Here is a 144,179-nt window from a genome sequence, read left to right as displayed (position 1 = left end):
GAAGGAATGACTTCTGGAAGGAGCGCAGAGAGAACAAATGCCATGTTGCATCTGCAGCAGCCCCAGCTGAAACAAAACATGTCTCTCCCAGATCAGTCTCTACTGCCAGTCTTGCCAACCTCACAGGGTTGTTGTGAGGATAAAATGTAAAGGAAAGGTGAGAAATAAATGTTGTGGTAATAATTATAATTATAATTATAATTATAATAATAGTCTCTCCTCATTAGGGAATGGGTCCTATTAAAAACTGCTTTGGACATTGCTACCATTTGCAGGAAGTGTCGAATAAGGACACACTTGGAAGACCTACGGTAATTAAATTTAGAATTCTGTTTTTATGATTCGCCAAATATTGATACTTTTGCTGAAATAAGCTAATAAGATGTTTGTTTGTTTGTTTGTTTGGCCTGCCCATTTGCTAGAACACAATGTAGTCATTGTAGCACATGACAGAGGGAAGGGATTACCAACTCAGGGCTGATTTCGTTCTGCCAGTGCCCAGCAGTAACAAAAGACTCTTCTTAACATTTGCTTCCTCCCAATATCCGCCTAAAAGACAAACCACTTTATGTCTAAGCCTGAATAAAACAAAAGGAAAAAAGGGAAAAAAAGGATAGCAAATACTGGAACTATAAACGTCATATGATTCCTCATCCTATGTGCAATGATATCCAACAAACTTGTTCCCCATCAAGGATTTCTGGTGGAAAGAATCCCTGGAACCGATATAGGCCAAGTTTAGTGGGTGGAGGGAGAGGAAGTTCCATTGTACAAGCAGAAATCCTTGTGCTGATGGAACGAATTATTCAGATACTGCCTCATATTTTTAAAATGTGGTTGCAGCACAGCATTCCTCTTCTGAGCTACACATTTACAAATCATGCACAGTGTATTTAGTACAGTGGTACCTCTGGTTACCAACTTAATTCGTTCTGGTGGTCCGTTCTTAACCTGAAACCGTTCTTATTCTGAGGTACCACTTTATCTAATAGGGCCTCCCGCTGCTGCCGCACCGCCAGCACGCAATTTCTGTTTCATCCTGAGGTAAAGTTCTTAACCCGAGGTACTACTTCCGGGTTAGCGGAGTCTGTAACCCAAAGTGTTTGTAACCCGAGGTACCACTGTAAAGGGGGTAACAATTTATCCCTGGTAGTGAAAGCATAGCTACGCAGCCCTGGCCTCCTGAAGATCTGGCTCTGCTTCTCAGAAGGAATATTTTGGCGAAAGATGGCAAAAAAAACAAATAAATGACAGAATAGAGATAGTAATTTGATTCAGCTTGCATATAAAGATGGACCTGCCAAATTCACCCTTTCCATACCATTGTTTGAACTGAAATACAAATTGCCCTTTGACATTTCCACTCCTCTGAATTTTGCGATGCACTTCTCCAGGCAAGTAATGTGTAAAAAAAAAATACATACATGAGGGTAAAGTGTGCCTTAAAATATGCACATGATTTTTTAAAAAAAAACAGCATCCCAAAATGCATTATATGTGGGGAAATTGCTATGCAAAAATGTGTGTGTCAGGCAAGGCTGGCCCTACCATTACAATAATACAAACAAAACACATAGGCTGTTAGTTAGTAGAAAATATATAGTGGAATAATGATATCATTCAAATTATAGGAGTAAGCCAATCATCTCAAAAGTTTCAAAAGTAAAGTCTCTCAATAATCTTCTATTAAAACTTTTGAAAGACTGTTGAGAGACTGTCCTTAGACATCCGTTTTGAACACATGGCTTGACGGTCCTCGCTACAGTGGTGCCTCGCAAGACGAAATTAATTCGTTCCGCAAGTCTCTTCGTCTTGCGGTTTTTTCGTCTTGCGATGCACGGTTTCCCATAGGAATGCATTGAAAATCAATTAATGCGTTCCTAGGGAAACCGCCTTCAGACCAGGTCCGGGGACAGTCTGTCCCCCGACCTCGTCTGAAGGCTGGGGGGGGGACAAGGGCTTTTCTTCCCACCCCCAGCATTTTTAAAAACCCCGGGACAGCGGAGGACTTCTCCGCTGTCCGGGCGATCTTAAAATGCTGGCGGGCGGCATTTTAAAATCGCCCCGCGACAGCGGAGGACTTCTCCGCTGTCCGGGGCAATTTAAAAGCCCCTGGGAAGGCAGGCAGGGGGGACAAAGACTTTTGCCCCCCGCCCACCTTCAGAAGGTGTTCCCGCCCCCCCCGCCCCGCTTCGGAGCATCGTTCCAAAGCCCGGCGGTGGGGGCAGGTGTTCCCGCCCCCCCGCCCTGCTTCGGAGCAGCGTTCCGAAGCCGGGCGGCGGGTGGAGGTGTTCCCGCCCCCCCGCCCGGCTTCGGAGCGGCGTTCCGAAGCCCGGCGGCGGGGGCAGGTGTTCCCGCCCCCCCGCCCGGCTTCCGAGCGTTCCCGGGGAGATTTTAAAATGCTGGGGGTCGGCAGCGAACGCTTCGCTCCCGCCCGCCAGCATTTTAAGATCGCCCAGGACAGCAGAGACTTCTCTGCTGTCCCGGGGAGATTTTAAAATGCTGGGGGTCGGCAGCAAACGCTTCACTTCCGCCCGCCAGCATTTTAAGATCGCCCGGGGCAGCGGAGAAGTCTCCGCTGTCCCAGGAAGGCAGGCGGGGGGAGCAAAGACTTTTGCCCCCCGCCGGCCTTCAGAAGAGGTCCAGGACCTCTTCTGAAGGCCGGCTGTGGGCGAAAGTCTTTGCTCCCGACCGCCAGCAATTTAAAACAGGTCCCCGGAGATTTCCCTATGGGCTTTCGTCTTGCGAAGCAAGCCCATAGGGAAATTCGTCTTGCGAAGCACCTCCAAAACAGAAAACCCTTTCGTCTTGCGGGTTTTCCGTCTTGCGAGGCATTCGTCTTGCGGGGTACCACTGTACCACTCTTTTATTGTACATATAAACTTTGATTGGCTTACTCCTATAATCTGAATGATAAAATTATTCTATTACAGTTTTGTGTATGGGATCCGTTCCGGAGCCCCGGCCGCTAGCTGTAAAGGACGCAGGGCAAAGTGCTGCCTCTGCGCACACGCACGAAGTGGTTTGTGCTTCTGCGCATGCACGAAGCGCGATTTAGAGCTTCTGCGCATGCGTGAGTGGCAAACCCGGAAGTAACCTGTTCTGGTACTTCCAGGTTTCCTGCAGCCGTTCACTGGAATGGACACTAGACAAGGTGGATGTTCACAGAGGTATTACCATATATATTTTCTACTAAATATTAGTAGTTGTGATTGGTTCTTACTGCAACACAGGGGTTTGTTCTTGGCCCTACCATTAGACAGAGCGAGGCAGCTGCCTCAGGTGGCATGTGCTGGGGGGTGGCAGCAGTCTCCTCACCATTTCCCCTCAGCAGAGGCAGCTCCGTTTGAGGAAATGGGGCAGTGCCCCAGTGGCGTAGCGTGGGGGGTGCCAGGGGTGCCGGCCACACCGGGCGCAACATTTGGGGGGGCGCGTTTGGCCGGCCCTCCTCGAGGAAGCAGGAACCCCACTGTCCTCGGACCTCCTCCGAAGGCTGACGGTGGGGCGGAGAGACCTCCTCCCGCTGCCAGGCTTTGGAAGGATGCTCCGAAGCCTGGCGGTGGGGCGGAGAGACCTTCTCCCCGCGCCAGCCTTCGGAAGGCTGCTCCGAAGCCTGGCGGTGGGGCGGAGAGACCCTCTCCCCGCGCCAGCCTTCAGAAGGCTGCTCCGAAGCCTGGCGGTGGGGCGGAGAGACCTTCTCCCGCCGCCAGCCTTCGGAAGGATGCTCCGAAGCCTGGCGGTGGGGCAGAGATACCTTCTCCCCGCGCCAGCCTTCGGATGGCTGTCCTGAAGACTTGTGGTGGGAGCAGTGGCGTAGCGTGGGGGGTGCAGGGGGGCCTGCTGCACCTGACGCAACATCTGGGGGGGCGCGGAAGAGACTCGAGTGCTAAAATCCACGGGTTAGGGGGCGCAAATTACTTGCCTTGCCCCGGGTGCTGAGAACCCACGCTACGCCACTGCAGTGCCCTTCCAACCCCAGCCTGCCCTGAACCAGCCCCACCTGCCTACCTTCTTACACACAACCAGTCAGGGGACAGCTCTGCCTGTCATGGGCTCTGGCTTCATCTCCTACTGTCAGGCTTCCTGTCTTCTGCCATACCAATCCCAATAGGCACCAGTCACCACCATTCTCCCTCAGTCCCCTAAGCCAGACTGCTCTGCCCTGCCATACCTGGCCTGCTGTCCTTAGGCCCGCCGAAAGACGCAGCCCCTTCAACTGTGTTGAAGTAAGGTTCAACTGCCTGTCAGAATCGGGGGTCGCCATTTTGTCCTTTGCCTCAGGCAGCAAAGCAGCTAGAGCCGGCCCTGATATCGGGCAAAATGGCATACAAAAATGTGTCTGCTAGGAGAAATTCTCACAAAAATGCGGGCGAATTTTTATGAGGGCTTTAAAAAACAACAACCCACCGGCTGATATGGAAATGTGGAGAACTGACCTTAACAGCTGAGGAATAGGAAGCTGAGAGGGAGGGAATTCCACAATTTAGGGGCTGCCACCAAGAAAGCCCTGTCGCTGACCACCATTTCCAGCACTTCTAAGTCTGGTGGAACTACTAGGAGAGACCCCACCCCTTCCACAAATCTTTCCCCAAAATGAAAACATTCAAACAAAACTTATTTTCCATTATTGTGCCTCATTTTAGTCCCACACAGGGAACAAAGTACAGTATATATACATTGACAATCTGAACTGAGGCTTCGTGTAGTGTGAATGAATGAAATATTTTTGGCTGTGGCTGCAATTTTTCCATTCTTCCTGGAAATGAATGAACTGTTTTTCTGCTCATTTGGAAAAACCCAATTAACCTTAATAACAACTCTTAAAAAAAAAAAAGGCTTCCACTGACATCCATTGAGTTGGTAGCTCCTTCAACAGTCCCATTCACAGGAAAAGTTGCGCGCAATGAATTGGGTGTCAAATTTGTGAGCTGATAATATCCAAAACCTTTTTAAAAAGAAAGGGAAGAGGGGGGGAAATAACCTCTCTGGGCTGCTGGAGGCTTGTACCTTTTGTTCAATGAACACTTGAGTTATTTTTATGAACAGCTGACCTAGATTCTCCGCCTGAATTAAAACGTCCCCCTGCAGCTCAGCAAAGACAGAAATCGCAAGTTGCCCAAAAGCTTTTAAGCATGGAACTAAAAATGAGCCTCAGCTTTGCAAGGGGAAAAGCAGCACCCATTAGTCATAGAAGAGATTTTGAAAATATGCCCATGGAGAAAAATACAAGTTACTTCAGTGTCTAAGGCTGGCACTGATATTGGGGAGTGTGAGGTGGTCACCTCAGGAATCTGGTGCTGAGGGCAAGTGTCCCATGGCTATTCCTCCTGAGCTATTGCACCAGAAGAAGCCTTGCTTGCTTGCTACTACGTAAGCTAGCTGGTTCATCTAACCATATAACACCAGTCCTGAAAAAGCTACATTGGCTCTCAGTATGTTTCCGAGCACAATTCAAAGTGTTGGTGCTGACCTTTAAAGCCCTAAATGGCCTGGGCCCAGTATACCTGAAAGAGCATTTCCACCCCCATTGGTCAGCCTGGACACTGAGATCCAGCTCCAAGGGCCTTCTGGCGGTTCCCACACTGCGAGAAGTGAGGTTGCAGGGAACCAGGCAGAGGGCCTTCTCGGTGGTGGCGCCCGCCCTGTGGAACACCTCCCATCAGATGTTAAGGAAATAAACAACTAGCTGACATTTAGAAGACATCTGAAGGCAGCCCTGTTTAGGGAAGTTTTTAATGTTTGATGTTTTATTGTGTTTTCAATATTTTGTTGGAAGCCACCTAGAATGGCTGGGGAAACCCAACCAAATGAGCAGGGTATAAATAAAATTATTATTATTATTATTATTATTATTATTATTATTATTATTATGCCTGGCGTGCTCTGGTCCATGGGGTCACGAAGAGTCGGACACGACTAAACAACAACAACAGTGGTCTTCTCCCAACACAGCTCAGTGTCCAGGGGGAGGGCCCTGACTGAGTGAGCTGGCAGAGAGGCAGCCAGCCCAGGCACACCCTCCAGCAGATATAATGCATATCCATATGTTTCTCTGGTCCAGGCACCCCCAAACACAGCCTTCCAGCTGTTCTGGGACTACAACTCCCTTCATCCCTAGGTAATAGGACCAGTGGTCAGGGATGATGGGAATTGTAGTCCCAAAACAACTGGAGGGCCGAGTTTGGGGGTGCCTGGTCCATAGGAGCCAAATCCTAGGGACCAAGGGGTCTTCTGCCCCCCAATAAAATATTTGAAAGGGCTGCCCCCCCCTCAGTTGATGGGCATTGCTATTCAAATGGTGTGTGTGCAACTTGTCATGTGATTGATTATGTGGGGCTGAGCTCTGGTCACATAACTCATGGTGGTGCTGGCACAGCTGTATTGCAGCACATGTTTGAATGACCAGGCCTGGATCTTATTAGTTTTATTTTTTATTTATTAAATTTGTATGCCAGTCTTCACCCGCAGGTCTCCGTGCGGCTGTTCACAATTTAAAATTGCAATACAAAACCCACAAAATACATAGTAAAAATAAGAACAATAACAAACCAATAATCCCCAATCTTACAACATATTTATGTCCATCAGCCAAAGGCTTGGTTGAAGAGGGATGTTTTCACCTGGCACCTAAAGGTGTATAATGAAGGTGCCAGCCAAACCTCCCTGGGGAGAACTTTCCACGAATGGGGAGCCACTGCAGAAAAGGCCCTTTCAGATTCAGCAAGCTGGAAGCCACGTGTACCTACAACTGTAGGCCCAATTGGTTCTAGGAGGTCAACATCTGCAGGCCTTGCCCCCAGCTCCGAGTGATATTGGCGTCGAATGGCCCCCAGTAGCAACTGAAGAGATCTATAGGCTCATCCAATCCCTTAAACCTGGAAAAGCACCCGGCGTAGACAACATTACACCGGAACTCCTTAAGGCTAATGTTGAATGGTGGGCCCCTGTGCTAGCTACCCTATTTACCTGCGTAGATCAATTGGCCACTATCCCTGAGGACTGGGGATTAGCAATCATCATCCCTTTATTCAAGAAACGGAGCCGATCAGATCCGGCTAATTACAGGCCAATCAGCCTCCTAAGTATCATTAGCAAATTGTACGCTGCCCACCTACGCGACAAATTAGTGGACTGGTTGGAACAAGACCACATTCTTTCAGAAGCACAGGCTGGTTTTAGGGCAAATCGGTCAACCTTAGACCAGGTTCTAGGGGGAGGAAAATTTACATTTCTATCTGCTTTATTTACAACACGGAAACTTTTATGAACTTTGATCCTCTCTCCCTTTACTCTCCTTCTTTCTACATTAAAATGCCCAGTTGCATATGGGCTTGCCCCAAGCAAGGTGGTATTAGAATCTTGTAATAAATAAGTACATTTGCTATGCTGAATGTTGTTTTGTTTGCAGCTGAATTCTGCATTTTGTTCTACACTGTTCAATTTTATTGAATAATTCTGTTTTGGACCATGTGTATTTCCACCCTGGGACCTTCGAGTTAAGGGTGCGTGCTGTTCATAAACAGATAAATGAAACTAATTGGGAGTAATTTTTAAAACGGTCTTTTCTCAAAAGCCTTTCATTCTGTAAACATCTGGGCAACAAACTGCAAAGTAGGGCACATTCCTTTCTCTGGGAGAATTTGCCAGAGAGCTGTTTATTTTTAGAGACCTGTTTAATGCTATGGTTTATTTATACGGGTAAAAAAGAAATGCGGCAATTGCTTTATTCTCTTCGCACCCCCTCCCCCTTCCCTTAAGTTTCACACTGAGATCAGGTGTTTGCCTCTTCGGAAATAAAATTAGACTTGAATCTAGAAGCTTAGAAACCCCAAAGACCTGATCTTTTGTAATGCACTCCTGCAAAAGAAACAGTACCCGGCGAATTCTTGGCAACCAGGAATCCAAAGACAGGAAGGAGAGGGAAGGAGGTGAAAGACCAAGAATCAGCTTATCAGAGAAGGACAAACACACACACCTACGCAAATTGCCTAGGGACACAACACGGGCAGGAGAATCTGCCCACTCATCATCTGGAGAGAGAGACATGGTATTGAAAGGTACCGTATTTTTCGCCCTATAGGACACACTTTTCCCCCACCAAAAATGAAGGGGAAATCTGTGTGCGTCCTATGGGGTGAATGCAGGCTTTCGCTGAACCTTGGAGAGCGAGAGGGGTCGGTGCGCACTGACGCCTCTCGCTCTCCAGGCTTCAGGAAGTTATCAGCAAGCCTGGGGAGCCCGCGGGAGTTCCCGCAGGGCTCCCCAGGCTGCGGATAGCAGCCTGCTGTATGGAGCGTGGGGAGCGCTGAAGCAGAGCGCCCCGCGCTTCGGGCAAACATCAGGCAGCCCCACAAGCTCGGGGGACAGCGGGGAGGCAGAGCGCAGCCATCCCGATGTTCCCAGACCTGGTTCAGATTCCCCGACCTGGTTTTGGAGGGGAAATAAAGGGGGGGATTTCCTTTATTTCCCCCCCCCAAAAAAACCCAACAACTAGGTGCGTCCTATGGGCTGGTGCGTCCTATGGGACGAAAAATACGGTAATTTTGAAAGATTGCAGAGAACACACAGCAGAGATGAAGGATCTTTTTCGGACCAGGGGCCACATTCCCTTCCGGGTTTCCCTTCCAGCGGCTTCATGCTGGTGGGCGGGGCCAGAGGCAAAATGGGCGTCGCAAGAAATGTAAATTTCTTTCTCATAATATTCAATAAAACCGAAAGTTCAGAGATTACGTCCCCTTTGTCACTTAAGACTGAGCTATATATAAGACTGAGCTGCAAATAAGACGTTTTAAATGTGTTGTAAAGTGCAATGTACAAATGGGACACTAGATGGCAACTGTGAGCTATGGCAAATTCAATGCTTTTTTTAAAAAAAATAAAAAATTAAAGCATTTCCACAGCCATTTTTTATATGTGTGTAGATTCCACCTGACCTCCTCTAAGTAATGATATTTCAGAGACTGTTTTTAAGAGTTCATTTTTGAACTTTTTAAATTAAAAACAGCAGCAACAACAGTGTGGTTCGCCGGAAGCGTCTTAGTCATGCTGGCCACATGACCCGGAAGCTGTACGCTGGCTCCCTCGGCCAATAAAGCGAGATGAGCGCCGCAACCCCAGAGTCAGCCACGACTGGGCCTAATGGTCAGGGGTCCCTTTACCTTTACCTTTAAAGAAGCAGCTAAAAGAGAAAACCCATCAAAATCTGAGAAGTCATTCACTGAAAGGTTTTTGGGGTGTGTTTTTTTGCAAAGGAAGGACTTTTTCAAAGGACTACCAGTTCCAAGTTCTACACAGAATGGCCACCAATATAGACAGGTTTACAATGAGGGATTAAACAAATTCATATGAGGGGGGGGGCAGTTTGAGGTTTAACCACAAAGGCTACTGGCTCAGATTGTTGAGGATCAAATGGGAGTATGCACCTGAATTAGAGGTGGGCAGAAGTTACATCTGCATCTGCTGCTAGATGATGATGATGATAATAATAATAATAATAATAATAATAATAATAATAATAATAATAATAATATTTGTACCCCACCCATCTGGCTGGGTTTCCCCAGCCACTCTGGGCGGCTTCCACAAATAAAAAAAATACACTAATATGTCGTACATTAAAGACTTCCCTGAACAGATCTCTGGCTGTTATGTAGTACATTGACAGTAGGACTTGCAACAGATTCTGACTCCCAGCTGAGCCCGGTAAAGAGAGATCCTTACCAGTATCAGCCTCACGGGTCAAAGCTGGCAAGTGGGCAGGGCTGACAAAGATGCCAGGGGCTGACATCATTATGATGTCACATGGATTGACAAGCAGGTTGTCCCACCCACCCGTCAAAATCCCTGGCACACAGTTCCCATGCGTCTTGCTGCTACTACAGGCGGCAAAGGGGGAGGAGAGATTGTAGAAGGGTTGTTATTGTTTTTAAATGACTTTTATCCAATTTTGGGGCTTTCGCTAGTAAATTGGTATGTGTTACACCACCTTGAGTGGCTTATGGGTAGGTAATCTATGAAATGCAATAACTAAATTAAAAATACGCACACGACAGTGAGTGTGAATACACAACTGATTACAATGCTGAGGCAACCCCTACACCCAGCACATTCTTAAATAAATGCTATTTTTAGATCTCCTTGTTCTGCAGGTTTGTCCACGCTCCATCTAATTGTACTCCGAGACAAAGTCCAGCATCTATTATGCATTTTCCAGTGACTTCTTGATAGCAGTAGATTGGTTACCATGGCAAATACAACCCTGTTTGCATATATAGAGGAACAGAGCAGCGGAAATGGATAGATAATTCCATGCCTGAAACTACATAGAAAGCTTTTATAGCATTTATTTATATATATATATATTTAATGTTCTGTAGAGCAGAAATCAGCGCTTCAGAACATCATACATAATTCACTGCATTTGGAAACCTACAAAAGAGGGCCGGAGCAATGTAGTGAATTTGGTTGGTGAGGATGGGTCTAAATTATGGGCAGGCAAACTAAGGCCCAGGGGCTGGATCCGGCCCAATCGCCTTCTAAATCCGGCCCACGGACGGTCCGGGAATCAGTGTGTTTTTCCATGAGTAGAATGTGTCCTTTTATTTAAAATGCATCTCTGGGGTATTTGTGGGGCCTCCCTGGTGTTTTTACATGAGTAGAATGTGTGCTTTTATTTAAAATGCATCTCTGGGTTATTTGTGGGGCATAGGAATTCGGTCATTCCCCCCCCCAAAAAAAAAAATAGTCCGGCCCCCCCACAAGGTCTGAGGGACAGTGGACCAGCTCCCTGCTGAAAATGTTTGCTGACCCCTGATCTAAATCCTTCCAGAGCCATGAAATTCATTGAGCGACTTTCAGCTAGTCACTTCTCTCAGCCTAACCCACCTCACACAGTTTTTGTGAAGTTTTTAGAAAGGGCCTCAGGCCGAAATGGAGTTCCTTGGACGAAGATCAAGCCACAAAGATGACAACAGGAACTTGGTGTGTGACGGCGCAGCCTGTAAAATAAAATTCTTAGCCGAGCAAAAGGGGAGGGGATTTTACAGACATCAGTGGAATGGTGCTTCCAGGCGGACCTTTCAAAGCACTTTCCCTACAGGGAAACCTTACAGGGGTTTTATGGGGCATGCAGTTATCCCAGGATTTCTCTTCCTTTTGTCTGTTCTTTTTCCAGAACAGAAGATCCGACTGGAATGTGTGCAGAGGAGGGCGGACAAGATGATCGAAGGTCTGGAAAGCCAAGCCTTATGAGGAACGGTTGAAGGAGCTGGGTATGTTTGGCCTAGAAAAGAGAAGGCTAAGAGGAGATATGACGGCCATCTTGGAGGGTGGTAGCCTCTCCTTCCTTGGAGGGTTTCAAGCAGAGGTTGGATGACCAGCTGTGGCAGGTGATTTTGTTGAGATTCCTGCATTGGAAGGGGGTTGGACTAGATGACCATTGGTGTCCCTTCCATCTCTATGATTCTATGACTTTTGGGAAAGATCTGAAATGGCAGCACACACAAACACACACAAACACAAGTGTGGGTGCTTCTTTGTGCTTCCTTGCACTTTTACTATTGAGCTTCTGCTTGGTATAGTTTAGCCACACGCAGTGGTGTTTTCCAACACCACACCACCTCTCTTCCGATTGCTCCTCACCTGATCATACCTGGGCTACTTTGTTCCTGTCCACCATTCCTGCCATGGCAACACCATGTTTGCTATAGCACAAGATTGGGGAAACTTTATCAGCCCAGCGGGTGCATCTGGGCAAACATCCAGAGGTCACATACCAGTCCTGGGAAGGGCCAGAAGCAAAGGTTGAGGGAGAAATTAATATAAATGTTATCTTTGTTCAGCTGGCTACCTTCTCAACACGCTCCTCTGTCCAGATAAGCAAGAGGCATTACAGTCGTACCTTGGAAGTCGGATAGAATCCGTTCCGGAGGTCCATTCAACTTCCAAAACGTTCAAAAACTAAATTGCGGCTTCTGATTGGCTGCAGAAAGCTCAACAACTTCAACCCTTAAAAAAGCTCTTCACTTCATCAAATCTGGCCCTCTTTGAAAAAAGTTTGGACACCACTGCTCTGGAGGCATCTGTACTGCAGCTGTTAGAAACCGTGCTAGACAAGTTGGAACTTAAATTTACTGGGTGCTTGTTTATTTACATTTCTGTATTGCCCATAACCTAACCCCCCTGGAAGGTTTGCAAATACAAGATGCAATTGAAAAACCGAAGAACAGTAAAAAAAAGGTATACAATACAGTGGTGCCTCGCAAGACGAAAATAATCCGTTCCGTGATTCTCTTCGTCTAGCGGTTTTTTCGTCTTGCGAAGCAACCCTATTAGCAGCTTAGCGGATTAGCGCTATTAGCGGTTTAGCGGCTATTAGCGGTTTAGCGGCTATTAAAGGCTTAGCGGATTAGCGGCTTAGAAAAAGGGGGGAAGCAAAAAAAATTGCAAGACTCGCAAGACGTTTTCGTCTTGCGAAGCGCATTGAAAAACGGAAAACCCTTTCGTCTAGCGGGTTTTCCGTCTTGCGAGGCATTCGTCTTGCGGGGCACCACTGTACAAATCACTGACCATGTGCACCCACGAACCTAAAAGCCAACATAAACAGAGGCATCATGATGTTTATCAAAACCAGCAAACAACAAAGCAAAACAGCATGGGGGAAAAGAAACTGGTGCAAAAAATTAAATAGCAAGAAAAATATATGTGTATCGAAAGATCATATGGAATGGAAGTGAGAGCTGGACCATAAAGGCTGATCGCCGAAGAATTCATGCTTTTGAATTATGGTCTGGAGGAGACTCTTGAGAGTCCCATGGACTGCAAGAAGACCAAACCTATCCATTCTTAAGGAAATCAGCCCTGAGTGCTCACTGGAAGGACAGATCCTGAAGCTGAGGCTCCAAGACTTTGGCCACCTCATGAGAAGAGAAGACTCCCTGGAAAAGACCCTGATGTTGGGAAAGATGGAGGGCACAAGGAGAAGGGGACGACAGAGGACGAGATGGTTGGACGGTGTTCTCGAAGCTACAAACATGAGTCTGACCAAACTGCGGGAGGCAGTGGAAGACAGGAGTGCCTGGCATGCTCTGGTCCATGGGGTCACAAAGAGTTGGACACGACTAAACGACTAAACAACAACAATCGAAAGATAAAAGGCTTGGGAGAAGAAAAGGGTATTTTCTCAAGATCTATAACATAGCTGACAGGTCAGCCTCTCTGGGGATGCTATTCCATGAATGGAGTGCCACCACCGATAAGGCCCTTTTCCTAGAAGACATCTGCCCACCCAACTTCTTTAGGCAAATGAACCTGATGAAGGGCCCTATGGAATCTGCCTGCATACAGATGATAGCTTATCAGAAACTTGCAACTGGTAAAGTAGAGCTGTCATTCGAGAGACACGTTCACTTTGGCCTGCATGTTAATGAAAAAGCTACCTGGTTCACACTTCCTGAAAAATACAGGAACTGAAACCCAGCCAACCTTTGAAATTCACGCCTCTCCAAATTTTGCAATGCTGTTCTGCAACCTCCAAATGTCATTACAGCAAAAAAAGGCAAATATTCTTGAAATAACAGAATGCATTATATATGGGGAAATTGCTTGGAAAAAATTGTATATTAGGCAAGATTGCACTAAAAATTGTGTGTATTAGGAGGAAGCAAAAATGATGGCAAATTTTCACGAGGACTTATAACATTAATTAAAAACCGGTGTAGGAATGCAGCAAACCGAACTTCGGATGGGAAAAATAAGAATGAGAAAAACCTAAATTGATAGATTCACCCATCCCTGGCTGTCGTTGCTCAGGACAGACACATTTTTGTTAAACAAAGAAATTGCATTCCACTGGGGTCTCTAGTCAAACCTGTTTTGCAGGATTTAAAGGCTGAAACAGGGGGGCACTAAAGGCTTCATTTCGTGTTGTGGTCATATGAGTCTTGCCAACTCACAGCTAATGACGCTCCTCAGTGATGCTCTCAGTGATCAATATTGACTCGCGGTAAGGGGCGCTATTTTGAGGCAGGGGCTGAGCCCCCCAATATTGAGGGGGACCCCCCCCCCACGCGAGCGCTGGCATGCCGGGCAGGAGAAGAGGCTTGGAGGGCGATTTTCACCCCCTGTGCCCTCTGCTGCGATCGCCGGAGCATCCCAGCAGCAGAGGCATAGGAAGTGGGGGGTGGAGGGGAGTCCGCCGCAGGTTCCATCATGGAGGGGGGTGACAAATTATCAAGGAACAATTGCTGCCCTACTAGGGCAGTTCAAAAAAAACTTTAAAAAAAAAATGCGGCTCCAAAGGTCTTATCTTACTACACTAGGGTTTATATAGCTATATATGAAATTTCATGCATATCAGTTAATATCTTGACCCTCCTCCACAAAAATAGCTGTTTACTTGGCCGTTTTCCTGTGTTGTGAAGGCTGAAATTTCAAGTCAGTGGAGCACTTACTGTTCCCAACCCTAACCCTGCAGAAAGCCATCTAATTAGACTTTAATTTGATTTTGACATGTTTTTAGGAGGCAATTTAATTATTGTTTGATTTTATACCAGTGTTATGTATCTGATGTTAGCCGCCCTGAGCTTGACTTCGGCCGGGGGGGGGTGTAAATAAAAGTTTATTATTATTATTATTATTACTTATTATTACCGTATTTTTCACCCTATAGGACACACCGGCCCATAGGACGCACCTAGTTTTCAGGGGGGGAAATCAAGGAAAAAAATATGATTTCCCCCCCGCAGCTCTGGGAGCAGTGGACAGGCTACACGCAGCCTGTGCGCTACTCCAAGACCTTCTCCCTGCTTTTGCGGGAGGTGGCGGAATTCCCCCACCTCCCTCAAAAGCCCACAGGAGCCCCGCGTGACTCCTGCGGGCTTTTCGACCAGGAGGGAGAAGGGACTGAAACGGCCCGTCAGTCCCTTCTCCCTCCTCGGGGAAAAGCCCCCAAGAGCGGCGCACTCTTTAAAGGGTGCGCGGCTCCTGCGGGCTTTTCTAGGAGGTGGGGGAATCCCCCCCCCTCGTAGAAAAGCCAGCAGAAGCCGCGGAGCCCTTTTAAAGAGCGCGAGGCTTTTGCCTGCTTTTGCGGGAGGTGGGGGAATTCCCCCATCTCCCGCAAAAGCCCAAAGGAGGGTTGGAGAGTAGCGGGAAGGCGTCGGCCACCTTCCTGCTGCGATGGGGGAAGCGCTGCGTTCCCCCACCGCCAGCCTCAAAGAGCAGACTCTCCTGGCTTCAGCGGAAGCAATGCGAAGCCTCCGGAGCGCAGGCTTCGGAGGCTTCGCGTTGCTATCGCTGAAGCCAAGCAGTCTGCATTCGCCCCATAAGACACACACACATTTCCCCTTCATTTTTGGAGGGGGAAAAGTGTGTCTTATAGGGCAAAAAATACGGTATTCCTTTGTAAGAAAATATGAAATAACGTAAAACCATTTTTGCAGGCAAAAATAAAATAGAAATCAATGTGTGGGGGGGTGACAAGAAATTTTCCGCACCGGGTACCACCTGACCTTCCTACACCTCTGCCCATCAGGGGCCTGCACGTCCCAGCAGATGTGGCCAGATGGGCTGGGGCATCGCATGTGTGACGTCATGCATGTGCGACAGCCCCCCCCCCAACTCAGCGCGCCTGCTTGCAGTACAACCCTACACATGACCCCCATTCTCTTCCAAACCTTCCAGAAAGCACACGAGTCCTTTCGATGCTATGTGGGCCTGATATGGTCTGGCTTCAAAGCTGGTTCGGCCGTCTGTATGGCAGGAGTTAGGAACTTCGGACATACCTGCTCTGGAGGTTCACTAGCAGGGCATGAGAGCAATATTTAATATTTGTCTCTAGCAATGGATTACTAAGATATACTGCTCCTGAACATCTTCCATCTTCCATGAACATCTTCTCTGTATATAATAATCTCGCTTAGCACCCAGTTTCCAACTATGGTCAGATGGATGCTCCAAGCATGCTCAGGAACAGGATACCATGGAGAGAGACATTTCCTGTTGTTTTTCCAGCATCTGCTAATTACATATATAAACAACCTATGTACACGAAGGATTCATTTTAAGTGTTTGTGGTTACTGTCAGCGGTTATTAGCTATGATCACAACACAACGGCATGGGGCACACCAGGACTGTCCCTGGAAAACAGAGACACGTGGAGGGTATGGCAAGGCGGGGCCTGGTTTGTCTACTAGCAGATTGCAATTGGTTTAGCTGCAGGTTGTTGAGCACTTTTTAAGATCTTGGCAGGCCAGATTAGGCTTGTGGGTCAATGGTTCACCACGCTTGCTCTTTCATTACTCCAATCCTTTTAAATATTAAAATACACAGTTTTTAAAATACAGTGGTACCTCGGGTTAAGTAAATTCGTTCCGGAGGTCTGTTCTTAACCTGAAATTGTTCTTAACCTGAAGCATCACTTTAGCTAATGGGGCCTCCTGCTGCCGTCGTGCCGCCAGAGCACGATTTCTGCTCTCATCCTGAAGCAAGGTTCTTAACCCGAGGTACTATTTCTGGGTTAGCAGAGTCTGTAACCTGAAGCGTATGTAACCTGAAGCATATAAAACCCGAGGTACCACTGTATTACACATTGGTAGTTATTTTACAGCATGTGTTTTCACAGAAAGCAAAGACCAATAGCCAAACCTTATTCTTTTACAGTGGTACCTCGGGTTACATACGCTTCAGGTTACATCCGCTTCAGGTTACACACGCCGCTAACCCAGAAATAGTGCTTCAGGTTAAGAACTTTGCTTCAGGATAAGAACGGAAATCGGGCTCCGGAGGCGCGGCAGCAGCGGGAGGCCCCATTAGCTAAAGTGGTGCTTCAGGTTAAGAACAGTTTCAGGTTAAGAACAGACCTCCGGAATGAATTAAGTACTTAACCTGAGGTACCACTGTATTTGGAAGAACCATTCAGATGGGGGTTTTTCTCTTCTCGTTTTGGAACATGATTTCCTGTGGCCGGGGGGGGGGGAGGGAAGTTACATGGGAGCTACAAACCGCTAAAGCATTCAAAAAATGTGACCGGCTGTTCCAATCACATGACCTTGGGCTCATTATGAAATAGTCCTGCGTTTCCACTCTGCCCCTGCAGCAGCTAAGCTCACACAGGGCAAACCTCCTCCGCCGCCTCCTCTTGTATGCTTTTCAGAATTCATGGGAAAAAGAAGGGTGTGAGGCAGCAAGGAAAACATCGAGCATTTTTAAAATAATTGCGCTGACTGCATCAGGAGAAATAATACAAAAACAGGAAGAAGGAAAGGGTGTCAAATGGTAATCAGGAAAGGAAAGCAACACTTGTTAACACTCTTCTCATTAAGAGAAGAGAAATGCTGTCGGGCAAGAAAGGGGAAATCTCATGCCTAGGGGTCGTCTCTCCCCAAGCTTTGCACCCTTCTTTAGTGTTTTTGCCTGACTGGAACTCTTGAGAAAGTTTCTGTCTTGCCTGGTTGGACGATAAAAAGGGATGTGTGAGAGGGAAGGAACTAACCTACCGGTCAAAGGTAAAATTTGCATTGTCAACTTTTGCCTGCGGCCCTCAGAAAGTTGTTCCGAAGGCAATGTGGCTCTCAGGCTGGAAAAAGTTTCCCACGCCTACGGTAAGGAGCCCATACCAGGCAAACCAGACGCCCAAACAGCACCATACATGGAACATTAGCATCCTGTTTTATTTCTTAAGACATTTCTTTTCACCGTCATCCAGTTCAATATGGCACCCTTTCCCTTCTTTGCTTTGACGCTTGGGGAAAAAGTGTGTGGCTGTTTATTTGCTGCACTCACGTTTAACCTTCTAATCGGGTAGTATTCCAGTAAGCATTTTTATACCGATGCACCAAATGCCTGTTACAGTGGTACCTCAGGTTACATACGCTTCAGGTTACAGACTCTGCTAACCCAGAAATATTACCTTAGGTTAAGAACTTTGCTTCAGGATGAGAACAGAAATTGTGCTCCAGTGGCGCGGCAGCAGCAGGAGGCCCCATGAGCTAAAGTGGTGCTTCAGGTTAAGAACAGATTCAGGTTAAGAACGGACCTCCAGAATGAATTAAGTACTTAACCCGAGGTACCACCGTATTATGATCTGTGGAGTGTGTGGGCAGAGATGACTTATACAGTGGACCCTCTAGTTGCGTACTGCTCTAGATACATAACCTTCAGGTTATGAACGCGGCAAACCCAGAAGTGTATACTTCCAGGTTTTGCCATGCGCGCATGCGCAGAAGCACTCAATTGCGCCACACTTGCGCAGAAGTGACACCTCTGCCTACGGAATTTTCGGGTTGCAGACGGACCCCCAGAATGAATTTAATTCGTATCCACTGTACACCACAAAGATCCACGGCAGAGGAATCCACTGGACACACTGCAACTTACTGTGGGATCTATCTCAGAAAAAAAAGGCTGTGATGGGGGAGGTGAGTTTTTTATTGTTAGCACAATGCTATACACTCGGACATGTCACATATGAAAATAGGGACATTCTTGAAAGACAGAGGAGATGAACATTTTTGGCCCAGCAGGCCAGATTGCTACCTGTCCCCACCCTTGAGGGCCAGCTTTGACAGGTAGATGGGACAACCCACCTGTCAATCACTTGGAATCATTATGACATCAGACAACGGACAGGTCCGTTGTCCCACCCATCTGTCAAAGTTCTTTGCACTGTAATTCCCAAGCGCCTGACAGACAGGTGGTTGTTGTGTTCGTTATATTGTAATTTTATGTTGTGAACCTCCTTGAGATCCACGGATTAAGGGTGGTACACAAATTTTAATAATAATAATAATAATAATAATAATAATAATAATAATAATAATACAACCATGCATACCACCTTGAGCTCCTTGGGCGAAAGGTGTGGTATAAATGTAATAACTAAATACTCTATCTGTATTGGATCTGTGTCTATATCAGTGTTGGATTTGACATTGTTTTTAGAGATGTTTCTACTTTCAAACGGCTTCAGGGTATTCCATAGGAAATGAATGATCAATGAAACCAAATGAAAGAGTGAAGAAAGAGTGCAACAATACAGCATTAAACATTAAAAACTTCCCTAAACAGGGCTGCCTTCAACTGTCTTTTAAAAGTAGGATAGTTGCTTATTTCCTTGACATCTGATGGGAGGGCATTCCACAGGGCGGGAGCCGCTACATGGAAGGCCCTCTGCCTGGTCCCCTGTAACCTCACTTCTCCCAGTGAGAGAACCGCCAGAAGGCCCACGGTGCTGGATCTCAGTGTCCGGGCTGAATGGTGGGGGTGGAGATGCTCCTTCAGGTATACTGGGCCGAGGCCATTTGGGCTCCTGCCAAGGGTCCAGGTGACTCCCCTCCTAGCAAGGTGCCTGCTGACAAGAGCCATCAGGACCTGCTCACCTTCTTCACTGCTGCAGCCTGATTGCTCATCTGCCTCTCACTCTGGCCCAGAGGAGATGCGGAACTGAACAACTGCCATGGTGAGAAGGAAGAAGTCACAGCCATTATCTGCTTGCTCATTGGCTCTGCCTGGCAGGCAAATGGGTGGTAGTAATGATAGAAGCAGAGGAGTAGCAACAGCTGGCCACTAGTGGGTGGAAGGATCTGTCAATCTCAGCTCTCTCCAGTTGCCCTTTCCCCAACCTTAAATCGAGTTCTCCGCATTTGGCAACAATAGGCAATTTTTTATTTTAAAAAATCCTCACGAAAAAGTCTCCTAACAAACACATTTTTACTAATTTTTGCAATATGGTGCGTTTTCGTATATTATTTTCACTAATTTCTTCGCTTTCATGCACACTTTCCCTAATACGTGCATTTTTCGTAAACATAGCAGGGTTGCAAAACCGCATTGCAAATCTCGCGTGAATGCCGAAAAATAGCAATGTTCTGGTTTGCCTACTGCCTGAAAAAGCACACATATGATAGAGTTGGCTTTAAATGTGCTACTGTATTGAATTTCTCCTCCACTCTTTGAGGCAATAACAGCTGGGAGGGGTCCCCCCCCCAAAAAAAAACCTGGAGCCGGCACTGCTAGTATCCTACAACCAGAATTACTTGTGTAATTGTCTGCTTTGCATGCATGTCCCGGGGTCAGGGGTGAGGCTTCGCAAAGTTCACTGACTCAGCGCCTGCAGTATTCAGCAGGGGCAAGCTTTCCAAAGGCCTCTTTTAAGTTAATACCCATTCATTATGCTGTGGAAGAATGAAGGCTGACTGTATGTTCCAGCACAGCTAAATCCTGTTTTGAAATGCTTGCTCATTGTGTCAAGCAGAGGCAAATGTAGGGTAGCTTTCCCCCCCGCCCCGCCCCCAGCGTTGCATACAATGAAGCGGACTCTGGCAGGACTGCATTTTTTCGCGGCTGTAATTGATTAACCAGAAATGTTGCCTTACGAAACCGAGGGAGACATTCGGCAAATGGCACACTGCCTGTATAGCAACTTCCCTTAGCAGAGAGGTTCCTTGATGCACTTTTCTGGACGAATGGGTGTTTTGGCTTGCGATATCGCCCAGGTCTTTGCTTATTTTTAGGAGAAATTGTTTGGGAGCTTGATATAAGTGACCACGTATCAGTCTCTACCTATGTCATGTAGGATCTCATCACGCATTTCAAGGGTGCATTTTGGAGCTGCCTTAGGATAATTCATTCTCTCTTTCACACACACACACACAAACACACACACACACTTTATTCCGTTTTGATCCTGATTGAAACAGCATCACGTGCATATTTGATAGGTTGGCGATCTGCTGCCTCAAGCACTGGGCTGAAAAGAGATGTGTATCTAGGGCAGCAGTCATGCCGAAGGAGGGTCTCTTGCCTGTAAGCTGCACTGAGAGAGAAAACACATATGCATTCTTTAGCCGTGGCAAAGGCTTCTTCAAGTTGTTTTTTCCCCACCAGGGAGTCCTATTTCATAGTCAGTGCACTGCCACAGACAGCAATGTTCATAACCTGGTTTTCTACTTGCCTTCAAGAACACAGCAGAAAAGCCTTTCAATCTTCTTAAACCTATGCCTCACGGGTTGTTGCTTTTCTTTCAAAGTAAAAAGAGGCAGACCAGCAAAAACCTACAGGTGAGACTTTCCCCCTCAATAGGAACTTTAATGACCCGATTTTAAGAGGCAACAAGGGCCTCCCTTAGACCAAGAAGGACCAAATATTGGTTTATGGACCATTTTACAGTCAAGGCTGACCCATGGCATTTTGGGGTCTGGAGTAGAAAACCCAAATACACATGTGCAGGCATGCACTCCCTAGTTCACAAGTGGGAACAATCCACAGGGAATTTCCTCAGCCCAAGTAAACAATTGGGGCCTTCAGAAGCACACTATTCCGGATCTCCCAGAGGCATTTGCCCAGGATCTTGCCTTACTGTAGGACCACCTCCATTTACACCTCCTGAACCACCAACTCAATCTAAAATACAAACCAGAAAGTCATAGGTCACAGGAAGTTGCCTTATATTGACACAGACCATTCGTCCACCTAGCTCCATCTTGTCTCCACCACCTGGTAGCAGCTCTCCAGGGATCTTCTGCCTTATTTATTTAGGGTGACCATGCAAAAGGAACAGGTAAAATGGCTGTGTAGTAATGCATTTTGCATAATATACCCAAAGAGTTCAACTCATACTCTGGACAAATTTCAGGTAGCTGACGTTGGGCCCACCTCAGCCAGCGAAAAAGGCTGGATTCCAGTTTTACCACAAAAACATGTTTTTGATTGGGCGAGGAGCAAATAAGAACCATTAAGACTTGTGTTATCCAAAGACTTCTCGTTGCATTATCAGTCTGCCATTTTATAAGCAGGAAGGGCTCAAGGCGATGGGGAACCCAGCAAAGTAACTATGGGCTTCACGTTGGCAGGCGAAGTAGCAGGCAAAGAAGACCGTGCCAAAGGTCTCTCTGATTCAATAAGTTACTGATGAGAAAGTTGAAGGAGAAAACAATGGGATGGTGAACAGAGAAGGAAAAGCAAAAGATGATTTAGAGCAGATATATGGGAAACCCTGTATCGTTTGAGAGCTGAATTCCCTCATAGCCAACCTCCCAGAGGTCAATGCCAGCAGTGGCCAGGGGCAGGGGCAACCTGTATTCAGAGGCCTCTAATACAGGAGGCAGTTGCCACTGATGACTTCATCCTCCACGATAACATCTGCTGTGACATCTGACGCCACCCTGATTAAACTCAAGAGCGGAGATGCAGCAAAAGGGGCAAAGAGGAGTTGCAGCAATCTAAAGACAGGACGCGGGTGGCGCTGTGGGCTAAAGCCTCAACGCCTAGGGCTTGCCGATCGATAGGTCGGCGGTTCGAATCCCCGCGGCGGGGTGCGCTCCCGCTGCTCGGTCCCAGCGCCTGCCCACCTAGCAGTTCGAAAGCACCCCCGGGGGCAAGTAGATAAATAGGTACCGCTTACCAGCGGGAAGGTAAACGGCGTTCCGTGTGCGGCTCTGGCTCGCCAGAGCAGCGTTGTCACGCTGGCCACGTGACCCGGAAGTGTCCCCGGACAGCGCTGGCCCCCGGCCAATAGATGTGAGATGGGCGCACAAACCCCAGAGTCTGTCAAGACTGGCCCGTTCGGGCAGGGGTACCTTTACCTTTACCTTTAAAGACAGGATTACGGGGGTGTTTGCTCGGCAATCTCCCATCCTCTAGCCATTCCAGTTTCGGTTTCTTTGAAAGGGAGCAAGGCGCAGCAGAGATCACTTGTCCGGGAGAGCAGAGAACTCTGCAGTTGCAGCTAGGAAAGTTTGCTGATTAGTGGGTGGCCTTGAACAACATGGCGTAATCTATTCACAGCACATGGGTGAGAGTATGGCCTTATAGTATGTCTAAAGCAGAACCAGGAGATATGAGTTTGGTCTGATAATAAGTGCGATTCCTGTGCAAAGGGCACAGGAACCACACAGAAATTAGTCCCTTGCATTAGTACATCTTGAAGGTATTTACAGCTGAAAAAACCTTCTCATCTCAGTGCATTTCACCTGTATGTATAGTACATTTCTACTCGCAGCTCTCTAGACCTTCAGTAGGTACCAAGATGGTGTGTAATAGAACTCCTGAGACGTTGGTATGTGTAAGAAGCTGATCGAGTTTGGTCCCACGAGCCAAGACGACTGGCAAATGCGCTATGAAAACGCAACAGATGCAAGTCCTCCTATCCAAGCATAATGTGTTCTCATAAAATAGTTTGTCAAGCAAGTGTTTGCATAATAGGTTGGTGATTTCCATCGATTCCTATGAGAAAATTTCTAATGAGTTCCCAACCACAGAATTTTTACCCCACAATGATGGGAAGAAACAGGGGAACCTTCTGAAACCTTGCAGAAGGCAAACATGGAAGGAAAAATGCTCTGATTTGTCCAATCTCTCCTCCCTTTCTCCATGGTTTTCAGTGAAACGGCTGCTGAGTACCAGCAAAATACAAAAAGCAAGGCTTGTTTAAGGCGGCTTATTTGTTTACCGTACTACAGGCAGGCCCAGCTCTTAGGAAATCTGAATGTGTGATGTGCATAGCAAGGTTTGTGTACTAATTCCTCGTGTTTGGATAACTGAATTTTCGTATAATAAGTGTTTGTATAGGAGGATCTGCGTCTATGTTCCTGTCATGTTTATATATACCACAGTCCTCAGGCTTTCCTCAGCAGAAGGGTCAATCTGAGCAGTGCTCACTGATGTACATGGGTTAAATGCTGTGAGGCCCCTTATCATAAGCACTGGTTGTATTTATGATGGCCGTCTTCAAATATCTGGAGGGCTGTCACATGGAAGATGGAGCAAGCTTGTTTTCTCCTGCTCCTGGAGGGTAGGACTTGAACCAATGGCTTCAAATTAAGAAAGGAGATTCCGACTAAACTTTAGGGAAGCTTTTAATGTTTAATATGTTATTGTATTTTAGTGTTTTGTTGGAAGGCGCCCAGAGTGGCTGGGGAAACCCAGCCAGATCAGCGGGGTATAAATAATAAATAACTATTATTATTATTATTATTATTATTATTATTATTATTATTATTACTTCAGGAATAACTTTCTGACGGCAAGAGCTGTTCAGCCGTGGAATGATCTCCCTTGGGAGGTGGTGGACTCTCCTGCCTTGGAGGTTTTTAAGCAGAGGTTGGATGGCCATCATAGATGCTTTAGTTGAGATTCCTGCATTGCAGAGGGGCTGGACTAGATGACCCCGGGGCTCTCTTCCAACTGATTCGCTGATCCTCTCATCTCAAGTTTTGACCATCGCTTTAGTTTCATGCAGTTACTTTTCATATCAAAATTCAAGAGAACAGAATCGGCACGACCTTTAAAAGGATTTAGAGAGGTACATTTTACGTTCTTGCTCCTTAACATAACTCCCGACCCTCTTATCGCGTCTTCACGTTACGAAGCGAGGCGAGCAAGAACCGCGCTCCCTCCCCTCCCCCCCCCATGTGCCAGGCACAGACTCATTCTTCCCCCTCAGCTTGAACTCTCGCGAGACTCTGGTCCCGTCTTGTAAACGCGATGTCCTTTCGGGCGCTGGTAGTTCTTCGATCGTAGCGGCCGGCCGGGGAGGTGGCGCGTGGGGGGGGGGGGAATGTTGAGAGAGAGAGAGGGAAGAGACGTGAGGAGGGGGAGGTCACCAAGCGCCATGACAGACAGGAGCCCGGAACCAATGAGACGGGCCGAAGTCAAAGCGCGCAGCCAATACCGCGGCGGGGTGGGCGCGTCCTCGCCGGCGGCTGATTGATCTCAGCCTTGGCGACGGCGTTGTTCAGTCGGAGCGAGAACATTCTAGAGGTAAGTGCTCGGCGGCCATTATGGCCTGCCCCCTACCCCTCCTCACCCCCCCCACCGCCCTACGATCGCGCGCGAGCTCCCAGTTTAAAGAAAAAAGCGCCTCGGTTGCCTCTACGGCAGGTTTTGCCGAGCCTTGAGGTGCGCGCGCGCCGTTCCTCCGCCCCCCTCCCTCCGCGGCTTCGCGCGCCACCCGCGCGCGCGCGCCCCCGCCGCCAACCCCATCTAACAATGCTGCCTCAGCTGACTGTATTTCCCTCCCGGCAGAGCAACCGGCACGGCCGCTCCCGCTGATCCCGCCCGCCTCAGGACGCTCGGACCCCCCCTCCCCTCTTCCTGGCGGTTGCGGCGCCGGCCTCCTCCGCCCTCGACCACCGGACACAAGAAGAGAGCGGCTATCTAGATATCTATATTTAAGTAATATACGTCTAATTTGAAAGGACTGCAGGAGGAAGGGGAGCAGGAGGAGGAGAGGAAGGCGAAGAAGAAGAAACACCACACCGCCCCCTTCCAGCGTCCGGGTGCTCGGTGGCTACACCTCTCTCTTCCCCCCCTCAACCCCCCGACGTCGCTCATCGTTTCTCCTCAACACCGATTCGGCCTTCGTCACAGCCCCGGGCGAGCAGCGTTGGGTTTATGTCTGTATTGGACGAAAACGGTGAGTCGCGAGGGAGGCGGCGGCCGTTTGAACAAGCGTGGGGGGGCTTGAAGGGGCTCCCTCTCCTGAGGGGACGCGGCGGTTGGGAAATCCGGGTCGGGGTGGTTTTGTGGAAAGGCGAAGCGGGGCCTCAAGAGGGAAAGGAACTGGAGGTGGGGAAAGGAGTTGGGTTGGCGCGGGGGGGGGGGGACGACGACAGCGAGGGCGGCGGCCATGGGGCAGAGGCCTCTGGGGCCCCTTTTCGTAAGGGTTTTTCACTTAAATGCGTCGCTATGATAACAATAAGCCCCTCTTCTCGTTCTCTGGGGGGGGGGTCTGAGAGCGATTCCGCGGTAGGATAGTGGGGCGGTAAGATGAGGGCGAAGGAGTGTATAATAAAGACGGTGGTCGCCGCTGCGCTTTTTTATCCAGGGTTCTTCTCTTCTCCCCCCCCCCCACGGTCGCGGGTTGCTCCACAAGATGGCGGCTGCCAGGTCTACCGCGCCTCCCTCCCTCGTGATGCTGGGCGGAGGGAGGGGCGGCGAGGGAGACGCGGTGGTTGGGGAGAGTGCGCGCTCTGTGGCGCAGTTCCTAAACCCGCAGCGCCGGGAGGGTGGCGGAGGGCGAGGGCTCCTTTCTTTCTCTCTGTCGGTCGGTCTGTCTCTTTCTCTCCCGATGCCTCTCTTTTTCCCGGGTTCAGAGAGCGACGCGGGGCGGGGGAGAGGAGATCGGAGGGAGGGGAAAGGAGGAGAAGCGCCTGCGCGGCACGCTGCCTCCCCTCGTATTTAAGGCTGACTCAGTGCTTAATTGCTGCATTTCTGAGTCATTCCGACGCCTGGGTGAAGGGGAGGTGGGGTTTTTTGGGCTTTTGGTTTTTGTTTTTTTATTAAGCCAAAGGGAGGGAGGGAGCGGAAGTGCTCTTTATACGCGAAGGCCTCGTGGCGTGTGAATGGCTTTTCTCCCCAGCAGGTAAAAGCATCACGTTTTCTATTTCCTCCAGGTTCCAAAGTATTTAGTATAAGGGTTTTGCTCCCCCACCCTCGTATTTTTGTTTCTTTTTTTTACTTCGGATTTTTTTTGGGGGGGTTCATGCTTCTGCAGGCACGTGTTTAGGTCATGTGGTGGAAAGGGTGGGAGAGCAAAGTTCCATGCTTGAAACCGTATCTGCTGTGTTACTGGTGGTTTTGGCGTAAACAGCTTTGATTCGCTTAAATAAGCACAGGCAATTGTTCTTTATGGCAGGGGACTTGTGTAATGAGGTGGTTCAGATAAATTTTAGTGGTGCTGATTAAGTAGGTATGGCCCCACTCCAACATTCGCTTACTAGCACAGTATACCCTTGAGGATACAAGAGACTTAAAATATGTAGGAGGTGCCTTTCATATGAACTCCCACTGAGAGCAAGTGCAGGTTCAACGTTAACATTAACTGGATAGCTCAGTTGGTAAAGGTTTAATGAAAATATCCACCTGCTAAATAGGTGCAGAGTGACTATGCAATGGCATGTGACAAGTTATTACTGTTTCAAAGTAAACGTAAGAGTCAACGTGCAACATAAAAAGCTTATAATTGTACCAAGTTCACTGTTCTTGGCACAAGCAGGCATAATTCATTCGTGTTACTTTTACAGTTGTTTAGTTTTAATATTCTATCTGCCCATTTTTGTCAAGCAGCTTAACAACCAAATAGAGGATTTATATATATAAAACTTAGATAGTGTTTAATATTATAAAAAGTTGTTCTTCGCATATGATCGTTTAAAGATACAAAAGGTTCAGTGGACTATTTAGACTTGGCAATGCTGTGTTTTAAGAAAAAACAACAACAATGTAGCCTTGCTCACACATACTTTTAATTCTGTCTTGGGTGGCAAATGGAAAAAGTTAACAAATGACATTTTGCTAAAGTTGACCTAGCCCCTAAAATGGTTTTCAAGCACTATCTATTGGCATTGACTGAGTCTTGCATGAATGTTATCCAAAGTGCTACAGAAACTAAATCTTGCTTTTTTAATTTGCAGAGCTGTTGCGCAGCCATTGGTACCTGTATTGGGGAAATATAGCATACAAGCAAGAACCTCACAGCCTCGGTGGCGAAAAATTTTTCATGTCAGAGACCGAGAACTCTTGCAGTCGTTTATGTCATCACGTCTTCTCCAGACAGAAGATACCAAAAAGTTGCAATCAAAGATCTCTCCATCTTATTGATAAAGCTACTAATAAGCCAAAATGTCTGTCAATGTCAACCGCAGTGTTTCAGATCAGTTCTATCGCTACAAAATGCCCCGTCTGATTGCCAAGGTAGTTGCTGCAATATTTAAATTTCTTAAGGCCTAGCTTGAATTTTACCTTATTTAAAACTCCTGAAACAAAAGACTTATTGCTTGAATTGAACTGGGTTGAATAAGTATGTTTAACAAATATTCTCTTCCTAGGTTGAGGGCAAAGGAAATGGGATAAAGACAGTTATAGTCAACATGGTTGACGTTGCAAAGGCGCTTAATCGGCCTCCTACGTGTAAGTTGGTGCATAGACATTTTACTCTGCCATCCCTTCTTGTACAAGACACTAAAAACTTGCATATGTCCTTTGTTCTAACACTGCACAAATTTGACTTGCACAGAAAAATCAGGCCTTGCTCAGATTGCTCCTGTGTCAAATTTGTACATTCCAAGTGTACTAGTAATTGCCATGCATCAGCCAACATACATAACCTTGTCTTTTTGTCTCATGAAGTCAGTAGAAGCCCCTAAGGCGAGAAGGCAAATGTAAGGAAACAATGTACCGTGACATGATGAACAGTACTTTTAAGATGACACAATGTTAAGTTTCGTGCTGCCTTATATTTAACAAATAGCAGTACTGAGCTGGTTATAAGCAGCGCTCCTAAATGATGCTGTTGTGGGGAGGGAATTTTGACACTGGTCTTCAGATTGATAGTGAAACATGCTGTGGTTAAAAAAGAGTTCCAACTTCTTTTCTTACTGTTATTAATGTAGCAAGAGCCTGCTAATGTTTTAAACATAAATTGGGGTGGAAGAAAAGCCGTTGCAGAGCCGTAATAACTTTTTTTCTTTTATTAGATCCCACCAAATTTTTTGGTTGTGAGCTGGGAGCGCAGACCCAGTTTGATGTTAAGAATGACCGTTACATTGTCAATGGATCTCATGAGGCGAATAAGCTACAAGACATGTTGGATGGGTTCATTAAAAAATTTGTTCTCTGTCCTGAGTGTGAGAATCCCGAAACTGATCTGGTAGGTACTACTTTTAGAATGTTCACAGGTGTCTTTTAAAGACTGACAATATCGTTTGCAATGCATTGTCTGAAAGTTGCTAATGCTGGAATGCCACACATTTGTCTAGTCAGTGCCAGGATAAGAGGCTGCCTGTAAATCCTATCTGCAGTGCCAATAAGTTATTTAATTAAAAATAAGAAATGAAGTAAATATACAGCTGAGCTTTCACTGGAGGTTTCCTTTCCTTGCATAGCTTATGCTTCAGCATTTGTACCAGGGGACACAGTAATGTGAATTCATTGAATACATGACATTGCAATCCTATAGTTGCATATATAGAAGTCTTGCTGAACTCACTGGGCCTTTTGAATAGACATGTATTGGGATTGTACTGTCAGTTCTGAATTTTGAGTATGCTAGTTAAATTTTGTCAGATTTTTCCTCCTTGAGAATAGAAATCACACAAACCTAGCAAATTATAAGTTAACTGAATTCCTTTGCATAGAACAATTGGTTTTAGCTTGCTGTACAAGGGGCCAGTCCAAATGGAGTAGGGGTTTGGGGGGCGTGTTTGCGTGCCTCATGCATGTCTTGTCCTGGAACATTGGGTGCTTGAAAAGTGAAATGCAGCACCTTGAACTGAACCTAAAACTGCATTGCCTTCCCCAACTTGAAGTTCTGCTGAGATGCCTCCTTCTTGGGGGGCAGGGGAGTGCCAGCACTCCCAAAACTGTATCTCCCCATTGACTACTGTGCAAAGGAGCTTCTTCTGGTGTGTCACCATTTCAAGGTCTCGGAAACTTCCTGTTTCCTGAACCTCAAGAACTTGCTGGGGTTACCACACAAGAGGGAGAAGGGGCTCTTTTGCAAGGTAATAAGACCTTTGAACGTTGAGTTTTCCTTCCCCTCCAGGCTTTTAGAGTAGCAATGAAAAATTCTTACTTTGCATTTAGTGCCAAGGTAATTGGGAAAATGGCAGGCATTAAAACTACTACTTTTTTTTGACAGCATGTCAATCCTAAGAAACAAACCATTGGTAACTCTTGCAAAGCCTGTGGCTATCGAGGCATGCTTGACACAAACCATAAACTCTGCACATTCATCCTCAAAAACCCACCTGGTAAGTGAATGAATTCCTCTGGTTTTGGTGCACCAAAGGACAGATCATAAAATAGGCTGGCAGGCTACCATTCTTTGAAACTATTTTATGCAAGCAACACTCTGTGGCAGATAACTAGTTGTCTGCTTCAATTTAAGCTTGCTATAGTAAGCATAGTCTGACCTATTCCAGTGGCCTCTGTAGGTGAGGCCATCTGTTATATAGACTCTTGACATCCTAGCCATTGCTGTTATTCTCCATGAGCAAATTCTGTACATCCTGGTCTACATGAGATGAGAGCACTGCCTTCTAGTTTTCTATATTGTCACACAGAGTACTTTTTCTGTAACTGCAAGTAGCTGGTCAACCATTGTCAACACTTCGGGTTATGCTGGATCTAGAAGAGTTTAGTTCTGTAACACACACAATTAGTAGCACTCTGAATGTTAACTTAGAGGTGATTTTTTTGGTATTTCTTTTGGTGTCTGACTCAGAGTCAGGTGTTTTCCATGTGTCTTTTCTAAAAGGCAGCCTCACAGTGTTGGCTTGAGAAAAAGCTATTGCCCCAAAAGACATATTAAGCAGTCTTGTCAGCCCCTGGTTCAGATGAAACTAAGATTATGCTCACCTGAAAACAGTGAAGTAAAATTTCATAAGCTATATTTAGAGGTGTTGGGACAGCTGTGACTGAAACGTCAGATGAAACTGTTTGAAAGCAGCTATTGAATGAAGACTTGTTAATGTTTGCAGAGAGCAGTGAGACTGGTACAGGCAAGAAAGAGAAAGAAAAGAAGAATAGAAAAGGCAAGGATAAAGAGAATGGTTCTGTGTCTAATACTGAGACACCATCCCCACAGTCAGCAGCACCAGAAGAGCTTAGTCCTCCACATGTGGTAAGTACACATGCTCAAATTGAATGAGAGAGAAATGTCTTGATCAGAACATATTCCAGGTCATTGCTTACCTATATATGAGAGGTGTGTGTAAGTGTGTCAAAGTGGTTCTTTGTGTTACATTTATGTTCTCACTTGTTGCATTAAACACTTTGACTTTTCAGGATGGTGATGATGATGACTGGGGTGAAGACACAACCGAAGAAGCCCAGAGGCGCAGAATGGATGAAATCAGTGATCATGCAAAAGTTCTCACCCTGACTGATGACCTAGAAAGGACTATTGAAGAAAGAGTTAATATACTATTTGACTTTGTTAAGGTAAAAAAGGATATTAGTGTGCTCCTGTTGTGCTGAAATGACATAACCTTTTAACTAGAGTAGCTGGCTCATTCATTAAGTGAACTAACTATTAAGGAATTCAGGTATAGACAGCATGGTTGCAAGTATAGTAGCATGTTTTTTATATTTTCAGAAAAAGAAGGAAGAAGGTGTCATAGAAACATCTGATAAAGATATAGTGGCTGAAGCAGAAAGACTGGATGTCAAAGCTATGGGACCCCTGGTATTGACTGAAGTCCTCTTTGATGAAAAGATCAGAGAGCAGATAAAGAAGTACAGGCGACATTTCTTGCGTGTAAGTTCTACCAGTGATTTATCATACACCTAAAACATGGTGAAACAACAGCATTTAGAACTCAAAATTAGAGTGACATACCATCAAGCTGCAAGCTGTATTCTGTTTCAACAATTGATTTATTTGCAAAACTCCAAAAAGTTAGTTACACATACCTTCCCTCGTTAGCCGTCTCGTGGTTTCTATGCTGGGTGATTGGCCAATGGCCTGTGTGTCTGGTATGGAAATACTGTGGGTGGTTCAAAGTGGATGGAGTATTCCATGCCTCTGCAGGCAGCCCACTGATTTTCATCACTGGATGCGGAGAAGGCAAAGCATCCTTCCAGCCCCAAAGTAAAATTCAAGTGTTCTCTTGCTACAGCTTGCTGATTGGTTTGGGTAAACCCCGAGTTGCGTATTGCAGTCTGGAAAGTGGCTAATAAGGCTCGTGTATGCAAATGGATTTCTGTTCCCTAATCCATCCCAATTCATTTCACAGTTCTGCCACAACAACAAGAAGGCTCAAAGATACCTTCTTCATGGCCTGGAGTGTGTGGTAGCCATGCATCAGTCTCAGCTGATTTCTAAAATTCCGCATATCCTGAAGGAAATGTATGATGCGGATCTTCTGGAAGAGGAGGTCATTCTGAGCTGGGCGGAAAAGGTCTGTATTATATAGCAAGATAAATCTCACAAATAATCAAACTTGTAAATATACACCTGTTTGAATGGCAGTAGTGGCCTTTTATGAATTGTGTGATTATGCAGCAGGATTTTGCTCTTCAAAAGAGTACAGAGGGAGGGAAGATGGTAGCCTGGGAAGGGGGATGAGAAAACTTGTATATTGGTGCATAGGATCCTCCCTTGCAAAGTTTGGGGGTAATAATTCAAACATTAATTTCTCATTCATGTAGAATTGTATGCACTGACTGACCCACGCTCCTCTGTCACATTTCCAGCCCAACTGCCCTCCATAATATGGGGAGAAGCAAACCTCAGCAACATGAGGCCTACTGTATTCATAGATATTCTCCTTTCATCTGTTTGGCTCCCTAGCACATTTTTTGTATTCTTCCCCCTGTTTTTTTAAGGAACTGGTGAAGCTCCTACTTTGGATCCCATATGAACTTTTAAATACATTAAGTCCCAAGTTGTTCATTAAATGTTGAGGTAAGGAAACAATGCAGTGCATAGAATTGACATCAGTCTTCTCTTGTAGGCCTCGAAGAAATATGTCTCTAAAGAGCTTGCCAAAGAAATTCGTGTCAAAGCAGAACCCTTCATTAAATGGCTGAAAGAAGCTGAAGAGGAGTCATCTGGCAATGAGGAGGAAGAGGATGAAGATGAAAATATTGAAGTATGTGTTAAACTCAGCTTTGAAAAGTTGGTTAAATCTATCTTTTAAAATATCTGTAGCAATAACCTAATGGCAACTAAGTCTTTGATTTGAAACAGGATTTTGTACTCCCATGCAGGTATATTTACTGTAGTAGCCATCTACATTTAGAATACCTCAAGCTTGTTGACTTCATTGCACTAATGAAACCTACTTCTTTGTGCAGGTGGTGTACTCCAAGACGGCCAGTGTACCTAAGGTTGAAACTGTGAAGCCTGCAAACAACAAGGAAGAGGACATTGATATTGATGCTATTTAAAGTGAATCAATCTAGTTTCCAGTGTTACAGTGCATATCTCTCTGCATCTCTTACCGGAAGTGCAACATGTGTGCACAAGCTGTAATAGCTAAACATCGTGCTACACTTCTTGAACTCAAAATGTATCTTACCATGACTGGTATTGTAACTAAGTTTAACAGATGAGAGGAGTTAATACACCAGCAAACTGATCAAAGTTTGCTGTACAGCATGTTTCTTTTAAACTTTGTCTTGGACATAAATACTTGGAGCACATTTATACAGTTGTGAAAAATAAAGGATTTGGTTTTGGAATCTTCAGTTATGACACATTCCTGGTAGTTCTTCACGGACAACATTGGGTTAATGTGGCAAAGAAACACATCTAGAATGGGACTCACTGGGGTGGGCTTGATCTTGCTTGTATCATTGGATGAGGTTTGGTCTACCTGTACAACTCGTTACTTACATTTGCTGCCAAACCTGCTGTGGAGGAGGAGAACTACTGTTGGTGGAACAAAATTTTCACCACCATCCTGACACTTCAGCAGCCTTCCTCATGTCATCCTAATTTCAGTTATTGGGCCCATTCAAAATGAATACTTCCAGACTCTTGGAACATTATGTAAAAATGGATTGAAGATAAAAAGGATCACAACTGACATGTAGAAAAAATATAGATCTCTTGAAATGTCTGTCATGTAGCCTGTAAGTAGCTATTGATTTCTCAGATTAGGTCTTTAAGAATGGGAATAGGTCCCTTTTTGAAATTATTTCCCCCCAAAACATTTCAATGTTAACTGAATAAGGACTCATTCTATGTTAGCGACACAAATCAAGGGCGCTTTTTTAAATGAGAAGAACATGAGTTTCTTGAAAAATACGAATGGAAAGCATAAACTACTTTGCAGCTGCTGCACTCCTAAGGATAGTATTTTGCCCTCTTGGGGAGTGCAAATTTGAGTGCCAGACCTCTTCCAAACATGCGGGATTAAAACTGGCTTCTGGGGAAATTCCTTGTTCTTTAAACAAGTCTGCACATGTCCATAAAACAACACTTTACCTTGAAGTTTTGGTTGTCTCCATTTGTAGTGGGGTGGATGATAGTATTCAGTTCCCTTCATTGTTGTACAGGTGCTATTTTAAACCCAAATAGGTCACTACAATATGTCCACTAAGGAACACATTTTATGTACTACAAGTATCAGGTTCACATACATCAGAATATGTCTTATGAAAGCTGAAACTAATGTCAGTAGATTTATTTAGCATTGCACTGTTAAAAAACATTTGGAGATCCAGCAACTCCTTTACTAAACGTTCTTGCAATTATATATTTGCTCAAAAGTTTTGAGGAAACACTTCATTTAACAAATTGGCCAAAGAGCAATCGTAGAATTGTCCAGTTGGAAGGTACCTGAGGATCATCTAGTCCAACCTTCTGCAATGCAAGGAATCTCAACTAAAGCATCCATGACAGATGGCCAGCCAACCTGCTTAAAAATAGGAGAGTCCACCATCTCTTAAGGGAGTATGAGCTCTTGCCATCAGAAAGTTCTTACTGATGTTTAGAAACAAGCTTTTGAAAATTATTTTTAGCCTCTTGCAAGCCTGAGCTCATTCTGAGTGTTGGCCCGTCTGACCTCCCTGAACCGTGGCTACTCGTGTATACCCTTCGCGATCTCTCAATTCTTCCATTTCTTATAATGCCTTTAAATCTCTGCTCATTTGTAAGCTGCTTGTGGAACCACACCAGTTTCTTTTAGATGCCTCTCACTTTTCTTTATGGAGGGAAGCTTTTAATGTTTGATGTATCACAGTATTTTAATCTTTTAGAAGCCGCCCAGAGTGGTTGGGGAAACCCAGCCAGATGGGCGGGGTATAAATAATAAATTATTATTATTATTATAATTCCCTGCATTTGTGTCTTCAGTATTTCACCTTTAGGGATGCGTGTGGCGCTGTGGGTTAAACCACAGAGCCTAGGGCTTGCTGATCAGAAGGTTGGCGGTTCAAATCCCCACGACGGCGGTTCAAATCCCTGCGACGGGGTGAGCTCCTGTTGCTTGGTCCCTGCTCCTGCCAACCTAGCAGTTCGAAAGCACGTCAAAGTGCAAGTAGATAAATAGGTACCACTCCAGCCAATAAAGCGAGATGAGCGCCACAACCCCAGAGTCGGCCACGACTGGACTTAACGGTCAGGGGTCCCTTTACCCTTATTTCACCTTTAAGAAACTAACTCCCTTCTCCTGAGCATTTACCATGGAATCTTGCCCAGTAGTTTCTTAAGCTTTTTGAAAGCAGCCTAAAAGTCCTGAGTCCATGTTTGACTATACTCTGCTTTCCCTCGCCTGTGTATAATGAAAACGCATGACATGATCGCTTCCTCCCAAGGTTCCCAGTACAGTGGTACCTCGGGTTAAGAACTTAATTCATTCTGGAGGTCCGTTCTTAACCTAAAACTATTCTTAACCTGAAGCACCACTTTAGCTAATCGGGGCCTCCCACTGCCGCCGCTGCGTGATTTCTGTTCTCATCCTGAAGCAAAGTTCTTAACCCGAGGTACTATTTCTGGGTTAGCGGAGTCTGTAACCTGAAGCGTCTGTAACCCGAGATACCACTGTACTTCGTTGATCACTTCCTCCCCTTGTTGCTTCTTCCAGTTTTGGGGAAATTGACTAGCTCAGCCATACAAAGTTTCATCAAAATCAAGAAAAAGGACAATTAAAAATGCCTCTCAAATGAAAATTTCACTGTTCTGGGACTGTAGAACAGTGGCAGGATTCAGCATACATTTCTATCTTTTGCCAAAAGAAAAAAAAAGATCTGCATGAAATGTGCATGTGCCTATTAATAGATGCACATTAATAGATGCCTATTAATAGGGGGGTGTTAAAATAGCACTACAATGCTTACCATAGCACAGGGGTGCCCAAACTTTTTTCAAAGGGCCAGATTTGATGAAGTGAACATGTGCGTGAGGGCCAACCAAAGTCGCTGACCTTTTTTAGAATTGAAGTTGTTGAGCTTTTTGGGGATTTTACCCCAGGAAATAAACTGCCACGGGGGCTGGATTAGGCCCCCAAAACGGACTTTGGACATGCCTGCCATAGCAAGAAAAGCTGTGGCCAGGTGAGCTGTGTACCTGCTCAATCTGCTCTCCATATGCTCATTGTTGACGTGGAACTTTCTACAATTTTTTTTTACCAACACCCAAAACACAAACAGTGAACCCCCCCAGGCGGCTGATACATTGGGTATACATAATCAATGATAACATATTCAAATCAACTATATGTACAATTCTATATACCTTAACGCTCGTACCTCCACAAGATTTATTTAACTTTTAACATTTTTTTCCTTTTTTATTTTTTTTAAGAATATTTTTTTATTAACCGACCAATCACATCAAATCAAACCAAATTACATAAATTCCAAATTACACAGCCGAATTTTAAATTTTTGTTGGGGGTACCCATATTTCAAGTTCCGAAGGGATCCAATCAACGTCTTGCTTCTTACTGCTGTTTTAATGTCCACAAATCTAACCTTATGATGTTCACAGTACTATCCAGTCCTTTCTTATTATTTTTCCACATCTCTTGTTGTTATTTTCATATATTTTTCCTTTCTCTTTGTGACCTCTGATAGTCTCCGCAAGCTGGTTAGAACAGTTTGTAATCCTGCGTGGATATTTTTTTTATCCAGTAGCCATATCCAGACGTTTTCCATATAACATCACTTCCATACATCAAAACAGTCTTAGTGTCATTAATCTTCACCAATCTGCCTCCTTTCTCAAAACCTTTGAGGAGATTCACTAGGAATGCAGTCTGAAAACAAATCCGTTCTTCCTCCCGGCTGTATATCCTTTGGCAAGATGGCGACTCCGAATTAATTGCTGCGCCATTCCCAAAAGCTCTTATTGCTTCTCGGTCTCCATAAAGCATACTTTTGGTTAAAGTTTATCTCCACACAGACCTTAATCATCCTGCTTGGGTCAGTTCAACCGACGGTTCTAATGAGGAGGGGTTCTTGTAAATCACATAGAAGGAAAGTAAAAAAGGTCCGTCCCCCCCCCCCACACACACACATTCAGCCCCGTTGTCAACATACCTTTGGTGTATCTTCATCGTAAAATATTCCTGTTTCTCCAGCCCGTCGTCTTCTTTCGCAGAGGTCACTTAAATTAGCAGACTTCACTCCCCTTCTTCACTTGAAATATGTGCATTTGCTTCTTTTGTAATTAATTATTCCAAATTGCTGCAACTAGTGCGCGATCAGAGACAGCGTCCAGGAGAGCCGATGTCCACACGGGGGCATTCTGCCTAGGGCCCTCACCCCCTTCTTTCGAATTAGGGGGTGATTTATGGGCACAGCAGGCAAGGGCAGTGTTCCCCATTTCCTTGGGGCAACAAGGGAGGCTGCCTACTCCCATAACAGCCTCTTAATTACCCCGTGTGGGTCAGAGAGATGGTATTGTCGGCCATCTTCCAATGCGCCCCCTAGTGGCCCCCCTAACTTTTAACATTTTAATTGTCCCAAATTGTTCAAACCTGCCCAAATAATTCAATATTTCTAGAACTAATCCTCCTCCTCCTCACTGACCTTAAACCCTTCCATTTTATGTATCTTCACAGATAGTCTAAGATTATAATATTTTTCTATTTTTCCCTCCATTGGTTCACCCCTAGCTCTTCTCCATTTTTCCAATTACTCGCTATAACCTAAATAAAAAAATTCCTTCCAGTAGCACCTTAAAGACCAACTAAGTTAGTTCTTGGTATGAGCTTTCGTGTGCATGCACACTTCTTCAGATACACATATAACCTATCAGACACATATAACCTATCGCTATAACCTATCAGACAGGTTGATAGGGAACTTAAAGACCCATTTTCTCTCCCTTTTGAGGGTCCTTCAAACAGAGGACTGTCCCCCATAAAGCTGGATACATAGCCACTGCAGAGAAACTGTCAAACTATGCTGCTACTTTTGCATCCTGAAAGAAGACAGGAAACTTCTACCTGACACAGATACACATTTCAAGACCCTCTTACAGCTTTTTGAAGTTCACTTCGGCTGCAAGATAGAATCTTCAGGCAGCTGAACAGCTTCAGATCCTATAAGTGACTGAAGCTTCAAAGAGACCTGGAAGGGGGGAAATCCAGCTGAGCAGATCTCTCTCCTGATTCCCCCCCCCCCAGCTAAGCAGGTAACACAGCTATATTTAAATATGCTGCACAGAATTATTTAGACAGGTCTGCCTGAAGCACTAATTAGAACTGGATTTATAAAATGAACTGAGCTCCAGAGAGGCTGGAATAGGGATCTTACTGACCACAGTGAACAGTGGTATGGAGAGAGACTGTGTTGTCCAGTGGATAAAGCAGCCACCCCCAAACTGATGCTCTCCCATGTTTTGGATTGCAATTCTCACTCCAAAACACCAGGAGAGATTGAAGTTGGAGAAGACGAAGCAGAGTATCAGTCAGACTAGTCTAAGAAGACCAGGAGGATTCATGTTCAGTTCCTAAGACATGAAGTTAACTGCTGGCTTTTGGCTAATCACTCTATTTCAGTCTAATCTACCTCACAGGGTGTGGGTAGAGAGAGACACAAGATGTGCCAGCTTGAGCTTCCTAGAGGCAAGGTGGGACGTGATTTCTGTTCTCATCCTGAAGCAAAGTTCTTAATCTGAAGCACTATTTCCGGGTTAGCGGAGTCTATAACCTGAAGCGTATGTAACCTGAAGTGTATGTAACCCGAGGTACCACTGTAGAGTTTGTGATTAATCAAAGTGCATAATACTGGTTTGAGTGTTGATGGAATACATATCTACTCACAAGTAAGTGTCCAATCAAGGGATATCATAACACTGCTCTATTCTGCATTGGTTAGACCAAACCTGGAGTACTGTGTCCAGTTCTGGGCGCCACAATTTAAGAAGGATATTGACAAGCTAGAACAGGGGTCAGCAACCTTTTTCAGCTGTGGGTCGGTCCACCATCCCTCAGACCATGTGGTGGGCCGGAATATATATATATATTTTTTTTGGGGGGGGGGGAATGAACAAAATCCTATGCCCCACAAATAACCCAGAGATGCATTTTAAATAAAAGGACACTTTCTACTCATGTAAAAACACGCTGATTCCAGTACCGTCCATGGGACAGATTTAGAAGGCAATTGGGCCAGATCTGGCCCCAGGGCTTTAAGTTGCCTGTCCCTGAGCTGGAACACGTGCAAAGGAGGGCAACCAAGTTGGCCAAGGGTCTGGAAACCAAGCCTTATGAGGGAGCTGAGTATGTTTATAGCCTGGAGAAGAGGAGATTGAGAAGAGATATGAATATGATAAAGGTAAAGGGACCCCTGAGCAATAGGTCCAGTCATGGCCGACTCTGGGGTTGCGGCACTCATCTTGCTATATTGGCCGAGCGAGCCGGTGTACAGCTTCCGGGTCATGTGGCCAGCATGACTAAGCCGCTTCTGGCGAACCAGAGCAGCGCATGGAAATGCCGTTTACCTTCCCCTACTTGCACTTCGATGTGCTTTCCAACTGCTAGGTTGGCAGGAGCTGGGACCGAACAACAGGCGCTCACCCCGTAGCGGGGATTTGAACTGCCGACCTTCTGATTGGTAAGCCCTAGGTTCTGTGGTTTAGACCACAGCGCCACCCGCATCCCTATGAATACGATAGCTATCTTCAAATATCTAAAAGGTTGTCACATGAAAGATGCAGCAAGCTTTTTTCTGCTGCTCTGAATTCAAGGCAATGGCTTCAAGTTACAAGAAAGGAGACTCCCACTAAAGGTTCAGAAAAGCTTTCTGACAGTAGGAACTGTTCAGTAGTGGAACAGACTCCCACGAGAGGTGGTGGACTCTCCTTCGTTGGAGGTTTTTAAACAGAGGTTGGGTTGGGTGGCCATCTGTCATGGATGCTTTAGCTGAGATTCGGGTTGGACTAGATGACCCTCGGGTTCCCTTTCCACTCTTACAATTCAATGCTTCTATGAGTCCAAAAGTGCTTACTCCTAGGGAAATGGATTTAGGATTACATATTGAACGGTGATCATGTCTTTTGCCTGTCAGGATGGTGAGATACGTGTGTGGTGCATTTATGTTTGCGCAAAAATCTCTAGTTTTTGCTTTGCTCAATTATAGACCACTGTCAAAAGGTCACAGCCATTGCTCTTCCCCCTTTCAGCCTTTGGCCCTCGCCCCTTTGCTGCTGCCCCTTCCAACTCTGGCCTGCAGCTCCCAGAAGTTGCCCCCACTAGCGAGCAACCTTCAGGCTGAAAATGATTTCCGTATCCTGCTTTGACCACCAGCTGCCAGAATTTAAAAACCTGGAGAAAATGCCAGCCCAGATTTCCTTCCCGCAGATGAATCACACCAAAGGTGTTAGAAAGATAAGCTGGCAGGATGGAGAACTTTTACTTTGTACATCACTGCTTGTAAGCTCCACTACGAGGATGCTGAGAATGATCACGCCTGAGCTACAGGGGAAAATAGTTGCACCTGGTGACTATCTCTTAAAGGCAGAGCTATTTTTCTAGAAAAAGAGGTACTGGAACTCACCATGAACGCCTCCCCTGTTCTCTTATAACGACAATGGCACCCACCTGAGAGATGCTGGAACTGAGTTGTGGAGAATTATGGCTAAAAAAAGAGGCCTTCTTAAAGGTATACAAGGAGGACAATGAGAAATTAGCAATACAAAAGCCAGCAGAAGACAGAGAAGGAAGAGTTGGTAAACATTTCATTAAGAAGAAAAGTCCTAATTAATATTGTTGAGAAATAATAATAATTGGTTTGTTTCCTTTGACTACTTTCCATAATAAACTGCTATAAGCCAAGAAGGCACTAGGGGGCGTGCGTATGGCAAGAGACTTTTATTTGAGTTTGGAAGATGCATTGGAAGCAAATTTGGGCTAGGGAGATGGGTTTTAAGGCTCACACTCTAGTCTGCTGTTTGTTTTTAAACAATTGTTTAATTCATTGTTTGAACTGCAGTTTCAAACTGCACTTTTCTCTGTACTTACCCTGCTTTTCCTCTCTTTCTTACACATACATAAAAATAATTCCAAGCCACCCTTCATCCAAAAGAATGGATTCCAGGGCAATGCACTAAGAAATTTAAAATGAAAGAATTGCAATAAGATTAAGAGGGATAAAAAGTATCCAGCCAGCTAAAAATACAGCAATATGAAACGCACAAGGGATGGGAAGGCATTTTATCCCATTGTTGAAAAGAATGCAGGGTCAGAGCCAAGCAAACCTCCCTTGAGAGGGCATTCCAGAGGCGGGGTGCCACCACAGACAAGGCCCTCCATTTTATATATGCACATTGTCCTTCTGCTAGAGAAGAGAAAGGCCTCCTGACAATCTTAGTATGCAGGCAGTTTAGTGCACGAGGTGTTATGTTCTGGTCCAATGCTGGATGCCATAGAAACAGGATTCTTTGTTTATTTTCCTTTTGTTTGCTTTTCTTTAATACAGTGGTGCCTCACAAGACGAAATTAATCCGTTCTGCGAGTCTCTTCGTCTTGCGGTTTTTTCGTCTTGCGAAGCACGGCTATTAGCGGCTTAGTGGCTATTAGAGGCTTAGCGGCTATTAACGGCTTAGCGGCTTTAAGGAAAAGGAAACAAACTCGCAAGAACTCGCAAGACGTTTTGTCTTGCGATGCAAGCCCATAGGGAAATTTGTCTTGCGGAACGACTCAAAAAACGGAAAACTATTTCGTCTAGCGAGTTTTTCGTCTTGCGAGGCATTCGTCTTGCGGGGCACCACTGTACAGTCATACCTCATGATACGTCCGCTTCATGTTACGTTCTTTCAGGTTCCCTCATGTGGCGACCTGGAAGTACCGGAAAGGGTTACTTCCGGGTTTTGCCGCTCGTGCATGCGCAGAAGCGCAAAAATGATGTCACGCGCATGCGCAGAAGCAGCGAATTGCAATCCGTGCGTGTGCAGATGCGCCGCTGTGGGTTGCGTTTTTTTGGTGTTGTGAACAGGCCTCCAGAACGGATCCCGTTCGCAACCAGAGGTACCACTGTACATCTGTAAGTTTAAAAATCAGTTAAAAAATAGCCTGCAGATTTATCCATCTTTATTTTTTGTAACGAACTGTGTATTCTGTGGGACAACTGGCCTCAGATAACCAACATGCTTAAGCCTAATTAATGCATTAAGGGGTTAATGCCATAGAGTAAGCTGTCCTGTCAGGCTTAGCTCACCTTGGGAAGAACTAGGTAACCAAGCCTTTGTTCACAGTCTACCTGTGTAACTCAATGTGGCTCTCATCGGCCATTCTTGAGTTCATATACCAATAATTTAGGAACTTTCATCACATTGGAACTAGACTAAATTTTACTCCCTGTGCAACCTTTCTGACTGATGTGTGGGAAAGCACATGTCTCTGACCTTTAGAGAGTTTGTAAGTAAACTATTTTTAACTTACTAAATGTGTGGTCTTTTCCTATCCTGGGGGAAGAGGGGACTATTTTGGAATGATATAATTTAAAGGTTTAACAGCCTAGATTTCCATACTTTGCTTTGCTGCATATTTTGTGATGATAGATCTCTGGTAAGGTTCTCTTACCAAAGGTTACTTGCCCTTGAATCCTGGCATCCAGGGAATTTGCCTTTCTATATTTTTTTACTTAAACCAACACATTATCTGATTCTTTAAAAAACAGCTTCCCTGTGACAGCCTGTGGCGTTTGCCCTCCTAGGTGTGTGACATCGTACTGGGTTCGTAGGGAAAGGGTTAACTACAGTAATTGTAAAATGACTAACCAATGGGAACCCAGGGGGCAGAGTTAACTGTGTATAAGGTTTAAGCACAGAGGGGTTTTTTTAGAGAGTTAGAGTTGTTGAGAAGACAGTCTGGAGTTAGAGACAGATAAGAAAAGTCTGTGGGTTGGGCTAGTCTGGTGGAAGAGAGTGAGAGAATTTGTTAAGAGGAGTCAGTCAAACAGTTGAGATAATCAGTCAGAAGGTATTAGGAAGGTATGAGGAGTCTCTATAGGAGTATATTGTATTTTAAAATGGGGTTTCAGAGTTTTTAGGGGTTTTTGAATGTCTTATGTAGATTTTTCAATTTCATTGTTCTGTATGGGACAATGACAATAAAGATATTGTATCGTATTGTATAGGTAAAGAAACTAAAGTTAAGATGCTGACAAGAATATTATCTGAGAAACCATCAACTTGTTAATGTTTGTAAAATAAACTTGTTTTTTTGGTTTACTCTTAACAACTGACTGGACTCAGTGTTTTACTAGAGAGTATCTGGTTGGTAGCAGCGGGGAAGCGAGCACAGTGGTGGCACAGGGATCAATATACCATTAAACATCCAGGGACCCTGTGTGATCGCCACACAGCCCTTCAGATATTTGAAGATGGCCTATCTCCTCTCATCTCCTCTTTTCCAGGTTAAACATACCCAGCTCCTTCAACCGCTCTTCATAAGGCTTGGTTTCCAGACCCTGGATCTTCTTGGTTGCCCTCCTCTGCACACGTTCCTTCTTAAATTGTGGTGCCCAGAATTGGAAACAGTATTCCAAGTGTGGTCTGGTGGGTGTGAATAGCTTCTGGAATCTTCAAAGTCTTTGATCGGCAGCTAAAGCAGGCATTAGCAGCAAAATGTGTACACCTTTGTAAAACTGTGTATCCCAGTCTATAAGTTACTAGACTTGGCGCCGAAGCTCGATTTCCCTGCATCTTGTCTCATTTAACATCTAGATTACAGTATGGCTCATCACAGGCAACTAAAACAGATTGCTTCTCTGCACCATAAAACTGGAAATGAAAGACGGTGCCTTCGTTGTTTTAAAGTTCAGCTCTTGGCCTTCCGAATGGTGCCAAGTGTTAGTCATGGTTGAAGCGATTGCTTTTATGTGTCGATAATTCTGGAAGAACGGTGAATCGTCTGCTTCTTGGAAAGCAAGTCTGACATCTGCCAGAGGCTTTGATGATTTATGACACACTGGGAAAGGGGTGAGTCTCTCTGAGATGCTTTCTCCAGACCCCAGTGCCCTGGTTTTTCTGCTCCTGCTATGCAGTTTGCAAACCAGCAGTTTCCTTGCTGCCAGAGGTGGGGGCCCAGCAGAAGACTTTTTGCTCAGAGCCCCCTCAGACCTGGAACCGCCCCTGTAGATTTAAATGTCTGGTTGAATTTTTTTAATTTTTATTTTAAACATGGTCAGTGTCTGTTTGAAAGGAACAGGGAATCTCCACAAGGGGAACACCCAAAAGCCAACACGCCCTGCCTACTCTGGACCTCCCTTCTTCTTCCAACAGGCTTTTGGGAATTGACTGTTTTTCATGAAATAGCTCATGCTATGCTGGTTTTATTGTAATCAGTTGTATGTTTTAAACAGGCTTTTTGGTGTACAGTCGTACCTTGGAAGTCGAACAGCTTGGTTCCCAAACCCTGAAGTGACTGCAGGAGCTTCCTGCAGCCAATCAGAAGCCGTGCTTTGGTTTTTGAACGTTTTGGAAGTTGAACGGACTTCCGGAACGGATTCCGTTCGACTTCCAAGGTACGACTCTATATCGTTTTAATTCTATTAATTTTTGGTTGTTTTTCTAATGATTGTGGGTTTTTTTTATGTTTTTAGAGATTTGCGTTTTTATCTGTAGGCTGCCTTGAGTCCCATAAAGGAAAAAGGTGGGACATAAATTATTATTATTATTATTATTATTATTAACCATATAATCATACCTATCTACATTTTAGGTTGTGAACCGCCCTGAGATCTGCAGATGAAAGGAAGTATACTACTACTACTAATAATAATAATACATGACATATGGGCTCCATGATCACTGCAGATGGTGACAGCAGCCGCGAAATTAAAAGATGCCTGCTTCTTGGGAGAAAAGCAATGACAAACGTAAACAGCATCTTAAAAAGCAGAGACATCACCTTGCCAACAAAGGTCCGTATAGTTAAAGCTATGGTATTTCCGGTAGTGATGTATAGAAGTGAGAGCTGGACCATAAAGAAGGCTGATCACTGAAGAATTGATGCTTTTGAATTATGGTGCTGGAGGAGACTCTTGAGAGTTCCATGGACTGCAAGAAGATCAAACCTATCCATTCTGAAGGAAATCAGCCCTGAGTGCTCACTGGAAGGACAGATCCCGAAGCTGAGGCTCCAATACTTTGGCCACTTCATGAGAAGAGAAGACTCCCTGGAAAAGACCCTGATGTTGGGGAAATTGAGGGCACAAGGAGAAGGGGACGACAGAGGACGAGTTGGGCAGTGTTCTCGAAGCTACTAACTTGAGTTTGACCAAACTGCGGGAGGCAGTGGAAGACAGGAGTGCCTGGCGTGCTCCGGTCCATGGGGTCACAAAGAGTCAGTCACGACTAAATGACTAAACAACAACAACATTAGGGATAGGAAACTTGTGGCCCTTCGAGATGTTGCTGGACTCCAGCTCCAATCAGCCCTAGCCACAGCTTCCCCAGGGAAGTGAATGTAAAAGGAGGGATTGAAGAAAATGGCATGTTTTCTGTGGTGGTGGCAGACAAAAGTTGGAAGTTAAGTGTGAAGGGGAGAAGAAATTACAGAAGATGAGTAAAATCTCCAGGTAGGGCTAGCAGCCTGACATCTTGGAGATCTGTTGCTTAGCTTCCCCGCTCCCTGTGGGATTAGATGTCATCAAATATTTTGAGAAGAAGTTGGACGTTTCCATTTTGGAGAATCCAATGCATGGAGAGCTGAGGTAAACGCAAACCCATGTTTTACATGTCCCCCAGTGGTGCAGTGGGTCTGGCTGTTAACCAGAAGGTTGCTGGTTCAAGCTCACCCAGGAACAGCTGTGGGCAGGATTCTGGCATCGCAGGGGGTTGGACTAGATGATTCTCAGGGTCCCTTTCAATTCTGAAATTCTATAATCAAGCTTTTCCATCAAGACTCCTCCAGGACCGGCCCTGTCATTAGGCAAACTGAGGCAGGCACCTCCAGCAACTGGTTTTGGGTGCCTTGAAAGGGCAGGAAATGATGAGTTCTTTAATTTGTTATTGTTCAGTTGTATTGTTAGTTCTTTAGTTCTTTAGATTATTATGATTATTTTTACTGCCAGGGAGGAAGAGAGGTACTTATGGCATTTTCTGCATTGGGTCATAATAAATTGGGCAGCTTTATATGACGGTACAGTGTGTCTTGCCTTCTTGCAAGGGGTGTGTTTGTGGGGGGGGGGACGCACTGCCCTTTGCTCTTCCGCCTCAGGCAGCAACATGTCTTGGACCAGTTCTGCAGCCTTAGTGAGCTAGCAGATAAAAGAAGAAGGAGAAATCAAGTTATTCAGGTTCATGCTGAGCTCCATCTTCTCTCTAATATGGGGGCAGCAGAGGGGGATCACTGACTGAAGTTTCAGCAAACTAACTCCCTAAAGAAATTACCACAAAATATATAATCATCTTTTGCTCGGGGCTGATTTTTTTATATATACTGTATAAAGAAAACAAACTTGCACTCTTGCAGGGATAAGTACCATGCTGGTCCAGGTGCAATGCAACTTTCTTCCATTCAAAAGCAGTAATAATGATTTATATAGCCTGGAAGCTGGTCTTAAATCACAAATAATTTCCAATTTCATTGCAGAAAATGGGTTTCGGAGGTGGGAGGGGAGGGGACAGAAGTGCATTCGCAGAGGACTGATGGCAACACTGCAAAATCGCGAAGCTACTGAACTCTAACTTGTTAATTTTTATTTGTTTAGGAAAATCATCCTTCTCTCTCTCTCTCTTTCTTTCTTTCTTTCTTTCTTTCTTTCTTTCTTTCTTTCTCTCTCTGTCTCTCTCTCTCTCTCTCCCCACCCAAGGGAATAATGACTGTGATTCGCTTCTGCTTTTAGAAAGAATCTTAACAGTCCAGAATAATTGCAGCAAACCTGCTTATTATCATCCCTAACTGTGTTTATCAACCTTGCAATTAGATTAGACAAGTGGGACCTGCTGCAGCAAAATGTTGCAGCGTATCATCACTTCCTAGCTGGAGTGTGCCTACTTGGGTTCCAACCAGTCAGCTCTGCCCTCCTTCAGGATATTATAAATTATACGGACATCAAACCCTGTACAGTATTCCCCTCCTTGCACATTTTCCGCTCCCTGCTTCCAAAGTTACATTCAGCATTCCAGGGCATACCCAGGGTGGATCCACACACAGGAAAAAATGCTATAAATAAGTCATAAATTAAATCGTTATAATGAAAGGGGGGGAAATTGCTATGTAAAATCGCATATAAAAGTTCTGTGCTCTACAGCGCCATCTAGTAAATAAATAACAATACTTAACTAAAAGTAGAAATAACCAGAATAATTGGCAGGGAAGCTATGAATGTGTACAGAAAAACTGCATTTGGAAAAGGAGGAATTTGAGAAGAAAGGTTTTCAGCAAATTCAAGAAAACTTGTTTGAGTTTAGATTTCTTAAAACTAAGATGAAAAAGGCGTGTTATTTGTAATTTTGCAAAATAGACTCATTGACTGCCTGAAAGGTACTCCCCGATGTTAATTTTTTATATATATTTAACTTCCTAGTTTTCAATGACTGCAGATTTTTCCGAGCACTTGGGGTCAAAAGAAAGGTCTGTATTTAACTCGAATCTAATGCTCACCTGTTTCGGCCAAATAACATTCCGAAAATTGCGGCGTGCATTAGCTTTGATGGCACATTTACATTCGCCAGCAAATACTGTACTTCTTTTGGTTTCAAGGTCCTGAAAATTGAGGTGCATGTTAGATTTGATGGCATGTTAGACTCAAGTAAATACGGTAATTTAAAACAACTGTTGTTGCGACATTTCATTCCGAACCTGCTAGGCAGAGCCAGGCAGAGGAATATCAAGGATCAATATCCATGTGTATCCTGGGCCCCTCAGTGTGCTAGAGACCTCTGAATATGTGAGCACAGCTTGGAGACCCCGCCCCTAGGGGGTGCTGGAGCCCTGCTTCATCTATTCAGAGGCCTCCAGCATGGCAAAGAGGTCCGTGAGGATAATAATAATAATAATAATAATAATAATAATAATAATAATAATTTATTTGTACCCTGCCCATCTGGCTGAGTTTCCCCAGCCACTCTGGGCAGCTTCCAATAAAGATTAAAAATACATTAAAATGTCACACACTAAAAACTTCCCTGAACAGGGCTGCCTTCAGATGTCTTCTAAATGTCAGGTGGTTGTTTTTCTCTTTGATATCTGGTGGGAGGGCATTCCACAGGGCTGGTGCCACTACCGAGAAGGCCCTCTGCCTGGCTCCCTGTAACTTGGCTTCTCACAGTGAGGGAACTGCCAGAAGGCCCTTGGCGTTGGACCTCAGTGTCTGGGCAGAACGATGGGGGTGGAGACGCTCCTTCAGGTATACTGGGCCAAGGCCGTTTAGGGTTTTAAAGGTCAGCATCGATACTTTGAATTGTGCTCGGAAACGTACTGGGAGCCAGTGTAGGTCTTTCAAGAATGGTTTTATGTGGTCTCAGCGGCCGCTCCCAGTCACTAGTCTAGCTGCCGCATTCTGGATTAGTTGTAGTTTCCGGGTCACCTTCAAAGGTAGCCCCACGTAGAGCGCATTGCAGTAGTCCAAGTGAGAGATAACCAGAGCATGCACCACTCTGGTACGCAGTCTGCGGGCAGGTAGGGTCTCAGCCTGCGTACCAGATGGAGCTGGTAAACAGCTGCCTTGGACACAGAATTAACCTGTGCCTCCATGGACAGCTGTGAGTCCGAAATGACTCCCAGGCTGCACACCTGGTCCTTCAGGGGCACAGTTACCCCATTCAGGACCAGGGAGTCCTCCACACCCACCCATCTCCTTTCCCCCATTAACAGTACTTCTGTCTTGGCAGGATTCAAACTTGATGCCAAACCTTTGCTATGTTGGGGACGGAACCAATGATCCTTATCTTTTGGGGGAGAAATGCTTGTTTGACCTGGAGGTAGGCTGTATGAATTGTGCATTGCTTTGTAATTATTTTAGGGTCTCTGGACCATAATAAAAATTGATTGATTGATATTGGGGACCTGCAAGGAAGCCAGGCAGGCTTCATCGACCTAGGCTGTCCCCAGCCTGCACTCCTCGCATACTGGGAGCTGCCAGAATGCTTTAGGTCTGAAAAGCATTCCAGAAAGGCTTTCACCCCAACTGAACTTGGCCCCGGGAGCAGAGCTTTGCCACTTTTTAAAGAAATTGCAAGGCAGGCGTCAAGAGCTGGCAATCCTGGGCACCTGCTGAGGCCCGCAGACCTATTTCTCTGGAAAGGACTACGGTAAGAAAGGAAAGTGAATCAAGCTCTACATGAAGGAGCGAGCCTCCTGCACGCACTGCACAGGTTTTATTAAGGCACAGAACCGTGGAATTGTAGAGTTGGAGGGGACGCTGAGGATCATCTGGTCCAACCCCCTGCAAGGCAGGAATCTCAGCTAAAGCATCCATGACAAATGGCCATCCAGGGGACGACAGAGGGCGAGATGGTTGGATAGTGTTCTTGAAGCTACCAGCATGAGTTTGACCACATTGCGGGAGGCAGTGGAAGACTGGAGTGCTTGGCGTGCTCTGGTCCATGGGGTCACGAAGAGTCAGACACGACTAAATGACTAAACAACAACAACAACAGGCAAACTAAGGCCCGGGGCCGGATCTGGCCAATGCGCCTTCTAAATCTGGCCCATGGACGGTCCAGGAATCAGCATGTTTTTACATGAGTAGAATGTGTGCTTTTATTTAAAATGCATCTCTGGGTTATTTGTGGGGCATAGGAATTCGTTCATATTTAAAAAAAAAATATAGTCCGGCGCCCCACAAGTATTGGAGTCTCAGCTTCAGGATCTGCCCTTCCAGTGAGCACTCAGGACTGATTTCCTTCAGAATGGATAGGTTTGGTCTTCTTGCAGTCCATGGGACTCTCAAGAGTCTCCTCCAGCACCATAATTCCAAAGCATCAATTCTTCGACGATCAGCCTTCTTTATGGTCCAGCTCTCACTTCCCTACATCACTGCTGGGAAAACCACAGCTTTTACTATACGGACCTTGGTTGGCAAAGTGATGTCTCTACTTTTTAAGATGCTGTCTAGGTTTGTCATTGCTTTTCTCCCAAGAAGCAGGCGTGTTTTAATTTCATGGCTGCTGTCAGCATCTGCAGTGATCATGGAGCCCAAGAAAGTAAAATCTCTCACTGCCTCCATTTCTTCCCCTTCTATTTGTCAGGAGGTGATGGGACTAGTTTGCCTACCCACTACCTAATCCAACAGGGCTCTTCTTCTGTGACTCCCCCCCCCCTATAAAAAATAGAGGTGATTCCTGCAAAAGGCTTAAATGCTTGGGGACGCCGCTTCTATGCACTTCCTGCTCTTTGCTCCCTCATCGCCCCATAGAATTGTAGAGCTGGAAGGGACCCTGGGGGTCATCTAGTCCAACCCCCAGCAATGCAGGAAAATGCAGCTGTCCCATACGGGGATTGAACTTGTGACCTCGGTGTGATCAGCACCAGGCTCTAACCAACTGAGACAATCCAGACAAAAAGCCACACAAAAATCCCGCCAGAGTTCTACTATTCAACCCTTCAAGGGATGTGCAATTGCTATATATATCTATATCTATCTATCTATATCTATATCTATATCTAATCTATATCTATCTATCTATATCTATATCTATATCTATATCTATATCTATATCTATCTATCTATCTATCTATATATATATATATATATTGCAGAATAATTCTGCACAGATATTATTGCTACTGCAGTTTGTTTAAGAGTCACCCCCTTCATTCTCCTGTCAGCTGCGGGTTGTTGAACTCGGGTTTTCTTCTTCTCGTTCTCCAAATAGTGACATTTGCAGCATCCTAGGATAATTGCATGGTTTTAACTATAAGGTTCAGCTCCTGCCTGCCAGAAATAGCATTTTCTCCTTTCTAAGGGACACTATTTACAGTGCTGGAGTTGCCCTCATGTGCTTCTAATTAACAGCCTGCCCCGTTAGCAGCTGCTGCTGCACAGCTAATAGCAAACCTCCCCCCCCCCCTTATAGCAAGAGGCAGAAGCCTTGTGTCAACTTGCAGTGTGTGGGCCAACAGCCTGCCCCAAGAAATCCCTTGGCTCAGCAAGCACGTTGGTTTCAGATACATTTATTGCATTTATAAGTCTCACCTTGCCATTCAAGGGCCTCAAAGCGACTTGCACAGTCAAGTAAAATACCAAAGGCATTAAGATTAAATTTTAAAAAATGCTCTTCTGGCAATGTATTTAAAAGGAGCAAGCCCTGCCCATAGCACAGCAAAGGTCGCTAGCATGTCTAGTTACCTGCACAATTAAAGAAGAATGGATAAAGAAGAATGGATAAAGAAGAATGGATAAAGAAGAATGGATAAAGAAGAATGTTTTAACCTAAAACCAACCAGCAATGGCACCAGGTGTGCTTCCCTGGGGAGAACGTTGAACAAATGAGGAGCCACCACTGAAAAGGCCCTTTTTCATGTTGTCACCCTTTGCACCTCTCTTGGAGAGGGCATGCTTAGAAGGACGTCAGATAATGCCTACAGAGTCCAGTTTGGTTCATGTGGGCAGATAACAATAAAAAAAGTTCATTTTCAATATTTTAAAAACCAACTTTCAGGGATACCAGGTGTGCCCTGTTCAAACTCTAAATTAAAATAAATACAGTAAATATGAAAGACACACAAATGCAGCTGGAAAGAATAATACCTTAAAGAATTAGAGGCACAGCAACTGAAACAATATCAGCAGGGTAAAACAATACGCATGCAAAACATGCAACAGAAAACAATTTAATAACCAGCAGCAGTAAAATCCCAGCTTTGCCTAGGAAATACCTAGTGAGGCAACAAAGATTAAGAAGTGAAATCAAATCCCGTTATTATATTTCACATATCCTGATATTCTTTACAGAATGTATTTCATTGTATATGGTATTGTATTGTGCAGTTTATTGTATTATAAAGGTAAAAGGTAAAGGACGTCTGGAGGTTAAGTCCAGTCAAATTCGGCTTTGGAGGGCAGTACTCCTCTCCGCTTTCAGGCTGAGTGAGCCAGGGTTTGTCCACAGACAGTTTTCCGGGTCATGTGACCAGCATGACTAAACCGCTTCTGATGCAACAGGACACTGTGACGAGTAGCAGAGCGTGGCATTTACCTTCCCACCGCAGTGGTACTTCTTTATCTACCTGCACTGGTATGCTTTCAAACTGCTAGATTGGCAGAAGCTCGTACCCGCCATTATTTCTCCGATGAAAATAGGGACATCCCATTCCATAAGGATAATTTGACTGTTTATACCTGACAATATTTGACTGGTTGCCCCAGCCACTCTGGGCAGCTTCCAACATATATAAAAACATAATAAAACATTAAACATTAAAAAAAAACCATTCCTATACAGGATTGCTTTCAGACAGCTTGGGGGTCAGATAGCTCCATACACTCCAACATTTATCCAATAAAAATAGGGGCATCCTAAGGAAAATTGGGGACGCGGGTGGTGCTGTGGGTTAAACCACAGAGCCTAGGGCTTGCTGATCAGAAGGTCGGCGGTTCGAATCCCCACGACGGGGTGAGCTCCCATTGCTCGGTCCCTGCTCCTGCCAACCTAGCAGTTCGAAAGCACATCAAAGTGCAAATAGATAAATAGGTACCGCTCCGGCGGGAAGGTAAACGGCATTTCCATGCGCTGCTCTGGTTCGCCAGAAGCGGCTTAGTCATGCTGGCCACATGACCCGGAAGCTGCACACTAGCTCCCTCAGCCAATAAAGCAAGATGAGCGCCGCAACCCCAGAGTCGGCCACGACTGGACCTAATGGTCAGGGGTCCCTTTACCTTTAAGGAAAATTTGGACATTCCGGGATCAAATCAGAAACCAGGACAGCTTCTCTAAATCAGGGATGTCCTTGGAAAATAGAGACACTTGGAGGGTTTGGGAGCTGGGACAGAGCAACGGGATCTCACCCCGTCATGCAGATGTGAACTGCTGACCTTGCAATCGGCAAGTCTATGAGGCTGGATGGTTTAAAGCACAGCGTTTTATGGTATGGGATTGTATTGTATATGGTCTTTTTGTTACGATGATTGCTTGTACGCTGCCCTGAAATTCAAGAAAAAGGATGGAGGGGGGTATAAACAGGGTTTGGGGAGTGAATAAAATAGGGAAAAGCACAGGACATTTTGCCAAAGGCCTTTTCTAACCTGGAGTTGGCCCTGTTTCTACGTTGCCATCTTTCATGCGAAAGAACAGCTCTTTAAACTCAGTGCACCCTGAGTACAGGCAGCTGGGAGGCCTGATCTTAAAACGTAACCTACAGGGCATCCAGACCGAGTCCTTGATGGGACCCCGAGACACCTGCCGACCAACCCATGAGCCTATTCTGGTGCTGCGAACAGCTGTGTGGATGCCAAACAATCCCCAGGGACTCGTACAATAGCCAAAGCCAAGTGTAATTAGATGTTGCTTGTTGCTTAAGATTAAACGGTAAGACTAAGCTGTTTTGGTACAGAGCAGATTCCGACCCAAAACATTCGCGCAGACCAGCAGGTTTAAATGAAAAATGGACAGGCCTGCTAATCCCCATGAGAAAAGCCAAGGGCAGCTCCACGCTAGGAGTCATTGCTGCGAGTGTGCAAGTGTCGCCTGAGCATTTTGCAGAAAGATCTGCACATATTTCGCCGCACACTGAAAGGAAAACGTTTATTTTTAGCACAGTTTTGTGGTCGCAGGAAGATTCCAGGGGAAATCCTCCATCGATATAGAATCGAGAAAAGTGAAGGGGGAGTTTCCTGATTGTGTTACATATACAGTGGTACCTCAGGTTAAGTACTTAATTCGTTTCGGAGGTCCATTCTTAACCTGAAACTGTTCTTAACCTGAAGCACCACTTTAGCTAATGGGGCCTCCTGCTGCTGCCGTGCTGCTGGGGGACAATTTCTGTTCTCATCCTGAAGCAAAGTTCTTAACCTGAAGCACTATTTCTGGGTTAGCGGAGTCTGTAACCTGAAGCGTATGTAACCCGAGGTACCACTGTATTAACAGAGATATGATCTATAAGCTGTTGTTTTTTTAAAATAAAAATAAAAATACATCAACTATAAATACTTGCTCCAGCTGTACCAATATCCCCTCATCCCTCTTCCCTTGAAGGCACCTGTTGACGCTAATGCCCTAAGTTAAGATTAGCTCCACAGCAGCGAAGGGGAAGCTCTGAATCTGCAGGCACTTGTAGCTGCCAGCAAGACAATCTGTGCTGAGACAGACACTTGGCTGCCTCATTTCAGAAGATCATGTAAAAGCTACACATATCAGCTGCTTGGTACTGCGGCGCTCCAGCAAATGCAAGCTTCTGGCATTGCAACTCCCAAGTTGAAGCAAAGTCCTAAACTACTCCTCATGATCTACTCAAACCTGTGCCATTTCAGTCTGTGGAGGGAAGGTCATATATTTGACATTTTTCCTCGTGGGGGTGAGGGTGGGGGGACAAGGCTTTTATATAAGAAGCAGCTTGTCACAGACCCTCCCTGTGGAATGCCCTCCTTTCAGATGTCAAGGAGATAAAGGACTACATGACTTTTAGAAGACATCTGAAGGCAGCCCTGTATCAGGAACTTTGAAACGTTTGATGTTTTATAAATGTTGTAAGCCGCCCAGAGTAGCTGGGGAAACCCCGCCAGATGGGCGGGGTTTTAATTAATAATTTTAATAAATAATAATACAATAATATAATTTTATTATTATTCAAGTGTCCCTATTTTCCAGAGATAGTTCTGGATGGACAGAAGCTTTCCCGGTTTCTACTCCCATGTATCATATGTGGTAGACATGTAGAAAGATCCAAGTGTTCTGGGGCTTAATTTACGAGGAGTTGAAAAAAATGTTTGGAATAACTTTTTTAAAAAGACCAGAGGCATTTCTATTAAGCATTGTTGGCAGGGACATCCCAAAGGCCTTTAGTAAGGTATTCTTATGTGCAACGGCCGCAGCTCGGACTTTGGTGGTAAAGGGGTGGAAGGAACAAGAAGCCCCGACAGTAATGGACTGCCATTACAAGCTACAAGAATTTGCTGAAATGGCTCAGTTAACAAATACCCTGAGAGGCAATTCAAAACAAAAAATTATGGAAAAGTGTGATAGATATAAAACATGTGTTCAAAAATACAGTTAAGGTTTGCTATCTATGCTAGCATTTCATTGACGTTGGAGTGAGACTGAGTTGAGAAATAAGATTAAGAACACATATTGATATAAGGAATGTATTAGATAATATGTAAAGAAATATACAATAATAAGAGTACATTCATTTGTAAAAAAGGAATATACAACGGGAAAAACAGGAAGTCTAGTGTGTTGGTATGTATAAGATTTTGGGGGGAAATTGTTTTTTTTCTCTCTCTTCTTTCTTTCTTTCTTTCTTTCTTTCTTTCTTTCATTCATTTTATTTCTAGGTACAGTGGTGCCTCGGGTTAAGTACATAATTTGTTCCAGAGGTCCATTCTTAACCTGAAACTGTTCTTAACCTGAAGCACCACTTTAGCTAATGGGGCCTCCTGCTGCTGCTGCACCGCTGGAGCACAGTTTCTGTTCTCATCCTGAAGCAAAGTTCTTAACCCGAGGTAATATGTCTGGGTTAGCGGAGTCTGTAACCTGAAGCGTCTGTAACCTGAAGCATATGTAACCTGAGGTACCACTGTATATAAAATTTGTATATAATTTTTGTATACATGTTGGAAATTATAGTAAGTCCAGTAATGTAATATGACAACGTTTATCGATGTAATATAAGCATGTTAACAAATAAATAAAATGCAATTTCAAAAAAAAAAGAAAAGAAAAAAAGAAGCCATCCCGGTTTCTGATTTGATCCCGGAACGTCCCGCTTTTCCTAAGGACGTCCCTATTTTCATCAGACAAATGTTGGAGGGTATGGAATTCTGAGACTCCTGAGCCAAGGAAATAAGTAACTATACAACCTTTAGAAGACATCTGAAAGCAGGCCTTTATAGCGAAATTTTTAAAAGATTATTATTATTATTATTATTATAATAATAATAAATGGGACATTCCTATTTTCATAAAGTGTACACCTATCTCCTTTCGCATCCACACGGCACATTTAAAGCACACCAGCACATATTTAAAGCCATGGCTTCCTCCCCCCCCCCCCCCGTAACCCTGAGAATTGTAGTTTGTTAAGGGTGCTGAAAACTGCTCTATGGGGGTATACTACAGTTCCCATAGTTCTTTGGGGGAAGTCGTGCCTTTTAAATGTGCGAGGTGGGTGTGACTGGATGCAAATGCCTCATGTCTGATGTCACCGGACACATATGTATGTTTGAAAACGTGTGCGCATCTCAAGTCCAAAGGCCCAAATCGCATACTCCATTCCCAGGATATTGACTGCACAGTGTGAACTGTGGATTTTACATATATGCATCCCTTTGAAGATTATTCCAAATATGGGTGGCATCAGAAACAGGACAGGCATACCAGGGGGCCATGGAATGGGACTCGCTTTTCCCACACACACAAAAGGTTCAGAAGGTTCTACCAACCCTCTGGGGCAGATTTTGAGGGTGTGAAAGAGGCGGCAGAGGAAAGGGAAGTTCCATTGTGCAAGCGCAGGGGTAGGCAACCTAAGGCCTGGGGGCCAGATGCGGCCCAATCACCTTCTAAATCCGGCCCACGGACCGTCCAGGAATCAGCGTGTTTTTACATGAGTAGAATCTGTCCTTTTATTTAAAATGCATCTCTGGGTTATTTGTGGGGCATAGGAATTCATTCATAATTTTTTTCAAACTTTAGTCCGGCCCCCCACATGGTCTGAGGGACTGTGGACCGGCCCACAGCTGAAAAAGGTTGCTGACCCCTGTGCAAGCAGAAGTGTGTTGTGGCAGTGGAACAGCCACACTGAATCCCACACCCCACCCCACCCCACCCCTGAGTATGGAACCATGAGACTTCTTTGTTCTGGCTGCCACATACATGGTTTGTTAAGTTGTGGGCGAACATATCAGACGACACAGCGATTCTTCCAAAACAGCTCTTTATTTGTAAGCTGGAACAGAACTAACTGAGGAGCTCAGTCAGCCTGCTTATATAGAGCTCCAGAACAATGTAACTGTTGCCATTTTCTAAAACTATCCAATCACTGAACGTCACTTTCAATCCTTCATTTGCATACAAACTATCCAATCACTGAACGTCACTTTCGATCCTTCATTTGCATAACTATCTACAGTATCCCCCTGCTGGCCCAGGGTGAGAACTTCAGTACATAACATGGTTCCCCCTCCACCCTACCCTCCATTGCAGATTCGGTTTTTATTATGATGATTTGCAATACAGTGGTACCTTGGGTTAAGTACTTAGTTCGTTCCGGAGGTCCGTTCTTAACCTGAAACTGTTCTTAACCTGAAGCACCACTTTAGCTAATGGGGCCTCCTGCTGCTGCTGTGCTGCCGGAGCACAATTTCTGTTCTCATCCTGAAACAAAGTTCTTAACTTGAAGCACTATTTCTGGGTTAGCGGAGTGTGTAACCTGAAGCGTATGTAACCTGAAGCGTATGTAACCCGAGGTACCACTGTACTGATGTTACTGTTGCTTATTTTAATGGTTTGGGTTGTTTTGAGTTTGCGTCACAAGCACAGGATTTATTTTATAATTCGTAAACTGCCTTACGAACGCCCAGTTGGAGTGCAAATAAAATAAACTGAAAAAAGTTCCAAGTTAAGGAGAGGTTAGATGGACCTCTGTCCTGGTTGCTTTCGCTGAGATTCCTGCGTTGCAAGAGGTTGGACTAGATGACTCTCGAGGTCCCTTCCAACTCTACGATTATATGATTCTTATCACTGGAATTGTGATTGTTTATTTATTTATTTATTTTGCAGGTGGATGACAATAACAGTAACCTCAGGGTTGCTTTAGGACCTCAGGACAAGGAGAGCAGAAAGAACGTTTTATTGTTATTAAATAAAGGCTGCATATTGGAGGGGTGGGAAAGCATTTCCCTACACGTTTTTCCTGTTTGTTCTACAACACCACTTGTATGCATTGACATTCAGCAGATCTGAAACCATAAGAACAATTTCTCCCTTAACCTTTCCTGTCTCAAGATGCTTCGTCTTTCTCTCAAATTCTCTTTTAATGGTACCTATGCAGAACCGACTCTGTTGTTGTTGTTTAGTCATTTAGTCGTGTCCGACTCTTCGTGGCCCCATGGACCAGAGCACGCCAAGCACTCCGGTCTTCCACTGCCTCCCGCAGTTTGGTCAAACCCATGCTGGTAGCTTTGAGAACACTATCCAACCATCTCGTCCTCTGTCGTCCCCTTCTCCTTGTGCCCTCCATCTTTCCCAACATCAGGGTCTTTTCCAGGGAGCCTTCTCTTCTCATGGGGTGGCCAAAGTATTGGAGCCTCAGCTTCACAACCTGTCCTTTCAGTGAGCATTCACTGCTGATTTCCTTCAGAATGGATCGGTTTGATCTTCTTGCAGTCCATGGGACTCTCAAGAGTCTCCTCCAGCACCGTAATTCAAAAGCATCAATTCTTTGGCGATCAGCCTTCTTTCTGGTCCAGCTCTCACTTCCATACATCACTACTGGTGTTATGTACTGAGTTGAATAGGATCCAAACTGCAGCAGTCTGATTGGTCCTAGAACAATATGATCCAAATTGCAGCAGTCTGATTGGTCCTAGAACAATAGGATTCAGAATGCAGCAGTCTGATTGGTCCAAGAACAATGCAGCAGTATGATTGGTTGGCAGGAACCACCCAATCATGCTCCAGATATAAGTGAATCCACAACCTGATTGGCTTACATTAGAATTCCAGAATTAACCAATCATATGCAGCCCATTGTGTAAAGATACTTTGAGGGGACTTTCATTCATTCCTCCTCACTACTATGAGCTGAATAAAGAGCATGAAATCACTTTGCGACTCTGAGTATATTTCACTGGCGACGAAGGTGGGATCCCGCTGAGCTGACTGCCACACACAGCACCGCAGCACCGCCACCTGCCGCACCGCTGCCTCGCACCGTGTATCCAGGCTTCAGCTCCGGGACACAAGGAACTCAGAATGGCAGCCAACAGCAGCTTCTCGCCATTCAACCCAGCATCTGGAGACTGGGAAGCGTGTGCCTCCCGTTTCACCTTCCTCCTAGAAGCCAAAGGGGTCACCAACGAAGAAGACGCCAAGAAGAGGGCGATATTCTTCAGCGTCTGCAGAGAGGAGACGTTTCAAATCGCCCGGGCTCTCCTTGCGCCTGAAGACGTCGCTACTGTTCCATACAAAACAATAATGGAACAGCTGAAGGGGCACTTTTCGCCGCAGCCCTCAGTGGTGGCTCGTCGAAATGCCTTCTACGCAAAGCGACAAGCCCCTGGGGAAACCATAACTGGGTTTGTGACCTCTCTCCGCCAAGCCTCCCGGTTCTGCAACTTCTCAGAGCTGGAGAACATGCTTCGTGACCGCCTCGTCGGTGGCCTGAAGGATGAGAAGCTGCAACGACGCCTCTACGCTAAGAAGGACCTAACGTTCCAGGTCGCTCTGGAGGAGGCCCTGGCAACGGAAGCTGCCGAGAGGTCGACGCAAGAGGCACGGCCGAGCCTGCCATCCCAACCGAGGGTCCACCACGAAGACCTCACCGACGACTCAGGATCCGACAGGGAGGAGGTGCACCGAGTACAGCAGCGCACTCAAGCAGCGCACAAACCACAGCTGCCTCGACGAGAAGGAGGAAACTGCGCAAGCTGCGGGGAAAGTCACGAGAGGAGGACCTGCCGTTTCCGCAACGCAGAGTGCAGGCAGTGCAGAAAATCAGGACACATCGCCCGGCCCACCCGACACCAGGCATCAGATGACCAACCCAAGAGCCCCAGGTCCCGGGGCCCAACGCACCAAGGCAACTCGACGGAGCTCACGGACTGCCAGGTATACCAGTTGCCCCACCCCAACGTAGAGAAAATTTATGTAGAGGTACAGATAGAGGGGGCCCCATGCCGCATGGAGCTTGACACGGGTTCAACCCTATCCATAATCTCGGCAAGGACCTTAAGGAAACTGTGTCCTACTGGGGGTCCCAAACTCAGGCTGGCCCCATTCACCCTACGGGACTTCCAGAAACGTAAGGTCCCCACAATGGGGGTGGGGACCTTCAGGGTGCAATACCGAGGGCGGACGCGGCAACTGGACTTGCTTGTGGTCAAGGGCCCCTACATTAGCTTACTGGGATTGGCATGGTTTGGACCACTGGGGCTAGCTGTCACCGGGGTGAACCACACTAGCTTACAAGTGGACGTGGACGCCATATGCAAGGAATTTCCAGGGGTTTTCAACGGGAAATTGGGACAGTATACGGGCCCCCCCATTGCGCTACAGCTTGACCCCGCAGTACGACCGGTCAGGCACAAGGCCCGCCGGGTCCCGTTCGCCTTGAAACCCCGTATAGACGAGGAATTGGACCGACTCGTGGAGCAAGGAGTGCTGGAGCCGGTGCCTAATGCCCCCTGGGAAACCCCAATCGTCACACCCGTCAAGCCTAATGGTTCGGTCCGCATCAGCGCAGACTACAAATGTACCATAAACAAGGCCCTCACGGCCCACGCATACCCAGTGCCAGTGGTCAGCCATGTCCTTGCCACCCTGGCTGGGTCGAAAATTTTTGGCAAGCTGGACTTGGCCCAAGCATATCAACAGCTGCCAGTAGATGAGGCCACAGCAGAGGCACAGACGATAGTGACGCACAGAGGAGCGTTCAGGGTAAAGCGGCTGCAATTCGGGGTCAGCGTGGCACCAGGCATATTCCAGAATCTAATGGACTCTCTCCTTAAAGGGATTCCTGGCGTCACCCCCTTCTTCGATGATGTGTTGATTGCCGGGCCCACACCAGAGGAGTTCGAGGACCGCCTCCGCACCGTTCTACACCGTTTCCAGACAGCGGTCTCAAGGTGAAGCGAGAAAAATGTCTACTAGGAGTGCCTCAGGTGGACTTTCTGGGATTTATGGTGGACGAAGAAGGGGTCCACCCGACTGGGGACAAGGTACGGGCCATTTGTGATGCCCCAGCGCCCAAGAGCAAGACTGAACTTCAGGCCTTCTTGGGACTATTGAACTTTTACCATTCCTTCCTTCCCCACAAGGCGGCGGTAGCGGAGCCCCTACACAGACTCCTGGACAAGCGGGCCCCTTGGGTGTGGGGCCAACGCCAGGAGGCCGCATTCCAGGCAGTCAAGGATTTGCTTGTCTCAAACTCTGTCTTGGCACACTTCAACGAGAGGCTGCCGGTGGTGCTAGCATGCGACGCCTCACCCTATGGCATTGGCGCTGTCCTGGGGCACCAACTCCTGGATGGAAGAGAGGTACCGGTGGCGTACTTTTCCCAGACACTCAACGCAACCGAGCGGAACTACTCACAAATCGACAAGGAGGGTCTGGCAATCGTGAAGGGAGTAAAAAAATTCCATGATTTCTTGTACGGGCGGCCCTTCACCGTGGTGACTGACCACAAGCCGTTGCTTGGCTTGTTTGCCCCCGAAAAGCAGACCCCCCAAGTGCTGTCTCCTCGCGTCCTCAGGTGGTCAATTTTCCTTGCCAGCTACCAGTATGCACTGATTCACCGACCTGGGAAGGCAATGGGCCATGCGGACGCCCTCAGCAGGCTACCACTACCGGAAACAGGCCCCGACCCAGCACCTGCACAAGAGGTTATGAGCCTGGAGCTGCTTCCCGACCGCCCCATTCAGGCAGAAGAAGTTGCACACCATTCCAAGAATGATAGGGTCATCTCCCGGGTCCTGGACTGGGTGTGGAGGGGATGGCCCAGCAGCAGCCCTGGGCCAGAATTCGCTGGCTACACAACCCGCAAACATGAACTGTCGGCCCACAAGGGGTGCCTGTTATGGGGAAGCAGGGTCGTTGTTCCCCAGCCCCTCCGCAAAAGGGTCCTCACAGCCCTACACGAGACACACCCAGGGGTAGTAAGAATGAAGGCCCTTGCCAGGAGTTATGTGTGGTGGCCAGGGATCGACGGAGAGATAGAGGCCTGCCAAGAATCCCGCCCAGATCCCCCAAGGGCCCCAGTCCAGTCCTGGGAGTCCGCCCGAGCACCATGGTCACGCCTGCATGTGGACTTCGCTGGCCCCTTTCAGGGGAAAACATTCTTCATAGTGGTGGACTCCTACACCAAATGGCTGGAAGTCGCACTGGTACCGTCCACTTCCACGTCCGCAGCCATCCGGGTACTACGCAGGCTGTTTGCAACCCATGGGCTCCCTGACACTCTCGTCTCAGACAACGGGACTGCATTTACGTCAGGAGAATTCCAAACCTTCACAGCGCAGAATGCCATCCGCCACATCCGTTCGGCGCCATTCCACCCTGCCACCAATGGCCAAGCAGAATGCATGGTGCGGACCACCAAGGACACCCTTCGCCGCATGACGCAAGGGGATTGGGAGTACCGCCTTGCCACATTCCTCCTAGCACAGCACAGCACCCCCAGCTCAACGACTGGCTGGAGCCCTGCTGAACTACTAATGGGTCGGCGCCTTGCAATCAGATTGGACCGCCTTCACCCCGATAGAGCTCAGGATGAGGTAGTGGTGGGGGAAGGCAGGAACCCCCGGACCTTCGAGGCCCAGGACCCAGTGTACGCAAAGAATTTTGGGGCAGGCCCAGCATGGGTACCCGCCACAGTCACCAGGGTCACTGGCCCCGTGTCGTACGAGGTGCTAACGGATGGGGGGCAATGCTTGCGCCGCCACTGCGAACAGATACGGCGACGATTCCCAAGAGAAAACCAGGAGGAGGAAAGGTCAGAGGAGTCCCAAGGGAACAGAGGGGCAGTGAGGCCCATAGACCAGGAGTGGCCAGCAGGAGAGGCAGAATCAGTAAATACAGAGAGGACCCGCGAGGCCGAAAGGACACCGGAACCAGAACCACAACTGAGCGAGCCGGTTGCGCCAGACCAAACAGGCCCATCACAGCCAGCATCCTTGGAACACGAGCCAGAACCTGAACCCCAGACCAGGAAACACCACAGGCCGCAACGCACACGTAGGCCGCCGGCGTACCTCGAGGACTATGAATGCGACCTCCCGGGCAGGACTGGAACTTAGAGGGGAGGGGTGTTATGTACTGAGTTGAATAGGATCCAAACTGCAGCAGTCTGATTGGTCCTAGAACAATAGGATTCAGAATGCAGCAGTCTGATTGGTCCAAGAACAATGCAGCAGTATGATTGGTTGGCAGGAACCACCCAATCATGCTCCAGATATAAGTGAATCCACAACCTGATTGGCTTACAGTAGAATTCCAGAATTAACCAATCATGTGCAGCCCATTGTGTAAATAATGTATATAAAGCAGATACTTTTAGGGGACTTTCATTCATTCCTCCTCACCACTATGAGCTGAACAAAGAGCATGAAATCACTTTGCGACTCTGAGTATATTTCAACTGGGAAAACCATAGCTTTAACTATACGGACCTTTGTTGGCAAGGTGATGTCTCTGTCTAGGTTGCTGTCTAGGTTTGTCATTGCTGCACAATTTGTCAAACAACTCTGTTACATGAACCAAATTAGGGCATCTCTCACTCTGCTGTTGAGCTTGTTATTTTTTTTCTCCTAAGGTTGCCTTTTCTTGTTAGGACTCCTGTTATCTGTCAGCCAAAATATATGCTAAATAATTATGTTAATTCTATAAGTACACTTTGCCTTTGTGAGTCACACACCTTGTTACTGCAAGCCATTCCTTGCAGCAGTTGTGCAACCAAGTGGGGGAAAAGAAAGGTCGATTGACACAGAGGCATCTATTTTCAAGCCAAGGAGAAAATGATTTTATTTTAGAACCGCGGACCATGGAACAGAAGAGGTAGCATGAGAAGTGTGAGGAGGGCCACATACAACTCAGGGTTTTATGTAACCGTAAAGAGATGTGGGCAGACAATTGCCAGAGTTTTTTTGAAAGAACCAGGCAGAGAGGTGTGAACAGCAAAGAAACTCTTCAGAGCTCTGCAAAGCCTTTCTGTTTTAAAGATTTTGCCAGGGAAGCTAAAATTGCTCACCCATGTAGTGTTCCCCATGACTGCCTTCATGTTTAAATCGGGTCCTCAGCTGCTATGCCTTCAGTAAGGTCACATAAGAGCTGTGGCCCTGGCAGGTGACACTCTGACAGTGGTATATTTTGGATTTGGCAAAGGGAAACCAAAATGACCAGATGGGTGGAGCACCACTCCTCCAACATTTGCGGCTTTTTAATATAGAGAAAGGAAAGGGGACTGAGGAAGGACATAATCAAGGTTTATAAAATTATGCTTTTAATGTTTGAGGTTTTATTGTGTTTTTAATATTTTCTTGGGGCAACCCAGGCAAATGGGCAGCATAGAATCATCCACATCATCATTAAACAGGACGTCCCTATTTTCATCAGAGTAATATTGAAGGGTATATTGTTATTCAGATTTTTCTCGATTTTTCATAGCACAGCTGTCCAGGGACAGATTCAAACACATACAGTACTGGAAATTTGGGTTTGTGCTGTAGATTAAAGTGCTCAGTTGCCCTAGTGAAACAAACATCCTTTAAAAAAAATGAAGATTGGCTTTTGCAGTTAGGAAAGTTACAGGGGAATTCGCTGAAAAGTATGATGCACAGAAAAACATATAAATGCTATGCAAACAAATAAAAGTCAACTTTTAATTGCATTCTGACAATAGAATATTATGGTAGAGCAGGAAAGCTGTCTTCTACATGCTTAAGTAATTAGAAAGTAAATACCATAATGATCCAAAGCTGCATGAATATTCCCTCATTTTAACCACACATACCTTCTAGCATGTGGGCACATTATGTCTTCCACCGGTCTGTCTGGTATAAATAGTACTTAATATTCTATTCCTTTTTTGTGTCTTTGAAAAACACAGCTATTCTTCCCTGCATTATTTTCCATTTTCCTTGTTTTGACAGATGCACAAGTCTTCTCATTTTTCCTTTGCTGCTATAACTTGCTGCCATAAAATATTTAAAGACTAAATACGTCAGACGACAGTCGATGAAGCATAATAAACTATAACATTTCCAGAAAACATTACCTGTTCCTTTTTAGGGAAGACAGGGACCTGACCATTCGGTTTCTGGAGGCTCGTTTGATTGAACAATACTTTCATGTTTTCACTCTCCTTTGTCCATCCATAACAGGTAGGGCTGCCAAAAAAAAAAAAAATCAACTTTCAGGGTGTCCTGGTTTTTACTTTTTGAAATATGGCAACCCTAACAGGGCTCCTCAGCTTTGGGGGGGCCTGGGGAGACATTTTGAAATCTAAAACATGGTTGTAGGTGCTGCAAAATACTGTTGCACACCAATCTCTGAGCAGTGAGAGGTTCCAGGGGTTCCAGGAGCTTATGCAGGCTCCATGTCTCCTTTTGGAAATGAGGCACAGCAGGGACTGTGGTGCCTTTATATGGTTTATTTACACATATAGAATCATAGGATTGTAGAGTTGGAAGCGCCATCTAGTTCAACTCCCTGCAATGCAGGAATCTCAGCTAAAGCATCCACAACAGATGGCCATCTAACCTCTGCTTAAAAACCTCCAAGGAAGTAGAGTCCACCACCTCCTGAGGGAGACCATTCCACTGTTGAACAGCCTTTACTGTCAGAAAGTTCTTCCTGAAGTTTAGTCGCAATCTCCTTTCCAGAACTTGAAGCCATTGGTCCAAGTCCTACCCTCTAGGAGCAGGAGAAAACAAGCTTGCTCCATCTTCCATGTGACAGCCCTTCAGATATTTGAAGATGGCTATCATAAATACAAAGATGGATAAATACAAAGATGTTGGGAAAGATGGAGGGCACACGGAGAAGGGGACAACAGAGGACGAGATGGTTGGACAGTGTTCTCGAAGCTACCAGCATGAGTTTGACCAAACTGCGGGAGGCAGTGGAAGACAGGAGTGCCTGGCGTGCTCTGGTCCATGGGGTCACAAAGAGTCGGACATGACTAAACAACTAAACAACAACAACAACAATCATCACTACAACCATAGTCTATGATAAAGGGCCTCACAGCATTTAGCCCAAAGAGGTCTTGATTCTCCCACAGTCACAGCCATAGTCACATAATCAAGTCCCATAGTCACATAATCAAGCAGAAATCAGGTATGGTTTTCACACGCTGTCTTCTTCCTGCTTCTAGCCCAGCTCTCACATACTCAACTGCCCTGACTTTTGCTTGTCTCACTAAAGACAAAGGATCCAAGTTCTATAAGTGAACTTCAGAGCTGTCATCTAACTAAAGTAATCTCAGCTAATAGATAAATGAGTTATAATCTGTGCTCACATTATTTGGGAGTAAACTCAGTTGAGCTCGATGGGATTCATTTCATTCAGAAGAGCATGCAAATGGTTGATTTTGATGGTCTTGTTTATTACTTGTGTTATGCACTGGGTTCCGAGTATATTTCAACTTGTATGGGGACTCTAAGAGATATTTTATCGTTTGTTTGTTTTCAATGTTTTAATGTTTTTTTAAATGTTAATACTATGGTGATAGCCAATGATAGGCGTAGTTACTCAACTCCTTTAAGTGCATCTACCCCAATGATGACTAACACTGGAGATTATCCTCTAAGTATTAGACCACTGTTCTGTTACTACAACCAGAGCTTCAGACAAAGATGTGCTTTTCCAAGCCAACATGTCTGCACTCCTGGCTCAGCAACATCTATGCTGGCTTGGTCATGTCCACAGAACAGAAGATGGAAGGATCCCAAGGATGTGCTCTATGGGGAGCTGGCTTCAGGCACCAGGCCAGTTAGCAGACCAACTCTGTGCTACAAATAAGTCTGCAAGCATGACATGAAGGCTGGCAATATCAATCCTGCTGTGTGGGAATCCCTTGCAAACGACTGCAGTGCCTGGAGACAGACAGTCAGGTTGTGCATCCGCAGCAGTGACCAGAGGAGGAATGACCACTGGGAGGAACCCAGAGAGAAGAAACACCATGGTGCATCTGAAGCAGCCCAACAGGATGCCTTCATCTGCCCCAGCTGCAACAAAACATGTCTCTCCCACATCTGTCTCTACAGCCCCAGCAGGTGCTGTAACTCTCCAACGCTTTGACTTCACCTCTAAAGGCGCACTCCTCCATTGTCTCCCAAGACAGATGGGTGCCAACACCTGCTACTACAAAGCAACATGCAGAACAGCTCAGGTTGTCTCTCTTGCTGCCGCAGAATTGGTTCCTTCCTGCTAATGTTCAGGTCCATCCATTATTAATTTGCACTTGAAAACATCACACGGGCTGGAGTCATCTATTTTCCTTTCCCATCCCTGTGAATGGAGTCTTTGATTCAATATTAACCGCACAGGAAATACAGTGTAGGTGGAACAGTTACATGCCTGACTCAGAAGGCAAAGCATCCTGAAGGAGATGAATCTCCACGGGGGACGTGCTGAGATATGAATAGAAGGCTTCTATAAAACAAGCTTGTTGGTTTTAAAACATGTTGGGCAAAATTTAATTATTAGCATCACTGCACCGGCTTCAAAGAAAGAATACCGGGGGAAGTTTGATCTTCTGCCCTTAGCAGCTTTTGCTTCACAAATTACAAGTGTTTGCAGATTTATAGTACACTAAACGTAAAGCATGTTAAACTTATAGCCCAGTCCTAAGCACATTCGGCTGGAAATATGACCCCTTCCTTTCCTACCATAAATGTGCTTACGGCTGTCAGCTGAGGCTGCTAGCAACAAAAAAACACAGCACAGTCCTCTATGCATGTTTGCTCTAAAGCAGATTCTTTCAAATAATTCCAATGCAGATGTACACTGGGGAAGTTCTTAAAAGGTTTTGAAAGGCTTGTTGGAGGCTAGATGATGTAATTTATCCCATTTGTTTTCATAGAAGTTAGACAATGTTGCCTCAATCAAATGTTATCCCAGCTTTCCAGTGAATCTGCCCATCACTTTCCTTATCACTAGAAGTCCTATTTGGGGAAAAGTCAATTCAAGTAGAATCAGAATGATAGAGTTGGAAGGGACCACTAGGGGTCATCTAGTCCAACCCCCTGATTTGTTGTGCAAAAGTTCCAAGTCAACTTTAATTGGACATCCTGAATTTGCCAGGATGTGATGGTAAAAGGTAAAGGTAAAGGACCCCTGACTGTTAAGTCCAGTCGCGAACGACTCTAGGGTTGTGGCGCTCATCTCGCTTTACTGGCCAAGGGAGCTGACGTTTGTCCGCATACAGTTTTTCTGGCTCATGTGGCCAGCATGACTAAGCCGCTTCTGGCAAAACCAGAGCAGCGCATGGAAACGCCGTTTATCTTCCCGCCGGAGTGCTACCTATTTATCTACTTGCACTTTGACGGACTTTCGAACTAATAGCCATAATCTGGAGACACCCTCAATGTACAAACCCAGCATAAGATTTGGTTAAAAATACAAGAAGAAAAAACACAAAATGCACAACAAAAGAAGAACAAAAGAAACCAATAACACCGCTTCCCCTACCCACTCCCACAAACTCAAAAGCCTAGTTCAAGAGGAATGTTTTTGCCTGTAGCTGTTGCTAAAGCTTCTTTTTTAAGAACAGAAGAAGAGAGAAATGGAGAAAAGAGAAGGAGAAACAGAAAGGATGATAGTCAACTAAGTTTTACTCATAGCAGACCCACTGAAATTAACATTGCAAAGGGTTCAATGTTCAGTAGGTGTATTATGAGTAAAACTGAGTTGAATACCACCCAAAAACACATTATCATACTCCATCCTAATGAACTTTACTTCTCCTAGATGGGATACCTTCCCAGTTCGATGAGCCCCATCTGCCTTTCACTTCCCTCTATGGTAGGAGCAGAAACTGTCTTCTTGACCTTTGGACCCATGATTGGTCTCGTCAGCTCGAGCTGCCGGAGCCCATCTTTATATGCAGGGGAAGTACCTCACTCACCGAGGGTTTGAGACCCATCGACTACCCTCACCTGGTTTAGCCAGCCAGTTGAAGCCATTTCCTGGGGTATGGCCATTGTTGCATGTTGGCAGTTTCTAGGAGCTTCAGGTAAGAGCTGAGTGCAGAGTGGAGACCAAAGGTGGACAACCTACCCTGGAAGGAGCATGACATGTCCCCCACCTGAAGTACTACCTGTCCCAAAACACCCCATAGACCCCCAAATAAGTAAATAAATGGTGGGATTAAAGTATTTAAGATAAGCAAGCAAGTAATATATTCTTCCTGATATAAGATGAAGGAGATGACACATATTGTTCTGGCTGTTGAATAGGGCCCAATGTCCTTCCCTTTGCATCTACAGGCACAAGGCAACTCGGCAGATATCAAAAGCAATTAACAAAGGGTGTCATACTGCTGGTGGAGGTTAAAAGTGAACACTAGCTTTGAAAAAGCTGAAGACAAATTAATTAGATTGTGTATTCTATTTTCAAATGCCTGTTTTGCACCCTTTAACAATATTCATGTGTTCATACAAGCAACAGGTTCAAAGAAAAGGTGTTTTCAGTTTCCCATGAAAGCACCAGATACTGTGAGGATAAAGATAGAGTAGAATTGCAAAATTATTTGCATAATAAAGGGCTGTTTTGTGGAGTTGAAAAACAATATATCTAGACAGGGCAGTGCTCATATGCTATATGTTAGAGTCTCATGGTGAGGAAAGAAAGTCAAATGGAAATTATTCCCTACGGATCATTTTCATTTGTCTTTCTTTCCCTCACCATGTGAGCCTAGAAGCCAAAGAACACTGCCAGAGTTTGAACATGCAGCAAAACTAGATGACAAATGCATAGCGTGCAGGTTTTTCCAGATTTTTTTCTGGAACAAAATCACTTGCCCTGCCTGTTTGTTATCTACACTTGCCAGGTTTTCCCAGGTCCCAAACTTTCAGGTAGTCTGCCACATGAAAAACCGGTATGAACTTTGGGTTGTATCCAATGTAAGTCATACTTAGAGTAGACCTGTTGAAATTAATGGGTGTAACTGAAATAGGTCCATTAATTTCCAAGAGGTCTGCTATGACTAGAACTTTCCTTCGTATGGGTAAAATCTGAACTGGCATCAGAAGCCTTATACCAAGTCAAACCATTGGCTCATTTTGCCCATTTTGCCCAATATGGGCCACACTGGCTGGGAATGGCTTTCCAGGGTTTCAGGTGGGCATCTCTCCCGGTCCTAGCCTTACCTAAGACCGAACCTGTGACCTTCTGTACCCAATACAGATGCTCTACCACTGAGCTACAGCCGTTCTAAGATGAGACCAGCTGCATTGTCCCCCATTTAGTCCAGCATTTCTGATAATTGCCCTATATATACCTCCAGGAAGCCCAGTCGCTGCAGCTAAAGGCAACTGACCACTGCCACTGCTGACCTCCAGCAGCTCATACTTGTGGCTGAACCCACCATAGTCAAACAGCCTTATTGTGTGTTAATTTGTCTAATCCTCTCTTAAAGCCACCTAGGCTGGTACACATCACCATAGCTTGTGGCAGTGAATTCTATAAAGGAATTGTGTATGATGTGAAATCCTTACTTTTTTGTTCTAAATCTACTGCCAACAGATTTTTTCAGATGATCCCTGAGGTCTAGTATTATGTCAGAGGAAGGAATATTCTATTCACTTCGTCCACACCATGCAGAAATTTAAATATCTTTATCATGCCCACCTCCACTTTTGATTTGTTAATCATATAATATGACTTTTGCTTTAGTTGTGATGCTTAGCTTATTTTTTTGCTGTTGCTTTGTCAACAGTGTTCTATGGATTGTAGTTGTTTTACTGATGATCTGTTAGTTATGATTTACGCTGTATTTGTGATGTTCTATCATGTTATTGTTATTTATTGTTTGCAAGCCGCTTTGGGATTCATTTGAATGAAAAGCAGCACAGAAATACAATGAAGCAAATCAAATCAAATCCTGCAAATCGTGCCATGGTGGGGCAGCCTAACAGCACAGTAAGCTGCTTTAATGATTATTAAACCATCTAAATCAGTATTGCCTTCACCAGTCTTCCCTAACCTAGCATTCTTCAGATGTTTTGGACTACACATCCCATCAGGCTACACAGGTATGGCTGGCTGAGGCTAATGGGACATGTAGTCCACAGCCAGTGGAGGGCACCAGGTTGGGGAAGAGTAGTGCACACCGACTTGCAGTGACTCTCCAGAATTTCAGACAAGAGGCTCTCTCACACCTCAAATCCTAACCTTCATGTTCCCGCTTCCCCAAGCAGTAGGAACTTCCAAGGACAGCCTTTCCCCAAGTAAATTTCATTATGATAAAAAAAAATAGTGGAGGAGCACTCACCCATCTGATAGACACATAGTGCTAGTGTTTATCAAAAAGAACATATTACTGAAGCCCAGTTATCCCACGTTGTTGCTTTCTTGCCAGGTAACTGAAAAATGCAGTATTATTTCTCATTCATTAGCTACCTTCCAGCTGATAAATTGCTCCTTTAAAGCCCACCTCAAGCAGGTGGGGTGGCTCAATAGCTCATAGCCCTGAAAGGCTTTCTTCATTAAGGAAGATGCTCACATAGCAAACTGTACAAAAACCATGACATGGTGTTTTGGAAAATTCAGACAGGATGCTTTCAAAAAATACTTCCATGGTGTGTTAAGACAAATGCCAATATCAGCTTTGCAACTGTCAAGGTTAAATGAAAGGGGGAAGTGAAAGAACACTCAAGTTCCCTAAGGGCTAATTCAAACACCACTTTTAGCAGGTATTTCAGTTCCTAGAATCACTCACATATTTGCATAGTGGCATGTGTGTGTGCGTCTTTGTGTCTTTATATACCACATTTATATATACATGCAGGACCTTCTTGCCCGTGGACATATCTGTAGACTTCATAGAATGGTAGAGATGAAAGAGACCCCAAGGCTCATCTAGCCCAACCCCCTACAATTCAGGAACCACAGCTAAAAAAAAATCACTAGAAGGTGGTCATCCAACCTCTGTTTAAAAACTTCCAGTGAAGGAGAGTCCACCAGCTTCTAGGTGGTCAGAAACTTCTTCCTTATGTTTGGTTGGAATCTCCTGTCTTGTAATTTGAACCCATTGGTTCAGGTACTACTCTCCGGAGCAGCGGAAAAACAATCTTGCTCTGTATTTCATGTAACATCCAAGTCATTTATATAAATATTTAACAACACTGGTTCGGGAGGTGCCACAGCTTCTTCAACATCAGCCAGCTTCTTACCATAGCTGTCAACTTTCAGATTTGAAAATAAGGGACCAGCAGCCTCAAAAATAAGGGATCAGCAACCTCACCTTTTCCGGGGACAGTCTACGGGATATCTAACAATCTGGGATAGCAGCGGGAAGCAGCGGGAAACAGCGCTGGAATAAGGGAATTTCCTGCAAAAAAAAGGGGAAGGTTGACAGCTATGCTTCTTACACATTGGAACATAAGAGAATCTGCCTTGCACCAGGTCAGACCATTAGTCTATCTAGCTCAGTATTGCCTACACTGACTGGCAGCAGCTCTCCAAGATTTCACACAGGGGTTTCTCCCAGCCTCTACCTGGAGATACCACTGGGGACTGAACCTTTTGCATGCCAGGCAGAAGCTCTGCTCCAGACCACAAAAGCTTTTGCCAGAATAAATCTGATTTAGGGAATTTGGTTTTGGTTTTGAGGTGCCACAAGCAAGCCTTTCTTTTTCTTGACTGCAACAACCCCATACTTTAAGCATGCCCTACTCTGAGAGGAAATGGATTTCTTTTATTATTATCATCAATATGTATGACTACTGCTGGGAGGTATAATATATTATTAGCTGTGTGTGAAAGGAGGGCAGACTCTTCACTATTATTGCCATCTATTAAATTTCCATACTGAGGATCACAGGGCGGTTCAAATATGAAAATACAAAAATAGATGCTCTTCCTCAGCAGCCTATCAGAAACATTTCCCTATAACCAGGCCTTTGGCTGATTATCATTCTGTGGCCCTTTAAATGTGTTTGTCAGAGGAGGGTTATGGCTTTGTTTTTATTTTCTTATGTATTTTGTGTTCTCATTTTGTATTTTTATGTTGTCAGCTGTCAGCTGTGGTCTTCGGGTGGAAGGTGGTATACAAATTTAATAAATAATAATAATAATGTTCTGAGGTGCTTACCCAGCTTCCATCCCTTTGATCTTCGGATGAAGGGTGGTATGCATGTTTAATAAATAAGATTATTAATAATCTTGTGAGGTGATAACCCAGCCTCCAGTCCTATCTTTGGATGAAGGGTAGTATACAAATTTAATAAATATTAATAATAATAATAATAATAATAATAATCTTCTGAGGCAAGAACAGATCCTCCAAGTGTCCCTATTTTCCAGGGATGTCCCTGATTTACAGAAGCCGTCCTGGTTTCTGATTTGACCCCAGAATATCCTGCTTTTCCTTAGGATGTCCCTATTTTCAACAGAGAAAAGTTGGGAGTGTATCTAATAATAATATAACAGCAATCTTCTGAGGCACCAACCCAGCTTCCAGCCTTCTGATCTGTGGATGGAGGGTGGCACACAAATTTAATAAATAATAATCTTCTGCGGAACTAACCCAGCTTCCAGCCCTGTGATCTTTGAATAAAGCGTGGTATACAAATTTAATAAATAATAATAATAATAATCCTCTGAGGCGATAACTCCGCTTCCACCCCTGTAATCTTCGGATAAACAGTGGTATACAATTTTAATACATAATAATATTAATAATCTTCTGAGGCGCTAACTCCGCTTCCACCCCTGCAATCTTCGGATAAACAGTGGTATACAATTTTAATAAATAATAATATTAACAATCTTCTGAGGCGATAACCCAGCTTCCAGGATAAAAAGTGGTATACAATTTTTTTAATAATAATAATAATAATAATAATAATAATAATAATAATAATAATAATAATAATAATAATTAATAATTCTGAGGCGAGAATGCCCCTCCCCCCACCTCACGACGCCCCCCCCCCGAGAAAGCCAGAGCGCGCGCCCAAATCAAAGCTCCTCCCCCTCCCTTCCTTCCAGGGGACCTTAGCAACAAGGGAGGAGGGGAGGGCTGGGAAACGCAGCGCGCGCGCCTGCGCCTGCGCCCTCTTCCACAGTCTCCCTGCCTCTCTCCCCGCAGCCCCAGCATTAGGAGCCGCGGCCTCTCTCCGTGCAGGGGGTGGTCTCTTCCGGTTCACGCCGGAGCAGAGGAAGCCGGGCGGCCATCTTGGATCATCCGGGAGCGGCGGCGCTGCTGCTGCTGTTGCTTGTTGGCTGAAGCGGGCTGGGTGGTGGGGAGGAAGGAGGAAGCCCGCTCGGTGGCGGTGGAGGCGGCGGCGGCGGGTCTCCTCCGCGCTCGGTGTTGTCGGAGAAGGGAAGGCTCGGCGCCAGACCCCTCAGGCTGAGGAAGGAGGGCCCGCTCTTGTTAGCATAGCGGCGGCAGGAGGAACCGGGACTTTCTCTGGAGGAGGAGGAGTCGGAGGAGTCGGGGCGGGGGGGCGAAAGGCATGAGCGCCGAGGGCCGGTGAAGCGGGTCTTGGGGTCCTTTGAGGCGGACAGAAGCCTCCTCTGGGCAGCTCTGAGAGGGGGTTCATCTTCCCCGACTCCGGTTTATCCCCCCCTCTCTCACTTGGACTCCGTCTCTGCAGCGCCCCGAAACACCCCCCGCCCTTGCTCGCCCGCAGCCCCGTCCCCTCCCTCCTCAGAAGCGGCTCTGGTCTCTCCTTGTCTCCCTCCCTGCCCCCCCTAACCCAGGCACACACTTCTCTTTCTCCCCCACTCCTCTTTTTTGTGCTCCGTGAGAACCCCCGTCTTCTTTAATCCGCCGCCGCCGCCTTCGAAGGATCCTAATCTGGTCTGTAGGATGATCCCTGAAGACTCCCGGGAGGATACAATGCTCCATTCTCAGACTGGAATATAGATGAGAAACGGGGGTCGTGGTGGAGAAGGGGGAAGCAAGCCGGATTTCCCTCCCCACACTCCCCTTCTTTTCCCACCCACCCCCACCCTTGATGGTGGTGCTTCGTAACCACTATCATGCAGTAAAAATGCGATTTTTTTTGTAAATATATATATATATACATATACATATATATATATATATATATATAAAGCTATTCGGAGGGGGGGAGGGTGTTAGGATTTTCTATATCTGTATACACCATACGTTAGCTGGATTTTGCCATTGCAAACGGTGCTTCAGCGCAAGTGGATGAAAATGTCCACTAGAACTCCGCTGCCCACAGTGAATGAACTGCCCACCGTGAATGAAAACGTGAGTGTACTTCAGGATTGTCCATTGTTGTAATGAGAATTTTATAGTAAGCTGAATGCCTTTTTTTAATGCCTGGTGTTAAATTTCACAGTATGCAGCACAGTATATTTTGCCTCCATCTTAAAAGATGTATCATGACATGGGTTATTAAATAGTGGGTGGAAATGGGCCGTTTTCTATGAAAATACGGATGTTTGAAGTTCGGATGAAATTGATAATAGGGGGTCAAATTGTGATAATTGAAATCCTTTCAGAGGACATCTTGACATCACCTAGGGCATCCATTGCTCTACTGTTATGACATTCATTGTCTGGCAGCTGGACATCTGGTGACAGATGTTGTACAGGTTGTTGTGAAGAATGTTATCAGTAGGGAAGCTCTTATCAAGGCCTGCCTGCAATAACCTTCTCTTTAAACTTGGGATCCCTCTCACTTCTACTTCTCTTTCTAAGTCCCTCACACTTTAGTCTTATGTCTTTAGAATGTAACATAATCAGAACAGATGTTCTTGGGCATAATATATGCTAATCATTACAAGTGGATCATGTATAAACTTAGAATGGTAAAAAATGGTTCTTTTCCTCTGACAAAGATTGGATTGAGTGACCTAGATAACATATATTTCAAATCTGATTTATATATCTCATAAGTGACCGAGTAAGCCCTTGTGTTGGCAGTCACTTAGATGATTTTAAAAGACCCCCCTCCTTTTGATCTAGATGTTATATTTACCTTCATATATAGCATTTGAGGTTGGTTGCATAAATGCTAAAGAAAACTGAATTTTCAAATGAAATATTGGAATTGAGAGGTATTTATGCTGTATTACAATAAAGGTTTGGACGTTTGGTGTCTCTGGAATTTGGAGAGAAAAAGTTGAATATTTTCTTTAACTTTTGGAACACCAGGTTTGCTATCAATATGATTCCAAATGCAAATTCCTTCTGTCAAAGCAATTGGCAGCATGTCCATTGATACAGGACTGAAGACACAAGTGACAAATCTGTGTGTGCTGCTTATCAGATAGCCAGTTTTACTGTAAACTTAAGAATCTCTGATAGGCTCCAAGAAAGAAGGCATTTTATTTGTCTTATTTATGAATTGCCTCCCACAAAAGATCCCAAAGCAGTTAAACAATTAAAAATATATAAAAACAATTTCAAGTTCAGTACACTTATCTAGATGGGAATAAAAATCTCCATTTAAAAGGCTTGTTGGAAAAGGAAGATCTCAATCCACTGTTGAGAAAAATATACTTAGATGCATATTTTTTGTTGTATGTGTGTTAGCTGGCCTATTCATTGTGATTGACTGAGGATACTTGCAACAAGCTTAGATACAGAGGTGGAAAATATGCTTAGCGGAACAATTGTTGCATTGTCAAGTCTCTGGATTTACTGACATAGTAGAGAAAACTTCTCTATTCTTTGTTTACTTTAATTTACAGATTATAAAAAGAACTAAAGACTATATTCAGCCAGAGTTAATTAAGTAATTCAATTATAGAATCTTTGTGGACTTCATTCCAGGCCTCCAGAGTTGTATTTTAGGGAAAATTGTCCTGTGTTGGACACTTCTGTAGTTCATTGTCAGTCTTGAGGTTTATTCAGTAGGTTTGATCCCTTAACTCTTTTACTAACTGGATCACTCTAGTATCAGCAAGTTCATCAGGCTTAGAAGTATTTGGTGGGAAACTGTCTTAATAGCATTTTCCAGTGTGTATATTCAAGTTCTAGATTAGATAAATTCTTAAACTTATTGTGGATAGCCCATTTGTTAAAAATATAAAATTAAAGCAGTATGCTGTTAGATTTTTTGCTTAGTTGCATTGCCTCTTTGATCATGTCCCAGCTTGCAAACTAAGCTGAATTGGGTTGGTTGGTTTCGGAGGATGCACGTGGGTAGTAGTGAGTTTTAAAGTATCATTTATATTGAGGCCTGCACTTGACCATGCAAGTACTAGATTGCAGGAGGATCCTTAGCGTTAGATTACACAGCTCAGTGCTTCCTGGTTGCATATTAAATTTGATAATTTAAATTTTACACCTGTAATTTCTTCAGGTTGAAAGAGTCTTCCATTACAAGTGTGGTGACAGTGCTTAGTGGGGGAACAGGTAGGTCATTGGTTCTCAAAGGATGTGGTGCACCACACTGGTGTGGCAGGATAGGATAGGAAGTGTGGCAGGAAGATTCAGTGACAATCATGAGTGATTCATGTTCTAATGTAGCTGCATTGTTTTATACATTCTGGATGTTCCATCATCATATTATAACAGTGTTTATCAAGCTTGAGTCCTCAGCTGTTGTTGGGCTATCAGTCCCATCATGCCTGATCACTGGTCCTGCTAGTAAGGGATGATGGTAGTTGCAGTCCCAGGACCCAGGTTTGAGAAACACTGCATTATAAAGTAGTTGTGCACTTTGTTATGAATCAAGCACTGATAGGAGTTGTGTCTTCTTTTATCTCCAATGTATTTTTTACCAATAAAAAATTAGGTGTGGCATGAGCAAATTTTCATTCTGAAAGTGTGTCCTAAAGAAAGAAAGAATGAAAACGGGGGCTTAGGACCCAAGTATTGGTTAGACTGCCTGCTCTCCTATATGTTTACCCCCCACCAATCTTTGAGGTCAGGTAGGACAACAGAGCTGTACTTGCTGATGGTGTGTTACGTAGCAACATGTGAGAAGGTGTCTTTTATAGTAGCACTCTGATGGTGGAAAGCCCTCGTCTTGCAGATTTGGGTCGTAAGTATTAGACACCATGTAAATACATTTTTAATTACTCAGGCATTTGTTTTGTTGACTGCAAGAGATTTTTGTTGCTCCCAAAGTGCTATAACAGAATTTGATCTATTTTTGTGCTTTACTTTTTTCTATTGCTTTGTTTTCGTATGTCCTTTACTCTAGGACTGATTTTAATGAAGAACAGATTATAAGCCACCTAAATAAATTATGAAATTGCTCTTTGGTTTAGTCATGCGACTGCCATCTGAATTTCTTTATACTAAATTTTTAAAGCTTATTTCTGTTACCTGGGAGGGATGTAATTGAGCCAATGCTGAACTTTCCAAGGTAGCAATCTACAACATTTATTGGCAAAGACAGATAATGTTTACTACAGTTTCGTATTAGTTTCTAGAAAAATGCTGAATGAGCATTGTTCTTGCCTGTGCTTGAAGTTGAACTATATTTAATTTTGAAGACATATCCTACAAGTCAGTGCAGAAGCCCATTTTTCTTTTGTAAAACCATTAGGCACAATGACATGCTCCAAAATCAATTTAAGCTTTACAAATATATATGAATGTCCAAAGACAGCCTTTGTGCTCTGAACTCAGATAGCTGATTCTGAATCTCATCTTGATTCTTGAATTCTGACATTTATGGCTACTTCATGTGATCTTAAGCCTTCAGTTTCTGCTTAGAGTTTATCTAGCTCAGATGTTGGGAACATTTGGCCCTCCAAATGTTGCTGAATGATAACTCCCATAAGCCCCATCAAATATTAGCAGTAGCCAGAGATGATGGGACTTATGGTTCAGCAACAACTGGAGGCCCAAAGGTTCCCCACATCTGATACAGTTGCAGCTCTGAGATGTTGTGTGCTCCACTGTTAACGCTTCTTCACATACCAGCAACAGCCTGTCCCACATGTCCCGTCCTGTCAGAGACTGTAGCCTCTTGGGAATGTTCACACTTGGAGCTGGTTCACACATCATATTATCCCATAGTTGCATGCTGATGCATGCTGCTCAGAAGTCCCTGAGTTGCCCTTCTCCTGCTTCTTCTACCATGCTAGGGAGGCAACACCCCAGAGGCTAGCTTTGTTATGTGTGAACTAGCACTTGTAGTTTGCTTCTGTTGAAGGATTGAGAGGCCAACATTTGTCCTTGGTTTAATGTAATCTTTGAACCAGGCCTTCCTACAAGCAGTAGCTTTGAAACAAGGAAATGGGCATCTTCATGGTTTTAACACATGATGTAGTGCATGGGTGTATGTAACTTGTGTGAAGTGATTATTGAGTTTTGTAGGTTAGATAACGTTAGAGTGTTAGGAACTCAGATATATAATCTAATCACCAAATGGCACCTTAAACCTAGTTTATAATCATCGCCACAATGGAATCTCTAGGTACACCCCCCCGTGAAGTTTGTTGTTGTTGTTGTTCCTAATTTCATTTTTATATCACTCTATATTTTAAAGAACAAATCTCAAAACAGTTTACAACACATTCAAACATAAAATAAAACAATCCAAAATAAAACAAGTTCAAGCTTCAAGGAAAATATTTCAGATCCTTTCTAGGTGCTTTCCCCAGTCACCAACTTGGCATCCAGAGATCTTTGTGTGGTCGCTATTGGACCTGCACCAGTCGCAAAATGTGCATGGTACCTAGCTAATTTTTGACACTTTTTGCAAGACTGGCTTTATTTAATGCTGAAAATTAACGCTCAATGGCATTTGAAGCTGTCTTTACACCACTTCTCCAGCAGAAAATTGGATTACTTTAATTTAAAAAATAATAATAATATTGAGGTAGTTCAGGAGTGGCTCTGTAAGCTGACTTGGAAAGCATTGTTCTAAGGGGGAGGAACTCCTAATGCTTTCTGTTTGAATTGCATTTTTCTGGGTGCTATTTATTTAGGAACACAGGAAACAGCCGTAGCAAGTCAGACCACTGGTCCATGTAGCTCAGAAGAATCTCTGCTTCCTGGTAGTGTCTCTCTAGGATTTCAAGTGGGGTCCTCTCTCAGCATTACTCAGAGATGCCAGGCATTGATCTTGGGAACTTCTTCACACAAAGCAGATTCTTTACCCAGAACTACAGCCCATCCTTTGTTTGTATTTCTAGACTACCCATCATCCCATAGGAAGTACTATCAAGGTTCCTGGAAGATATTACACATTTTGTTCAGTCATTTTGAAGGCATATTTATGGTGGGAAATGAAACCCATTTTCTGTACGGTCCGCCTGTACAGTGGCCTTGAGGATGTCATAGTGAATTCTGCTATAATAGCTGATCAATGAAAAGATACTGCATTGCCTTTGCTAATAGGTCTGTTTATATAGCCTGTTCCATTCTGTAGTAACACTTTTTACATCAGCAGTGGGCATTGCTATGAAGTCTGGTCCACATATCTGCTGCTGGGCTGTGCATCGCTACTCTTTTCACAGTATGGTCTTACACATTTTTATGTGGAGGTAAATTCCACTGTGTTCATTATTCCCTGGTTAGTTTGCACAGTATTGTGCCATCAGTCAGAGACATATACCTGGAACTGCACTGTAGAATCAGAGATATCTGCTGCATCAAAAAAGGGCCTTTTGTGGCCATTCTTATCTTACAAAATATACATACTTTGATAATCTGAATATGGATCTGCACATTTTAGATCACTTGGTATGTATATCCTTGGTTATTTCAAGGCAATGGAATAATTGAGGTGGTATTATGTATCCCTCTTAGATTTGGAGTTTGACCTTTACGATACTGAATTCCCAAAGCTCCTATTATAGCTAGCCTTGGGGATCAAATCTGTAAGTGAACTTTTTGGCCAAAAATTGACTATTTAAAAATAGCACGACACTGAATCACAGGATAAAAATCTGAACAGGGGCTTTCCAACATCAATCTCAGATCTTTGACCATTGGGTGTCCTTCTGGCTTCATACATAATTACTAACAATAGCTATATGGGAATTGGACTTAGTATGCAGTTTTATTGATGATTCAGGCTTGACTACATCTTGCTCTTCAGCTGCTATATTTACACTTCAGTGCTGAGGTCAGTAAAAACTTCTTTTGATCAGTGAACAAAGTCAGTGTGACTTGGATGATATAGTAAATCTCAGATGCATGCTACAGATTCTTCCTTTTCTTAAAAACAGAATCCATTCTGAATGTTCCTGCACTACAATAAAGCTGTTGTGCTATTGCTGGATAATTCCTTATTCTGGATGTGTCACTTCTTTCTAGTCCACCCCCCCCCACACACTTTATGCACCTTTATCTTTTTATTTTGTGATTAAATCTAATGCCACCTTCATATAGGCACCCAGATATTTGGGGTTATGCCGTTGCACGGCTCTAGCATTAAATTTGTGTCTTCCATAATTAATAGCAGCTAGGTTGTACTCATTATTAATAACATCACATTAATACAGCATTCTTGTGGCCCAAACTAATGATTACTTCTGCTTACGTAACTAAGCAGGAGCTGAGAAAATAATAGTGCAAGTGAGAGGCTGAATTTTGGCATTTTAATAGTCCTTGGCCTTAAAGGCCTTAAACTCTTTTGGCTGCCAGGCTGTTCCCATTTCTAGCTCCTTGGCATGATGATGCCCGGCTTTGTCAGTCTTCCCCAGTCTGCAGGTTGGCTGCAGATGGGATTCTATATTTAGAGTATGTGTGCTTGCCTTTGACCTACACGGTTAAACTGTATGTGAAATGCAGTTACACTGACACATGAAAATGTTACAGTAAGAAGAACTCTGTTGATCACATATGCTGGTGATCCAGTGAGTCATGTAGGCCTTGACAGAGCAATATTGTTAGCTTTCTATTGGCCACTTAATGCACTACTGTCCTTGAATTATGCCCTTCTTGTAGGTTTAATAATTTCGCACTAGTTGCCTTTGAAGGCTTGATTTGTTAGGGTGTACTTTTTAATGTGGAGGAAAAATTGGGATATGTTTTAAGGTGGTCATGGTATTTCTCGTAAAGATTATACTTTGTCTGCTGTCAACTTTTAAAACTGATTATTATTTGGCAGGTATACCTGGCCAATCAGTTTAACAGTCTTAGGAGCTGTATGATTGGGAAGGAGAAGAAGCTAGTAGCCAAGAGAACATAAAGGATTGCCTTTGCACAATGAAATATTTTATCATTTAAATTGGAGTGTGACTTTTGGTTACAATCTTCTGGCTGTCCTGTTGTCTAGCTCTTACACAAAATCGACCTTGCATTCAGTTCCCATTGAAGTAGAGCACAGTTGCTCAAGGTGTTTAACTGCAAAATATGTTCCCTTGAATCTATTTTTAGGGACTGGTTTGTTTACAAAAGAACACTTGCCCCATCCCCAGGATTTAACACCATATGAAAGTGATTTTGTATAAAATAATGGAAATTGTAAAATAATTTAATGTGTGTAAAAGAGCAAAGGCTGCACAGATTCTCTATTAGTAAAAGTTTTCACTGTGATTACATGATTATGGTAGACATGTTGCACTTGATGTCTAATATATTCATAACAAACCAAGTGCTTTGTGGATTCTGTGTTAATTCACTTGCAGAAGTCCCACATGGTTAAAACAACCTTGCAGAAAATGAGCATGTGAAAATGAGTATAGGAACAGAAATATAAATTTGGGCAAAGCCACAGTCCACAGAAGACCACAAGTTCTTTACTTACAAAATCTTACCAATGCTTTATCCATCAGTTTTTGCTGACCTCTTAAAAACTATCCACAGCCTTTCCCAAACCTTTTGGAGGGATACAGTACTCCAGGTGTGGTCTGACCAGAGCAGAATACAATGGCACTATTACTTCCCTTGATCTAGATGCTATACTCCTATTGATGCAGCCCAGAATTGCATTGGCTTTTTTAGCTGCCGCGTCACACTGTTGGCTCATGTCAAGTTTGTGGTCAACCAAGACTCCTAGATCCTTTTCACATGTACTGCTCTCAAGCCAGGTGTCACCCATCTTGTATTTGTGCCCCTCATTTTTTTTGCCCAAGTGTTAAAATTCATCTTGTTTGTTTTTGCCCAGTTCTCTAATCTGTCAAGGTCATTTTGAAGTGTGATCCTGTCCTCTGGGGTGTTAGCCACCCCTCCCAGTTTGGTGTCATCTGCAAATTTGATCAGGATGCCCTTGAGTCCATCATTCAAGTCGTTGATAAAGATGTTGAATAAGACCGGGCCCAAGACAGAACCCGGTGGCACCCCACTAGTCACTCTTCTCCAGGATGAAGAGGAACCATTGATGAGCACCCTTTGGGTTCGGTCAGTCAGCCAGTTACAAATCCACTGAGTGGTAGCATAGTCAAGACCGCATTTTACCAGCTCCTTTACAAGAATATCATGGGGCACCTTGTCAAATGCCTTGCTGAAATCAAGGTAGGCTACATCCACTGCATTCCCTTCATCTACCAGGCTTGTAGATTTTGTTCTGCATTGTTGTATTTGATGTTTTAATGTGTTGTCATCCACTTTGAGATTTGTTCTTTAAAATATAAAGTGGTATAGAAAATAATAATAATAATGTAGTCCATTGCAAAAACAAACAAACAAATGAAAACAGCGCCTAGACATTCCATTGTGGAGACTGTAACCCAGGTTTAAGGCACCATTTGGCAATTAAATTATAGATCTAATATATATAGTGTGTGTGTGTGTGTGTGTCCGTCCGTGTGTGTGTGTGTCCCCTTGAATTCAGTACATCTTGCTTCTGTCTGCACTAGCCATAGGCTGAGCTGCTCTAAATTCATAGAAGCCAAGAGGATGAGTTGGGGACTTCAAGGGTAAGTGGATGAAATAAGATAGAAGCTGAGGCTGAGTGTCAAGGCCTTAAGGACAAAAGGCAGCCTGAAAGAATATCAAAGCTGGAACAGTACTACTGAGATTGAATTTTTCTATACAGTATAGCAAAGACCCTGTTCAAGGACAGTTTGTATCATTTTATGAACTTGTTCTACTATCCCAGCATCACTGTGTATTCATGAAAATAGGTTTCCTTTAGCTGTTCTATAACTAGCTACATTAGGAAACAGAATTCTAAAAAAGGTTGGGATTTCAAATACATTTGTAATTTTGCTAGTTTTTAAAAAATAGTTTTGGCAAGAATGTAACAGATTACACCTAATTGTATTTGGTGCACCCGAGAGTGATTATTTGCATTCTTTGTTGCCCAGCAAATTCTAAATAGCAACTGTTGAAACTAGGAAGAGTTGAACAATTTGCACTCTGAAGTAGGTTTTCTTTTCTTTAAGTGAAGAAAATGCATTTAAAACATTAGGGTTTGTTGAACATAAGAAAGTAGTTCTGTAACTATTGTTGAATATAGTTGACAGTTCTCAGTTATGTGTGCACTTCCATTCACACTCCAAACACTATGGAGCACTGTGTTGTGAATAATACATAGACTGAAATGCAGCTCACAGTGTTAGAAGTTGAGCTCAGGCTGGTTTAGGACAGGGCTCCCAAGTTTGAGTCTCCAACTGTTTTTGGACTACAACTCCCATTATCGCTAGCTAGTAGGGCCAAGTAGTCAGGGGTGATGGGAACTGTAGTCCAAAAACAGCTGGAGACCATGGTCCAGAGCTTAACAGCAGTGTTTATTTTATTCTCCTAATGACCTGCCATGCCATATCATTTTTTGAAAGTTAAATTATAAATTTGAAAATGCCATTAGGCTGACCTAGAAAAATCTCGTACTGATCTGAGTCACCTCCAAAACCCATGAGCCACGGCCAGCAGTTGAAGGAGGTATACAACCTTCAAGATAGCATGTTCTCTCTCAGGATCAGTTAAACAATCACAATCTTTCTCTCCCCACCCCCAAAGTATTTACCCAGGCTCTTATTCCACCAGTTAGTGCACTTAATCCTTACCAGTGCTTGGTCTGGCATGAAACTTGTACGGTAGCTGTGCATTATTTCCAAGTTATGGAATTATTCTGAGAAGAGGGGAAACTACAAACAAGCTGTTACCTGCATACATTTTGTTATTATTATTGATTATTTAAAATGTGTGCAGATGAACAGATATGGCCCTCTTTTGTTCAGAGAGGCTTCTGAGTATTCTGACACAGGATTGCACTATATTCTTTAACTTCCGTATCCTCCTTGATCAATGATAACCTTCTGGCAGGCAGACTCCCTTAAGCCTCAAAAATTACTCTTGCTTCAGATGTTACTTTGTTCCTATCTCCCCCTCAACATGAGATTGACAACAACAAATATATGGTGGGGGGAAACGGGTTCCCATTTGGCTTAATGGAGCAGATGGGGGGCATGGGGAGAAAATAGGAGATGGAGGAGAAATTCCATTGCATAAGTGGAAATCTTTTTGCTAACGGAACTGCTTTGTTGGATATCACTCAGGGTGTTCATGTGTTAAATTATGTGGGTTTCCGGTGTGTGTGTGTGTGTGGAGGTTTTAGTGTGGAGCAGGAGTCAGTATGGGCAGGGTATTTGCGGGTCTTGCTGCATGGGATGGGGCTCTGTAGTGCATGTAGCAGTGTTTAAAATTAGCCAGGCGTATTTTGCACCTATTGGCCACTTGCAACCAAGTGAAGATGCCTGGGTGCCAAGATGACACATGGCATCTCAACCCATCTGGAGGTGTGTGTCTGGAGATCATTGGATCTTGACTATTTTCACACACTAATTCAACATCCTGTATAGTTCTATCAGTTATATTTTATCTGCACAATCAATGAATTTCAGGAACCAAAATGCTTTTTTTGTGCAGTCGTTATAGTTATGAACGATTTTATAATTGTTGTAGCTTGACTTCACTTACCCACCCCACTGCCCAGGAATATTCCTATGTTATGAATGGTCTGTGTCACCATTAAGAAAGAGAGGTAGGAATAGGCCAATATATATGTGGACTGTCCCTGGATAAAGTGACTTTCCTTATTTAAATCTTCAAAGTTCTTAACCTAACTCAAGGTTGCCATATGAACTAACCAGATGTTTAACCAATCACAGGCAGGCATTCCTTTGAAAAATAGGACCTTAGAGCGGCTTTGCCCCAAAATGGCAACTAGACATTCTGCTTTGGCGATAAATGTGAAAAATAATGTATGCAAAGTTTCAAGTTAAGTAGCCCAACAGATGTCATTTCTGTATGCTGTGGAATGACAGAACCTTGTTTTTGATGCTCCTGTAATAGAGATGCTTGACTACTCGAATGCTGTTGAGCACAAATACTTGGGTGTTTCTGATCTGAAATTTAACACATTCCCTTTATTGTGTTCTATTTCCAAATCAAACACATTTAAAGAATTCCCAAGAAATAGTGATGTTGTTGGTTGGATGGGGGGGCACAATTCCCTTTTCTAGAGAGATCACTTCCCACCTATTGACTCACGACAGCATCTCTCTGGATGGAGCAGGTTGCTGCCTACACAACTCCCTGTCTAGACTACAGAACATGGGTGTAGCCAGGCGTTTTATTGTGGGGGCATGCTTGGGGGGGGGCAGAACCTTATATTTGTATTGATTTAGGGGAGGAGCAGCTGCCCCTACCCCCCCCCCCCGGCTATGCCCATGCTACAGAAGTGTGTTCATGCAGTTAGGGAAGGGAATTGTGTAGAGTGCAAATACAGATTATGTGGTAGGGTAAAACTGAAGGCATGTAAGATGTATCCTCAATTACTCCTGCACACTTGCTCTTAAGGTTTATTGCTTTATAATTTAATTATGTACTGCTATCCTCTATCTGGGATCCAGAGATATATCTTAATGATGATTCTTTTTACTATAGCTGAAATATTTCATAGATAGGTTTAGGCTGCTGTGCATTATTCAACTTGAACATAGGAATTATTTCTGTTGCCTTTCGTGCTTAGGTAAGCATTTGCACTTACAACTTCCCTGCAGAATACAATAAATAGAGGTTTCCTTAAATAAACTAATTCTTCTAAGCATGCACACAGATTATATTATAAGATTTTTTTCCCCTTCAGTGGGTGTAAAATTTCATATGACAGGTTTTTCATTTTCAGGTTACTTTTTTAGAATAGTCAGGCATGAAATTTTTAACCGGTTGTTCTTTGAGTTGCTGCTAATGTTTGCAATGTGTTAACTTTTATGCAATATGTACAAATTGAAAGTTGGCACAAGTATCTCCTTAAAATTCCAACACCACACTTCCCAGGTTTTATTTTTGTTCATTTTTCTTTTCTTTTCTTGCTTTCCTTCATGCTTATTTCTTAATGGGAAAGGATGCCGGAACATCAGTAGGGGAAAGCTTTTCTGAAAAGGTGGGTTATAAATTTTGTTCAAAAAGCTGGCTTGTTTCTGCCTTTTTTCTATGTATGCATGTGACGCAATTTATTTCTCTCTCCTTAGTTTGCTGCTTTATTCCTGTCCTTCCAGAAGATAAGATCTTCCTCAGTCGCTGACAAGGAAGTAGCTTGTGAAATCACAAACCCTGTCCATAAGCATTTTGTAGACTTTTAAAAGTTTTTTAAACTGGAGAAGGCAGTGACTCCCATCACAAGGACAAAATCTACGCCCCTTCTTGCTTTGTCAGGATAGTTTCGTTCAAGCAGGGCTTGTCAGCTTTTATCTGTGCTACTTTCTTCCTGTATACTGCTGACTTCTCAGTGGCTGCCAGCTCTTAAATCAGATTCTGGATCAATTTTCCACAATGAAGGATTTGAATACACATAAATGAAGGCTTGACTATTTCTATTAAAAAATAAAAAGGTTTCCTCTTCTTGTTTTCTGACTTGTACTGTGCCCTGTTCCGTATTTTGACTTTGAGCACTGCAGAAGTTTTGGTGGGATATCCAAATGGCACCACCATTATCTTATGTGGTGGGCAGCTTTTGCCTATTTAATGGTACCCCAAAATCTGTTACTTGAGAAGTAAATCCTAAGCTGCCTCATTTTGTCTATTGGTAGGGAGCCCTGAAGTGGCCTGCCCACACAACATAGTCTTCATGCAATGATGTTTCTAGGGTTTACTTTTCCACTAGCTTTTGATCCATTGGCTTCTTCACTTGGCACTGAAATACAGAGAACTCAACACAAAGTTTCAGCCTCTGAACAAAGACTGCTGATTATATTGCACACATTATGTAACACTCTGTGTTGGGTTTTTTTATTAGTTCTTGAGGCCCTCTGCTTCCATCAGTAATTAAAAACCAAAGCTCTGCATCTGATGGAAGGATAAGCTGGTTGGGTCAGGGCCCATCAGGTTGGAAGTGATGGATAAAATGATGTACGGATAATGGGGAGAAAAGATAAATGAGATGGGGTGGCATTTGGATATAAATTGTGAAGTATGTTGGAAAAGATAGAAGAAAAATGAAAATAGGAGAATGGCTGAAGACTGAAGCGAGGAAATGAGAAAATGTGGTTTCTAAAGGGAAGTGAACTCTTCGCATGGTTTTACATTTTATCACCTTTATGTGCTAGTTTACCATATTTTTCCACAGAGCCTTTCACCTTGTTGAGGCATTCTCAAGCACAGGACTAAAGAAAAAATGCTGTAAAAGTCTCAGAACAACACATTATTTTCCCTTTATGAACAGTGTAGGAGAACCTGTTGTGTGTGCACAACCTAAAGCTGCTTGTCTAGGTTATTTAGAATCTTGTAAAATAATTATTTCGAATTCAGAAGAAATGCTACTGTTCATGCACAACATACTTGATGTTTAGAATGAGAGGGATTAAATTCATCTTACATTGGCTGCAAGTTCTTTTTCACTTTGTTTTGCCAGCTGATAGTCTTTGAGGTGTTTTTGGCAAGATGCCACAACTACTAAACTAAAATGAAGTCTCTACAGTTGTCTTGGTGGCCAATATTTACTGCCAATGAGATGATCCTTAACATAGTAGAAATTAGAAGTGCATCAGATTTGAATGAATTCCAAAGCAGTAACTGAAATAGGGCACCCCAGACAGATTTGTGGCTTGTCCAGGACAAAGCAAGAGCTTTCAGAAGCATCTTGAGCTAAAATATGGATCTTGAAGTGATCTGGGGCAATTCAGAGATACGGATGTGTAAACAAGCCGTGCATTGTATCTGCAAAGTTTTAAACATTTCGACCTAAGCTTGCCCTATAAGAAAAGCAGGTGGGTGGTAGGAGGGAGAGCTCTTTTGTCAATGACAGGACTAATTTAAGGGGGTTAGGTTTTATTCAATGAAAACATCCCATTGGCACAAGGACTTATGCACTAAAACTTCCTCTCTGCTCTCCCTGTGCCTCATGGCCCTCCAGATCTGCTTTGAGTGGCGGAACCTCCAGAACAGATTGGTGGGGGGAGGTTGAGAGGGAGGCAAGCAGTGCTGTGCAAGATAAGTTCTTGTGTGAATGGGCTGGCTTCTCTACTCTAGATACAATAGCCAGTGATTTTACCAAAGCTTTTTAATCACAGCTCTTTAGCAAAGGGCTTTTGGTTAGTGCACACCCTTAGTAGAAAGTGCTGTGCACTTTGAGTGTAGAGAAACAATTTAGGTGCATGTTTGTAAGGTAACCATATCACAGTTTGCTTATTTTGTCTAGCTACTTGGACCAGAATGTCTTCTCAATGACCTGGTCATTTTTCTCATCTTCTTTTTCCCTTCCCCTCTCTCTCTCTCTCTGTCTCTCTCTCTGTGTGTGTACACAGATGCACATCCCATAAATGTCAGAGCAAATAGGCCAGTTTAGGCGGGTGGCGCTGTGGGTAAAAGCCTCAGCGCCTAGGGCTTGCCGATCGAAAGGTCGGCGGTTCAAATCCCCGCAGCGGGGTGCGCTCCCGCTGCTCGGTCCCAGCGCCTGCCAACCTAGCAGTTCGAAAGCACCCCCGGGTGCAAGTAGATAAATAGGTACCGCTTACCAGCGGGAAGGTAAACGGCGTTCCGTGTGCTGCGCTGGCTCACCAGATGCAGCTTTGTCACGCTGGCCACGTGACCCGGAAGTGTCTCCGGAAAGCGCTGGCCCCCGGCCTCTTGAGTGAGACGGGTGCACAAACCCCAGAGTCTGTCAAGACTGGCCCGTTTGGGCAGGGGTACCTTTACCTTTACCTTAGGCTTTGCCAAGCGCTACATCATCCTGTACATTTGCCACTTCCCCTTTAAAAACAAATAGAACACGACACACCATTTCAGTTGTCTTGCCATTCAAAACCTTCTGCTACTTTGTTTGTGCGTCAGTCACTTCATACATTTTCACACACTTCTTCAGTACTTAATTTCCCTTTCTTTGGGACTTAATAGTGAAAAAGGAAGAATGAAGAAGCTTTTGTTATCACTGTAGGTGTGGCTATTCTATGCATTTCTACGTGTTACTCAGTTGGCTTTTTATAGCAGTTGGCTTACGTTATTATATTTCTTCATCATTTCTTATACGTTAGCACTTCTGCTACTTCAGATTAAGCAATTTTAGTGGCAAGACCTTTAAAAATTGTGATAGAATTCGATAATTCAGCTATGGTCCTCTGGATGAAGAATATAGTTGGCATCATTGATGTTACTGAGTTTGTCTAAAACTATTGCCTGCAGTTCATCATGTCCTTGTCTTGCAGTTAACAATGTAGAAAATTCTAGGGAACTCTTTTTATACCCTAAGCAATGTTTTTGTAGGTATTATTAGTAACATATTTTAAAGAAGATTAGAAAAGAGATTTGGTGAAAAATGTAGGAAGTTGCTCAATACTGCATCAAGCCCTTGATTCACCTAGCAATTGTCTTCTCCAGGTTTAGCCAACATGTCAATGTCCTCCAGCAGTTGTTTGACTCCCAGCACCCTGCCAGTGGTCAGGGATGATGGGTGTTGTAGTCCAACAGCATCTGGAGAGCATGATGTTGGCTACCTCTGGTCTACACAGGCTCTCTAGGTTGTCAAATAGATGTTTTGCAGCCATATCAGGAGATACCAGGAATTGAACCTGGAACTTCCTGCATTTGAGAGATGTGCTCTGCTACTGAGCTACAGCCCTTGTTGAAAGAGGAACAATGATTCACTTCCATTTTGTTATGTTCTACAGCTTCATCAGTGTGCACTGTGAAATACAAGGAAAATATAAGAAAAGCAGGTCTCTGCCTCAATGAGGTTACCACCTGCATTTGGACAGTGTGGCGAGTGGGGTGGGTGGAGAGGCCAGAATAGCTTAACAAATGGAAACAGGAAAAATGTATTAGAAGAGCTGGGGAAGTGAAGGAGGTGTGAGCAAATAGATTTACACATGCTTGGGCTCTGCTTCTATTGGAGTTTGTGGACCACAGCAAAGCCTAACAATGCCGTTATATACACATCTACTCAGAAGACAGTTTGGTGGAGTTCAGTGAGGTTTACTCCTAAGTAGTGGGTATGACTGTAGCCTATATGTACGTGGCTGCATCTGCACACATTTGAACTATGTTAATGCCAACTTTCCTGTTTGATGATTCCTTAAGACACATTTGCCAAATCCTGAAATGCACTTTTTAGAGGGTGAAGCTAATAATCAGTTCCTTGGATGCCACAAGAGCACCACAGATCTTATACAGTGGTACCTCGGGTTACAAACACTTTGGGTTACAAACTCCGCTAACCTGGAAGGTAGTACCTCGGGCTGAGAAGTTTGCCCCAGGATGAGAAAGGAAATTGCATGCCGGCAGCAGCGGGAGGCCCCATTAGCAAAAGCACACCCCAGGTTAAGAACGGTTTTGGGTTAAGAACGGACCTCTGGAATGAATTAAGTTCGTAACCCGAGGTACCACTGTACTTGGATAATACTGAGGAACTGTTGATGGGCATACAGCATATTATTATGTATCATGGCTTGTATCCCTCCATGAATTTGTTCATTTCCCTTTTATGATGTGTGAAACACTGTTTGTCTGCCCTGATCTACTGCCCCATTAATTTAATTGTGATCGCCAAGTTCTAGTTCATTGGAGTCTGTTCTCTCTTTGATTTGGAACAATTTTTTCCAAAGTACATTGTCTTAAATATGTGTGTTTCTTTGTTACAGCATACCTCTCATGGCGAAGGACGGCAGGAAGCTCCCCCTCGACCTAGTCGGTCTGGTGCCCGCTGTAGGAATTCTATAGCTTCCTGTGCAGATGAACAACCCCATATTGGGAATTACCGGCTTCTTAAAACGATTGGAAAGGGGAATTTTGCAAAAGTCAAACTGGCCAGACACATTCTTACTGGCAGAGAGGTACAGTGTTGTTCATGTTTCGAAAACAAAAAGCTATTTTAAATATGCCTAAGCATAAAAGAGCAGCCAATATATTGTAAACCTCCCTGTGATCTTCAGATGAAGAGCAATATACAAATTTAATTACCATAATTAATACTGCTACTACTACTACTACTAATATTTTGGCTTTATCAAGAAGTCCCTAACACAGCAATTTCTAGCAAATGCAGTAATAGTGTGAACTTAGCACATAATCATGTTACCTCAAAACTGTGCATGAATACTCCATCTTTATATTGAATAAAAAACCCTAAAGGTTTGATCCAAAGAAGATACTTTTCCAGATTGAAATGTGTGTAAACCAGAATAGAGAGAATAACATTTATTGCGAAAATAAAATAAATAAATAGCAGCCCATGGGTTTCCCACCTCCTGACTCAAATGAATTTCTGTGCTTCGTAGGTATTCCTAGCAATATTTTGCCAACACTCTTTAAAAAATCTTTTTTAGGAATAGAATTGAATCATCAGTTTTGAATCATCATTTTTGTAGATTAGTGTCACCTGGAAAAACCAGCTAGCTAAATATAGTAGTGGTTGAACTGGCTCTGTTCTGTGGAATAGTATTTCTGCTGAGATATAACAGGTGCTCACTATCTGTACTTTCCAGTTCTAATCGAAGACATTTTTGTTTTGACAGGCTTTCCCAGCTGAGTAAATGGGTCTTTGCCCTGAGTGTCTATTTTGTATTGTTTTAGTTTTGTTTTAAATGTATTGACTGTTGCTGTGCCTTTTTAAAAGGTCTAGGACCAATTGTAGCCCAGCTTAATTTTCAGTTTTGATAATTAATCTAAAATTGAGGTTATGTTCCTTTGGTTAACCTGGATCTGCCATGCTTGAGTAGGTTTGTGTCATACATTCTTTCATCGTAAACAAAAAATGCATCACTTTACATTTTGTATAAACTCATGATCTGGGGCTTCATTTATGCAGTATGCTAATGTTACTGTAATCCTACTTGGGTGTAAGTTGCATTAAATTCAGAGAAACTTGCTTCCACATTCATTCAGGATCACGTTCCAAGAATAAGAAGTAGCCGGCATGTGTGGAATGTAGTTTTATTTTTGAACTGAAGTGTGAGGCAGACCTTAATAATGGGGGAGCACAGAAACCATTCAAAGCTAGTATGTAATTTTGGACAATTGGGAGAAATGAAGGCTCTGTTTCCCTTGCAAATGGACTGGACTGAAGTCTGGACTGAATGCTGACATTTTTTTGGAGCAGGGAGCAGGCTTAGCAAAAAAATCACTCAGGTTGTTGCTTTGTGCTAGTCACCAGCACCCTGGGAACTGGTGATTATGTGTCTCTAAGCCACCTTGAACTTGTACCTGATTAAAAGATGCAGACTGCTTAAAAGATGGCCATTCCTTAATCTCTCTTGCATTTGCAAATCTGGGTGGCTTGGTGGCTCACTTTTTGATAACTTCTGGAGTTTTTGCTGCTTATGGTGCTGCCACTTTGACTTGGCATCATTGTGAAATTCATTTATTTTTATTTTATTTATGTACTGAATAAAATACTAATTCCTATAGACAAAAATAAAGGAACTCAAATATGCAGACATCCTCTTGATCCAGCTGTGTCCCACAATTTTACATTCTCCACATGCACTTAACAGTGAATATTCTATTCTGTCACGTATTTGCTTTCATATTCATGGAAAGGTGCTGCCTTCGTCTCCAGATACTTTTCAGAAAGCTACTTCAGAAGTAGATGGATGACTTAATCTGATAAATTCAAGGAGTGTCTGCCAGAGGGTACTCGAGATAATATAAAATACGTTTGCAAATCCAGGCAAACGTATTGTTTTAAAGAAAAGATAGGGTTGGATAATAGGCATGACCTATTGTTTCTGCTCAACTGCTGGTCTTCGCTTTTGAGGATTCCTAGCATTTGAAAAGTTACCCTTTGAAATGAGCACCTAGAAGTGCAGCGGAATTCAGTGTGGATCGCAGGCAAGTGTGATAACACTAGTTACAAAAGGAAGGCCAATCTGCCAACAGACAGCTGTCTTATACTAGCTGATGTTTGTGAGTAGCTTTGCAGCATCCCCCTAGTATACGGTGCTACAGTTAATCTGGTCTGGAGGTGATAAAGCTATGGATCAATGTGCATCTGGTGAGTCGCAGAAGGGGCTTGCAGCATTGTGTCGTCTTTACCAGGATTGGCTGGCGCTGCTGTGTATAGGGATGATCTGTGTTGAACACATTGTTGAAAGTTGAATCAAGGCAAAGAGGCTTATAGCTCAGTGTAACGCTTGTGTAGAAACTTCTGTTAAAGTTGATTGTCTGAGATGCAGCAGCCGCTTAGAAAGGAAGGAAGGAAATTGAAATTTCATCATCTGCAGATAGAAAGTTCAGTGTACACTGTGAGAAGCTTTTAAATCTTCCCTGGTATTAAAACTTTCATATTTGGTGTATGCCAAGGGGTTTAACAACTCTTCTTGATGAAGAGCACTGTAAAAATGCTTTAAATGATTGAGATGTGTGAATAAAGAGAATTTTTCTTTCTCTCTCATATGCTGAGCTGATCCACAGATTTCTTCTTACATTCAGGACAACAGGCTGAATTTCTGTCTATTAGGAGTAGCAGTCACTAAACATGGTTAACTGAACACCTCATAAATTTGCTGAGGTGACATGCCCTTGGGACAAAACTGAATTGCCTTAAATTGCCTTAAGGGTACCTTTGAGACTTTGGCATTCTTTCAAAGGCTGGATTCATATTTTTTTTCCTGTTTGAGAATTATACCTGCTCTACCAGTGCTGTTGCCTCTAGTATATAGAATAGTCATATGATTTGTCGCCTCCCTAGCTGCTGCTGCTGTACCCATTGCTCTTTCTCTTTTGCTGCTACTGAGGCTGAAATATTGAACAGAGCTTCTGAAAGTTGCGTGAACTGGCACCAGGAATTAAATATAACTCAAAACGTCTTCTGAAAAAAAATGATCTTTTATTAGTTTTGTAAACATGGCTTTTCTCATTTGCCCCTCTTTTTCTAATGTAACTATGTCTTTCTGAGTATGTGTAGCAATTTCATTTGATTGGATCCAGTGTTCCATTCATGGCTCAGTCCTTGAAAGACAGGGATTTGTTCTTCCTGTTATTTGCAAATCACCATATTGCACTATATCATCATTCTGTCTATATCAGATGTCAGGTTTAAGTGCTATTGCTTATGATGCCAGAATTGACCTATGCACACAGAGGAGGGAAATAATAATAATAATAATAATAATAATAATAATAATAATTATTATTATTATTATTATTGTTGTTGTTGTTGTTGTTGTTGTTGTTGTTGTTGTTGTTGTATTTACTTATACCCTGCCTTTCAGACTGTGTTGCCCCAGGCATTCTGGGTGGCTTAGGTATGAGCAGGCTTAGGGAAACCCCTGTTTTGCAGAAATACAAGAAATCTTTAGGGTTTAGAGAGATATTATATTTAATAGATAAAATATAAAATAAAATACCATGGAGATTATTGTTTTCATTTGTTACTACGTTATGTATTTTTGTGTTTTTATATTGTAAACCAGCCTGTGATGCTCAGATGAAGGGCAGCAGAATAAAACACAAGATATTCCCAGTGGGGTCTGACCATGTTTAGTGACCATGGAATAATGGCTGTTAAAGAGGGAGGGAATGGCGTGTCATAGAGGGCTTGATGGACAGATGTGAGCAGTGAACAGGAACACAACACAACACTGCAACATATTTTTGTGCAGGTCCCAAGCAACAATATTTAGAATCTCTTTCAGATCTCATTAATGATAAACTAATGTGAGCCCTGAATTATTTTCTCTCCAGTTTATTTCTGTTTTGTTTTGGTGGCCAAGTCACATGTTTGCTTTTTGAGCACCAACTCCATTTTATAGGATGCTGATGACTGCCTTCAGGTTAGGTTCTCACAAATACAGGTGCCACATAAGTTGCATGTGATGGAATGCAGCTTGTGATTGATTTTGGATGAAGATTGTCTGATACTCCTGTGAAAGTTCATGATAGATTCACAGCATCCCCGATCCACAGGTTTTAAGTACTAATGCTTGAATCTTCAGATCATGTCAGATGTGTTTGTCATTTTGTATTGTGCAGTCTGTGCTCAAAGGGTGGTGCACTTACCATCACCAATATCTCTGAACTGCAACACAAAATCATTTGTTAACAAATATTAACTGTGAACCATTTTCTCTCTAGGTTGCAATAAAAATAATTGACAAAACACAGTTGAACCCAACTAGTTTACAGAAGGTAGGTTCACTTAGCTGTTTAGCCATTCAGGTATTTTAGTTCATATCCCTTTGTAGTATTTTTCATGTTAGCCCTGACTTAGTTTTAACTTTGTGTTGGCATTTTTTGGTGAAGTCCACAGTTCATGGTGGTTTCAACTTAATGCTGACTTTTTCCTGTATTTTGCAGGGGGTGGGAGAAAGTGCACAGTCTTATCTGATGAATTTGATCCCATTTGAACTAGGAATTTACATACGAAGAAAGTCTGAAATAACACCTATCCGTCTTATTTCCTTATTCTGGTACTCCAAACTGCTGCATAAACTGAACAAGAGCCTCTGTTTCTTCTGCTGTTTTGTCTCATGGGCAAAATGTATTAAACATTAAGCATTTACTGGGATGCACTTTCTTAGACTGGAGCTGCACATTTGTTTATTTATTTTACTAGACGTCTTTCCTGCCCTGCACCATGTTTCAGGGCAGTTTACAACTGTGGAATATGCAATTATAAAACCGTTGTTACCATAAAACATGTCTAAAAACAATTTAAAACATTTCCATATAAAAACAATACAAACATTTTGAAAACAGTTCCACATATAAAACCAGTTAAAAATAGTACCAATACAGAGACAAAGTGAAGTGACAGATTCAAGTCTGGGAACCCAACTCCTGTGGAAAAACTGAAAAGCAGCAGGATGGAGTTGGGGCTTAACCTATCCCCTTCCCTCACTGCAGCCCTTCTCAATCCAATTGGATTTTTCTTGAAATGCTGCAAGCCCAAGACAGGAATCTCTACTGGGGAAAGCAACCTGGGTGTGGCTTTCAGGTGAAAAGTGGGGAGGACTTAGTACTCCACCCTCCCCATGGTTTCTCTCTTGGATATGGTGCACTTTTCCCGGCTTCCTTTCAAGCTATTCGTGGTAACCTGGATTGTTGCTAGACTTTCAGACTATAAAATTATGCTGCTTTCCTGTGGGTTAAACTGCAGAGCCTAGGACTTGCCGATCAGAAGGTCAGTGGTTCGAATCCCCGCGACGGGGTGAGCTCCCGTTGCTCGGTCCCTGCTCCTGCCAACCTAGCAGTTCGAAAGCACGTCAAAGTGCAAGTAGATAAATAGGTACTTCTCCAGCGGGAAGGTAAACGGTGTTTCTGTATGCTGAAGCAGCTTAGTCATGCTGGCCACATGACACAGAAGCTGTACGCTGGCTCCCTCGGCCAATAAAGTGAGATGAGCGCCGCAACCCCAGAGTCAGTCACGACTGGACCTAATGGTCAGGGGTCCCTTTACTTTTACCTAGTTTGTATGCTGACTCACCATATTTTTCCACCATACTATTCTAGCAATGCTCTAATATATCTCTAAGGAGAGTCGTTGGTTTAATACAAAACCACTTGATTGCTCTCCCTCCTTTAGCATTAAGGGCAGCTTTTAGAAAATAATCAAGAAAATACTTGAGAGTATCAGCCATCTGGAATCCTGGGTTTCTTGAAAGTATGTGAGAGCAGAGCACTCCTTTGCAGAGAATTGCAAGATTACTGCACTTCCCAGGAAGCAGACTTTTCATTCTTGGGGAGCCTTCAAAAGCTGGACACCCACACCCTCCAAATTATACGTGCTGTCTATCATGTACTTTATTTGTCAATGCTTCAATGGAAGTTGCATTGTTTGTGAGGCAAGAACTAAAAATATTTAAACATGGATTCAGATTTGCTAATTAATGAATGTGCATTTAGTATAAGGCAAATGGCCTAGCAGCATAATGCAATAATAGACTTTTTACACAGAAAGGAAAGGAAAGGAACGACAGATGGATAAACTTGTAGGTCCCACTATTTCTTCTGTGTAGGCATCTCTGGAAACTTAAGAGGACCAGAGTTTTCTCCTCCTCCTTGATATAATTTTAAACTCCAAAGGAATCCTTTTGTGATGTTGCCCTCTGAGTGATTGGCTACCATCAGTCTCAGGAACAGATGGAGCAATTTGCTAAATATATACATGAGGAGTTTGGGAATTTTTATTCAATGTTATCTCAGACTTCGAAAAAGAGAAGTTTTAATATAGTATATATATTTTAAATCCCTTACATCTGCCAGGTATCCCAGGAAGTGCCCCATACAGCTGACATTTGATTTAATCCGCTGCCAACTCTTATGATTGCTTTTTGTTTATCTTGCAATATGAAAAAGCAGATTACTGTTAGAGGTCTTGAGCTGCACTGTTAAATCTGTAGTGTTCTGGGAGGTTTTATTACAACCTTTTTTTAAAAAAGCAGTATTTGTGGGAAGGAATTGCACAGCCCTTGTTTAGAGCATAAGCAACTAAATTTTGGAGAGTTGTCTTAATTAATTAGCAAGACCTGTGGGTTTTATTCAGACATACACAGATCATACAGTCTCATTTGAACACTGCAAACTGGGCCATTCTTCTATACCTTGGATGTCACCACTAGGAAAGCATATAGCAATGAAATTTCTCCTTCGCATCTGCCCACTATTCTTATTAGATACTTGTGCTAGCTTGTTGGCACAGTCACAAAAATCATTGTGAAACCTTTTGAGGTAAACATTTTATTTTGACCCAGAACTGGACAGATTCCAGATACATATCAAACTGAATAATTATTCCTGGAATGTTCATCCTTTGGCACTTGGAGCACAAAAGTATTTCTAGAGTTCAGATTAAGAAGACATGCAAAGAAGCTTGAATGTCCTTCTGAAATCTCTTTAGCATCAGCTTGTTACAGCTTTGTGTCCCAATATGTGTGGCTTCCTTTTTGCTGGGTGGGGTGTTTCTTAAACCTTTTTCAGATATAAGAACCCTTTTCCAAGTTCCTAAAATGTGATTATACACCCTTTAAAATAAAAAGAAACGGCTGATTTTTTAAAAATCATAAACGGTTGTATTTTTTTCTCTCTCCGTTCCAGCTGTTCAGGGAAGTGAGGATAATGAAGATTTTAAACCATCCCAATATAGGTAAGGCATGTGTTAAAGGCTTTTACTTTTGAGGGCTGAGAAGTGGGAATAACTATATTTATAAATATATATTCATTAGTTAATTGACTAAAAGTATGTGTGTGTTTATAAAATATGAGCGGCATCCAGTGCTCCCATTCCACTAATATAAGGCATGTGTGCTAGTGGAACAGAAATCTCTCCTCTCTCATGCTGTGCCCTGCTCACCCTCAAAATTCAGCTCTGAAGGATGGGGGACCAGCTGAAGAAGATTTTGGGGGGTAGGCAGGGGATGGAGGAAGTAGGTGTGCCCCTGTCTCAGTACAACTCTGCTAGTGCTACTTTTGATGCATCCCTCAGAGATAGAGAGAATATGAAGGTTTTCCATTATCCCAGTAATTTTTGACGGGGTTCATGTTTTTGCTTTAGGTGAACTTAACTAGCTTTGTGTATTACTTACACGTTCCCCCATGTGATAAAATGTGTGAAGGCTTCTGTTTCTATTATTCCATACATGTACATGTCAATCACAGAGGTGTTGCTCTAAATTTATATTTGAGTGTCCTCCAACTGAAATTAATGGCTTTTAAAAAATTATTTAAAAAATACATTATGGCTCTTCAGCCTATGGGGCTTTTGTACACAATACAAGATTACAGTGGCTGTCCCCTGTGCCACATTCAAACTGCTTTTGCAAATCCCACCTTTCCACAAAGTTGTGCAAGAAACTCCTCAGGTCCAATTAAAAAGAGGGGGGAAATCAAAAACCCTGCTGGCAAGATGGACTTGATCACAACAACATCTGTGTAGTATTTATTTAGTTTATTTGCTTGTTGCTTTCTACAGAAGTCGTAAATTGATGTACAACAGTAAAGCCCATCACTTGTTGCTTAAACTTGCCTTCCTTGAATGCCTCTCCCTTGCTGCTAGGCAAAATAATGTATTCATCATATGAACCCTCAGGATATAGTGTACCACAAGCAGAGAGCCTGAATAACAAGTTGGTTCTTGGTAACTCAAGCAAGAGAGACAGTTGTTTGCATGGTTACTAGCCAGCCTGTCCTATATGAATGCCTATCCATTGCCTATCCATTGCTACATATTTGGGTACAATAAGTCTAGCAGCTTCCTCTCAGAGGACATTTTTGGGCAGCAAACCCAGTCCAGTTGATGTTCTAGATGTCTTGTTCTAGAGAATGTTAAAGAGGAACATTAAATTACAATATTTTACTTAATTTTGTAGTATTAAGCGGTATATTGGTTTAAAGATACATTCCAGTTTTGAAGTTCCCTTTTGCTTTTCCTGAAGAGAATGGTGATAGTCAGAGCTTAAAGAGATGCGTGCTGTTGCTCAAACATGTTTCTAAGCTTATAAAATAAATCCCATGTCTCCTAAATAAGAGATTCAGCTATTCCCTGACTCAGCACTTTAAATCTCCAGTCGACTCAGGTTTCTCTGACAGCTTCTACATAATCCCCAATACCTCTATCACATTTACTATGAAAATTCAAGTCACCCTAAAATTAAGCTCAGTGTAAAAATAAGTGGTAATTGATACTGTCATTTATAAGTGTGGTTTCTGAGGGAATTCCATTCCTATGCAGTTCAATATTCTTGATACAAAGTTCAGACTTAATATACAGTATAGAAAACTAGTATCAGAACTTGGTAGCATTTATAGTTCATGCAGAACCCAGTGACACATTCACATGCTGTATCTAAAATTGAAGCAAACATATCTTTTGCAATAGTGATTTAATTGTGCTACCTGCATCTAGCATTCAGAAGTAGCCAAGATCTCTTCCAATTAACATTGCTTAGATTCTGCTGTGTACATTGGGTAGGCGTTGTAGCTTTGACACTATTCATCAGGGAGAAGAAAATAAAGAGAAAGCTAGTCTTCAACTGCCAGGAAATAACTGTTCTTAGATTAAATCTGAAGTCCAGTCAATACTGATCACATTAAACGTCTGGAATCCTTTAGGACTATACTGTAATAGTTTGAAAGAGTTCTGTTTTTTTTAAATGCTTTTGACTGTCTTCACATAACGCTAGCCTATTTCTCCAAGATGCCTGTTATTACTTTACGTGTATGTATGTGAGGGGACAACTAATTAAAAATCAGCCAGTGTGGTGTAGTGGTTAAGAGCGGTAGTCACGTAATCTGGGAAACCGGGTTCGTGTCTCTGCTCCTCCACATGCAGCTGCTGGGTGACCTTGGGCCAGTCACACTTCTGTGAAATCTCTCAGCCCCACTCACCTCACAGAGTGTTTGTTGTGGGGGAGGAAGGGAAAGGAGAATGTTAGCCGCTTTGAGACTCCTTAAAGGGAGTGAAAGGCGGGATATCAAATCCAAACTCTTCTTCTTCTTCTTCTTCTAATTAAAACAAAAATAGACAGCTGCCTTCAGATCATCTTGGTTTGCAATAATTTGCCACTTTCAGACACAATTGGCTGCATTCAGATGTTGCATTGAAACGGTAGTTTAGCGCAAAGTGAATGAGCTTGGCCTTCTTGCAGGCTTTCTCTATCTAGTGGCTCCCCTTGCATAGCAAGTAAGAGGAGCTTGAATGCTTTTACATTTGGTTTCCCTTGAACAGGATTTCTTTGTGTCATGGTTTATGAGTAATTCTGCTCAGTTTCAAAATATTCCTTCTTCAGAACAAGGGATATGGACCTTTCTTATTAAACTTCTTATAGTTAGTGACAAACCATTATCCAGATAGCATATCAAACGGCATTTAAGGGAAATGGAAAGTAAAGGCTTCTGTCATCCTCTTCCCAGTGGATGATGATGATGATGAATTCAATTTCTATACTGCCTTTCATTGGAGGATCACAGAGCGGTTTACAATATAAAAACACAAAAATACATACCATAATAACAAATGAACAATACCACCCCCCACAGCTGAAAAGACCATAGATTAATTTGCCAAAGGTCTAGGACAGGGATGTCCAACTGGTCGACCGCGATCAACATGTCAATCCCCATACGATCGCGGTTGATCGCGGAATCCCTGTCGATCGGAGAAAGAGAAAAACAATGGAGTGAAAGTCCCAGTCCCCCACCACCCTTGCTCTGTTCCTATGTCATGTCAAATGGGTGGTCTTTAATTGGTTTTTGCTGATGAGTTTGGATGCGGAAGTAGTCGTTTCCGCTGCGTTGTTGTTTTAGGTGAGCGAGTCCCACCCCTAAAAAAAGCTAAACATCTGTGGCTCTCCCCCCCCTAAAAAAGCTCTACAACTTTGCTCCCCCCAAAAAACAGTAAACAACTTAGACTCTCCCCTCCAAGAAAAGCACAACAACTTTGGCTCCCCCCCCCATGGGTAGATCACTTCCAGTATTTTTATACTGGGAGTAGATCACAGTCTCCTGGGAGTTGGACATGCCTGATCTAGGGGAAGAGGAATATTTTCACCTGGCATCTAAAGATATTTAATGAAGGTGCCAACTGAGCCTCCCTGAGCAGAGCAATAAACAAGTGGGGAGCCACAACAGAAAGGCCCTCTGAACCTCATGGAGGAAGCACACAAAGAAGAGCCTCAGACTATGATTGCCTGGTCTGGGTTGGTTCATATGAGGAGTTGCAGTTCTTGAGGCATTATAGGGAACACACGAGACTGGGGAAGAAGGCTAGTCTTGTTCATGTCATGCTAAACTATGTTTTAGTGTTACGTCTGAATGTTGCCAGTGACAAACTGGTTGATCAAAGCAGGAAGTAATTAAGCTGTGCATATTGTGACGTAGCTATGCAGAAGATTGAAGCTAATTATCGAGTCTCCACACAGTGGTTTGACAATTACAATATGAAGTGTAATTTACTATCAGTTTCTGCATTATCAGGTTTGCAGAGGGACGCGGGTGGCGCTGTGGGTAAAACCTCAGCGCCTAGGACTTGCCGATCGCATGGTCGGCGGTTCGAATCCCTGCGGCGGGGTGCGCTCCCGTCGTTCGGTCCCAGCGCCTGCCCACCTAGCAGTTTGAAAGCACCCTCGGGTGCAAGTAGATAAATAGGGACCGCTTACCAGCGGGAAGGTAAACGGCGTTCCGTGTGCTGTGCTGGCTCACCAGATGCAGCTTGTCATGCTGGCCACGTGACCCAGAAGTGTCTGCGGACAGCGCTGGCTCCCGGCCTATAAAGTGAGATGAATGCACAACCCTAGAGTCTGGCAAGACTGGCCCGAACGGGCAGGGGTACCTTTACCTTTTACCTTAGAGGGAATTTCAGATTGATAAGCATGGGAATTTTATATATATATAAAAATGCAATCCAGAGATAACAGTGCTAACTTATAAAGGGAGATGTCAAGATAGGACTTGGAAGTGATTAGTGACTCTGCTGTAACACTGAAAGTCAATGTAGCTTATTCCCATAAATCTCTTCCAACAGCTAGATGAGCACTTTTCATCCAACTCAATCTATAAATACCCACCACTTAGGATTTAAGCACAAATCATACCCTAGCATGAATAATTGAATAATGATGTATGCATGTATTATGAAGCTGAGAGCTTCTTCATAGTTCTTCATGTTCTGTAAGAAAATGATTGGCAATTGGAAATAATTTTTAAAATATTAGCGACAACGAGCTCTTGTCTTATATTACGTTATTACATAATTGAGTGCTGGATTATCACAACCATAGGAACATGAGAATCTGCTTTATACTGAGTCAAACCATTGGTTCATCTAGCCCAGTATCTGTGTACACAGACTGATAGTGGCTCTCCAGACTGGAATATCTCTCCCATCACTGACTTTCTGAATGGAAAACAGATGTGTGATTGCCAGGCTGCAGCCCTTTCCCTAAACGACGTGCCCTTTGAAACAAGGGGCACTTTCTGGTAAACTTTTCAGAAGCAATGTCCTGGGAACAACCAAGCTATGCTTATCATACACGAAGCAAACTATTTCCTTGTGAAGAAGTATATTACATGCCTTATAAGTATAATACTTTGGGAGCAGGTCTGGTAGTTTCATAGATGATGTAAATGGCTTATTTCAGATTCTATTATTAAATAATTATTTATCAGATATGGTTATTTTATGCCTTTATCCAGTTACATTTGAAGAGCTGTTTTTTTTTTATTCTTCAGTTCTTAAATACTATTACTTTAATGTCTAGTGTAGATAGTCATATGAAAAAGCAGGATGTTTCTGCATTAGTCTTTGATGTGTGTGCCTAGGAAAAATGTGATTTGTCAGTTTTCTAAAACACAATCAATTGATGCTTCCTGAAAGCACTTAGAGGACCTGTTTCATTGATTTTGTAAGTGGTCTCAATACTGCAAAATTAGTCCTGCATCAACAAATACATAGCAAATACTTACAGCAGCAGTCCAGGGAGCTCCCCTTAGGTTGATGTTCATTGCTGCTTCTGGTATTTCTATTTTAATACTTATTCCTTACTATATACTGCTTTAAAATCCCCCTATGTTTCTGTTGCGGCTTATCATGCTGTTTGGGGTCTGAGTTGCTCAAGGGGGAAATCACAAGCTTTGTTGTATATTGCAGCGCTAGGCAAACAGTTCTCTGGGTTGTGACTCAGGGCTTCAGCTTGGGGAGAGATTGTGGCAGAGGACATGTTTTGCACAATCAGCCTTTAGCTGTTCCAGTAAAAGGATATTTGGTAGACACTTGACCTGAGTGTCTGTAAGGCACCAGTGTGTAATGTTCATGTGCCTGGCAGGGAAAAATAGATTAAAAATATGTATTGACCCTGCCTCCCCATGGTGTTTAAGGTCACTATTTGAAATGGTAAATAAAACTGAAGTCCAGTAACAAATATTGTCTATATAGGTAAGACTGATGTTAATCTCTAAATCAGTTCTTGTCTCTTCCAGTTAAATTATTCGAGGTAATTGAAACCGAAAAAACACTCTACTTAATCATGGAGTATGCAAGTGGAGGTAAGTACAAAACTATTTCAAACCAAATAGGATTTTTAAAAATCAAGTGATAAACTATATATAATGTTTATGTTTGGGAAAAATAATAATAACATTTCAAAACCACCACTTATACTCTCCCATAATAAATGTAAGAGCATGTAAATATTTGCAGACTTCAGCAAGAGCTTACTGCCCTTGTTGTTATCTTGAAGCAGTAAGTTAGTCATACGGTCAGACTCCAAAAATTCCAGTTAGTTGCCTTGTACCTTCAGTGGACACTTGTACTATTGATTTGCTTTTCTCAGTCTAAGTGTGTGTGTGTGTGTGTGTGTGTGTGTGTGTGTGTGTGTGTGTGTGTGTCTGTATTCATGTTTTATAATCTGGAAGGCCCTCAGAGTGGTGTACAAAATAAAGCAACACAAAGTGTTCCACATTGAAGCGAGATGTATCAATTTTCTTTTAACATAAGGTATACATTTTCCAAAAATATAATCTACATATGCAAAACTACATGGACCATAGTGCTAACTTTACCAACTGCAGACATGTTAATGTCAATATATATTTTTTCAGCATTTATTTCACTGTTGCATAATTAAACAATATGAAAGGGAAAACAAATCCAGATCCATTTATATTCCCTGGATGCATGTATAGTGTAAAGTAGAGACTAGCACTTTAAAACAACCAGGTGAAAAATACAAAGGTTTTAAGCGAACAGAAAATGCAGAGCACTGCTGCACAACATGTGACCTACCGAGCCAAACACAGCCCTCCAGCCATATGTTGTGACCTTCCAAGTGCTTAACAATTGTACTATTTTTGCCACAGCAAAATGGGAGGTGGGCTATGGCTGATGGGCTGTATTTAGCTCAATGGATTGTGAGTTAAAGAAACTTGACATAGAGTTTCTCTCTTTCTCCTCCCCCCAAAAGAGAGGAAAAAACAAGTGAAGCTTCTGTGCAGCATTTCACTGTTGATTCAAAGCAGGCCTTTTGGCATCTAGGGAAACCTGGAACTGTTAGCCTTTCCCAGGCCAGATTCATGAAATCTCTGTAATTTTTAAAGGCAATTTTGACTTACCTTTGGCACTGGAGAGGAATTATGTAGTGAATAGGTGTGCAAACTTCTGCCCCCTCAGTTTGATGGAACTACCGGTAGACTAAATAGTGAGATCTTATTGCATGAAGCACTTGGTCCAAAATGTGCTGACGAGATCAGACCGTATACCTCCAATCTTTTACCAGCTACATTGGTACTTGTTTCTGGACTCAACTTTAAGTGTTGTTGCAGACCTTTAAAGTATTTAATGACCTGGGAACAAATTATCCCAAGGTTGGCCTCTATAGGAACCTGTGTAAGTCATGAAGTCAGCTTTAGAGGAGGAAGGATGGACAAGAGAGAGAAAGAGTGTGTTCTTTGTTATGGTGCCAAAACTGAGGAATATTATTGCTGCCTGGTGGAGATCTATCAGGCCCCTTCTCTTCTCGTGTCTCAGATGGGTTTTGAAAACCTATTTTAAAAGGTGTTCAGTGCTTTATGCTCTGCTTAAGTTTTGTTTTAGTCATGCTGAAATTACAGTTTTTAAAATTAGATTGTTTTTACATTTGCTATGTTGGTTGTTTTACATTTTGTTCTGAATTATTTGTGAACAAACAGTTATTTGATACATGATGCAAAAACTGAGTGTAAATGATAAAATCATGTGATGATATAAGCAGAGTATAAATGGTACAATTTTTTTATCATATCAAATTAATAATAATAATAATCATATGCTGCCTGCTCTCGATCAGGTTACACTCCCTCTGAAGTAGTGGGTTCGCAGCTTGGGGGTGCTTCAGGATCCTATGCTGTCACTTACGGGTCCGGTAGCCTCAGTGGTGCAGACTGCTTTCCATCAGCTTCCGCTGGTGGCCCAGTTGCACCCCTACCTGGAAAGGGATAGCCTAATCTCTGTTGTCTCTGCTCTGGTAACTTCTAGGTTAGATTACTGCAATGCAGTATACATAGGGCTGCCTCTGAAGACGGTTCAGAAACTTCAGCTGGTGCAGAATTTGGTGGCCAGGTTGCTCACAGGGGCAAGGTGGTTAGAGCATGTTGTTGTTTAGTCGTTTAGCCATGTCCGACTCTTCATGACCCCATGGACCAGAGCACGCCAGGCACTCCTGTCTTCCACTGCCTCCCGCAGCTTGGTCAAACTCATGTTGGTAGCTTTGAGAACACTGTCCAACCATCTCGTCTTCTGTCGTCCCCTTCTCCTTGTGCCCGCAATCTTTCCCAACATCAGGGTCTTTTCCAGGGAGTCTTCTCTTCTCATGAGTTGGCCAAAGTGTTGGAGCCTCAGCTTCAGGATTTGTCCTTCCAGTGAGCACTCAGGGCTGATTTCCTTCAGAATGGATGGGTTTGATCTTCTTGCCGTCCATGGGACTCTCAAGAGTCTCCTCCAGCACCATAATTCAAAAGCATCAATTCTTCGGCGATCAGCCTTCTTTCTGGTCCAGCTCTCACTTCCATACATCACTCCTGGGAAAACCATAGCTTTAACTATACGGACCTTTGTTGGCAAGGTGATGTCTCTGCTTTTTAAGATGCTTTCTAGGTTTGTCATTGCTTTTCTCCCAAGAAGCAAGCGTCTTTTAATTTCATGACTGCTGTCACCATCTGCAGTGATCATGGAGCCCAAGAAAGTAAAATCTCTCATTTCCTCCATTTCTTCCCCTTCTATTTGCCAGGAGGTGATGGAACCAGTGGCCATAATCTTAGTGTTTTTTTATGTTGAGCTTCAGACCATATTTTGCACTCTCCTCTTTCACCCTCATTAAAAGGTTCTTTAATTCCTCCTCACTTTCTGCCATCAAGGTTGTCATCTGCATATCTGAGGTTGTTGATATTTCTTCCGGCAATCGTAATTCCAGTTTGGGATTCACCCAGCCCAGCCTTTTCTCATGATGAATTCTGCATATAAGTTAAATAAGCAGGGAGACAGATGAAGTGATCAGGCACTCCCATTTCTTTAAGAACTTGCCATAGTTTGCTGTGGTCAACACAGTCAAAGGCTTTTGCATAGTCAATGAAGCAGAAGTAGATGTTTTTCTGGAACTCTCTAGCTTTCTCCATAATCCAGCGCATGCTTGCAATTTGGTCTCTGACTCCTCTGCCCCTTCTACATCCAGCTTGCACTTCAGGGAGTTCTTGGTCCACATCCTGCTTAAGCCTGCCTTGTAGAATTTTAAGCATAACCTTGCTAGCGTGTGAAATGAGTGCAATGAGTGTAGTTAGAGCATTCTTTGGCACTGCCCTTTTTTGGGATTGGGATGTAGACTGATCTTCTCCAATCCTCTGGCCACTGCTGAGTTTTCCAAACTTGCTGGCATGTTGAGCGTAGCACCTTAACAGCATCATCTTTTAAAATTTTAAATAGTTCAGCTGGAATATCATCACTTCCACTAGCCTTGTTATTAGCAGTGCTTTTAAGGCCCATTTGACTTCACTCTCCAGGATGTCTGGCTCAAGGTCAGCAACCACACTGCCTGGGGTGTATGAGACATCCATATCTTTCTGGTATAATTCCTCTGTGTATTCTTGCCACCTCTTCGTGATATCTTCTGTTTCTGTTAGGTCCTTACCACTTTTGTCCTTTATCATGGTATAATAAAGGTTTGAGCATATCACACCGATACTGGCCTGGCTGCCAATTAATTTCTGGGTTCAATTCAAAGTGCTGTTTTGACCTATAAAGCCTTAAATGGTTCAGGACCACAATACCTCAATGTCCGCCTCTCCCCAAATGAACTGACCCAGATCTTGTGATCATCATTGGAGGGTTCCTCTTTGTGTGCCTACCCCATGAGAGATTGGAGGGTGGCAAAATGAGAACGGGCCTTTTCTGCAGTGGCTATATATTTGTGGGATACTCTCCTGGTGCCTTCTCTCTCTCTCTTACACACACACACACACACACACACAGAGAGAGAGAGAGAGAGAGAAAGAAACATGGTACCAGGTGAAACATGCCTATTCAACTAGGCTTTGGGCTGATTAACATTCTGTATCCTTTTAAATGTGTGTGGGAGTCAGAGTTATTAGTTTGTTTTTGTTTTATTATGTATTCTTGTGTTCTCATTTTGGATTTTTGTTTGTGAACTGCTTGTGATTTTCGGATAAATGGCGGCATACAATTATTTATTTAGTAAGTAAACAGTAGAGCATAGAATCTCTGTAAGGGCTCATATTCACAAATGGTCTTATAAGTTGTTTGTATGCCAAAGTACACCAAATTCCCATTTCTACCACCACCCCAGTTTACACTGTTTTGATTATACCCATTTAAATCACATGAAGAGATTGAAATGCTGGCACAGAGTTGTATATTCCATGAGCATTATAGGTGTGTGGATGGAACCAGTGTAGTGTTATATCTAATTTCCATGCCATGTCACTATTGCAAAAGAGCTAAAATCATTCTGTAGAGATGCTGAAAGACAAGTCTGCAGGGTGAGTTGTCAGGGGCTACATCTAATATCACTGTCTGAGAATTTCCTGCCTTGGTTGTCTGATTCGGAATGAATCACTTACTGTGTACTGTGACTGTAGTCTTTTAGCATGTATTTTTAATTGGTTCCTCTGACTGGTTTCATTAATTAAAAGCCTTAGAAATAGAATGTGTGATGGTTGTGTGTCACTGATAAAAGCTTTTTAAAAATTCTTTCTGAAAGTAATAATATTTATCATATGTTTGTTCCTACAAATCATCAAGCAGTAAGGAAGCCCTCCCTGTCAAACAAGATTTTAATAAGATAATATTTTTCTTCCCTGGAAAAACACATGCTACTCTGTTGACTACTTGATTAAAATTTCAAAACTTGGCAGCTATGTTAATCTTGTAATTTGCATATATCATGTGTTCATGCACACACCAAATTCTTTTTTTCCAAATTCTTGTATGTTTTGTTTCCTCTCATAAACTGCTGCTGCTATTAAGGTTCTGTTGTTCACAGTTGGGTAATGTTGTCATTAGGGCCAGCCTAAAAGTCACAAAAATATGGCAAGCTTTTGAATTCTCCAGAACGTGAAAATCCAATTGTCACAGTCAGAAATAAATTAGTTATTACTTAAATGCTCAAAGATTTCACCATTCATATGTCTCAATTACAGGGGAGGTGTTTGACTATCTAGTTGCACATGGAAGAATGAAGGAAAAGGAAGCAAGAGCTAAATTTAGACAGGTATGTATGGGCTATTCTGTACTAGACTTTTAAATGTTTTAAGTTAATTAGCATTTTCCCCAGTCACTGATTGCTCTCCCTCCTGGAAGGAGTGTTGATGTTGGAAAATACTAGCAAAATTGGTCCAATCAGCAAATACTTTCACATTCATGCTGAAGCCACATTGGATTATCTATCACTACAGGGAAGTCGCACCTACATTATTCAGTGTGTGTATGAAAATGAAGCCCTTGACAATTTTATTGTGACACACACACACTTCCTGGGAAGTAAGTTGCACTGAAATCAATAAGGATAAACTCCAAGTAAAGGTGTTAAGATAGAGGTGCTAAGCTTTAGTCTCAATCTTGGTTTCGAGGGCAAGCACAAACCATAGTTTGCTGGCTAGTATGTAACAGCAGACTATGGTTTGCACAAAAGGAAGGAATTTAATCAGACTGTGTAAGGGTAGGTACATGAAAAGGAGGGTAATTCACATAGTTCCAAGCCATGGTTTGGTGTTATGTCTGAAGCCATTATTTTTTATAACAAGTTTGCAGTGGAATAAAGGGTCATGAATTGGAAACTGCTCAAAGAAAGCAAGTATTGGCTGCAGAACAGCTTGTCCTTGATTTGAGTTCCTCCTGTTTCAAACTGCAAGTCTGCTGTTCCTCTTTCTCATCCGCCCCCTGCTCCTATTCTCTGTTGTGATTCTCACTGTTCATCTTGCAAACCAATCTGCTGTGAAAGCGCAGAGGGAAAGTAGCTTAACTTTTGATCTATTACTCAGACAGTTGGAAGTAGAAGAGATACCTGTTACAGTTAGAAATGAACCTTTTCTTAAAGAGATTTGAGATTCTTGTGAGATTGGCTGTCTGGATGTTAACTTGCCTGTCTGTGTCATTATGTGTGTTCTGAACCCTGATGCTGAGAACAGGCTTCTGATTTGGTGAAATTTCTTGGTGAAATTTACCTTTCATTCTGTTTGTGTCTGGCGGCACTCTTATAATATCTTCAAGTTGCATAGCGGAGTTTTGGCATATGCATGGAAATGGGCAATAATTGAGTGCTGCGGGTAAGCAATAGGGCATGCCATGTTTTGAGTCAACAGTAAGAGCTGGAAAAATCTTAGGGATTTTTATAAGCATCACTTATAAGATGTCTATAACTTGTCGCATACTGTCTGACTGACTGTTAATCTTGTTTACCATACAGAGAAACCATAACAATCTGCTTGAAGGGTAACAGTAGCCTAAGTAAGTAATAGGCTTGCCTTCAATTGTCACTTTGACTCTTATCCTAAATGCACTTTTTTGAATAATTCTTATTGATTTCAGTAAGAGTTACCCACAATTAAGTGTGCTTAGGCTTGGAGCTTTTGGTAATTTTGTTACTCATAATGGGCATTATATTGACTATATAATTGCTTCCCAATTTTAGCAACTCCTACTAAAACCTATTATTGCAATACTGTTTGTCTGATATATGTCACTTTATATAATTGAGCCTGTTTTCTATCCAGATAGTATCTGCAGTGCAGTATTGCCACCAAAAGCATATTGTTCACAGAGATCTCAAGGTAAGAAGAGAAACACAAGATTTTGTATTTGAACATTATTAAATATTTTTATACTCTGTTTTGTTCCCAGATTAATACCAATTTTCCTTGTTCTTTACTGGAAAAGTAAAGGATGAATTTCTGTGATGAATTTTAACTACTAGTTGGCATGTGAAGAGTAAAATACCTACCATGTTAGTTACTGCAGGCTAGTATATTATTAAGGCTGAGGGTAATAGTTTGAGAAGTAGAAATGATTTATGGTAGTAAATAGACTCTGCTGTAAGTACAGATTTTGCTAGCTCAATTCTCACTTTCAGGTTTGCATGGGTCATGGTGAAAGAGAGAATTATTATTATTATTATTATTTATTAAATTTGTACACTGCCCTTCTTCTGAAGATCACAGGGCGGTTCACAACATAAAAATGCAAAATGAGAACACAAAATACATAATAAAAACAAAAATCAAATCAATAACCCTCTTGCCAGAAACACACTTAAAATGACATAGAATGACTCAGGACTGCAAGGCCCGCCTCTCTCCATATGAACCTACCCAGACCCTGAGATCACCCTCTGAGTCCCTTCTTTGTGTGCCTCCTCCATGAGAGGTCCGGAGAGTGGCAGCACGAGAACAGGCCTTCTCTGCAGTAGCTCCCGGCTTGTGGAATGCTCTCCCCAGGGAAGCTTGCCTGGCACCTTCATTACGTATCTTTAGGTGTCAGGCCAAAACCTTCTTCTCCCTGGCCTTTGGCTGATTGACTTCTAATGCCCTTTTAAAATGTGTTGTGGAAGGGGGGATTATTTGGTTGTCTTTTTAATTTTAATTTTGTATTTTGTATTTTATATTGTGAACCGCCCTGAGATGAACCCCCATTTCATGGGATTATGTTAGTTGCTTACTTCCCTTGGTTCACAGCTCCACCTTTTTTGGGGCTTGCACCCGTTCTTGGTGTATCACAAAATCCGTTTATTTGAATTAGTTTGAACCCACTTTTCATTAAAATGAATCCCAAGAACAGGTTGCAAGGAAAAGTCATAAAACACACCCAATGATACAAATCTAAAAACTAGTCAAAATTATCACAGATTGATCAGAATGAGGGAGGACAGGCGCTACTTCCAACCAATTTAACCAAATTCCCGATTGAATAGAATAGAATTGTTAAAAGGCACCCCAAATCCACCAGAACCTGCACTGATTAAATATGTGAGCGTAGCCTATTGTGGCTCCCCTTCCCTTTTTCAAAGGTTGCTTTTCAAAAGTTGCCTTGGCTGTTTCACTTAATCTCTCCCTGCCGAATGCCTCCATCACTTCTGTCTGCCCTACACATTTAGTTTCCTCCCCACTGCCAAACACCTTTGCCATCATGAACAGTAAACCCAATTTCCACAACTGGAGCAGGTTGAACTGTCCAAAACAATTTTGTATAACTCACTGTCAATTTTCTACTTAAAAAAAGAAAAAGAGCTCTGCTTACTATATTACAATAAACTGGGTTCCTTACTAAAGGGAAGGATCTGTTATAAACAAACATTTTTTTTTTTTTTTGTCTCTTCTGAAAAGCCGGCTGCACTTAATGTAAGTGAGCAAATCAGCAAACTCTTTAAGACACATGCTAGTATGCCCAACTATATGAATTGGATCTTGAAGGACTTAGACTAGAAGAAACTGTTCGTTTCCAGGGAGGGAAATCTCACGTCTTACTCTGTTGTTCCCCTCCAGGCTGAAAATCTGTTGCTTGATGCAGACATGAACATTAAAATAGCCGATTTTGGTTTTAGCAATGAGTTTACAGTTGGAAATAAACTGGACACATTTTGTGGCAGTCCTCCATATGCTGCTCCGGAACTCTTCCAAGGCAAGAAGTATGATGGACCTGAAGTAGATGTTTGGAGCTTAGGCGTCATTCTTTACACTCTTGTGAGCGGTTCTCTGCCTTTTGATGGGCAGAATCTAAAGGTACGCCCCTAATTTATGCTTAAAGGGTGGGAGGAGGATGGGGAGTTCCTGGACCGTCATTTTTTTATGGCAATACTTAATAGCACACCTGTAATTTCCTATTTGGTGTGTGTTTTGATTAAAGGAACTGAGAGAAAGAGTGCTGAGAGGGAAATACAGGATTCCATTCTACATGTCAACGGACTGTGAAAACCTACTGAAACGTTTCCTGGTGCTAAACCCAACTAAAAGAGGCACTCTTGAGGTAGTATTATCTTCCTCACCATTATAATATCGTTTCTCCCCTCCTGCTTCATTGAAAGGAATTTACACATTTTGAATTTTAAAATTGCTTGTGCATCCAGGTAATTTTGGCCTCGCTGTTGTTGTTTTAAATAAATTCTACGCCACTTTATACAGTAATTTCTAAGCAGTGTACAATTAGGGGTTTGCGAGGGACATAATAGGGATAGTTATGCCTTTTACAGATGAATTATTTCCTCTTGGTCCTCTCTAATGGTTTGCCCCAGTTGAAAGAACGGTACATTTTGGAATTGCAGGGAAATGGTGCATTAAGCATGGTGCATCATTCCAAGTGCATTAAGCCTCATCTGTGGTGGCCAGACAGTGACTTGCTCAAACCCACACACAAAAGCTACCTCGACATTGCCATTGGTCTAAATGGAAGTGTTCATAGCATCATCCCATTGTATTGTACTGAAGAAGCACGTCATGCTACTCTTCAGTTGGATAGAAGTCAGGATATTGTAATGACTCATGATCTCTTCTCTTGGGGCAGCTCAAGGCTGCTGTGATTGTTATGGAGGTGTGGTGCTCCACCTAGAGGGCGTTCTTCACATTAAGCAGAACTTGGAAGTCCCACTAGCTCTCTTTCATTAGACCTACCTAACGTTGGCAGATCATGAAACGTACGTCGGTGTCAGTACACACTTTATGAACTGACGTTTTGGCTACCAACCACATTCTGGGATTTCTGATGCTGCCTTTTGTTACCCAAATTATATATAAAGGTAAAGGGACCCCTGACCATTAGGTCCAGTCGTGACCAACTCTGGGGTTGCGGCGCTCATCTCGCTTTACTGGCTGAGGGAGCCGGCATACAGCTTCCGGGTCATGTGGCCAGCATGACCTAAGCTGCTTCTAGCGAACCAGAGCAGCGCACGGAAATGCCGTTTACCTTCCCGCCGGAGCGGTACCGATTTATCTTCTTGCACTTTGACGTGCTTTTGAACTGCTAGGTTGGCAGGAGCAGGGACCGAGCAACAGGAGCTCACCCTGTGCGGGGATTAGAACTGCCAACCTTCTGATCAGCACGCCCTAGGCTCTGTGGTTTAACCCACATACATATATTTATATTTGAGAAAATAAATTTTATTAATTAAAAGTATTTATATGCCCCCTTTGGGGGCCTAGTCAACCCATGGTGACTCCCATACAAAGCATCATATCAAGTGGTTGAATAAAAGCCATATCCTTTAAAGCTGGGTTATTAAGATGAAGAACAGTTTAGTATGGGCTGTTGACTGAATAATAGTTAATATTAAGTTAGTAATATTCAGTATTAGGTATAGAAACGCTTTAAACATGTTACTCCTTTTAGTGTGTGTGTTTTCTCATCTATGGCTTCTTTTGTTAAACATTTTTACATTTTCATTTTTTTGAGCATTTTTCCTAGTCCTGGTCCCAGTGGAGCACTCCCCTCCATCCTCATATGTCCCCTAGAGTTGTTTTTGCCCAGGCTGACAGCAAATAGGACGGCTTACACAGCACTTGTTATTCACTTAGTTATCCCTTTTAAAAAAACAAAAACATAAATTATCTTTTTGCATACTGCTCTTCATCAGAAAAAAACATCAGTTTTCAAAAGAATTTTTTAAAAAGGAAAAAAGGAAAAAAAGAAATGTGAAATGTTGTATTTAGTATTAAACTAAATTCTTGCTCTAATGCAAGAGCACTTCTGTGGCCTCTCCTGCCACCGTACACATGCGTCCTGTGTTGTTCCCAACTCTTCTCCGAGGGGGGGGGGCGTGGAGCAACCCCCAGAACAGATTTAGGCATGTGCAGAGGGAGCGGAGAACCTTCCGTTGCACAAGGTGAAATCTTTGCATTGATCACTGTAGCACTACATTTGAGTACAAACCCAATAAAAACAAAATGCAGTATATGAAACATCAAAGTCTGTAACACGGGATTCCACTCAATATCCATATGAATTCCACATCTGCCTGCACACCTGTTCCTCAGTCAACTTGCACATGCACACTGTCACCCAGGCACAGCACACAGACTTCACGGGGACCAGTCCTAACAATCTCTCAAGTACATATACAAGAAACCACACTAGGCCACTGACAACCTAACACTGTGAGGCTAAAACCAAACTTAATCCAGGACTCCACCAACCCCAATAAAACCTCGCACTTTTCACCCAAACACTCATCCACAATCAAGCTCTCTCCAGCCACCAGCTCCTACCCGTGAAGTAGTCAGAATTAACCTCTCTACCAGCTGTCCAACACAGTTATCCTGAACAGCATCGAGCATCACCATACTCAGTCAGCACAACCATAATATGAGAGAAATTATATTAGAGGGGTTTTAATAAACAACCCCCCCCCTTTGGTAGAGGCAGAGTAAATAAGGGGTGTAAAAGGTAGGTGTCTTTTTTATACAAGGTAGTTTATTTGCCTTCACTTAAGCAGCTCAAAAATCTTAAGCTTTGGCCTTGACTACAGATCTCTGTTACTGGTAATACTCATTCAAAACCTATCTTTGCAGCAAATTATGAAGGACAGATGGATCAATGCAGGGCATGAGGACGATGAACTTAAGCCTTTTGTTGAACCAGAGCTAGACATCTCGGACCAGAAGAGAATAGGTAAGCAGAAGATGGAAGATCACCAGCATACATACTTAATAATGACAAACGGTGTGGATTGTGGCTCAACACCTTATTGCTTGCTTAAATGCTCAAATTTAGATCTTGGTTAACGACGTCTCCCATAGCAAGGTGTTAAATTTGTTCCATTATTAAGTAGTAATTTTTTATGACTACTCAAGCTAGTAAAACATTTAAGAAAACTTTCAATTTATTCTAGACATTATGGTTGGAATGGGATATTCCCAAGAAGAAATACAAGAATCTCTTAGTAAAATGAAATATGATGAAATCACTGCTACATACTTGCTACTGGGGAGAAAATCATCAGAGGTGAGTAAAATGCTCAAACCATGGCTGAGAACTGGCTTGTACTTATGATAACCAATGCTCTATCATGTTGGGAATGAGTTGATAGCAAGCATTGAGCCTCACCTTCCCCTTTCTTCGTTCATCACAGATGCAAGGAGGAAGTTAGAAGTAGAAGCTTCTAATCTCCTTGCAGTTGCACTGGAGGATGAGAGGAGCAAGCACCTGAGATTTATTGTGGCCCACTCCCATCATAGTAAACCATGGTTTATTATTATGTCCACATTTGCCCACAGACCTAGATGTAAAGAAGAAACCTGGTTTGGTTCTTCAAGCATCTTGATATACATGAGGTAGCTTATTATTGACTCTTGCAGTCATCTTACCTCTCTCATCAAGCTGCCAGGTGCTTAATATTTTCCCATTCTTCTATTTTTGACCCAGGACCATTCTTAATGCTTCTGTTCTATTTTAAAACTGACCTAGAACCTAGTTGAACAAGAACTTCTCGCCTCTAGGTTTGGCAAGGTTAGGGCAACTCTTAGACTTGCACCATAAGTGTGGGTCCTCCAAATTTATGGAACTCCCATCAAGCATGTTGCTGGCAAACTGAAGATAATTGCAGTGTCTGTGGAAGGAAGTGTTCAGACTTCCAATAATACGTACAGTCTTGGGTCTGGAGTGACTGGAGATTCAGCAAGCTGCATTGTCAACTTAGATCAGAGGCAGTGAATATATTTAAAATATTTTTGCTCCATGTCTTAGCATAACTCTAGTGAGGTGCTTTACAGGCTTTCTCAAATTGTATTTACTTCAACTTACTGCTCTTGCATTCTTAGGTTTGAAGAGAGTTGTTGCCACAGGGTAACCACTATAGTAATATTTTAGTTAACGTGACTTGTAGACCTGTGAATAAGTGATGGCAATAAATGACACATGCTCCTTATTGGCATTCATGCTGTTATGGCCAGTTGAAAGTTACACATCATTTAAGTGAGTAGTGTGCATGACTTGCAATATTTTGTTAGTGGTGACTTGACTGCAAGACAAAGCACTCTGACAGATGGTTCTTTAGAAGCATCCTTTTATTGATTAAGTTTCAGCCAGTTAGAGAAAAATGCAGTACATCACACTTGATCTTAGCCAAAAGGCTTTCAGGCTAAAGCACTGCCACATACTTTGCCTTGTTCTTCAGTACAGTGAAAACATGGTCCCCAAGTTCTGAAAACCAACCTTATTTTTTAAACCTTTTTATTTTGTTTCTCTTGGTGAGTTAGCAAACTCTGAAGAATGTCAGGTTGACTAGGTCTATAGAGAGCTGCTTTCTTCTGAATGCCCCATTGCTGTCAACCCCTAAGTGCAGCATCTCTCCAGGGTGTCAAGGAAAGGAATTTCCTATCCATGCTCTTGAAATTCTTTAATGGGAGGTGCTAGGAGGTTAGCCTGAGACACCTGAGATGCACACAGTTCTCATCAGTGCTGCTATGATACTGCCCCCTATGCTTCATGGGCAGGGAATGGTCAGTTGCCTCCTGTTACGAGAAGTTTTAAAAGAATCTGTTTGCTCATGCCTTTAGCTTTTCCCTCTCATGTGTTGACTAATTTTCTCAGCTCATTCATCTTCCCATTCAAATCCTCAAAGCAGGTAACTTGGTTGTACTTTGCCCTGTAGACATAAGGAGTGTTGGATTTCAAGCTCCCTTTGTTATGTTTGGGGCCACAGAACTAACAATGCAAACTTTTCCCTTGTCTGCTTCTGTTCAGTTGGATGCCAGCGACTCAAGTTCCAGCAGCAACCTTTCGCTTGCAAAAGTCAGGCCAAGTAGTGATCTCAACAACAGTACTGGACAATCTCCCCATCACAAAGTGCAGAGAAGTATATCTTCCAGCCAGAAGCAGCGACGGTACAGTGACCATGGTGAGCGGCCTTCTCATTATTTGGGAACTCTTGCTGCAGAAAGACGATTGCAAGCTACCTTTTCAGAGAGTCTCTCTAAAACAGCCTTTCCCAAGCTTGAATGACCCATAATTGAGGAAGGCTTCTTGAAAAGCTAAAGAGAAGATTGTGTTGAGGATAAAGAGTTCAGCATATGCTGAACCATGAGACGTTTTAATTTGGGATTGAGAGACCAATTCTATGCTCCCAACTGCTGTTATTGCAGATCTTGGTAATGCTTTGAGATAACCAGTTTCAAACATTCTCGCTGTGTAAATTCTAAAGTGAGACAAAGGGTAGCCAGATACTTGGTGTGGTCCTGTTCTACTAAGTATTTTGGCTAGTGCATGTTAGTTATGCCACCGCCACTTGATCAAATACTCATGGCAAATTGAAAGGACAGTTGTTACAGAGAGTGATGGTTCTTTCAGAAGTTAAGCTATCAGTCCTCTCCCAATTGCCCATGTCATCTCTAGTTTCACTTCAGAGTTTTCCCCTGCCAGTAATGGCTATCAATGAAAATGTCTACATTGTATTTACAGAGATATTTCACAGAACTGTAAAGAGATGCTAGATATATATTTCAAATATCTAGGAGCTATCTTCAGATACTTCAGCAACTTCATATGTGGGACTTATCCAGATGTATTTGTATGGGATTTGACCCACCCAGAAATACTTAAACCCTTTCTCCCCTCACCCTCCCGCAAATTGAAGATCCCTAAAGACTGCCTAGCATCTCCAATTCTCACTAACTTTTTGAGTGTCCTGGTAAAAGGCAGACCCTATTACTTCTCATAGGTTTGGTTTCTGTTGGCGATACTGACCAAAAAACTTCTTTGGCAGGCAATAATTTATTCCAGAAGAAATTATTTTGTTCTGCCATGTGGATCAGTTTCATTGAGACCTTTAACTAGGTGGTTTCAGTATGTGTGGTTTTTTTTTACATGGAAGGCTCCCTCACCTTGATAGCAGCCTATCATTAATAAGTTACTTTTAGCCAGCTGCAGGAGGTTTTTCTGGAATGCTTAGCTTTGTATTGTACATTGGTGGCAAAGATGACACCCAAAATTTGTGGTAATCTACAAACTTACTTAAGGGATATTTTGTAAATCTTCCAAAAAATAAATAAATCAGAATGTGGAATGTCACAAATAAACATGTTAAATTATTCCTAAGTATGTAGTGTTAAAATACTCATTTTAGACTTTTCATTTCCCCCACATTGCTCAGTGCTTTCTGGCAAAAATATTTATATCACACAACTACAGGTTTGGTTGGCTCATGGGTTGCTTTTCCTTATCAGTTTAATCACGTGTGCTTGCTTTGCCAGTACACCGCCTGGTATTCCTAGTTGTTCTAGAGAAGACTTAATTAAGTATCTTGTGAAATTTCTTAGAAAAAGCACAAAAGCCCCTTCTTTCTATCCTACTGTGTTTGTCTTTGTTTTCTTTTTGACACTATTAGGTCAGCCTGTATTTAAAAGAACTTGGGGGACTGGGTGTTCAACAGTATTTCTTTGAATTTCCTCTCTCCTGAGCGGCTGTCATCTCTTCAACAAAGTCTACTAGTTATGCAGAGCAGCAACACACAGGCGTTTGCCTTGTATGACCTAGTAAAAGCAACCTTCTACTGAGCTGAATGCACTGCAAAGTTTAACTGCAACCTGAAAAGGGGCAGCTTTTTCTCATGGATTCTGGCTTGAAGTAGGCAAGCAAAAGTTTAAAGTTTCAGCTTTTTATGTTAGTGCAAAGATAAAAGCTAGCAACGTGGACCTGGGTGACGCTGTGGTCTAAACCACTAAGCCTAGGGCTTGCCGATCGGAAGGTCGGCGGTTCAAATCCCCGTGACGGGGTGAGCTCCCATTGCTTGGTCCCAGCTCTTGCCAACCTAGCAGTTCCCAGCGGGAAGGTAAACAGTGTTTCCGTGCGCTGCTCTGGTTTCGCCAGAAGCGGCTTAGTCATGCTGGCCACGTGACCCGGAAAAACTGTCTGCGGACAAACGTCAGCTCCCTCGGCCAGTAAAGCGAGATGAGCGCCGCAACCCCAGAGTTGTTTGCGACTGGACTTAAGTCCTTTACCTTTTTTAAAGGCTAGCAAAGAGAACCAGAACTAAAACAGCCATCAAATGTACTAAAACATCATACACAGAGACTCAAAATTAAATATTAAAAAGCCTGGGAGAACAAAAAAAAAATCTTAACTTGGCACCAGAAGCACAACAATGTTGGTGACACATGAACTTCTCTAGAAAGAGCATTGCATACCTACAGGGATTTCTCTCTTGTAGACACCCTCTGAGCTTCATGTAGAGGGGACCACATGATGAAGAGCCTCCATAGATCACCTTTGGGTATGGATAGGTACACCCAAGAGGAGGTGTTTCATTTGCTATAAGCCATATAGAACTTTATACTCAATACCAGTATCTTGAATTGGACATGGGAGCTAACTTGAAGCCAGTGCAGGTCAGAACAGACCAATGAGATGTGTTCATAACAACTGCTTTCCATTTAAAACTTGCTGCCTTACTTTGCACCAGCTGAAATTTCTGGACTTCCAGCCCTGTGTTCAGCTCACTACAGCAATCCGAACGCCAATCATGGATCATTGCAGCTAGGTTATCCAACTCCAGATAAGTTGGTAAAAGACACTCTGAGCCCTCAAGGCCACTTGAGCCTCTAATGAAAAATGATGGATTCAAGGGCACCCATGCCAGATCACTCAGAGGGAATATGACCTTTACTATAGCTTGACTCTCATGCATCTGGACAGCAGAACCACCTACTAATAGTGTCTCCAGCCATATTCAGGCATTCTTCTGAAAACATCAGAATTCCTCCTCGCGGGAGGGTTTCTATGTGTAATCAGTGATACATATTTTAAAACCCTCTTCAGACTTTGCACTACTTGTGCAAAGGCCTGAAGAGCAGCCCACGTTCTCTTTACTCTTTATACTGTCAACGTTGTATAAAACCGTATCTGTTAAACGCTTTTGATCATCACCACTGAGCTTCTTCATTATTCTTTTTCACGGGTGGATCAAGGACACGTACTGTTACTACTTTGCCTTAAGATATCTTGGAATCAAAACGTCTAATCCATTCTCTGTGTGTTTTTCAGCTGGTCCATCTGTTCCTCCAGTAGTGGCATATCCAAAAAGAAGTCAAACTAGCACTACAGACAGTGACCTCAAAGAAGAAGGTATCCAGTCTCGGAAATCCAGCAGCAGCACTGCTGGAGGAAGAGGAGTCGCTCCTGCCAGCCCTATGCTTGGGAATGCCAGCAATCCAAATAAGGCTGATATTCCTGAGCGTAAGAGAAGCTCTGCTGCACCCAATGTAAGTCATGGGATTCAAAAAAACCAAAACAAAACCATAAAGAGCTTGTTTGCATGCACATCTTTCTCTTAGTTATCTCTTAGGCTTAATGTATCAAGTAGTTTATGGCAATTTACAAGGTGTCCAACCGTCAACTGTTCATTGAGCATTTTGGAAGCGCTGCACAGTGGGCTTTGCAAAGTGCCTTTTGGCCTAGCCCCATCCTTACCTTCCTCGCACCTGATATCAGGTGTAGAACGAGTGGATGCACCTTGCCTGCACTGGCCTCGTGCTTGAAATGGAGAGGTCTGGCAGCTGAGATATTTTGCCCTCAGAATGGTATCTTGGGAGAGACTGGAATCAAGCTTCTAGCTTGCACACTCCCTTGCCTTCCGACCTCACCGTGGAGGGAAGTGAGCAATGTAATGGGAGGTCTCTCATTCGGATAGTTGTGGTCCCCCATTTCTCCCTGCAGTGGCGAGAGTTTGTGAACCATTCTGATTCCTGACCTTTGTATGTCCCTCGGAAAGGTCCAGGAGGGAAAGTAACACCCAGAGAAGTACAGTATGTTCTCCCAGAGGCTCCTGAGGACAGCCTTCCATGTGGGATGAGTCTTCTCTCTTACTGGATAGGCAGGGTCACATGCTCAAAGATCCTTGCTTGGGGGAGGAGCCATCCTCCGATCTCCAGTTTAGCCATGCCTTCCGTTGGGAAAGGAGAGTCCTGGATACTCAGCGCACACACATGTCCCTTTGTTTTCTTTTTCTGTGTTTTTTTCTGTGTTTTTTACCTTATTTTCCTTGCTTGGATTTATCGTTGAGATCTCAGCAGAAGCATCTGGAAAGTAACACCCAGAGAAGCACAGTATGTTTCTCTGAGTCTTTTCTGACTCAAACAGTCAACGCTATAAAGATATACGACAGCAAAAGTATTTTTCTTCCTTTTGAATCTGGCATAGTTTTGCGGATTGTAAATTCTGCAAGATGTCTGGGATCTTGATAAATTTAGTCAGGGGAAGTTGTTTAACAAGCCTTTGCTTGTGCCATATTGCAGGCAGTGGAAGATCCTATCATGCCTGAATTCCCACCCCCACCCCGGTCTAAAACAAATAAATTACTTTCTACCACCATATGCCCCATAGCAGTTTTTATCTACTTGCATTTTATATATATGTGTGTGTGTGTGTGTGTGTGTGTGTATGTACATACACGTGTGTCCACTACTATAGTTAATGGTGTATATCCGTTATATTTTCCTTTTCTGTTGTAGTACTAAATCTTCAAAGAACATGCACAGGATAATTGAGCATGCCCCATCTGTTTTTCTTTACACTTTTAATTAGCCAGCATTTTATCAAGGTGTTTTGCTTAGCCCTAGGACTTAAGACAGAGACAACAGCTTTTGCAAGATTTCCCTCGCCAGTGAATGCTAGACTCAGTTACCTCCTTTCTTCTTGCAGCATTCCTTGAAACTTAGAGTGGGGGGAGGGGGGATGGTAATGGAATTGCCTGTTGCGTTACTAGTCCTTATTGGGATTTACCCCACTCTTGATTCACCACACTATTCAGGAGGGAGAGAGATCAACCCTTTCAAGCTCTCCCTGTTCCCTCTAAAGCCTTTCTCCTGATCATATGCTTTGTCTGTTTTCAGTGCTTCTTAACACTTTTTAAAAACCATTCTGTTATCCACTAGCTCTTCTGTCATTCCTGGAAAATTGACCACCGGCTTGGGCATATCTCCACACTCTTTCTCTGTAAAGACAGAGGCAAAGTAATTATTTAACTTTCTTTGTGCTCCTGCCCCCAAACAAAATGTCATTTTTGAGTGGGCTTGTGGTTCTCTTCCTCTGTGCGTATGTGTACATATTTGAAAACGTTTTGTCCAACTCTTCTGCTGTATATCCTTTCTATTCTTTGTTTTAACTGTGCTTTCCTTCCAGCCTTACTTTTTTGTGTTAAGTTTTTGTTTTGTGTTGTTTTTTACTTCCCAGTGAACCTAATAATAATATTTAAGAGTTGTCCCTCGGCGTCTGTTAGCCTCTGAATTGTATTCTTATTTGGCACATAGTTTAGTTGAAAAATCCTTTATTTCGGAAGAACCATAAGATGTATATAAATAATGTGTATTTCCTTGAGTTCCAGTTTCCACATGAGTTGAGAGTTTATTCTAGTAAAAAGCTAAATTTGAACTGACCCTGTTCAAATTCGTAATAATACGTAGCAGTTGAAATATGAACACTGGAACATCTTACATTCACAAGTAAGATAACTTGGAGCCTAAGCATAATCAAATAAACCTGCTTTTTTCTAATAAGATCCTGGGTGACCCTTTCTTTTCTTTTTGGAAATGGACAAATGTGTTCTTTCTTTTTTAGAACAACACTGCACCTGGGGCCATGACGCGGCGAAATACATATGTTTGTAGTGAAAGAACAACCGCAGACAGACATTCAGTCATTCAAAATGGCAAAGAGAGCAGGTAAGGGTATTTTAGGGGGAAAGCTTTCCGTACTACAAAAGTCAGTTTTTCTCTTTATGGTACTTTTCAACAGACCTTCATCCTGCAGGATATCAAAGAGGTGCAGAGATAATAAAAGCAAGGCAGCTACATAAATGTTAACCTGCGTTGAATTTTTTTGGGGTGCCATTTAACACTGGGAGCATATATTCAACTGTTTTTCTTCTGCAAATAGTAAGCATGAACAAAAGCTAAAAGAGATGCGGTGAACCTTTGGCCCCTGAGATGTTTCTGAACTACAGTGCCCATCAGCTAGAGCATGCACCAGATAAGCTCACTGCTTGACCTTAGAATTACCTTGATAAATCCTAACTTGACGTCCCTGAAAATAAAATGCAAAATGCATGATCCAGCCAATGTGAAGCACTTTAAATTCAGCAGATGTCAATAGAGATTTACACTGCAACCCTATGCATGTCTATTCAGAAGTAGGTCCCGCTGAGCTGAATGGAACTTATTCCTGGGTAAGATTAAATTTGACTGGATTATGCTGATGATTGTTTGTGAAGTCTGCAGAATCTATATGTAATATTGGTATGCTTGCTTCTGTTCAAAGCTCCCACTTGAGCTTTCTTTTAATGTTGAGGCTTTTCCTGAAGCGGAAGGAAAGGAGGACAGCACCAAATATATATATAGTGGTACCTTGGGTTACGTATGCTTCAGGTTACAGACTCCGCTAACCCAGAAATATTACCTCAGGTTAAGAACTTTGCTTCAGGGTGAGAACAGAAATTGTGCAGCAGCGGCGCAGTAGCAGCAGGAGGCCCCATTAGCTAAAGTGGTGCTTCAGGTTAAGAACAGACCTCCGCAACGAATTAAGTACTTAATCCGAGGTACCACTGTAATTTTAGTTTTCAGCACTTGTCCATGCTGAGAGATTTCTCTCCTGGCTTACAAGTCCTAAAGTAGGGTAGAGATCTAGATTCAGTATCTACGAAAGCGAAAATTACTTCTATGGAAACGAGTCAAAGCATGGAAGATGCTGGAAGAAAATGGCATGTTTTATTTCTGAAAGCACTCGGGTGTGTATTTCAGCTGCATCCACTATTGGGAGAGGCAGTAATTCATTATTTGTGTCCAGAGTAAGAAATGCTTTTGTCTTCTAGAACAGCAACATACAATATGTCATGTGTGTTGTTGGCAACATGTGCTAAGTGCGTTGCTGCAATAAAACGGGAATTAAGACTAAGGGGTGGGGGTTTTTTGCCTCCAAAGAAGAAACACATGGGATATCTTCCACATTGCAGTAATTTTTTTAAGGACTAATTTATTTAATAGCTATTTTGGGTTTTTTTTTGCATTGAACCCAAAGAAACATCTGTGTGTATTGTGCGTGTGTGAATGCAGACACGCACACACTCTATGTGCTGCATTCTTAAATCCATGTTTCTTTGGCATCTCACACCCCACAATAAATTCCAGTTTAAACCATATTCACCTGCAAGTCTGGTAAATACTCACAGTACTTCTGCCCTGGAAACAAAGGGTTGTATCCAGTGGAGTCATCCCATTCACACAAAGATATCCATTTGCACAACAGAAATCCTGCATTAGATCTGATCTAAAGGGTTGGGGGGGGGGCTGAAAACACTTTGGAGGGGGGGGATTGTTTTCCACTGCACAAACAGATGAAGACAGGAGTGCCTGGGTGCACTGGTCCATTGGGGTCTCGAAGAGTCGGACACGACTAAACGACTAAACAAGCACAAACAGATGTCCTTGCGCAAATAGGGCAACTTTGTCAGAAACAGCACAAAATGCATTTCTGATTAGTCTCTGATTGCAGGCAGCCTCTCGGTTTTCTCAGCTTGGGATTCACTGCTTTTCCCCCACCAAGCATTTATATATATATATATATATTTAAAAAGGCTGAGTTGTTGCTCTGCAGTGCAGTAAGACACCAGCATGACATGAAGAAACATTATAGGAAACAAATTAGCTCATTCTTGTGGATGACTAAATTGCCTGTCGTCTCCCACCAGGGCCTGTAATCCACTGGAGAATATGCAGCTCAGACAAAGGAGGCGGTGGCAGAAAAGAAGCAAGAAGGGCAGTTCACTATGACAGCACAGTGAGAAGTAGATTTTAAGATTCCTGGGAAGGCCTGTAGTTTCACCCACACCTGTGGAGGATTTTGTGTGTGCATGTTTAACGGCACAACTGCTTTGAGTGTCAGTTGTGAATGTTCATATAAAATCCAGTGTGCAGAGTAGTTCAAACTACTTACATTGTGGCAAAGGTTAACAGAATCCTGCAGGGTAATAATTTGTGCAGGACCTGTGTAGTCACATAAGACCCCTGGTATTTGATATTTTACTTTACTAGTTCCGAATCGTGCAGCTTCGAACCTCTCAAAAGAATGATATCTGCCCTGTAATTTTTCAAATTGGAAAAGAAAAGTCAAAGTGGATGAAATACAACTGGTTGTGTTTGAACTGGCTTTGGCAGGTCACTAGGTAGTTCAGTAACGGAGGTTATTTGGAGGAGAAAAGCCTGGTATATTTTTGTCTCTGAGGCTGTGCAAAGTAGGTCGTCTTTTCAAATTGGACACACTTGTCATTGGTTGTGTATGCCAGAGACAGAATGTTTTATTCCAGTGAATAAGGATAGGAAGACTGGTCAGTATTTGAAAGATCTGCAAATGACCACTTCCTCTACTGGCACAACTGGAAGAGCCTGCTTTTTAGTCTCGCTCTTGTCTCTGGCCACCCATAACCTTTTTGTTTCTGTAGTTCTTGGCTACCTAAAACACCTGGTGTTTTACATGAAGAACGATGCATATTGCTAAGGCATAAAAAACTTAGGTGAGTCCTGCTGGATTAGACCAAAGGCCTATCTGGTCCAGCATTCTTTTTCGGCACCCAGATGTCTAAGGGAAGCCTATAAGTGGAGTAAAAACGCAATAGCACTGCCCTACTCATGATTCCCAGGAATGGGTATTCAGAAACATAGTACCTTTGATACTGGAGGTAATATAACCATCATGACAGTAAGAGCTGTTTGACAGTGGAGCAGACTCCCTCAGGAGGTAGTGGACTCTCCTTCCTTGGAGGTTTTTAAGCAGAGGTTGGACGGCCATCCATCATGGATGCTTTAGATGAAATTCCTGCATTGCAGGGGGTGGGACCAGATGACCCCCCAGGAAGCCTTCCAACTGTACAATTCTGTGATTCTCTGACTCTATTACTACTACCCATCAGTAGTCTTTTTCTGCATGAATTTGTCCAATCCCCAAGTTGGTTGCCATCTTTCAGTAGTGAATTCCATAATTTAACTGCACCTAAGAAGAGTCTAGTGGGACGCGGGTGGCACTGTGGGTTAAACCACAGAGCCTAGGACTTGCCGATCAGAAGGTCGGCGGTTCAAATCCCCGCGACGGAGTGAGCTCCCGTTGCTTGGTCCCTGCTCCTGCCAACCTAGCAGTTTGGAAGCCCGTCAAAGTTCAAGTAGATAAATAGGTACCGCTCTGGCGGGAATGTAAACTGTGTTTCTGTGTGCTGTTCTGGTTCGCCAGAAGCGGCTTAGTCATGCTGGGCACATGTCCCGGAAGCTGTACGCCGGCTCCCTCAGCCAGTAAAGCGAGATGAGCACCGCAACCCCAGAGTCGATTACGACTGGACCTAATGGTCAGGGGTCCCTTTACCTTTAAGAAGAGTCTGTCCTGCTAATTAATCACCGTAAAAGGCAGTAGCTAATTTAGAACATGAACTATGAACTGGAAGTTCTTGGGTGGAATCTTAGCTATCCATGAACCTGGCAGGAAGTCCCATGCCATCCGTCCTCCGCCGCAGTTCTACACTTGTAATATGGCCCTGGATTAACATGCCTTAGTCAGGATGTATTTTGTCCTCTGCTGTTAAGGATCATAAACAACTCCTTTCTGTGACAAGCTAATTAAAGAAGAATTGAGCTTTCATATCTTTTTGAAGACCATGTGCTATTTCGGGTAGCAATGGGGTGCCCCCCACTATCTCAAGCCCTGCCATCTGAATTCCAACCTCCCTTCAGGTGCAGGGTAGGAGGAAGGGAGCAAGAGCATTGCAGAATATGGGACTGAAGTGAGCAGTGCTTGATTGATTGTGAGTAACGCAAGAAGTGAGGGATATGTGTGCAGTTATAAAATACATAACTTGTGGGGTGTGAAGATTTGGCTGGAAACACTTGGTCTAGTACTTTTCCCCCAATCGGGGTACTCATAAACAGCATTTTCAGTCTTGTCGTAGTCTCCTTTGTCTTGCACCGTCAGGAGAAGACGGCGTAGAGACTACAGTTGCATGTAACAGTAAGCCATCGTTTAGCAGTGTGTGTATTAAGGAACAAGGTGAATGCTAACCACAGTTCCAGTTCTGTTACTTGAACATAGCCGGAAAAGCTTCCAATCCACTCCTTGTTCTAAACAGTTTAGTTTCAGCATTGCATGCAAATGTGGTCAATGAGTTCCCTTTTGACTGGAAAAACTATAGCAGATTGCATAATTTTTAATTGGCATAGGATAAGTATTTGCTTAGGTTTCACTACTGCAGTAGTGAAATGGCCTTATTGTTGCTGTTGTTGTTAATAATTTATACCCCACCTTTTCTCTGGTTACTCAAGGCTGCTGACAGATTAAAAACAAGAACTGTTAAAAACATAAAAAAGCAATAACGAAAAACAGTTAAACATTGGTAAAACTAAAACTATATACATATATGAAACCTGTTTAAAACATGCAAATAATTACAGGAAGAACAGTACGGGACCAGCCATTTGTATAGTCGAAAGTAACTTAGAGAAGGAAAGAGGCTAATAGTTCAGAGGTAGAGCACATGTTCGCAGGCACAAGATCCCAGATTGAAGCTCTAGTTAAAGGTTTGGGGTAGTAGGGCTAGGCATGAGTTCTGCTTGAGACCTTAGAGAGATTCTTGACATTCCGAGTAGACCGTACTAAGCTGGATAGACGAATAGCCTGCCTCTCAATAGAAAGCAGCTTCGTGTGTTTGTGACCAGCAAGGAAATGTTTCCCTAACCCGTTGTGGACTTGATTGTGCATATGAGCGTTCAGTCCAAGTTGGAAGATGTTTGTGGCAGAAAAGGTGTTTGCTTTTGAGTTTGCATCTTTGTCATTGGTCCATCACGCTATTCTTTCTGCCTCCGCCTGAACCCAAACCCCCCTCGCAGCCTGGCTGAAATGTTCGCTTGTGCAGCTAGCCCTGATACAGTTTATACTACATCCTCCACCAGTGTTCGGCTGCGATACCAGAAGTCGATGTCCATGTCGGCTTCTGTGCATGCGAAGATGATGTTACCTCCAGTAAACAATGGTGCAGATAACTTCAGGTCTATGTAAGAAATGCGGGCATTGTTGTGAAACTAACTGGCATCCGTTGTTGCTTAACTCTGCGCTAAGGAAATTCTAGTTCTAGATAGTGCTAGAAATTGATGCTACCTAGAAGGCGTGTTCTCTCCCTGCCCTCCCTTTATCTTTTGGTGGTCAAGGTTGTTTGTGCTGTGATCCCTTAGTGAACATCTTGAGTGTTCTTTACTGCTGTCCAAATTCCTTCAGATAATGTAATATATGTTGTGATTTTGTATAGCTTCGGAAAATATTAAGAATTAATATTTTCGATTAGAGTGATATTCTGGAAATCTATTCTCAGATTATCAACATAGAAAATGCTCAGTTCCTTTCTTGCAGTAGGGGTTTTCTTTTTGCCTTTCAAACCCAGGTTTTCAGATCTCCTGTTTGCTTCTAGAGTGTTTGTGGGTTGTTGTTTTTTAATGAATCATTTATGTGCTGCAGTAATGTTACCTCTAGATTGTATTCTATAAACCTTGCTCTATACCGTATTGTAGAGGTACCTAATGCTCCTTGTAAACATGTACAGGCAACTCTTCATTTACTTGCGATCTATTTGTGTGCAAGACTCACCCCAGGGTCTCCTCATGAGGTGGAGGGCTTCTCTGTGTGAGCTGGAGGGGCAGTGGGACTGTCTCAGCTGACTCTTGGGGAGCATTGATTGCTGCTGTGCTACCCCGCACGCCAGCTGTTAGGCAGTGAAGCTGAGCAGCTCAACAAAGTCCTGCTGCCCCTCTGGCTCATGAGGAGACCTCTTCAGGCTCTGGGGTGGGTCTCCTCGCAAGCCATTAGGACTCTCCAGGGTGCTCCCCATTTTATGCGATTTTGCCTATGCACACAGGAGTCTGGCCCGGAACGTAAATGGGGAGTCACTTGTATTGTATTAGCGTTGTAGAGATTGGAGTTTCTGTGGTGGAATTTTTAACTTAATCCATGATCTTATTCCAGCGCTATTCCTGATCAGAGAACTCCAGTTGCTTCAACTCACAGCATTAGCAGCGCAACAACACCTGACCGTATCCGTTTCCCGAGAGGAACTGCCAGTCGCAGCACTTTCCATGGCCAGCTCAGAGAACGGCGCACTGCCACTTACAATGGGCCCCCTGCATCACCCAGCCTGTCTCATGAAGCAACCCCACTTTCGCAGACACGAAGCAGGGGCTCCACTAACCTGTTCAGTAAATTGACTTCAAAGCTAACAAGGAGGTATGTATTTTGTATTTTTTTTAAAAAAAAAAACATAATTTTAGCAGAAATTTGCTTGGCACAGTTATTCTCCATATCCAAGAACTTAATCTAACCATGCGCTGCAGTTCAGCTTTTACAAGTTTAATATTCACCTTCCAAGTAGTGGGAGTTTCAAGTGACATACATAGAACTTAGCTTTTAGTATTTGCCTTTTCTTTTATCAAACCTATATACACACTTCTCCAAAAAGCAATGTGGTTGCTCTGGTGCTGCAGAGAGGATTATGGTTTGCATCGGTAATCTCCAAGACTGTTTACTTAAATTGTGAGGGGCGGGAAAGCTAGCTTAAATCAGCCCGTCTTTAGAAGGCTAGACATGTCAAGAATAGTAGCCTGCAGTAATGATGAACAATGTAATTGGCTAATAACCGAAGTTTTCCCTTGGGAAATCTAATCAACAGAAGCTCACTTCAGCCCTTTGCAAGAAGTGAAATTTTCTGTCTCGCCCACTTGCTAGTATAAGCTAGCTGAACTTTTCAGGAATCCTGACACTTTGAAAGCTTAGCTACTCTGTAGCTTCACATACTGTTGGTTAACCGCTGAAGTATACCCAGGAGAATGATTAGTCAGTATTCCATAGGAAAAAACCCTAAAACCCTAGCTTTAGACACCTCAGGATTTAGTGATGCAAAGCTTCCTAAAGAAAACAGAAGCAGATGGATAGCCTAGGTACTGGTGTGCAGGGTTGCAACTGCTAGTCCCAAAACGGGAAACTGAGAAATGTAAAATATAGTTCCAAACTTAATCACATTTGTATTTTGCAAGTAAGCTTTCACTTGCTTAAGAGTTCCAACTTTGCTCTTTCCAGGACATGCTCCAGAAGCAGGAATGGCCTCATAGACATCTGTCTGTGCTCAGAACAGTGTTCTTAACATGGGTCTCTTAGATGCAGTTTCCTATAACAGATTTATGCATACCGCTAATTAGCTGAAGGGTGCAGAAAGTCTTGTAGTTGACCCAGAGGCTGCAGCTGGTGCAGAACCTAGCAGCTAGGTTGCTTGTGAGTGCAAACTACGGCCAGCACGTAACACCTTGCTTGTGGGATTCGCACTGGCTGCCAATTTGCTACCAGGCCAAGTTCATGGTGTTGGTACCCACATGTAAGTCCCTGTACAGCTTGGGACCCAGTTATTTGAGTGACAGCGTTATACACCCAGTACATCACTGCAGTCTGCAAGAGAGTCTTTCCTGCAAGTTCCGAAGATCTCAGAAGCTCCCTCTGCAGTAACTTGGAGCAGGGCTTTTCGCGTGCCAGCCCCTCTCCTGTGCAATAACATTCCTGTCGAAATACGACAGGCACCCACTATTTGGAAAGAGTGGAAGGCATTTTCATTCCAGTAGGCTTTACCAGTAGGATAAATTGATCTTTTACAATGGTGTGTGTCCACTTGTTAAAGAGTTTTAGTCTTGTTTTATATATATATATATATACATATATATATACATATATATATATACATATATATGCTTTCGTAGATTTTCACGGGTACAGGAATGCAGGTTTTGGTGTCTTCGGGTGTCTTCCCGTGTAAGAGTCGGGGTGTCTGTGCGACGTTTCAACGAGGTCTCACTCGTCATCTTCAGGCTGGTGCTTTCGGCTTCTTGTTACTGGAACCAGTTCCAGTAACAAGAAGCCGAAAGCACCAGCCTGAAGATGACGAGTGAGACCTCGTCGAAACGTCGCACAGACACCCCGACTCTTACACGGGAAGACACCCGAAGACACCAAAACCTGCATACATACATATATATATATATATATATATATATATATATATATATTTCTATTTTTCAACTGTTTTTAATTATGTATAAATCCCGTTGGGGCAGTGGTTTAGAAGGGATTAAGAAATTTATTATAGTAATAGTAGTAACAGTAGTTTGGTTTCAGAGGACATCGTTTTTATTTAGCGAACCCCAGTCCTCAGCATCTGTAGCTAAAAGGGGTCTCAAATAGCAGGACTGGGAAAGAGATTGAATGGAGAAGTTCTCCAGGCTCTCAGGCCAGATGATGTGACAATGTCGAATAATTTTTGTGTGTGCTTTGTTGTGACACAGCGCTCATTCAGGAAAAAGAGATAAACACTGAGCTGTCTTTCTGTAAGCCACTGTTGTTGGACCACTGAGACATATATTTTGCTCAGCCTATTTTAGTTAATGTTGTTTTACCATTTAATACAGACATATATATTTCATCCTTGTCCACGCTTCACAGATCTTGCAGCCTTTGCAGGTCTAGTGTCTGTGTGTCATCTGTCATGCATTTTTTTGCGGGGGGGGGTTCGATGAACTCTTAAGCCTCACTACCCAGCTTCACAGACTTTCCACAACATTCAGAGACTTCACTTTAGAAGCAACTTAGCTGTTTCAACTTAAAATGATTTTTGCAAGGGACTTCAAGTGTTACAGTGCCTTGCCTGGTTTGTCAGTATTTCCTTTTGCATTTAAGACACATAAGCGATAATTGGCGCTGTAATTATTTGCTTTTCACACTTGAATAAGTTGTTTAGTTGCATCAGCAGTTTGCAGTATTTGTGTCCTTTCACAATGTGATTATAGACTGAAGTTTTCAAACTTCCATTCTAGTTACACTGGAAGTTTTGTTGTCACTAATAGTTCTGTTTTAGGGGCTTCTGGCTGCTATAGAAACAAGGTCTTGCAGTCCTATTTTTCCTGTGTGCATTAATTGGAAAGGGTTATAAAGTCACATTCAGCTTAAGTTCTGAGTCCTGTTCCTAGAAGATACTCTATTTCTGTTCTGTTTTTGTTTTTTTGGTAACCCCCAAGGTCTTTAAAAGTCACCCTTTGCACACAATGCTAAACAATGGTTTAGTGTAACTTGCTGAACAGTAGAGATTTGCTGCAAGCCTCAGGCTTGGATACTCCATTTCCTCCTATGCAGCTGGGAAAAAGGAACTTAGTCGGAATTTAATTTAACATCCCCCGAAACCTAGTTTGCTGCACTAGTCAGTTTCCTTTTAAAAACCTAAAGCCAACTTAAAGCCATAGGTTATGAAGTAGGCTTGCTTAACTACAGTTTGCTTTAAACCATTACCCCTGGTTTGTACATAACAATATCAAGTTTTATGGAAAGCAAAGCTAAACTTTACTGAAGTTCTCCCCACTGCCCAGGAGGGGAAGAGGAGAGCATGCATGACCAACACAACTCTTACTCGTGAACATACAGTGGAACCTCGTGTTATGGACGGGATCCGTTCTGGAGCCTCATCCGTAACATGAAACTGACGCAAGCCGAAGTGTCGCGTCTGCAAAGTGTGGTGAAACCCGGAAGTAACCTGTTCCTGTACTTCCAGGTTGCTGCGGGACACAACACGAAAATACATAACCTGAAGCGGACGCGACATGAAGTATGACTGTAGTACTAAACCATGTGTCTACTATACATAGACAACTGTAATATAATTTGCCTTTACTTGGCTATCAAATTCAGAAAGCAGATGTGAAGGATTTCTCATATGTACAGGGGAGTGACTGGGGAAGAAAGTGTTGAATTCTCCTTAACACTGAAGATCCATCCATCCATTCCAATAACCATCATGTATTTCCAGAGTGAATTTGAAACTGTTTCCGTATTTCATTGAGTTAGTCTTATGTGTCTCGCTTGTTGAATGGATTTTCAAATTTCATACCAACACATTTTAATTATTATTTTGGCTTAATTTCTTTTAGAAACATGTCATTCAGGTTTATCAAAAGGTAGGATTTTACTTCTATTTTCAGAACCAGCTCTCGCAATTAACATTGAATTTGGCTTTCTAGCCTTGGTTTTTCTTTAAAACAAATTGAAACAAAACTAAACTTTCCGCTGAGAACTAAATACTCTTCACATACCCAAGATAAGTAAAGAAATTCATTAACCAATGAATAATCCCTATGGATCTCTGGCACCTGAATAATAATGAAATGCAAAGCATGTCTTATGCGCTCTACTTACTTTGATAGTACCAAAAAATAATTTTGTTCTTTATACTAATACACTTAGCATGCTTATGGTTGAAAAATGATATGTACAGTAATATTGATTAAAAGTGTAATTCAAAGGTAAGTAATTCTCTACTTGCTTTATCAATCTTAATTTCAGTTTAAGAGCCATTTTAGTTTATTTGCCACTCACTGGTGATAATATATTTGGAACCTAGTCCTGGGTTTTTACTTTTTTAAAAATACAAATAATACCCTGAAGATCTATTGAGACATAGTCAGAACTATAAACACCTCTCTTGTTAGCAACATGCTTGGTTGAGTTTGCATTCATGGTTCTGGAATGGAAATACGCTTCTCAGCTGTTTGATGAAAAGAGCATTGTTAGGCAGCATTGGAGGTAAGGATCTCCACTGTTTGCTTGGTATTCATAGAAAAAGTAAAAGTAGTTAAATTTGGCCTGCCACATTTGAGAACCAGCTAAACAAGAGAAAGACGTTTGTATGTTAAGATAACAGTAGACCAGGCAGTTTGAAAGAAATTGAAGTGCAAGAAATGGGTAAGTTTCAAGCCATCCTGCAGAGATAGCATTGCGCTTGCCACACATGGCTTTTGGCATGTGAATTCATAGCTTGTGGCAAGGAGGGAGAAATTGGTCCTGCCCCCCCCTTCACATAGTTTTTGGTTTCTAAAAGATTAACGCACACCCCACTATGCTTACGAGTGTTGGTCATTTCAGAGTGTCTCTGCTATTCACAGCGCTGCTGGCATTAGAGAAATGGCACAGCTCAGTGGTAGAGAACTGGGCCCAAAGTAACAAAAGGAATTTCAGTAGGGGCAAAGCTAAGGTTCTGCACTGTAAGCTTTGGCAGCACAATTTAACAAAGATATTGACAAACTGAAAAGTGTGCAGATGATGAAGGGTCTGTAAAGCGAGCCTTATGAGGAGCAGTTGAAGGAGTTGGGAGTGTTGAGCCTGGAAAAGAGGAGACTGAGAGGAGATATGATAGCCATCTTCAAAGAGCTTAAGGGCTGTCACATGAAGGATGAAACAAGCTTGTTTTCTCCTGCTTTGGGGAGGTAGGACTCAGTTACAAGAAGGGAGATTCCAGCTGGAATCTGTCAGAAGAACTTTCTGACAGTAAGAGCTGTTTGACAGTAGAACAGACTCCTTGAAAGGTTGTGGACTCTCCTTCTTTGGAGGTTTTTAAGCAGAGGTTGGATGCTCATCTGTCTTGGATGCTTTAGTTGAGATTCCTGTATTGCAGGGGGTTGGGCGAGATGACCCTTGGGGTCCCTTCCAACTCCACTGGTCCATGAATCTAAAGAACACAAAAATGTGTTTGCCCACATCTGGAGTGGAGCCTTTAACCAGGGCACAGTAGTTTTCCAGATTAAGCTAGAGTTAAAGTGTACGATCTTTGGGACACATTAATAGGTTACCCAATGGCAAAAAATTAGCTAGAGTCCAGGCAGTTTCCGTAAAACCTGTTGCTGTATCGTTGATTTTAAGTGTCTGGTTGCGTGTTTCATCAGCGGTTCCTAAAGTGTGTTGATTATTATTCAGAGCTTTGAAAGTACAGAAGTGTCGTGTGATGTCTCTAAATAGATAAAATCCTATTTTGTCCTCTAAGGCTAGGTAAGACATCTCTACAATGTCAATGCATTTTCAGATGTATGGTCACTTATGGAACTTTTTAAAGTTGGACAATCTCCAATGACCACCTGTGGTTGCTCCCATGCTTTTAGGCCTTTCCCCCCTGCGATATCTGCTTTTTCTGTAATGGATACATAACATTTGTGGTACCCTGGTTTGCGATATGGCTGCATTGAATGTTTTATCACTTCACTTATTTATGTGTATTTAACCTGTTCTGTTAAATATTTTGAATCCCCTGAAAGCACAACCTTAGCTGGACTACTTGACATCCTTAATTTAATTTAATTTAATTTTGCAGTGCAAATCTGATATTAGTGCACTTTGTCAAATTTTCTCAAGCAAGCACATGTCCCCATCCCAATAGCTAGCAGATTATGAAACCAGCGGTTTGTTTACAGTACAGTAGACCTGCAACATATGTGGGGGTTATGTTCTGAGGATAGTACATAAAGCCAAAATAGTGTATCGTCAAAACACATTGGGTGCTAATGGCAGGTCGGGTGCCAAAGTTTTTCCCCCCCAGATGACCACCCCCTTTCCACTCCCTTTTTAATTTTTTGAAGAATAGTTTTGCCAAGTCCATAATGCTGAATGCATACAAGTTAAATGCTCATCACTTGTAGGCCTACTGCATTGCTCTTTTTAATTTTGAAATATTTATATTGTGCCTTCCCAAAGAGTGCCAGATGGCTAACAAAGAAGAATGCAATATGTAAATAATAATAAAAATACAATCTGCCAGTCAAATTACAGTGAAACACAAAGGTATCATCATAACAGGGCACCAAAGGTATTGTTATAACAGGGCACCAAAACCATCAGGATAGGATAACAAGATCAGTAAAAAAACAAAGTTCACTAAAACCCCTTCCACCACCATCCTAAGGCTGTCCATCTGCTTGTGCAATGGAAACCCACCTGCATGGATTTTGATTTTTCTTTACTGCTCAGCAGGATCCCTAACCTTCCAGAGGACATCGGGGGGAGGGGCGCTGCAGGGACAAGAGAAAAGGAAGCACAAGTAGATGCCCACTCTCACCCTGTATGGCCCAAATGTGACATTCACTTTTTGAATTCTTCAAGAATCCTTTTTATTTCAGAATGTTAACATGCATATGACACTCTCACACTTTCATGCATGCAGGGGAATAATTGTACTGTATAAGTGAATCACAACTGAATTATAAGATGAATTTCATTCTGTAGCCCTCTCTTTCTTGAAGCCATCCTGTTTGTGCAACTAGAAAGTGTCTCATGAAAGCCATATGTTCTTCTGGGGACTCATTGCAAATATTTATGTGCCATGAATTCTGCCGTTTTAAGAACGTCTTGGTCACTCTTAATCAAGTGGACAGGGAAGGGCCTTAGCTCAGTGACGGATAATCTGCTTTGCATGTGGAAGGGCGCATGTTCAATCACTGGCATCTCCTGACACCCGTCTAAAATCCTGGAGAGGTGCTGCTGCCAGTTGGTATAGATAATACTGAGCTGAATGGACCAGCGGTCTGACTCAGTAAAAAGCAGCCTCCTACATTTCTGTGATTGGGTGCTTTATTTTTATCTTGAAGCATGGTCAGTTCTTGCTGTTATGAAAAGATTTTGAACAGTTGGTGCATTTACTGGTACAAACTCCCTTTATATAACTGGTTTGACAAATCAAAGGATTGTGGGATAAGATGACAATTCAGTTTTTCTTACTGGATTCTGACTGTTTCCGGTATACCTCGACTTTCTCCATGCATTCTTATTGCCATTCAGAAAGTTCAGTCTGTGTTCTTCCCCTCCATTAGAGTTCAGTAGCTCTATTGCTCCAATCTGAAGTAGTCAGTGAAGCTCATTTGGAGATTGCAGCCAAATTCAACATACCACATAGTCGTTTAAATCCCTTGAATCCAAGTTTGTTCCAGTTGCTTTCTGTGCAGTGGTGGAGAAAAAGGAATAAAATAGACTCCCTTGCAGATTCTTTCCTCCGTTCAGCATGTTCTGCTGAACAGATGAAACTACAAATTGCAGAGATGAGCAGTAAACTTTTTACAGAGGTGTGGATATACTGCAATTTGCTGGATTTATAGACGGCTTATTATGAATATCCCTGGGCAGAAGTTTTTGCAGAACTTCTGCATTCCAAGCTAATCAAAAGTCTGTATCAAATTAACACAAAACTCTGTAGAGGGCAACAAGGGTGGTGCTGAAATTGAGGGTTGGGGTAAGGTCTGTGTGAAGCATTTCCATTCCTTCTAAGTGCTTTCAGTTCAGCATTTGTGATCAAAGCTAAGGTGTTAAATGGAGCAGAACAGTGTATAGGAAGGATTTCCCATTCTTCTGTTGCATACCTACCCAACTGCTGAAAATCATATGTATCGACAGAAGTTGGTTTTAAAGGTCTTCACATTTTCTTCCCACCCTTCTCTGCAGCAGTTCAAAAGTGCCTTGCACTATTTCTGTTTCTTTCTAAAGGTTTATTCTTGACAGGTAAGGCAGAGGAATGCTAAGTGAATGGAATTATACAGTGGTGAAATTTCTAGCTGAAAATTTTCTTAATATAGGGGAAACAGTTACCAGCTGATAATGAAATTCGTCCATTTATATATAAACTGAGAGATGACAGGCTGGAGAGTCCTGAAAATATATTATGATGGGCCTTGTCTGGTATACCTGAACTGAATTTCTAGTGTTTGTAATTTATTCTTTCTGCCTGCCTAACAGTTATGTGAGCAGCCCAATGCTTAATCGAGCACCATTGTTGCAAGTCCTTTCTTTTGAGGATCTTCTTTTGAAGATCACACATAGCTGTCTTCTTGTAGATCAATGTACAGCCCTAATAGCAAACGTTTGAGGCTTCCAAATATATTTTATTTGGACAAAGGCATGTTTGATATTCTGAGTCTACTAATCATTTGAACGTTTAAAGCCAAGCATCTAATTGCAAATGTAAATTGTTAAGTGAGATGTTGCTATGCAGTGTTCTGCCAACTTTTACCCATACTAGTGTAAGATTTGTCTTCTCTTTCCTGCTTTCTTTGTGCTTCGGCATTGTTTTCATTGAGGCTCCCAACTGAATATGAGAGGAACGGGAGATTTGAGGGCTCAAGGTGAGGGTAACTATTTTTTTTTGCTTAAAATGTTAACCTTAGATGTTTTACACTCTTTCCCCCCCCCTCCACTCCTTCGAGGGATGTAAGCAGTAGGACACTGGTGGTGGTATCTGTCCAACTTAACGAATATGTAAAACTAAGATTGCCTCCTATACTCAAAGCTGTGATTAAATCACTTATATTACATGATTCTGACTTTTCATGCATACACCCTGACCAAAATCTAGTCTCTCGGAGCTATGCAGTGGCTATTAGATTGTAGCTGAGAGAGCCAGCAGATTACGGGATAGTTCAAAAAGGAGACTTCCCCAATTAGCCTGAAATTGTCATTGAAAACTCTCTGCCATTGTCAAGAAGAGAATGGGAAAATATAAGAAGAAATGTTTTTTGCCTACAGTAGAAGGCTTTTCTTTTTTTTATTACCTTTTAGCACAAAGGCCAGATTCATGTGACTAAGAATTAATCACAGAAATGTCTATAAGAGAGCCTTGGTTTTGAATGGTGAGCTCGTTTTCCTACAGAAGTTCTGGGATTTCATTAACAGATATGAAAACCTGGATTGAATTATGCTGAGATCCTGTTAGAAAGACTCAAATACTGGATTACGGAATAAAGTGCTGCTCCTGTCTTTGGACACCACTTGGAACAATTACCTCTGGAAGTGTCTTTATTGTGTCTGGTTCTGATTCCATACACAAAGCTTAACACTACCAGATGCCTTTTCCCCCTAAAACTTGATATCTTCCTGCCTTCAAGGCGGCAGGGCTGCTAATTCACAGGTTGAAGTAGATATGAAATTCTAGAAATGCCTGTGACTTCTAATTTTTTTCATAGCCCTTCCAAAAAGGATAGGGGAAATTGGGACGGGAAGGCATCAATATGGGGAATTTGTCTTTTTTGTATATTTGATACAAGCGTGTTTTCACCCAGAAGTGTGCAGCCCAGGGAACTGCTGGCAGCATTCATTCAATGGCTGCTGGTGGAGTCATGCTTGCTGCTTTCACTAGATCACCAGGTTTGATAGTATGCTTCAATTCTAATCACCATAGTTGAACATTTTCCCGTCACTTACAATCCCTTCCTGCAGGGTTTATTCATTTTAAAATAAAAGTAGAGGTTAATTCTATTATCCTTCCTGGAACTAAACTTAAAGGGCAGTTTTTAAACCATCGTTATTACTACTTGAATGTGATAGTTTAAAAAAAACTGCTCTCAACTTGTAGGAAAGTGGGAAGTCAGTCTGAAAGCCCCCACCTGCTTCCAGCAAAGTTAGGGGGGAAAGGGGACCTAAGGGATCTTTCACATGTAATTGATAGTGCCCCATGTTGGGAAGACTTAAATCGTGACATGCAGAGTTCTGCATTAAAAGTCCCCAGCACCAAATTCTACATTTAGTGTATTATGCATATTTGGCATTCCCTGATGATGGGAAGTGGAAGATGATTTGCAGCAGAGAGAATCAGTGTCCTGGGAAAAGGTTGCATCACACCCACACATGTGTGACTTCTCTTTTTCACATCTCCCCCTCCTGTTTTTGTAAGGGGAGGGGAAGGTAACCTTGGAGGTGAGCGACACATATTTTCAAATAACACCCCGTTGGCTTGAGCTCTGTTGGGCTTTCCCCCTAATTCAGATGTTGCTAGGCACTAACGGGAGCTTTTAATCGCAGCGGGACTTGGTAAGCAGTTGCCGAGAGAGCATGCTTAATAATGCATGCTGCAAAGCCTTTTACTAACATAATGGCTTTCACTGACATAACGACTCGGAAAGGAAATGGGCTCATCTGGTATGAATACTAAGGCTTTGTTTCCTTTCAGCCGCAACGTGTCCGTTGACCAGAAGGATGACAACAAAGAAGCCAAGCCCCGTTCTCTACGATTCACCTGGAGCATGAAGACCACCAGCTCCATGGACCCTAACGATATGATGAGGGAAATCCGCAAGGTCCTGGACGCCAATAACTGTGACTATGAACAGAGAGAGCGTTTCTTGCTTTTCTGTGTCCATGGAGACGGCCACGCAGAGAACCTCGTGCAATGGGAGATGGAGGTGTGTAAGCTGCCAAGACTGTCGCTGAACGGAGTTCGCTTCAAAAGGATATCGGGAACATCCATAGCTTTTAAAAACATTGCTTCCAAAATTGCCAATGAATTAAAGCTGTAATGGGAAGAGCAATCAAGTTTGTAAATTTAAAAGTAGCAAATTTCAAGTGGTTTTTTTCCGTTTTGTTTTTTTGAGAACACCAATGGAAATGTATAGAATAATATTTAGGGCAATAATTTCTGCATCTTCTGAATCATGATATTAAAACTGTTGAGACAAGCTGCTGAGCTGGGAGGGAGAATTGGACTTTTTATATATATACATATATATATATATATATATATGCACTACAGCATTAAAGTTGCCTACTATGTAAAATATTATTCCCTTCTGCTTTATTTCCATTGCTCCGAGTCTTGGCGAACAATCTGAAACACACAAATATATACCTTTGAATATTCCTCTTGTTTGTGTGGATGTGTGGATGTACCGTATGTGTGTATAATTATAATATAAAAAGTATTATATGTAAACCATTTAAAGCATTAGAGCTGTACTGGTACCTCTTTTTTGGGTTACTTTTGGTGCTAAAATTGAAATGGCCAAGATGGAGACACTTAAGAATACGTTAAACAAAGCTGACGAGCTCACCAGTAAATTCAGGCTTTGCAATTCACTGCTGTGTTTAAGAATAGTATGAAGGGTTTGGGTTTATGGCTGTGAACAGTATTCCTGTGGTTTCTTATTTGCTCTCATGAGGTAACTTAAAACTCGTGTTTTTTTTTCCTTCAAGTCTTGCAATCTTTCTCCCACCTATTTATTATTATTTAAGTCTGGAATCAAAATTAAAACTACACATTTGTGATAATTAAAACTGTGGGGAAATGCTTCAAGTTTTTATTTTTTCCTTGCCAAGCAAAAGTTGAGCATTTTATCTTCTTGATCCTTTCTCCTCAAGGTTTTTACTAGAACAAATTGCAATTTTTGGTCGTTTTATTTTGGGCCACTTTGCTCTTGCATTGCTCCTGTTCACTCCAGTGGGGCCAGTTCAGGGAACTTTCCTGGAGAATTGTGCACTTAACGTCTCCTCTGTAACGCAAATGGGCAGTATCCAGCACTCCCCTTCTGCTACCGCAAGACAGTTGTGCTAGCAGAACAGAACTTTCCCCACCTCTCCTGCTCAGTCCCCCACGCACCCTCAAAATCAGCTCTGGAAGGTTGGGAAACCCTTCAAAAAGATCTGGGGGGTATGCGCAGGGATAGGAGAGGAAATGGAATAGCCACTGTTCCAGAGGAATTCCACTGGCACTGTTTTGGATGCAACCCTTTATGTTGAGGTAGAAATGTGTTTATCAGCAGACTTACTGGAACATGTCTTTCGTTGGGTGTTATCCCGTGGTGGCTTTGTGTTATAGAAGCTCTTTCATTAGCACAAGGCGAAGCACCCCGATTTCATCAACCTCCCTACCAATTGCAGTCCTCTATACCATAACCCGTACTATTCAGGGGTTTCCTCCAGTGTTAGAAACTGAGATATGAAAGCTAGGAGCTAAATGGCACCTTAAACCTAGGTTAGGGGCACAATAACGGAATGGCACGCTAATTATTATTTAATTATACATACATAGATACATACCTCGCCCATCTGGCTGGGTTTCCCCAGCCACTCTGGGCGGCTTCCAACAAAACACTAAAATACAATAACCTATTAAACATTAAAAGCTTCCCTAAACAGGGCTGCCTTCAGATGTCTTCTAAAAGTTTGGTAGTTACCGTATTTTTCGCTCTATAGGACGCACTTTTTCCCCTTCAAAAATAAAGGGGAAATGTGTGTGCGTCCTATGGAGCGAAGACGCCATAGCCCCGCAACCCTCTCCCGGCTGGAGAGGTGACGCGCAGCTATGGCAGGAGCCTCAATAGCCGCGCGTCACCTCTCCAGCCGGGAGAGCACGCACGGGGCTAAAGCAGCCCCCCGCGACCCTCTCCCTGCTGGAGAGGTGACG

At 43.2% G+C, this 144,179-nt stretch overlaps 2 protein-coding genes and 1 long non-coding RNA gene across 13 annotated transcripts; all 3 read left to right on the top strand.

Moving 5' to 3' along the window:
• Nucleotides 1-248: 248 nt before the first annotated feature.
• Nucleotides 249-12,234, top strand: LOC309531274. The gene is made up of 3 exons (XR_014219187.1): nt 249-311; nt 11,179-11,387; nt 11,874-12,234. It is a non-coding gene; the product is annotated as an uncharacterized lncRNA (long non-coding RNA).
• Nucleotides 12,235-24,601: 12,367 nt separating this feature from the next.
• EIF5 (eukaryotic translation initiation factor 5) lies at nt 24,602-33,187 on the top strand. Of its 4 annotated transcripts, none has more exons than XM_082237542.1 (12): nt 24,602-24,754; nt 25,192-25,409; nt 27,409-27,688; nt 27,823-27,904; nt 28,471-28,643; nt 29,634-29,745; nt 30,475-30,617; nt 30,782-30,937; nt 31,092-31,253; nt 31,732-31,896; nt 32,452-32,589; nt 32,795-33,187. In XM_082237542.1, exons 3-12 carry the CDS (start codon nt 27,617-27,619, stop codon nt 32,885-32,887), a joined length of 1,296 nt encoding a protein of 431 aa, XP_082093668.1. In that variant the 5' UTR covers nt 24,602-24,754; nt 25,192-25,409; nt 27,409-27,616; the 3' UTR covers nt 32,888-33,187. The 4 variants fall into 4 exon arrangements, with proteins under 4 accessions (XP_082093668.1, XP_082093667.1, XP_082093666.1 ...); XM_082237541.1 differs by having other exon boundaries at nt 24,608-24,754; nt 25,019-25,409; XM_082237540.1 differs by lacking the exon at nt 24,602-24,754 and having other exon boundaries at nt 24,975-25,409.
• A 40,902-nt stretch (nt 33,188-74,089) lies between these two features.
• Nucleotides 74,090-142,554, top strand: MARK3 (microtubule affinity regulating kinase 3). 8 transcript variants are annotated; one of them, XM_082217436.1, is made up of 19 exons: nt 74,091-75,165; nt 87,122-87,160; nt 91,848-92,039; nt 96,280-96,333; nt 99,241-99,289; nt 105,118-105,183; nt 110,323-110,393; nt 111,895-111,951; nt 113,659-113,895; nt 114,020-114,139; nt 116,674-116,773; nt 116,994-117,106; nt 118,847-119,000; nt 122,141-122,358; nt 124,712-124,815; nt 131,138-131,395; nt 135,127-135,153; nt 140,086-140,130; nt 141,951-142,554. In XM_082217436.1, exons 1-19 carry the CDS (start codon nt 75,103-75,105, stop codon nt 142,294-142,296), a joined length of 2,313 nt encoding a protein of 770 aa, XP_082073562.1. In that variant the 5' UTR covers nt 74,091-75,102; the 3' UTR covers nt 142,297-142,554. The 8 variants fall into 8 exon arrangements, with proteins under 8 accessions (XP_082073563.1, XP_082073565.1, XP_082073567.1 ...); XM_082217437.1 differs by lacking the exon at nt 135,127-135,153 and having other exon boundaries at nt 74,090-75,165; XM_082217439.1 differs by lacking the exon at nt 140,086-140,130 and having other exon boundaries at nt 74,090-75,165.
• Nucleotides 142,555-144,179: the final 1,625 nt, after the last annotated feature.

The sequence above is a fragment of the Podarcis vaucheri genome (assembly GCF_965113315.1).
Source record: "Podarcis vaucheri genome assembly, chromosome: 1".
Lineage (NCBI taxonomy): Eukaryota > Metazoa > Chordata > Lepidosauria > Squamata > Lacertidae > Podarcis > Podarcis vaucheri.
The sequence above is the reverse complement of the archived record's forward strand: the minus strand, read 5'-3'. Positions and strand labels throughout refer to the sequence as shown.

Excerpts from the sequence above, each read along its gene's own strand:
- EIF5 (XM_082237542.1), top strand. The coding sequence starts at position 27,617 with ATGTCTGTCAATGTCAACCGCAGTGTTTCAGATCAGTTCTATCGCTAC. Across the intron at positions 28,644-29,633 it reads AGAATCCCGAAACTGATCTG|CATGTCAATCCTAAGAAACA; the intron begins GTAGGTACTACT and ends TTTTTTTGACAG. Across the intron at positions 30,618-30,781 it reads AGCTTAGTCCTCCACATGTG|GATGGTGATGATGATGACTG; the intron begins GTAAGTACACAT and ends TTGACTTTTCAG.
- MARK3 (XM_082217436.1), top strand. The coding sequence starts at position 75,103 with ATGAAAATGTCCACTAGAACTCCGCTGCCCACAGTGAATGAACTGCCC. Across the intron at positions 99,290-105,117 it reads TTTAAACCATCCCAATATAG|TTAAATTATTCGAGGTAATT; the intron begins GTAAGGCATGTG and ends TGTCTCTTCCAG. Across the intron at positions 119,001-122,140 it reads GCGACGGTACAGTGACCATG|CTGGTCCATCTGTTCCTCCA; the intron begins GTGAGCGGCCTT and ends TGTGTTTTTCAG.